General features: G+C 33.0%; 10 protein-coding genes, 4 long non-coding RNA genes and 1 pseudogene across 15 annotated transcripts; 10 read left to right on the top strand and 5 right to left on the bottom strand.

Moving 5' to 3' along the window:
• Nucleotides 1–4,096: 4,096 nt before the first annotated feature.
• On the top strand, nucleotides 4,097–5,529 carry LOC146917936 (F-box/kelch-repeat protein At3g06240-like). Its single transcript, XM_085717328.1, has one exon. It carries the CDS (start codon nucleotides 4,112–4,114, stop codon nucleotides 5,300–5,302), a length of 1,191 nt encoding a protein of 396 aa, XP_085573454.1. The 5' UTR covers nucleotides 4,097–4,111; the 3' UTR covers nucleotides 5,303–5,529.
• Nucleotides 5,530–20,830: 15,301 nt separating this feature from the next.
• LOC146917935 (F-box/kelch-repeat protein At3g06240-like) lies at nucleotides 20,831–22,202 on the top strand. The gene has a single exon (XM_085717327.1). It carries the CDS (start codon nucleotides 20,901–20,903, stop codon nucleotides 22,074–22,076), a length of 1,176 nt encoding a protein of 391 aa, XP_085573453.1. The 5' UTR covers nucleotides 20,831–20,900; the 3' UTR covers nucleotides 22,077–22,202.
• Nucleotides 22,203–25,127: 2,925 nt separating this feature from the next.
• Nucleotides 25,128–26,013, top strand: LOC146917934 (uncharacterized). The gene is made up of 3 exons (XR_015015925.1): nucleotides 25,128–25,266; nucleotides 25,372–25,472; nucleotides 25,673–26,013. It is a non-coding gene; the product is annotated as an uncharacterized LOC146917934 (long non-coding RNA).
• Nucleotides 26,014–29,840: 3,827 nt separating this feature from the next.
• LOC146917933 (F-box protein CPR1-like) lies at nucleotides 29,841–31,066 on the top strand. Its single transcript, XM_085717326.1, has one exon. The coding sequence runs from the start codon at nucleotides 29,972–29,974 to the stop codon at nucleotides 31,004–31,006; it is 1,035 nt and encodes a 344-aa protein (XP_085573452.1). The 5' UTR covers nucleotides 29,841–29,971; the 3' UTR covers nucleotides 31,007–31,066.
• A 2,130-nt stretch (nucleotides 31,067–33,196) lies between these two features.
• On the bottom strand, nucleotides 33,197–34,658 carry LOC146917932 (putative F-box protein At3g16210). Its single transcript, XM_085719641.1, has one exon. The coding sequence runs from the start codon at nucleotides 34,656–34,658 to the stop codon at nucleotides 33,486–33,488; it is 1,173 nt and encodes a 390-aa protein (XP_085575767.1). The 3' UTR covers nucleotides 33,197–33,485.
• Nucleotides 34,659–35,853: 1,195 nt separating this feature from the next.
• Nucleotides 35,854–38,373, top strand: LOC146917931 (F-box only protein 8-like). The gene has a single exon (XM_085717325.1). The coding sequence runs from the start codon at nucleotides 35,876–35,878 to the stop codon at nucleotides 37,055–37,057; it is 1,182 nt and encodes a 393-aa protein (XP_085573451.1). The 5' UTR covers nucleotides 35,854–35,875; the 3' UTR covers nucleotides 37,058–38,373.
• A 14,741-nt stretch (nucleotides 38,374–53,114) lies between these two features.
• LOC146917930 (uncharacterized) lies at nucleotides 53,115–56,885 on the top strand. The gene is made up of 2 exons (XM_085719639.1): nucleotides 53,115–54,880; nucleotides 56,444–56,885. Exon 1 carries the CDS (start codon nucleotides 53,225–53,227, stop codon nucleotides 54,866–54,868), a length of 1,644 nt encoding a protein of 547 aa, XP_085575765.1. The 5' UTR covers nucleotides 53,115–53,224; the 3' UTR covers nucleotides 54,869–54,880; nucleotides 56,444–56,885.
• A 3,368-nt stretch (nucleotides 56,886–60,253) lies between these two features.
• On the top strand, nucleotides 60,254–61,758 carry LOC146917929 (uncharacterized; annotated as a pseudogene).
• A 3,539-nt stretch (nucleotides 61,759–65,297) lies between these two features.
• On the top strand, nucleotides 65,298–66,919 carry LOC146917928 (uncharacterized). Its single transcript, XM_085719640.1, has one exon. It carries the CDS (start codon nucleotides 65,330–65,332, stop codon nucleotides 66,749–66,751), a length of 1,422 nt encoding a protein of 473 aa, XP_085575766.1. The 5' UTR covers nucleotides 65,298–65,329; the 3' UTR covers nucleotides 66,752–66,919.
• Nucleotides 66,920–74,344: 7,425 nt separating this feature from the next.
• On the top strand, nucleotides 74,345–79,494 carry LOC146917927 (uncharacterized). The gene is made up of 2 exons (XR_015015922.1): nucleotides 74,345–74,608; nucleotides 75,088–79,494. It is a non-coding gene; the product is annotated as an uncharacterized LOC146917927 (long non-coding RNA).
• Nucleotides 79,495–89,171: 9,677 nt separating this feature from the next.
• LOC146917926 (uncharacterized) lies at nucleotides 89,172–91,629 on the bottom strand. Its single transcript, XR_015015919.1, has 6 exons — nucleotides 91,394–91,629; nucleotides 91,201–91,301; nucleotides 91,015–91,072; nucleotides 89,594–90,087; nucleotides 89,392–89,471; nucleotides 89,172–89,284 (listed from the first exon to the last, which is right to left on the bottom strand). It is a non-coding gene; the product is annotated as an uncharacterized LOC146917926 (long non-coding RNA).
• A 4,807-nt stretch (nucleotides 91,630–96,436) lies between these two features.
• Nucleotides 96,437–98,279, bottom strand: LOC146917925 (uncharacterized). The gene is made up of 7 exons (XM_085717324.1): nucleotides 97,975–98,279; nucleotides 97,673–97,890; nucleotides 97,279–97,443; nucleotides 97,074–97,178; nucleotides 96,918–96,987; nucleotides 96,734–96,829; nucleotides 96,437–96,638 (listed from the first exon to the last, which is right to left on the bottom strand). Exons 1-7 carry the CDS (start codon nucleotides 98,242–98,244, stop codon nucleotides 96,543–96,545), a joined length of 1,020 nt encoding a protein of 339 aa, XP_085573450.1. The 5' UTR covers nucleotides 98,245–98,279; the 3' UTR covers nucleotides 96,437–96,542.
• Nucleotides 98,280–100,102: 1,823 nt separating this feature from the next.
• LOC146917924 (uncharacterized) lies at nucleotides 100,103–102,733 on the bottom strand. Its single transcript, XR_015015924.1, has 3 exons — nucleotides 102,299–102,733; nucleotides 101,593–101,791; nucleotides 100,103–100,279 (listed from the first exon to the last, which is right to left on the bottom strand). It is a non-coding gene; the product is annotated as an uncharacterized LOC146917924 (long non-coding RNA).
• Nucleotides 102,734–104,628: 1,895 nt separating this feature from the next.
• LOC146917923 (5'-3' exonuclease family protein) lies at nucleotides 104,629–110,909 on the top strand. The gene is made up of 12 exons (XM_085719633.1): nucleotides 104,629–105,548; nucleotides 105,663–105,699; nucleotides 106,689–106,863; nucleotides 106,961–107,039; nucleotides 107,497–107,541; nucleotides 107,648–107,797; nucleotides 107,908–108,022; nucleotides 108,233–108,333; nucleotides 108,641–108,738; nucleotides 108,826–108,918; nucleotides 109,316–109,533; nucleotides 110,161–110,909. Exons 1-12 carry the CDS (start codon nucleotides 105,471–105,473, stop codon nucleotides 110,697–110,699), a joined length of 1,728 nt encoding a protein of 575 aa, XP_085575759.1. The 5' UTR covers nucleotides 104,629–105,470; the 3' UTR covers nucleotides 110,700–110,909.
• Nucleotides 110,910–110,973: 64 nt separating this feature from the next.
• LOC146917922 (beta-glucosidase 44-like) lies at nucleotides 110,974–115,240 on the bottom strand. 2 transcript variants are annotated; one of them, XM_085719634.1, is made up of 11 exons: nucleotides 114,935–115,240; nucleotides 114,012–114,070; nucleotides 113,727–113,802; nucleotides 113,560–113,631; nucleotides 113,367–113,454; nucleotides 113,000–113,252; nucleotides 112,646–112,761; nucleotides 112,123–112,340; nucleotides 111,759–111,790; nucleotides 111,533–111,635; nucleotides 110,974–111,405 (listed from the first exon to the last, which is right to left on the bottom strand). In XM_085719634.1, exons 1-11 carry the CDS (start codon nucleotides 115,185–115,187, stop codon nucleotides 111,131–111,133), a joined length of 1,545 nt encoding a protein of 514 aa, XP_085575760.1. In that variant the 5' UTR covers nucleotides 115,188–115,240; the 3' UTR covers nucleotides 110,974–111,130. The 2 variants fall into 2 exon arrangements, with proteins under 2 accessions (XP_085575760.1, XP_085575761.1); XM_085719635.1 differs by having other exon boundaries at nucleotides 113,372–113,454.
• Between the last annotated feature and the right edge of the window lie 5,544 nt (nucleotides 115,241–120,784).

Genomic DNA, 120,784 nt, shown 5'->3' with positions numbered 1-120,784 from the left:
ATATAATTCAATATGAGGAACTTTGAACCTTATGAAAATAAGAGAATCGAAGGGAAATTAAAAAAATAGGAAAAAGAAAATAATTAGCTGCAAAAAAATCTAGAGACTAGATCTCATGTATCAGATCAGATCCATCACAATATTTTGATGACGATGGACTTTGAGATCTATAAGGTAGTACCTTCTCCAAATAGATAAAAAGGAAAAAGTAAAGACCATAAATTAAACTAACTCAATACCACAATGAGAACCCTATCTCTTTTGAAGCAATCTCCTTCTCTTAAATAATGGAACTTGGACTGAAACGCATCCACTTTTGTCGTTCCATTAATTTACTTTACTACTTCTTCTTGGGAAAAGATAAAAAGTTTCTATTCATTTAAATGACACAACTAACCATTTTACAAATCCATTCCGTAAAATTTGAAGGATGACTGTTATAAGCAAAAATCAAGTTTTTAGATTTATTTAATAAATGATGTATTTGATCAATAATATAGACCAAACATACCATTTATTGAATGAACCTAAAAAGTTGATTTTTGCTTATAATAGAGACCAGAGGGAGTACTTGATAGTATTAAACTTTGGGTTTGTTAACTAATGCCTCCGGACACTAGTTAATGAAACAAAAAAAGAAATATTTGCATTGAAACATCATTCTTTACATTTTTTAAACTTTGACTACACAAATTTCAAGATTCTTATACTATATTTGGTTTCTTTAACTAGTTAACATTTTCGAGTAAATAGTCAATTACCCCCATGAAATTAACAAAACGTCAATTACCCCCCGAAATTGCACAACGTTAATCAATTTACCCCCTCCGTCAAATTTTTCAGTTAGTCAACATGATGTTTTGCAAATACCCCCTGAAGTTTTGCACTTATGTGCAATATGCCACCCGAACTTGAAAATTTATATTTTTTTTCTTATCCTTAACTCAAAAGATATTAAAGACAAATAATTAATAGTTAACTTTAATATTTTACACTGCTCTTTTATTCTTAAAGAGGTCTGTTATTTTATTTGGTTTCTGTTATGCCATTTGATTGTTCAATTCTCCATAACTTATGACTTATTTAAATAGAGACACGCCAATTCACAACAAAGTAAGCTAGAGACACGCATTCCTCATGAATAATTAATTCTAGCAGTTTCTTAAGATAAGTTTGAATAAAATTATTATATCTTAAAAATTGAACTAAACATGCGTTTTGCTAAAGTAATATGAAGTTATTAATTCTGCATTATTTTTAGAGGATATATTATTATTGTAACCTTAAATATTAAAGATAACCGTTAATTGTTTGTCTTTAATATCTTTTGAGTTAAGGATAAGAAAAAAATATAAATTTTTAAGTTTAGGGGGCATTTTGCACATAAGTGCAAAACTTCATGGGGGTATTTGCAAAACGTCACGTTGACTAACAGAAAAATTTGATGGAGCGGGTAAATTGATTAACGTTGTGCAATTTCATGGGGGTAATTGACGTTTTGTTAATTTCAAGGGGGTAATTGACGATACTTACAATTTCAAAAGGGTAATTGTCTATTTATTCTAACATTTTCCTTAAACTTTTATGTCATGATGACAATTCCATAGAAAACAAAAAAAAATGTCATCATGACAATAGAGCAGGATAGAGGCTATTCATACATCATCATCATTCTCGTAATACTTATTTTTTAATAAAAAAATTGTTTACTTCAAACGCAATGTTGTAATGTATTATTCAACAAAGAGATAATGGCGATCGATGACTATGATGATGGAGAACAGAGAGATCGAGAGTGTGAGATGTGGAATGAGAAGAGATAGAACTTGGAAGCGAGTGAATGTAGCCTGAAAGAATGAGATTCTGACTACATGAGTGAAATGACTTGTAGTTTGAGTTTCTATTCATATTAAAGGGGTAATTGGATATGAGTATGGGTTCGAGGCACCCGCGTTTTGAAATCATAACAAAAAAAAACTCATACCCAAACACGATCCAAGCGAGGAAAATCCATCAAATCGAATTTAGTTCGAGCGGGTAGCCGTCGTACGAGGTTTGTTGTCATGCCTAGCAATTAATGACATGTTGCTTTAACCATTAATAAGGTATGATAAATCATGTGAATATCAATCAAACTCTTAAATTTACATCTTAAGTTGGGATGAAAATACATTGCATCGATCTACAAGGGATCACAACCTAACATACAATAGATCAGATCAGACGATATTTCCTTTTAAATAGATAAGACGTGGGTTTTTATCCTTTACAAAAACAATTAAGTAATCATATGCTATAAATTGAGACCGTTTCACACATTATTTTTTATTCAGAAAACTAGCGGTTCAAGGCAAGGGTCAATCATCAGAGTTTCAAGGTAGGATTTATTCCTCCTCTTGTTCTCTCTAGGATATGTTTTTCTATTGTTTTATGATGTATGTTGTCTTGAGCAACTAAACCACTTTGATTTAGGTTCTAAGATGAACTCATTCTTATTTGTTGGATTCTATTAATAAAGTTTATATTAAGTTATGATATTTATATTGTGTCCGGGTTTAACTCGTCCTTGCTTGTTCATAATGCCTTTTCAGCTAAGAATTTGTATCGGAAATCTTGAAGATTGATTTGTAGGGTATTAATAGGCCTAACAACCCAAATTTACTTTGTTCTTGGTTGTTCCCATTGCCTATTTATCATTAGTACGTAATGAACTTAGATATGAAACTTCGTAATTTCTAAATCTTCCTTCCGGTAATGCCGTAATCTCAACTAGGTTAAATTATAACCATGTTTATAGCAGAATCCGTATATATGTATTTTTTATGAAATTCTGTGTTTTTTCTATAATACTATCATTTATTATTTCATTCTATTATTTCTCTCTGTAAAATAAATAGGTAATGATATTATTACAAAATACTCCCTCCGTCCCATAATACTTGACACAGTTGGCCTTATTACGCATGCCAATGCATAACTTTGAGCTTAAATATCTTGAATAATATATTAGAAAAAAAATTATGAAAATTTGATATTTTGAAAATACTCATTGAGACCAATCTAACGACATCTTATATGATATTATTTTTCTTTGTATATTAGGAAAAAAAATACGGTCAAAGTAAGTTAGGTCAACATCTATTGCGGGACGGAGGGAGTAATAATTAATGTTGCATTAAAACTTTTTTTTTAATAAGTGTTTGCATTGAAATTCGAAAATGACAAGTAAAGTGAAACAAAATGATTCTCTAAAAGCGACAAGTACTGTGAAACGGAGGGATTATAAAAAAAAAGGCTAAATTATAATTTTGGTCCTTTAGCTTAATATTCTGTTTCACATTGATTACTTAAAATTTTTTGTTTTATTTTGATCCTTTAAATTATAAAGGTTAGACAATTTTTAATTTAACTTTTTTTCGTTTCGTGTTGGTCATTTATCTTACAAATATCAGATGATTTGATCCTTTAAATTACAACCTTAAGACAATTTAATCCCTCCTAAAAGCGACCAAAATGTCTTAATATTTGTAACTTAAAGAGACCACAATGTCCAATGTTCAAAACTTAATGGACCAAAATAAAACATAAACACCTCAAGAGACAGACAAAATCGTATAATATTTGTGCCTTATAAGATCAACATGAAACAAAATAAACTCAAGGAACAAAAGAAAACCTAAAATTAACTTAAGCAGCAAAATATAAATTTAGCCTAAAAAAATAACATCGTATCAACAAAAGTCAAGATACCACATCTATTACAGATATATAGTAGCTAAATTATAATAATCAGTCAAAAGTTTGTATAAAAAAAAAGTAATAATCAGTCAAAAGAATTTAATTATTTTGATAAGAAGTCAAAAGAAAACTTTAAATACTAATTCCCTCAAAAAATTAATAATGAATTTAATTTAATTTTTCAATATACTTTTTTTTCTTTTCGTTTTACCAACAAAAAATAACTTTCTTTCTATGATTAAAAAAAAAAACTATAGCTATTTTTCTAAAGCAAGTTTTTCTATATAACTAGAGTAAAACGAAAACAAGAAATCACACTTCAATTTCACCGCAATTGATACTAGCTTCAAGAGTAAACCCATTTTATGAGAAGATGATGAAATCAATGGATTCTGTTACAGCTGAAAAGGTTAGCAATCATATTCATGATGATCTTGCATTTTCCATTTTGTCCAAATTGCCTCTTAAATCTTTGAAACGGTTTAGTTGCGTACATAAATCATGGTCTCGCTTATTTAACAATCCTAAATTTACAAACATGTACCGCAATTATTTCATATCCAGTACTTATGAGGAGGATGGTTCACGTCTCCTCCTACAACAGACTCTATATTTTCCCGACCTTCATCATGTGTTATATTTGCTTTTTGGTGAGAGGTTTGAGAATAAGGTCAAATTAGATAGACCACCTCCATTTCAAGAGGATAATAGAGCTATTCATATTTTAGGTCCGGCTATTAACGGTATTGTTTGTCTCTATCAAGGACGAGAACCTGTTGTTCTATTATGGAACCCATCTACAAAGGAATACAAGGTCCTTCCTCCCAGCCCTACCGAGTCAACTGTACATTATGAGAAAGATTATTATTATATTCATGGATTTGGTTATGACCATGTTAAAGATGACTACAAGGTCATTCGATATGTATCTTATCTAGAAGTACCTGATGATTTTGAAGGTGATATGGAAGGTGAGCAAATCAAGCTGTTACGTGACGACGTGTGGGAGATATACAACCTAAGAAGCAACTCTTGGAGAAAACTTGATCTGGATCTTCCTCGTACTCATTACGGTTGGGTAGGTGTGTATGTGTACATGAATGGAGTATGTCATTGGTATCAAGATGAATTTGAGCATAAAGGATATTTGGTGTCATTTGACTTAAGCAACGAGGTGTTTTGTACAACACCCCTGCCCTTGTATACAAATGATAGTTTTGATCCTGGATTTTTTATGAGATATTTGATGGTATTCAATGACCACATTGCGTTGATCTCAAACTATGTAGAAATGACTACATTTCACATATCTATTTTGGATGAACTCGGTGTGAAGGAGTCTTGGACCAAACTCTTCATTATTGGGCCGCTACCTTGCATTGAGCATCCTATTGGGAAGGGAAAAAATGGTGATTTATTCTTCAGAAGAAAAGATGGCGAACTAGTCAAATTTAATATAAGTACTGGAATGATTGATGAGCTTGGTCTTAAAGGGGAATTCGGTTGTTGTCAGATTGTCAATTACAAGGAAAGCTCTCTTCCTATTGGACAAATAAGTGATTGATCATCAGCGTTCTTTCCTATATGCACTTTTTTTTTCTTATTTGTAAGAATGATATTTCCTTTACTCAATGACCTCCAATTTTATGTAAAAAATAAGGTATATTTGGGAGCTTGAACTTGACAAGCTAATGAACACACCATGGCTTTACTTTGCGGTCATTTTTTAATAAATTGAACATTATTATCTGTTTGGCTAAGCATCCTTAAGTTTTTTCCTTCTGTCTTGTTTTTGAATCACAGTCTTGCATTCTATGTTTCAGTCATGCTTAATCTTACTCTATAAAAGTTGCTTTGCTCGGCTACGATGCTTTGGTGAAAAGCTAAAGTGCTTAACCCTTGAATTAAAAGCTTCAAATTTCTAAGTTTCAGTTCACAACATGGTAGTAAAGTTTTTGTAACTACATGGTTTAAAGGATGATTCTTATTCTGATAAATACATTTTAAATATAAATTTTTGCATAGGTTAGGGGACTTGGTTTAAAGGGTTATGCAAATTATATAAGAGAAGATACCTTACAAGATGTATGTGATGAGTTTTTCTCTGTATATGCTTCGGGCAATTTTAGACTTATATTGTCCAATGGATCTCAAGACTTATATTGTCCCTTCGTTTAACTTCAATGTAAAATATACCATTCATACCACACCATATTTTCATAACACATAAGATATCAGAACCACATAAACGACACTAGGATGATATTCAGTTTGTACACTAGTCCAATGCACATTTAAGATGCATTACATCCGATTTCCACAAGCCATAAAATAAAGTTGATGACGAAAAGTTCATATTCTCAATCAGTTTCTAAATTTGCTACCTACATGATAATAATTCTAATAATCGGTGTCATGCATTTCATATTCCTCTGACCGGAAGAAGAACTTCCTTATGAAGGAGTATCGTAATAACAAGTACATCGTTGATGCAATAATCTCTATTATATATATTTGCACTATTTTTTTTTAAAAGTACACTTGGCATACTATTAGTGAAAAGGTTCATTTAATGATTTTTCTCATGTACACACAAGGTATGATGGAGTTTATAATAGGAAAAAAACAAACAAAATTGAAATCCAAGTATGGTAACCGAAAGTGTTGTGCAAAGAGTCAGAATTTGAAATTGTTGTTTAATGCACCAATGTTTTCTTTTATGTACACAGTAAATATGAAAAAGTTTATAATAGAAACAAAAATCATAATTTGATGAATTATCCTAAAATGTTATCTCTATTTTATAAGAGTATTTAATTTACCAACGATGATTAAGGCTTATTTTTTTACAATACATGACATTGATGATGCTTATTATTTTTCAATATACGCAATATCAATAATGTCCAGGATGGATCATTCAAAGCATATAACAATCAGCCGATTTGTTAAAAAAAAACGATTAGCTTTATCGATCGGTCAAACATTTCAATTGCAACATTTAACCATAAGTTTTGGTACTTATTTTTAAACCAAATACTAATAATCTTTATTATAAACATTTGCCGTTTTTTTTTTTGAAAAGTACACTTGGAACTCCTTCTTGCTTCATCTCATTAATTGCTTGATCAAAGATTCAAATTACCATATATTTACTCACATGCTATTTATGTCATTTGCATCACTCACACAAATTTAATTTATTTCAATTAATTTACTAAAAAGCAAAATGGAAATTATAAACATTTTAATTTTAATAGCCTATCATGAATATGTTTTGTATTATCAACCAATAAAAATTGACCATGATTCATGATTTAAATTATCAACCAATCATGATTCATGATTAAAATTACCAACCAATCAAATTTGAGCATACATGTCATCCTTTTAACTTTTACTTAGGTTTTTTCCCCCTCTATATAGTCAATATGTCTGTCATCATTTTCATCTTCATCGTAGCACACATCCTTTCTCTCTATCTTCATTGTGACACACACCTTCTCTCTCTCTCTCTCTCTCTCTCTCTCTCTCTCTCTCTCTCTCTCTCTATCTCTCTCTCTCTCTCTCTCATATTTTTATAATTTTATTTGTTTTCGTTTCCTTTATTTTTTGTCTTTTTATCACAACAATTCTTTTTAAATATGAAGAGACAACTCTCTAAATTTTAGTAACGCCTTCCATAGTTTATGCAGCATGAAAGGAATGATATGGTACATAATATGTTTATACACATTTTTAGTTTTTTTTGTTACACATTAAAATTAAATAAAAATATATTTGGTCAAAAAATAGTGTGCGTAAGTAGATGTCAAATATATGGTTATCAATAAAATAAAATTGTCAAAAAAAAAGTTATCAATAAAATAAAATCATTTGGTTTGAATTATTACGATTTTGTTTTTAAGATCAAATGCACCAATTGATGAATATTAATGTACAATTTTTTTTCCGTTACAATATGCACGAATCAAGCACTTGATTATTTTGGTTACTTTATGTCTTTGGCTATAAATATCCGTTTTGACTCTCACACTTTTCACACAACTCTCTATTCACAATACATATTATTGAAAGTCTTCTATGAACCTCTATTTTCTCTCTTTGTTACAATGTCAATTTTTTACACATTTCTCTTATTAATGTACATGACGCATGTGTTGTAACAACTTATTTGATTTCTTTGATATATGTAAGAGAATCACAAGTTTTGGTAATTCATATTATTGAAAGTCTTTTCTAAGTATGTTTTTCTTTTTTTAACAAATACAATGTAGTTTTTCTTCTTCGGTATAAAGTTGTGTTGTTGAATATTTTATAACTTTTTTTGTGTGTTTTGACTTTTTAATTTGCAGAAATTATTCATGAATAGACGATATTCATGAAGATTGAATTATGGAAAGGAAAAAAAAAGTATAGTTGAGATCCAAAGGGAACAAAAGACAAACGTGCTTCTTTATTCTTTTAATTGGAACTTTTTATTTGGCATGAAAGTGATAATTATGATAGTAGCTATACTACCATTTCAGTTGGAAGATAGATGTTAATTATAATTATAATAGGTGGTGACGTTATAAATTGAATCAATATTCTATATTTTTAGGAAATTGTCTTAAGGATGTATCTAGCAAGGGCATGAACAAGACGATAGAAGACAATACTACTATTGTAATTGATCACACAATAATATGACAATTGATTTTGCACTTAAATTCATCATCAAAATAAAACCTATTTACTACGTTAACTACCTTGCCTTAACTATATTAAAGTAAATAATTGTAATTAATGTTTATTAGGGTATTAAATTATTTTGATATTGATTGATTTACATTTATTAATGTATATCTTTTCATTAATGTGCACTATTTTTTTTAGAGTGCACTATTTTTTTTAGAGAAGGAAATTTGTATTAATGAAGTAATTGTATTATTATCTTTTTTTAAGCAAAGAAATAAATATTAAATAAAGGCAAGTATAAAAGCTGAGAGTATATAAACCTGACCCCGCAACCACGAAATCAACCTTAAAAGGATATTAAAACATATGATAAACAACAAAATCAACCTTAAAAGGATATTAAAACATATGATATCAGCAACTAAATTAAATTGATTTTTTTCTAAAAAATTCTTGAAAAAAAAAAAATCAAAGTACATCATGTCTTTTAGTAGGATTTGGATTCTCTACATTGAAAATTCTCTCAAATCTTCTTCAGTGTAATCTCAACAATTAAACATGAGAGAGAAGTTGAGAATTAAATTATAAAAAAATGGTTTTTGTATTTTAATCGTGTAGATTGAAAATGGATAAAAATTGAGAAAATTTTCAATGGAGATAATCCAATTCCCTTTTAGTAGCATAGTGCACATAAAAGTCTTTTATAATACAAAAAAATAATAATACATTTATGGTTAATTTTATAAAGAAAAATATAAATGGAATAACACCTTAATTATCATTTCACCGTAATAATTTTTGAGGTTTAACATTTAATGTCGTTATATAAATAAAATCAAAAACCACAATGAATTTCTTTCTACCAAAACCATAAAAGACATAAGTTATATTGGTCACCTCACTTATATGTTGCTCAAAATATACTTTTGAATTTAATGTTGAACTTTAACTCATACTTGACACGTGAACATCTTTCCCTTCAGTGTGAGATTCTTGATGTCTGTGCTATAAAGATATAAACAAATAAGATCAGACAGAGACACAACATGCTAAAAAAGGTGGGTTAGTTGTGTTTTCATGCAAGAAGATTTTCATTCCTTTCTTTCATGAGAAGAGGGAAATAAACTTAGAAAATATAACAAAATGACAAATGAATTTACACCTAAGAAAAATGATAAAGGAAAAAAAAAGAAGTGTGTGATATGTTCTTAAGAGTATAGGAAATAGCGTGAGTTGCGGGAAATTTTATGAGTTTGTTGAATAAGCTAGAGATTTATGAGTAATTATTTTAACAAAAAAATTAGACTCATTTAGAAAATGCGACATCATTTTGAAATATCTAATGAGCATGTATTTCGTCAAATCAACATCATATATATGCCTCTTTCCATTTTCACATTCACCAAAGACAAAATGTGAAAGAATTTGAACCAATGGAGGTTAAATAGAAAAAATAGCATAAAAATGAATGACACTGAAAGACTTGATTTTAAGATCAATGAATTAAACAAATGATATACAATCTCACTAAGAAGTCATAATGTTGGAGCTTCAGGGGGAGCCTCGATCATCATATTAGGCTAAGAGCAATCACACAAGTGAGATCAATACCTCATTTCACCTAAAATGTCTTATAAACATGTATTTATGAATTCAGCACAACACAACTACATTTTGCCATTGTCAGATCCCACTACATATAGGTAATTATTTTATCAAAAAATTAGATCTAATTAAAAAAAACCTCACATTATTTTTAATGTCTAATAAGCATATATTGTCAACTCAGCATAACACGTCTGCAATTTTCCACTCTCATTTGCCACCAAAGACAAAAATTGAATGAATTTGAAATAATAGAGGTTGAATAAAAAAATTCACATGAAAGAGGAAGACATCAAAAAACTAAATTTAAAAAAAAAACAAATGACATATAAAAAAAAAATATTGTTCATCGTAATGTTGAGACTTTCAAGGGATGCTACATTGAATTTGATCATTACATTAGACTAAGAAAACCCACTTAAGTGAGTTTGACACCATATCTTCATCCTAAACCTTAAGACATTAGGTATATAGATCACATCACTTATGTGTCGCTCAACATACACTCTTACCTCCAATATGAAACTTTAACTCAGACTTGACACATTAACTTTTATCCCTCAAGTATGAGACTATCCACTGCAGGGATCTACCACTAGGAACCTCTTCTGCTTCCTCACAGTCCAATCGAGATATGATGCCATCGTTGAACCTTATGGGGTAGTCAACACTGGTGTGCATTTATCCATTGAACAAAGATCAACCACACAAATGAAAATGATACTAGACTACGCTTGGTGCAGGTGTTCATACTAAAGAATAAACATTTAACTTACCAAAAATTTAGGCTCGATTAAAAAAAAAACAACATTTAAATGTGTCTAATAAACACGTATTTTGTTAACTCAACAAATCACATAAGAGTTTATTCATGATTAAATCCATAAAAACCAAAAGTGAAGGGATTTAAATTACTAGAGATTAATTAAAAAATATTGCATGAAGGTGAACAACATCTTAAACCTTAAATTTAATATAAAACTTAAACATCTACTCTTATATTGGTCATCTTTTTTTTTTTTTTTTAGCATAAAGAGGTAGCAGGATGACCGCTAACCTCTAAGCTTCATTAAGAAAAGAGAAAAAAAATACAAAAAGAGACTTGATGCATCAACTATGAAACTTTATTGGTCATCTCACTTATATGTTTGTCAACATCTACTCTTGAATCAACTATGGAACTTTAAGTCAAAATTGACACATCAACATATTTCCCTTATGTGTGAGACTTGATGCATTTGTGATTTGGTGACATAGACACAACATGGTAAAAAAGGTGGATTGATGGTGGTTTATGTAGGTTTATGTTCCCATATTTAATGAAAAGAGAGAAAGGAAATTAGAAAAGGAAAGAATATGAAAAAGCAATTTGAACATGAGAGAAATGATAAGGAAAAAAAAGTTTGTATTTTGTCTGTGGAGGTATTAGGAATAGAATGAGTTAATGGTAATTTTATGGGTTAGTTGAAGAAATTGGAGATTTATGAGTAGTATTTTACCAAAAAAAATAGATTCAATTAAAAAAGTCCCACATCATTTTAAAATGTCTCTTTGTCAACTCAACATAAAACATTTGTGTTTTTCATTGTCAAATTCCACCAAAGACTAAAAGTGAAGGTGCAATAACAACCAACAACAACCAAATCTTATCCCCACCAAGTGGAGTTGGCTATAGAGATTCAATTTTGTAATTTTTTTTATGTTTGTTGTAGATGCTAACACAACCCTCTTTTTTTATATTTGGGATTGGGACCAAGGCTACCATAAACAAGATTAAAGTTCAAAAGTGGATGTATTTGAAAGAACATAGGTTGAATAAAAGCAATTGCATGAAAGTGAGCGTCATCCAAAAACTTTTCTTTAATATAAAAAATTAAGTAAAGAACATCCGAAAACTAAGATAACAATTTATCATAATGTATGGAGCTCCGAGGGAACCTGTAATCACTTGGATCATCACATTTGGCTAAGAGAAACCCCATAAGTGAGATTGACACCACATTTTCATCCAAAACCTTAAGACATTAGGTATATATGTCATTTAACTTATTTGTTGCTCAATATATACTCTTGCATCCAATGTAGAAATTTTACTTGCAAATGACACATTACCATCCCTCCCTTAAGTGTGAGATTCTTTGTGTCTATGATATGGTGAGATAGCAAAATAAGATAAGAGGACCAATATGGTAAAAAAATGTGAGTTGGTGGCTATTTCATAGACGGGTGTCTTTGTTCCTTTCTTTAATGTGGAGATAGAAAGTAAATTAGAAAAAGAAAGAAGAAAAAGGAATTTGAACAAGAGAAGAATGATAAGAAGTAAAACTAAGGAGAGTGTGTTTTATCTATGACAATATAATTAATAGAATCAATTGTTGGTAATTTTATGAATTTATTTAAGGAATTGGAAATTACTGGGTAATTATGCTACCAAAATATAGATTCATTAAAAATGTCGCATCAATTTAAAATGTCTATTAAATATGTATTTTGTCAACGTAGCATAACACATCTACATTTTTCCATTGTCAAATCATACCAAAGACCAAAAGTGAAGGAATTTAAAGTAATAGAGGTTGAATAAAAAATTGCTTGAAAGCGAATGACATCCTAAAACTAAAATTTAAATAAAAATTAAACAAATGACACCCAAAAACTAACAAAACAAATCATTATAATGTTGCGACTTCCATTGGAACCTACATTGGGTTGTATCATCATATTAGTCAAAGAGCAACAACACAAGTCAGATCGACATCACTTCTTCACCCAAAGTCCTAAAGCATTAGGTATATGGATAATCTCCCTCATATGTTTTTCAACATCTACTCTTGCATCCAATGTCAAATCTTAACTCATAATTGACAGATTAACATATCTCCATTAAGAGTCTCTCCGTGTCTGTGACAGACCACCAAGAAGCACTCCATCCGCCGTCCACAATGTTGAACCGGGATATGATACCACCTCCGGGCTTTATAGGGGAGTCAACATTGATGTGATTCGACACATTACAGAAAGAGAAACCACACAAGTGAGAACGATACCACATCTTCATCGAAAAATTGAAGACTAAAATACGAGTTTCATTAATTTATTTGTTGTTCAACCTCCACTTTTTTATTTAATATTGAACTTTAACCGACACTTGATACATCAGAGCATTTTCTCCCTCAAATATGACGAAATTATATCTCGTGCTTGACACGGGTGTCCATTTGGGGCGTTTGACACTTGATAATGCATCGTTATTGTTTTGAGGCGTTTGACCGAACCATGCGCGATATAATGTCTTATGATGGTGTCGATAATACAGACAAACCATTTGGGGTCTTTCTGTGGTTTTCGGCGGTGATTTCAGACAAATTTTTCCAGTGATAAGAAAAGGATGCAGAAAAGACATACTTGCTTCATCCATCAACTCATCAAAGTTTTGGAGTCACTGTAAGGTTCTCACACTTACAACAAATACGTGTTTACGTGCTTCAACCGTTCGTGTCGAGCAAGATGAGATAAGAAAGTTTGTCGATTGGATGCTTTCAATTGGAGATGGAATAAGATCCACCAACGAGAGTGGATAAATTAAGGTACCCATTCCTGATGAGTTGCTGATAAAAGATTCCTCTGATTTGTTGCGTTCTCTGGTTGATTTTGTATATCCGGATTTTTTCGCAAAACATGAAGATCTCGGATTTTTTTCCAAACGCGAGGGATACTTGCTCCCACGCTGGATGCAGTTGATCACGTAAACAAATTCCTTCTATCATTGGTTCCAGGAGACAAAAAGGAATATACCAGTTCTGATTCAGTTTGCAAATCAGACGAGAATAGTGAGGTATAAAGCGAATGGTTTACCACCAAATTCTTAAACAATATCAAGTTTTCCGGTATTCCAAACCACAAGTTGAGATTTAAAGTTGAATGTCGAGTTATGTTGTTGAAGAACATTGACCAAGCAACTGAATTGTGCAATGTGACTAGGTTAATTGTAGACAATCTTGGGAAGAACTTTGTCGGTGTAACTGTTATTACCAAAAAAATGTTGGTGAAAAAGTAATTATTCCAATACTAAACTTGGTTCCAGGTGATCCTGAACTGCCTTTCAAATTTACTACGAGACAGTTCCCGCTGGCTGTGTGTTTTGCAATGACAATAAATAAAAGTCAGGGTTAGTCGTTGTCTCATGTTGAAATCTATCTTTCCAAACCGGTTTTTACTCATGGACATTTGTATGTCGCTGTGTTGAGGGTCACTTCCAAAAAGGGATTGAAAATGCTTATACTGGATGAAGAAAACCGCGTGTGTACTGAGACCACTAATGTTGTGTACCGTGATGTTTTTTGGATTGTTTAACCGGTCGTTCCTGATGACGCAGGTGGGTATGAGTTTTTTTTCTCTTTTAAACTTCATTGTAATATATATTTTTTATTTGGATATGAATTGGTTGTTTCTACTTGCAACCATTCTAATAGTTGCATAAAGAAAGAGTAATGGATTGGTCGTGTAGATAAACTACAATTCTGGAACTAACAATTAAGATCACACTTCTTATTTCATTGTATAAAATCCAATGACATTTATTGTTGTGCAAAGAACAGGCCGAGTGATCAATTTTTATACAATTTGCTATATATCCGTCTTTTTTTTTTTCTTTGTTCTTTGGAGCACCTATGTCTATGTGCATGCACAGGACAATTTTGTAGTCCTTTTTCAAGCCTTTTCTGTTGTGTTTTTATAACATGCTTAGTTAAAAAATGTGATAGATAGTTGGTGTCTTTGTCGTTGTTTGTTATACTTATTTGTTACACGATTGAATAATTACAAATTCGTGTTGGATGTTAAGATGAATCAAGTGTATGCACGATATTAACTTTGTATATATAAGCGTATCCGCTATAGAAATCATGGAATTTGAAAGAAACTATATATAAGGGCATCTGGTAGAGACGATTGGTTAGGTAGGGACAATTAATTGTATATGCAGCGGTAGGCCTCGAGACTCCAACACCCACAGTTATATGCAGAACATAAAAAATAAAAATAAAAAGACTCACGTCTCCGTAATAAATTTTAGCCATCTTAGCCATCCATGTAAAATATTCCGACATTAAATACTAATGTTTCGACGTTACATCCGTTAAATCATTCCTGTTTAACGATACGAAAATCCAAATAACTATATACACGTTGATATTTGCATATATAAGCAATCGAAAATCCGATAACAATGCATTCTATTTATATATTGTGTATAAAATAATGAATTTGCTATTTAATTAGATTTTATAAAAAAAAATAGTCGTAATTCTAGCCCGTGCTTGGCACGGGTTTCCAAGCTAGTTCTCAATCATTTGGGTACTCAAATCAAACCGAACTAACTCTCCATTGTTTGATGTAAAGAATATATCACCCTTATTCTCCGCTCCAATAGGATGGTCAACACAATCTAATGGTCCAATCACAAAGAGTTGTTGACTTATTTGCATAGCTTGTTTCATAGCTTAAGATAAAAGCAATGGATCCATTTAACGCCACAAATCGTCTATCAACCAATACAAAACCAAAATTATCATGCACATATGAGGGTAGGGGTGTTCTAAAGAATATGTCACTGCTCAATTTTGGAGACCTAAACAGAGCATAGACGGCACCAGGAAACCGCAGAACACGCAGTGGATCTCACCCAACTTATAGTTGGTTCTGATTTATGTATGTTCACTATTTTCTATGTATTTGATTGTTTAGTTATGAGTAGCTAAACACTTAGATTGATTAAACCATGAGATGAATCTTTGTGATCTGTGATGGTGTAATTTGTTAAGAACTCTCTTTAACATGAATGATTGTTTGTATGACTACTAACCCTAGCTTCTTTCAACCATATAAATTGATCTTAGGAATTGAATGACTACTAACCCTAGCTTTTAATCCTGAAATAGTAATTCTGTTTAATTCAACATAGGAACCTAGAGATAGGAAATTGAGAGTTATGACTTATGGATTAACGTTCTCACCATGCTTCCACAATTATTCGATCAGTTTAAGAGATTAAAAGGTTATAACTTAGGAAAGGGTTTTGAGTCAAGAGATTTATCAAACCCACTTAGTTAATCCGTCGTAAAGCTAGATTAATTTCTTTGAGAGAGAAGAGAGCCAAATTACTCATAGTGAGCAATAGAGGATTCGAAAGGCTTGATTATCTGTTTTAATCGAGTTATCAAACCATTTTATTTACTTTGTTTAAGTTTTATGCAACCGAATCCAACTGCCTAGGGCAACCCATAAATTTAATACATCCTTTATTTTAACGCTTTTGCCGAGTAGAAATTGAAACAGTTCATGTGGATACAAACTTATAAATTTTATTACTTCGATATATTTTTAGTACACTTGCTAAAAGTTTATCAAGTTTTTGGCACCGTTGCCGGAGACTGTTGAATCATTTCAACTTGGCAATTTTGTTTCTATTTAGGATTTCTGTCATTTATATTTTTGTTTATATATTGAAAAAAAAAATATTGAAAAAAATAATAATTTATGCACTTCGTTTTCTTCTCATTGTACTATGCTAATAAAAAGTTTATACAAGTTTTGCAGCTATGATAGACAGGTTAGCAGGCATGTTACGCCTCTATGACACAGAAGAGATTGTTACGTTACAGTATGAAAAATATATGCTATCTTTGAAGATAAAATATTTGGACAGTAAAATCTCGATATTAAATGAGAGTTGTGGTCGTTTTGAGGCGAATCAACCAGGTAGTGATTATGAAGGGAAGAAAGAGGTGATCAACATGGATTACAATACTCAACTTCAAAATATTTTAGATGATTTCTTGGTGTCAAATCAAGTTTCATTTGAGAAGTTTGATGTTCAGTGTGGAGATCTTGTTGAGAAAGTACATGGGTCTCAAAGGAAGTTGGTTAAGATGGAGACTGAGTGTCACAAGGTTGTGTTGGAAGAAAATCCAAAAGTGAGGAGTGTTGATATTTTCCCGAAGTCTGAACCAACGGGGGTTAAAGAAATCACTCATGTGCAAATGGATAGATGTCCTTCTTTAAGGTGGGAGAGCTCAAATGACAAAGATTTAGCGGCTGAAGCATAGGAGCATCTGCTGCTTTGTGCCAAATTCATGGAATTCCTACCAAACAAGAGGAAGAAGAAGGATGACATATTCTTTCTATCATTTTTTCCACCCTAACAGTAGTTGAAGCGTCAAGCTTAATGACGTAAAAGAAAGCACTTGGTGGGAGGCAACCCATCCTTTTTATTATGTTTTTATGTTCAATATTTTATTTCTATTGTTGAGGCAGACAATTGTCAGTGTGTTTGAATAACTCAGTTGTACCCTCTGTTATATATTGAATTTACACTTGTTTATTATTGATGAATTTGTTTGTTAATTGATCTTTTATAGTTTAGTAACAAATGCTTGTTCAAGTGGTATTCCAAAAGTTCATAAGGAGGAGTGACTTGTGATTCAAATGTGAAATGTACGACAATTAAAGATAGGTAGTCACAACTCCCAGAAATCTAAAACTGTATATTTCTATAACTTGCATTGTTTCTTTACTGTTGATTGATCTTTGTCATATACACACTGAGGCAAAAGTGCTTGGTCATGTGAGCCTTTTGAAGCCTACCCTGATTTTAATTGAATTTTATCCATTTTGAAAGCCAATTTAAGCCGGTAGGTTTAGATCTTTTTGTTCGGTGGCAAACTATAGCCTAAAGACTTTTAGAATTTAACCCAAAAGGTTATATTTGAGTTAGGCAATGTAGAATGTTACTAAACAATAAGTTTGTGATTGCTATTGGAATTTGCAACCAACTAAGTTTGGGGTGGAGGTACTAGAGAACAAAGAACATTATCATGAAAAATACACTAAAAAATGGTGTATATGCACTCAAAAAATGGTGTATTCAAAAAAAAAAAAAAGGAATAGAATGAAAGTAAGGGACAAACAATGAAAAATCTGAATAACTTTAAACTCGATTGTCCCACACTAGTTACAAATATTCTCTAGTACCTTTACAAATTGTTGTTTCAAAGGGTGAATGAGGGATTGAATCCATTCTTTAATTTCCATAGGAGTGCCTAACTCAAATTTTGTGTAGCCTACTTATCCAAATATTATCCCACCTTTACCTAAGCCCCGTTATAACCCTGAAAGACCTCAAAGTGTGTAATGACATTGATTTTGATTGACGTTTAGAAACTTTTCAAGCGTATGGTAATATCTAGACCTGCATGTCGACTGTGTGTGAACCCAATTCATTTTGTTGCGTGGAGTTGTGAATTGGTGGATGCGAACAAGTCAAACTAGCTCATCTTTAGCTAGTCGGGAGTTGAACTTTTGGGTATTATCGCTTGATCAGGTAATTGTCATTTTATTGTCGATTGTCAATGATGCAAGTAAATTCCTTGAGGACAAGGAATGGTTCAAGTTTGGGTTTCAAAAACTTGATAAACTTTTAGCAAATGTACTAAAAATATATCGAAGTAATAAAATTTATAAGTTCGTATCCACAGGGACTGTTTCAATTTCTACTCGGCAAAAGCGTTCAAATAAAGGATGTATTAAATTTATTGGTTGCCCTAGGCAGTTGGATTCGGTTGCATAAAACTTAAACAAAGTAAATAAAATGGTTTGATAACTGGATTAAAACAGATGATCAAGCCTTTCGAATCCTCTATTGCTCACTGTGAGTAATTTGGCTCTCTTCTCTCTCAAAGAAATTAACCTAGTTTTACGACGGATTAACTAAGTGGTTTTGATCAATCTCTTGACTCAAAACCTTTTCCTAAGTTATAACCTTTTAATCTCTTAAACTGATCGAATAACTGCGGAAGCATGGTGAGAACGTTAATCCATAAGTCATAACTCTCAATTTCATAACTCTAGGTTCCTATGTTGAATTAAACAAAATTACTATTTCAGGATTAAAAGCTAGGGTTAGTAGTCATTCAATTCCTAAGATCAATTTATATGGTTGAAAGAAGCTAGGGTTAGTAGTCATACAAACAATCATAAGAAAAGCATTAAGCACAAATAATTCTGAATAAAGACTAGGTTTTCATTGATGTTAAAGAGAGTTCTTAACAAATTACACCATCACGATCACAAAGATTCATCTCATGGCTTAATCAATCTAAGAGTTTAGCTACTCATAACGTACAAAACAATCAAATACATAGAGAATAGTGAACATACATAAATCAGAACCAACTATGAGTTGGGTGACATCCACTGCGTGTTCTGCGGTTTCCTGGTGCCGTCTATGCTCTGTTTAGGTCTCCAAAATCGCACACTTAATCTCTGGTCGCATCTGGCTTTTATAGAAAGAATTTTAGGGTTTCAAAAATCCCACCATCGTGCCACGTTTCGAGACTGGTCTTAAAGAGGAATTCAGTTGTTGTCGGATTGTCAATTACAAGGAAAGCTCTCTTCCTATTGGAGAAATAAATGATTGATTATGTTTATGCCAGTGAGGCTATAATGATTATTAGGGTTTTTTCCTATATGCACTTACTCCCTCCATTTCACAATACTTGTCATTTTTAAAGAATTTACACATACCAAGAAATCAAATAAATTTAGTTATTTTTGATGAAATTGTTTGTGTTTTTTCTATAATACACTTAACCATTTATTATTTCATTCTATCATTTCTCTCTCTACAACAAATAGGTAAGGGTAATATTGACAAACAATAATTAATGTTGCATTGAAACTTAAAAGTGACAATTAAAGTGAAACAAAATTATTCTTCAAAATATCAAGTATTGCGAAACAAATGGAGTATCAATTTAGGTTTTGTAAAAAAAATAATAAATCAATCATAGAACAAAATAAAGTAAGGCTAAGTTAATTTTGGTTATTTAGGTTAGTTTTATGTTTCGATTTGATTACTTAAGTTTTTTTCATTTCATTTTGATCCTTTATTACAAATGTTAGATAATTTTGTCCTTTAATTTTTTTTTTTCGTTTCATGTTGGTCATTTAACTTACAAATATTAGAGGATTTGATCTTTTAAGTTACAAACTTTAGACAATTTAATCCCTCATAAAAAGGACTAAAATGTCTTAATATTTGTAACTTAAAGAGACCGTACAATGTTCATAACTTAAGGGACGAAAATAAAGCGTAAACACATCAAGAGACAAAATCGAATATTTATGACTTATGGGATCGAAATGAAAAAAAAAACTCAAGGGACCAAAAGAAAACCTAAAATTAACTTAAGCAACAAAATATAAATTAAGCCTAAAAAAATAACATCATATCAACAAAAGTCAAGATACCACATTAATAGATAATCATGTATATTGTCTTTATTATAAATCACATACATTATTAATTATAATTATAAAGCTCCAGTCACTATTATAAGCAAAACTTTCCATTTTAGATTCATTCAATTAATGATGAATTTTCTTTGTTTTAGACCACATTCATCATTTAATGAATGAATCTAAAATATTGATTTTTGCTTATAATAGTGGTCAAATGGTATAATAATTAGTCAAAAGTTAGTATAAAAAAAAGTAATAATCAGTCAAAAGAATTTAATTTTTCTTTAAAAAAAAAGTCAAAAGAATTTAATTTTTTGATAAGAAGTCAAAAGAAAACTTTGATTACTGATTGCCTCAAAAAGTTAATAATGAATTTAATTTTTCTATAGACTTTTTTTTTTCTTTTCGTTTTACCAACACAATATATCTTTCTTTCTATGATTAAAAAGAAAATATATAACTATTTTTCTGAAGCAAGTTTTTCTACATAATTAGAGTAAAACGAAAACAAGAAATCAAGAAACACTTCAATTTCACGGCAATTGCTACTAGCTTCACGAGTAAACCATCCTGAGAAGATGATGAAATCAACGGATTCTGTTAGAGCTGAAAAGGTTAGCAATTATATTCATGATGATCTTGCATTTTCCATTTTGTCCAAATTACCTCTTAAATCTTTGAAACGGTTTAGTTGCGTACGTAAATCATGGTCTCGCTTATTTGAAAATCCTAATTTCATGAACATGCACCGTAATTATTTCATATCCAGTACTTATGAGGAGGATGGTTCATATCCAGTACTTATGAGGATGGTTCATCATGTGTTATATTTTCTTTATGGTGAGAGGTTTGAGAATAAGGTCAAATTAGATTGGCCACCTCCATTTCAAGAGGATAATATAGCTATTCATATTTTAGGTCCGGTTATTAACGACATTGTTTGTCTCTATCAAGGACGAGAACCTGTTGTTATATTATGGAACCTAGCTACCGAGGAATACAAGGTCCTTCCTCCCAGCTCTACCGAATCACCTGTAATTTATGAGGAAGTCTATTATTATGTTCATGGATTTGGTTACGACCATGTTAGAGAGGACTACAAAGTCATTCGATACGTAGAATATCTAGATTTACCTGACGATTTTGAAGATGATATGGAAGGTGAGCCAATCAGGCTGTTACGTGACGACATGTGGGAGATATACAACCTAAGAAGCAACTCTTGGAGAAAACTTGATCTGGATCTGCCTCGTGCTCATCACGGTCTGGTAGGTGTCTATGTGTACATGAACGGAGTATGTCATTGGTATCAAGATGAATTTGAGCATAAAGGATATTTGGTGTCATTTGACTTAAGCAAAGAGGTGTTTTGTACAACACCCCTGCCCTTATATATGAATGATAATGTTGATTCTGTATTTTTGTTGAGATACTTGATGGTATTAAATGACCACATTGCTTTGATCTCAAACTATGTAGAAATGACTACTTTTCACATATCTATTTTGGGTGAACTCGGTGTAAAAGAATCTTGGACTAAACTCTTTATTATTGGGCCTTTACCTTGCATTGAACATCCTATTGGGGAGGGAAAGAATGGTGATTTATTCTTCAGAAGAAAAGATGGCGAGCTAGTCAGGTATAATTTAAGCACCCAAGTGATTGATGAGCTTGGTCTTAAAGGGGAATTCAGTTGTTGCCAGATTGTCAATTACATGGAAAGCTCTCTTCATATTGGACAAATAATTGATTGATTATTAGGGTTCTTTCCTATATGCACTTTCTTATTTGTAAGAATGATATTTCCTTTACTCAATGACCTCCAATTTTATGTAAAAAATAAGGTATTTTTGGGATCTTGAACTTGACAAGATAATGAACACACCATGGCTTTACTTTGAGGTCATTTTTTAATAAATTGAACAATATTATTTGTTCTGCTAAATATATATGTTATAGGAATGCAAGTTTTTTCCTTCTGTCTTGTTTTTGAAACACAGTCATGCATTCTATGTTTCACTCATGCTTAATCTTATTCTACCGTTACCTAATAAAAGTTGCTTTGCTCGGCTACGATGCTTTGGTTAAAAAAGTGCTTAACCCTTGGATTAAAAGCTTCAAATTTCCAATTTTCAGTTAATAACATGGTAGTAAAGTTTTTGTAACTACATGGTTTAAAGGATGATTCTTATTCTGATAAATACATTTTAAATTTAAATTTTTGCTTAGGTTAGGGGACTCGGTTTAAAGGGTTATGCAAATTATATAAAAGAGACCTTACTAAGATGTATGTGATGAGTTTTACTATGTATATGCTTTGAGCAATTTATTCCATAGGTTAGTTGTATGAATAGATCTCGGCTGCATAGGGTGGGAAATGCCACTAATATTACAAACATAGATAGAAACACCACCACCTTCATAGGGTGGTAAACATTGACAGAAACTTAAAACCAAAGAAAACCAATACTAAGATATCTGGATACCAGCACAGAAGCGCCAAACCAGAAGAAACCAGTCTCAAAACGGACCTGAAACAGGCAAACCAGACGCAAACGGCAGCGAAGGCCAGACAATGATATCACAAAGAATAACAGAACCACCTAGCCATACCGTCATATTAAATTGCCGTTGGCAAGACCGGGTTTTGTTGTTCACGTGGGTAGTGTTGAATAACAATCAACACTCCTACCACGTGGGCTTTGTTGTTCACTTTTGTGCTTACAAGTTAAAAGTACGTGCATGTTTCAGATTTTACAAAGTAATGCAAATATTCGATTAAGCACACAACACTCTCCTACCAACTGGTGCCAAAAGTTTGTTGCTTCCGATCAATATGTCTTGCATCTTGTATAGAATATAGTTTGATATCATCTTAGGTATAATGACTAATTCAACCCACAAATCAAGCTTAGGAAGTAAGGATTAATAGGCTTTATAAGCTTAGAATGGTAAGCAGTATGTATGTTTAGAATATATGTGGGGTTGATGAACTAAAGAAGAATACGAGGTTTTTTCGAAGTGTTTATTCAGTCCCTCTTGTTCGGGAACCAGGAAATCAATATAAATCTATCGGATAGCATCAAAGGATTTTGGAAGTGAAACAAAATGTGTTAGAAAATAGGAATATCATCAAGAGTCGAGAAGCATTTTTATACATAAATTCGAAAGTGATTAGGACATCACAACAGAAACAAAGTTTAGTCCCACATTGCATGCACTCAAAGCAAATTATTTGTTTATATAACTCAACCGCACATAAATGGTTACATGGGTGTTGAGGTACGATTTTATTCCTATCAAATTCAATATCAATAGAAATAAAGAAAGTGATTAGGACATCACAACAGAAACAAAGTTTAGTCCCACATTGCATGCACTCAAAGCAAATTATTTGTTTATATAACTCAACCGCGCATAAATGGTTACATGGGTGTTGAGGTACGATTTTATTCCTATCAATAGAAATAAAATTTTTAGTCCCACATTGCATGCACTCAAAGCAAATTATTTGTTTATATAACTCAACCGCGCATAAATGGTTACATGGGTGTTGAGGTACGATTTTATTCCTATCAATAGAAATAAAATTTGTCCTTGGCATAAATCGGATCCTTGGCATCTTCGTTTTGTTTTTCACTCTCTTTCCTCTTATTACTCTCTCTCTCTCTCTCTCTCTCTCTCTCTCTCCCCTAATAGTATAAATTATTTTACCTTTTTATTGTATTTCAATTTTCTTTTTTTGCACTCAACCGCGCATAAATGGTTACATGGGTGTTGAGGTACGATTTTATTCCTATCAAATTCAATATCAATAGAAATAAAATTTGTCCTTAGCATAAATCGGATCCTTGGCATCTTCGTTTTGTTTTTCACTCTCTTTCCTCTTATTACTCTCTCTCTCTCTCTCTCTCTCTCTCTCTCTCTCTCTCTCCCCTAATAGTATAAATTATTTTACCTTTTTATTGTATTTCAATTTTCTTTTTTTGCTTTTGATGAAAGTAATTGAGGAGATGGACAAAAAATGTAAATCTATAAAGCATCATGATGATAGAAGTTTGGGTTAAACACAAACACATGATTAAAATAAGAATAGTATTATACTATTTTCTATTGTAATTGATTTTTTTTCAAAACATGTTTTTTCAACAACAATGGTAATAATGCACTCGGAAAATATATTTTGTTGATGTTTTATATCAACGTACATGTATCTTCATTTTTTTTAAATTTGCGGTATTACATTCCTATGCATCATAGGCTGGCGGTGAATAAGCTCAAAGAAGGGAATGTCATTGCTGCTTCAGAGCTCTTCCAGTATAGGATCATTTTTCAGTTTTAAAACGAAAAAATAAATGGTTATTTAGTTTTTAGAAGGTTACTGCTTATGCTGATTACTCCAAGGGTTTTGTCCTGATGATGTTATTGCATGCCATCAAAATTAGATGAATCTTAGGCTTTACTAGAATAGTTATGACTTGTTAAAAGAAAGAAATGAATAAGGCTTGTAGCATTATCGCTTATCATGTAATGTAAGTGTTTAAATATAAACAATTTCCATAACAAAAGATAAAGCAAGTCAAATTATTTTCATATAAGCTAGAAGCAATTTTTATAAGCTATTCTGGAGAGCTTATGGATATCTCATAAGCTCTGTCAAACAATCTTAAAAGTAAAATCGAATCATTTTCCATACTAATTCAGGTTTGTTATAAACGTAAAATTTTGAGAAATACTAATGCTACTCTTGAACAATGATCTTTTAAGTAATGTACACTCTAGAGTTATTCCTTCATGTAATTGTGGTGCAGACTTTGAAATTAGAGAAATTGCTGTTGCTCCATATGAAACAGATGCTCAGTGTCCAACCTCGAAACCAAAAAGGGCGGTGTTGCAGTAGTGATCACAGAAGATAGTGATATGATATTATATGGCTGTCTAGCTGTATGATTTTCTCCGAAACTATGATTTTGTGCGTCGAGGTTTACTACTTTAACACAAAACTTGTTTGTAATAGACGGTTGAAAAAGAAAATTTTCCTCCTTCCAGGCATGCGTGTTTTAGCTGGATGTGATTTTCTTCCATCTGTTCCGGGCGTTGGTGTTGCTCGAGCTTATGCCCTTGTTTTGAAGCATCAGAATATGATTTGTGTAAGTATATTTTTAGCTGTTAATAACCATTATCGTTGATTACTTGTGTAAGTGAATTCAATTAGAATAGAAGATTCATTGCTTCTAAAATTAAAGAAGTTCTCTCCATGAATCTCCAAGAATTACTAGCTTGATAAACTACTAATTTAAAACTTTTTATAACACACACTCATTCTGACCAGTATATCCATTTTTTACAGATATGGTCTGTTCTTGAGTATGAAAAAGGTGATCAAATGCCTGAGAGTTATGCCAAATCCTTCAAATATGATCTTGCTGTCTTTCAGCGTGCTCGAATGTACTTATATACTAGAACTATTTCTGATTTTTATGTTGAGTATTTATTATTCACTCCAATCATTATGTACTTTTCTTCTGAAATATCAATACCAGAGAACTCAAGCACATGCCATGAAGCCTTTTCCAGAAAATTTTCTCGAGTCACTTGACGAAACCCTGAATTATTTGGGACCGTGTCCTTGACTTGTTGTATTTTGTCACCGTTTTTAGGCTAATAGTTTTTCTCAAGTCTTCCAGCATGCTCAATATTCTAAACTTGTCCATCCTACATTAGTTGCATCCAGTGTTGTCAATTGGGGATCGTAGAAAATAGCAGTTTGTTTACATTCCATAATGATACAAGACTATAGCACTGAAATAGCTTCTATTTAACAATACTTGTACAAAATTGTGTATTGTAGAACAACACTGGTTTGTTAAAATTCCGCTACGCTATAGTGATACTATAACCACTATTTGACAACAATGTCGGACACAATTTGTATTTATGTATATCTATATTGTAACCTGTTGTATACTATAAGCTATAGTTCAAATGTAACTAGTGTCCACAACTATGTCAAAGCAATAGCTTTTTTCCTAATGTCGCACTTAAGAAACTTCAATCCATCAACAAAGGCAATATTAACTAAAATTGGAGATCAATCGTGTTTCTTATATTACAAGTTAATTAGCCTTGCGATAAATATGAGAGACTGAGGTTCTCCATCCATAATGATGGAGAAGAGAGACCACCTCTTGAATAAAAGGTTGGAGGAAAGAATTTGAAGACGAACCCGATATTATCCTATTTACAACTACTAGAGCTTAGAGTTTCGCCCACACAACATAGCATGTGTCGAGTCTATTGTAAAAGCCACAAATGAACCTACCATAATGATCTATAATCAGTCCTCTACATATCGAAACCCTTATGACTTTTTTTATGAGACTCATCTACATTAATTTTTTAGTAATTGTGTGGAAGAGTCCGCATTATTATTGGAAGAAGAAACAATAAACTTAACATAATCATATATAATGGTAAAAAAATAACACAAGACGATGTTAATGAAATCTTTCTAAAAATATAAAAATTATTGACATTCAAATACCGTGGCATGATATTAATGCGACAAATACAATGAAATATTTTTTTATAAAAGTAAACGATATTTATTAATTTAAATTGATAGAGTACATCGATATAATACAAATTCAAAATCGTTATAAACAAAAAGGATGAATATGTGAACAAACATCCATGTTAATAACATAAAACAACATAATACATATGCCTACAAATATGACTATATTCAAGCCACCGAAATACTCATTTCTATATCTGCAACGTTGATGGCACAAAAATCATTGATTGAATATGCACTTGATCAAAGCTAATATTTCAAATAAACATCACACTAACATGATAAATAAAAAACACCCCACACACGACGAGAAAGTTGTGATATACGACGAAATCATAAAACCAATGAAAGAGAGCTGAAAAATGTGAACGGCGAAAGGTGAATATCATTTATTTAACCAAAAAGAGAATAACAAAAAATTAGAATGGTGGTTTTAAAAAAAAAATTAGAATGGTGGTTTTGGGTTAAAATTAATCTTCAATCATTCCGTTTGATATATCAAAGAAGAAAAGTTGGACCGGCAAGGAAACACAAAAATGAATCATTTCACATTTCTTACCGTAATTGGAAACACCAAAAACCATATAAGCAAACAATTATCATATTTCATTGACGGAATTGTTAGATTGTGTTTGGCGTTTGCCTTTGTGTTTGAGAATATGGGGAGATCAAAATCGACGGATCCTCCAACAATTGAAAAGGTTAGCAATCACATACATGATGATTTCACGCTCTACATTCATTCAAAGAAATATGTGTTAACAAATGGAAAGGTTAGCAATCACATATCCGAGACCCACACGATTTGGTGGGACCCACGTGAATTTTAACAAATGTATTGAAAAATATGTGTTAAAATATGTTTTGTTAGCAATTCTCTCTTTCAAAACTTCCTCTTAAATCTTTGGTTTGATTTAGATACGTACTGGTCTATCTTGTTTGTCTATCTTATTCGAAAACCCTTATTTCACCAACATTTACCGCGTCAATTTTGCATCTAATAAAAATTGGATGATTCAAGTCTCACCTTAGATTTTGATGAGTCATCCTACATACACCATTATGCATTGTTTTCACGTATTGGTGTGAGAGGTTCGAAAATAAGGTCAAATTAGATTAGCCACCTCCGTTTCACGAGCATGACCAAAGTATTAGAATGTTGGGTCACACAGTCGCTGACGACACTTTTTGTTTATACCAAGGTTTTAAAATTCCGAAAGTTGTATTTTGGAACCTAACTACTAAGGAATTTAAGGTTCCTCCCTCGAGTCCGTTGAGTTCACGCCGCCTTCTTATGATCCTACTAGTGATGACCATAAGGTGATTCGGCATGCATCACATATTCAAAGTCTTACTAACTTTGAACGTCATATCCCACCACACGACTCCCTGTGGGAGGTATATAGATTAAGAAGTAATTCTTGGAGAAAACTTGATGTAGATATGCCTACCCTTATATGTGGATGATCATGATGCTTGTTTGGCGTCATTTGACTTGAGCAAAGATGTGTTCTTTAGAACACCCCTACCCTCATATGTGGATGATCATTATGATTTTGAATTAGCGGATAGACACTTGGTGGTGTTAAAGGGGTCTGTTGCTTGTATCTTAACCTATGAAACAAGCTATGCAAATACACCAACAAATTTTCACGTATCACTTTTGGGTGAACTTGGTGTGAAAGAATCATGGACGAAATTTTGTGTTTGGTCCGTTGTTTTGTATTGACCATCCTATTGGAGCAGGAAATAAAGGCGATATATTCTTTAAATGAAAAGATGAGGAACTTATTCGGTTTGATATGAGTACCCAAATGATTGAGAAGCTTTGTATTAAAGATGTGCTTTATATTCAGACACTCCTTTATAAGGAATTCCTTCTCCCGATCGGAGGACTAAAAAATGTATGAGTGTGATTATTAGGATCTCACCTTGTATATAAAGTGTATGAGCTTCTGGAAGAGATATTGTCATTGATTCAAGTGGTGATTCCAACAAATTCATCATTAGATAAAGCCGGTGGAAATTCAACTATGATGTAATGTTCTCAATCAAATCGTTCGCCAAAGTGTGGTCGAAGTTGGATGCTTTTTCTCATCCTACGGGTCAAGTGTGGAGGGGGATAGCACCCCAAGGACTGAACTACTCATGTGGTTTATTATTCGTGACAGATTGAATACAACAAGCAGACTAAAGAGGGTAAAGGTGGTGAATGAAGAAGCTACTGCCTTATGCCCATTTTGTGAAATTGAGGATGACACAATTAGACATCTTTTGCTGCATTGCAAGTTTAGTAGGAGGATTTGGAAGAAGCAGACTGAGATGTTTTGCTTGTGGTGGCTATGCAAGCGATCAAATTTTTTATGAAGTCTTGCACTGGATTCTGGTGGTTAGTGGATTTGTTTGCGGCAATGAGTAGATAGAATGATGATGGAGTCAAGATCGGTTATGTGTTGGTATTACTTTTGTATAATTGCAGGTTATCTTGTATTTTTCTGCTATGCTATTGGCTGCTTGCGGTTTGGCACAATATAAGGTGGAGTATATGCAATCAATATGTTAATGTAAAGTAATTGTGAATTCTTGATTAAACAACAAAATGTGTTGACTTGTTAAATTTCATTGTTAATTTATATTATTATGTCATTTTAATGAAAAGTCTAAGTAAATCAAATTCAAATATTATATCCAAAAATCAAAACAGAGTAAAAATGTAAATTTAGAGGGCGTACAAAAAATGCAGAGGGTGAGAAAAGAAAATATCGTGAAAATTTATGGGTTAATAATGGATCGGCTATCCTGACCCATTAAGTGTGGAAAACATCATTAAAAATCTATTAGATTGTGTTACATGTTCAATTTTCCCCACTCTTATACGTTGAAACAATATTCTTGAATCGCTCAATCGTTGTGTTTGACAAGATGATAGATCCTCCGACAATTGAAAAGGTTAGCAATCACATACCTGATGACTTCAAATTCTCCATTCTTTCAAAACTTCCTCTTAAATCTTTGGTTCGATTTAGATGCGTACGTAAATCATGGTCTCTTTTATTCAAAAACCTTTATTTCATGAACATGTACCGCAACAATTTCATATCCAATAATAATTTTTCTTACGTCGATCATTCATGTCTCACATTAGACTTAGAGGAGCCAACCTACGAACTCCATGATGCCTTGTTTTCGCATTCTGGTGAGAGGCTTGAGAATAAAGTAAAATTAGATTGGCCACCTCCGTTTGACGAGGATGACCAAGGTATTAGAATGTTGGGTTATACTGCCGCAAATGACACTCTTTGTTTATACCAAGGTTTTAAAATTCCAAAAGTTGTATTTTGGAACCTAACTACTAAGGAATTCAAGGTCCTTCCTTCGAGTCCTCTTGAGTTCACGCCACCATCTTATGAAACTGTTTTTATTAGCCATCATGGATTTGGTTATGATCCTATTAGTGATGACCATAAGGTGATTCGACATGCAGCGCATATTCTGAGTTTTACTGACTCTGAAGGTTGTTATTTCCCACCACACGAATCCTTCTGGGAGGTATATAGCTTAAGAAGTAATTCTTGGAGAAAACTTGATGTAGATATGCCTACTGGTTATCTTACTTCAGGTTCCCGAGTGTACAAGAATGGAGTGTGTCATTGGTGGGATGAACATGAAGCTTGTTTGGTGTCATTTGACTTGAGCAGAGATGTGTTCTTTAGAACATCCCTACCCTTATATGTGGATGATGATTATGATTTTGATTTAGTTGATAGACGCTTTATGGTGTTAAATGGGTACGTTGCTTGTATCTCAACCTATGAAACAAGCTATGTAAATACACCAACTGCATTTAACGTATCACTTTTGGGTGAACTCGGTGTGAAAGAATCATGGATTAAACTTTTTGTGTATGGTCCGTTGCCTTGTATTGACCATCCTATTGGAGCAGGAAACAAAGGCGATATATTCTTTAGATCAAAAGATGATGAACTTGTTCGGTTTGATATGAGCACCCAAATGATTGAGAAGCTTGGTATCAAACATGTCCTTTATATTGAAATACTCCTTTATAAGGAAGTCCTTCTCCTGATCGGAGGACTAAAAAATGTATGACATTTGGTTATTAGGATTTCACCTTGTATGTAAAGTGTATTAGCTTCTGGAAGGGATATTGTCATTGATTCAAAAGGTGATTCCGACAAATTCATCATTAGATAAAAGCCGGTGGAAATTAATCAATGATATAATGTTCTCAATCAAATTGTTCGCCAAAGAGTGGTGGGAGTGTGGAGGGGGCTAGCACCCCCAAGGACTGAATTACTCATGTGGTTTATTATTGGTGACAGATTGAATACAACGAGCAGACAAAAGAGGTGAAAGGTGGTGACTGAAGAAGTTGCTGTGGTTTATTAGAAGGATTTGGATGAAAGTGAAGGATTGGTGGGGTGTTCAGATGCACATGACGTACGCTTCCAGCGTGAGATATAAGGTGTGTATGCAATCATGGGGGAGTATCTTGTATTTTTCTGCTATGCTAGTGGCTGTTGGCGGTTTAGCACAATATAAGGTGGAGTATATGGAATCAAGGTGTGTACCTTGGCTGCCTGATGGTGTATGTACATATAGAAAATGCTGAATAGACTATTGGCTGTTGGGTGGAAATTGGAGAACGCTGCTAGTCTTGATAAGGACTAACTTGACGGTGAAGCTACTATTCCGGATACTTTTCCTGCTGCCTCGGAATCCTTAATTTTATAACAGGAGTAATATTGGTGTTATTGGTGGAGCTGCAGAACTGTCTGAATTCAGGCTGGTTTTTTCAGGTTTTGTTAAGTGTATGTGAAGGGTCTCTTTTGTGGTTGTGCAGAATGTGTATCGCTTGGTGTAGAATGCATTGTCAGCACATATTATCAATGAGAGGTGTATCGATCAGTGATCCTAGATGGTGTCTCCTTCTGCTGCCAATTCTGTGGGTCTGTATGTATTCAAGCCATCAAGGTCTCTGCCAAATGTTGGTTCAAGCGATGAGAACGTCAACTATAAGAGATAGGTTCAAGGGGTGCTTTGGTGTTTTGAATGCTTACCAGTGAGAAAATTGTACATCGGTTGGATATGATGTATTAATTATTTTTTAAACTTATTTATAATGAAAAGACATTATTGAGTTCTGAGTGTTACTGCTAGGTGCCTTGAATACTAGCAGATAGTTGGTACTTGGTAGTTTGGTTATGTGTAATGTATTATTGTTAATATTTTGTTCTGTAAAGAGCTTGGTGGTCTTGTACAACTGCTTCAGTGTCCGTGGGGAAATTGCCTCATTTGAGTTTCATATAAGCTCATTCTTCGTTGTTCCAATAGGTTAAGCTTCTCCTTTGATTCGGCTTGTTTTATGTGGTTTGACTATGGAGGTTTGAGTATCAATAACTCGACTCACGAGATAACTTGATTGTTTGTTTTCATCGGCAAAAACTTAATTATGTTTTGGTGTAAACAAGTGTATAGGGTGTAATTTAAAACAACCAATCTACCATCCATATATCTAATTTTTTAGAAATGTAATGTAAAATTATCAATATCAAGTCAGACTTTTATATAACCGGATTTTGAAGCTCTTTCAGGTTAGGATCATTTTTCAGGTTTAAAACGGTTGGTGGAAGTTAGTTAGTTTTTGGTTGATTACTTGTATAACAAGTAACTCACATTTGTAGTGTAGTAGTATATAAACATGTAACCACACATTTTCATTTGTAATGAGAATACCTAGTTTCAATCACATAGACCTCTCTTTCTTTTCTCTCAATTCTCCTTAATTCTCTCTCAATATTGATTGCTTGCAAAACAAGCAATCTCAGCTGTGCTATCATGTGCAATGGTACACTTTCTACAATTTGTTGGCCCTGTTTCGATAAACAAATTAATTAAACTCCTAGAGCATAACGACTTATCATGTAAGTGCTTATGTATAAGTGATTTCTTTGTAAAAAAACAGTGATTTTTATAACAAAAATATAAAATAAAGTCAAGTTATTTTTATATAAGCAGTAAGAAGTTTTTGTAAGTTATCCTAGAGAGCTTATAAAAATAAGTTCAAAATAACTTATGGACGTGTCAATGTCATAAGCTCTGCTAAATCTAGTAAATTTTCATTTTAGAGTATAGATATGAAGCTTTTCACAAGTAGTTTGTTGAATGCATTTGTGTTTTTGAAAGTATGAAAATTAGAATGCTGAATAACTTTTAAAACACAAAACTTGTTCGCAATAGACGGTTGAAAAATAGATAAAACTATAGAACAGATATAGCTTTATGCCATGTGATGAAAAACTATATATAGATCCCAACTACAGAATAGAACCATTAGCAAGCATGATAATAATAAATATATGAAAAACTATCTTCAAGTGCCCTGCTAGTAAAAAGAGACCTAAAAACAAAACAACGCAAAGACCAAACTGTCTAGGACTAAAACGAAAGGAGCGATCTTCAACTTGGAAGGATTACGACACACCAGGCCATCACACCATGACAGCGATACAGCAGCAGGAACACTCAACCAACAAGCCACTTTGTATACAGGGTAAAATTCTGATAATCAGTGTCGTACATGTTTTACTCCTCCGACTGGAAGAAGGACATCCTTATGAAGAATTATCGTAATACCAAATACACCTTGAATGCAATAATTTTCGATCATTTCGGTATTCAAATCAAACCGAACTAGTTCTCCATCATTTGACACAAAGAATATATCACCTTTATTCCCCCCTCCAATAGGACAGTAAACACAATCTAATGGTCCAACAACGAAGAGTTTAGTCCATGATTCTTTCACACCGAGTTCACCTAAAATTGATATGTGAACACTTGTTGACTTATTTTCATAGCTTGAGATAAAAGCAACGGATCCATTTAACGTCACCAATCGTCTATCCACCAATACAAAACCAAAATAATCATGCACATATAAGGGTAGGGGTGTTCTAAAGAATATATCGCTGGTCAAGTCAAATGACACCATGCAATCATCAAATCCATCCCACCAATGACACACTCCATTTGTGTGTATTCCGTTACCTGAATGATAATAGCCGGTAGGTATATCTACATCAAGTTTCTCCCATGAGTTACTTCTTAAGCTGTATACCTCCCACATGGAGTCGTGTGGTGGGATATAACCTTCGAAATCGGTTAGAGGCATACAATGTGCTGCATGTCGAATCACCTTAAGGTCATTTCTAACATGGTTATAGCCAAATCCATGAAGTGTAAACACAGCCCTGTCATAAGAAGGTGGCAGGGACTCGAGAGGACTAGGAGGAAGGACCTTGAATTCCTTGGTAGTTACGTTCCAAATTGTAATTTTCGGTATCATCAAACCTTGGTAGAAACAAATACTGCCATCAACAACAGAATCCAATATATATAAACTTTGATCATTCTCTTGAATTGAAGGTGGCCAATCTAATTTGACCTTATTCTCGAATTTCTCCCCGGAAAGAGAAAACAGCGCACATCGTCGTTCATCTGTCTCATGTATTCCTAAGGTGAGACATGAATCATCCACATAAGAGTAATTGTTGTTAGATGCAAAATTGACGCGATACATGTTCATGAAATAAGTGTTTTCGAATAAGAGTGACCATGATTTACGTACGCATCTAAATCGAACCAAAGATTTAAGAGGCAGTTTTGATCGAATGGAGAATGTAAAATCATCAGGTATGTGATTGCTAACCTTTTTAGTTGTTGATTTCGATTTCTCCATCTTCCCATACACAATTTTTGGATCTCAGTGAAAAATTGCAAACCAAACCAAAAAAAAAAAAAAAAGAATTACGATTAGATCAAAATGAAAATCCGTGTTTGAATATCGTAGGTTGGATCTAAGAGGTTTTTTTGCTTTTTCTTTTATATATTGTTTTATGATATTTATGGGTTTTTTTTAACCATGTGATGTGATTTCTGATTTTCTTCACTTAACTGTGATAGTAATTTTTTTTTGTTGTTTTAACTTTCTTCTATGGTGAAAAGCACCCCTAATTTGTTTTAATTTTTTTTTTTGTTGTTTTAACTTTCTTCATTTTTAAAAATTTGCAGTATTACGCCTATGCATCATAGGTTGGCGGTGAATAAGCTCAAAAAGGGAATAAAGCAAATGGTTGTCTTGATGATGTTATTGCATGTCATCAAAATTAGATGAATCTTAGGCTTTACTAGAATAGTTATGACTTGTTAACAGAAAGGAATGAATAAATAAGGCTTATGACATAATCACTTATCATGTAAGTGCTTAAATATAAACGATTTCTATAACAAAAGATAAAAACAGGTTAAATTATTTTCATATAAGCTAGAAGTAATTTTTATAAGCTATTCTGGAGAGCTTTTCAAAATTAGTTGAAAACAACTTATGGATATCCCATAAGCTCTGCCAAACAATCTTCAAAGTAAAAATGAAGCATTTTCTATACTAATTAAGGTATGCTATAAACTAAATTTTTTGAGAAATACTAATGCTACTCTTGAACAATAATCTTTAAGTAATGTACACTCTAGAGTAATTTCTTCATGTAATTATGGTGCAGAATTTGAAATCAGAGAAATTGTTGTTGCTCCATATGAAGCAGATGCTCAGTGTCCAACCTCGAAACCAAAAAGGATGATGTTGCAGCTGTAAGATCTTCTCCGAAACTATGATTTTGTGCGCCGAGGTTTACTACACTTTGGGTTATTAAATCCAAACAGAGTAAAAATGTAAATTTAGAGGGCGTACAAAAAATGTAGAGGGTGAGAAAAGAAAATATCGTGAAAATTTATGGGTTAATATTAATGGATCGGCTATCCTGACCCATTACGCGTGGAAAACATCATTGGACATGCAACAAAGTTAAAAATCTCTTAGATTGTGTTACATGTGTAATTTTCCCCACTCTTACATGTTGAAACAATTTTCTTGAATCGCTCAATCGTTGCGTTTGAGAAATGACGGATCCTCCGACAATTGAAAAGGTTAGCAATCACATACCTGTTGACTTCACATTTTCCATTCTTTCAAAACTTCCTCTTAAATCTTTGGTTCGATTTAGATGCGTACGTAAATCATGGTCTCTTTTATTCAAAAACCCTTATTTCATGAACATGTACCGCAACAATTTTATATCCAATAATAATTTTTCTTACGCCGATGATTCATGTCTCACATTAGACTTAGATGAGCCAGCCTACGAACTCCATGAAGCATTGTTTTTGCATACTGGTGAGAGGTTCGAAAATAAGGTCAAATTAGATTGGCCACCTCCGTTTCATGAGGATGACCAAGGTATTAGAATGTTGGGTTATACTGCCGTCGACGACACTCTTTGTTTATACCAAGGTTTTAAAATTCCGAAAGTTGTATTTTGGAACCTAACTACTAAGGAATTCAAGGTCCTTCCTTCGAGTCCTCTTGAGTTCACACCACCACCTTATGAAACTGTTTTTTTTAGCTTTCATGGATTTGGTTATGATCCTATTAGCGAGGACTATAAGGTGATTCGACATGCAGCGCATATTCTGAGTTTTACTAACTCTGAATGTTATTTCCCACCACATGACTCCTCGTGGGAGGTATATAGCTTGAAAAGTAATTCTTGGAGAAAACTTGATGTAATTATGCCTACTGGTTATCTTACTTCAGGTTCCCAAGTGTACAAGAATGGAGTGTGTCATTGGTGGGATGAACGTGAAGCTTGTTTGGTGTCATTTGACTTGAGCAGAGATGTGTTCTTTAGATCATCCCTACCCTTATATATGGATGAAGATTATGATTTTGAATTAGTAGATAGACGTTTTGTGGTGTTAAATGGGTCCGTTGCTTGTATCTCAACCTATGAAACAAGCTATGTAAATGCACCAACTGCTTTTAACGTATCACTTTTGGGTGAACTCGGTGTGAAAGAATCATGGATGAAACTTTTTGTGTTTGGTCCGTTGCCTTGTATTGACCATCCTATTGGAGCAGGAAACAAAGGCGATATATTCTTTAGATCAAAAGATGATGAACTTGTTCAGTTTGATATGAGTACTCAAACGATTGAGAAGCTTGGTATTAAACATGTCCTTTATATTGAAATACTCCTTTATAAGGAAGTCCTTCTCCCAATCGGAGGACTAAAAAATGTATGATTGTGGTTATTAGCATTTCACCTTGTATATAAAGTGTGTGAGCTTCTGGAAGAGATATTGTCATTGATTCAAGTTGTGCTTCCGACAAATTCATCATTAGATAAAAGCTGGTGGAAATTAAACAATGATGTAATGTTCTCAATCAAATTGCTCGCCAAGCGTGGTGGGAGTGTGGAGGGGGCAGATTGAATACAACAAGGACTGAACTACTCGTGTGGATGGATACATAGGAACATAAGTATCATCAGCAGGCTTTTTTCTGGTTTTTGGTAGATGGTGATGGGGTTGAGGATGTTTCTGAGCTGGATGAGGGTGAGGAGGTATCTAAATCTGTTATACTATCAGAGATATTGTGAGACTGTAGACTATTACCTCTAGCAGCTTCTGAAGTGCCTTCTTCCCTCTGATCATCAACTGTAGACTTCAGCAGCTCTCCAGCTTCTTCAGTTACCAACTCTTGCACATCTTCAGCCAACTCAATCACCTTCTGAGCATCATTGACAGCACTTTTCCTTATCAAGCTTGTAGCAGGAACATCAATATCACTTGCAATTTGCATAGTTTGTTGTAGAAGAGAAGCTTCAGCAAGCAGACTCATACCATGGTCATCCTCGTGTGTGTAGTCGCATTTGGAGCATACTGCTAGTCTTGATATAAGGTGAAGTATATGCAATCAAGGTTTGTTTCTTGGATGCCTGAATAGATTATTGGCTTTTGGGTGGAAAATGTGGCTACCTGTGTGTGTGTGGTAGCATTTTGAGCACAGACTGGTGGTGGAGCCTGTCCATTTTGGCACACTGCTAGCCTTGATAAGGACTAACTTGAAGGTGAAGCTGCTATCCTGCTGTCTCGGAGTCATATTTTTTTTCCTGCATTCATGTGATGGGTGTATGGAGATTTTTCTTTGGGCTGTCTTATATAACAGGAATAATATTGGTGTTATTGGTAGAGCTGCAGAATAGTCTGTAGTTGGCTTTTATTGTGTGAATGGTGTATTCCAGGTACAAGTTTGTGCAGCAATATCAGTAGTGTATCAGCAAGTGAAATTGCATTGCTTGTCGTAGAATGCATAGTCAGCATATTAACAGTTGTTATTGTGATGAGAGGTGTATCGATCAGTGATCCTAGATCGTGTTTCTAATTGCTGCCAATTCTGTGGGTCTGTATGTATTCATTTCAAGCCATCAAAGTCTCTGCCAAATGTTGATGGAATGATAACATCAACTATAAGAGATAGGTTCAAGGGGGTGCTTTGGTGTTTTGAATGCACCTGTATGCTGGCAAATTCTATTAAGAATGGGGACATTGTTACCTCATCATGGTATATGGTGTCATAGATATGATTTGTCTTGTTTATGATGTACTAAGTTGTAAGTAGATCTCATTCCTCTTTGTATCTTAAAAAACCATGGTGTAGGACTTGACTAGGTGCCCTCTCTATAAAGTGGGGAGAGTGTGCACTGATTTTGCTGAGCTTGATGTAAATTAATGAAATATTCAATTATTGAAAGGAAAAAAAAATGAAATTTTTTGAAACCGGTTGATCATATAAGTGCTTCATCAGCTTTATCCTGCAATTTACTCTTTCAATATTTGCAAATTGATCTTTATTTCAATTGTATAAATAATCTTATATCTTTGCTTGACTCCCTCTGGTTTTATGTAGACAATGCTCGTATATGAAAAAATCGATAATCTAACGAGCGACATATATATATATATATATATTTTATTTGAAAGGTGTTTTGTTAATTTAATTAGTTATAGAAATGCAAATACAATTCACTCGTCTTTTCTTAAAGTCTTTTAGTATTGTGTATAAAACAGAGTCGTCTTTTCTTGCTAAATTTTTATGGTCATATATACTTGTTGTCGGAAGATTGCAAAACACAACAGAAACGGTTTCTTTCAGCAGTAAACAAACATTGCTCTATGATGGAGGGAAAATTCTGTTGAATGCAAATATGTATTCTATGTCTCTATTTATTTCTAAAGGTCAAAAGCTTCAAGCTACACAGAGTAAAATCATTTTTCATCATAAATCCAAAACGAAGTTTACACCTTGTCTCTTAAGTCTAGGTTTCAAACTAGAATATCATAGCTCATGCTGCACTGCATTTTTTTCTTTTGTTTTGTTTGTTGTGGAATGTTACTATTTAATTTGTATTAGGGAATGATCTCGATCTTTTTCTTGAAAGAATCAAGAGCCTATGCTTTTGTTTGTTTTGCTGCACTTTTTAATGTAATAATTTTATTTGTTAGTCTATTAGTTTACCTAGTTAAGTTTATTACTTAATTCCTTTTTCTCTTATATTCATTACTTCTTGGTTGACGTTGTTTTTTGTATAGGTACGCTCTGATTTTGTATTTGTACGATTTATAGAAGAAAACCAAGAGGGTTAGTTTCCGTATTTCCTTTCCAATGTATGGTTAGATGGGTTGTAGTCTCATTACTGCATTTTTTGTGATATTCTTGCTGCTGATATTAGCTACTTCCCTAAGTTATATAGATTATGCTATATCGGACTTTGTTTTCATCATCTGATTACAGCAGATCGGGATATGATTATTATGGTGGGTATGATCGATGTGGAAGAGTTGGTTATGCTGATGATAAGTCTTATGGCGGGTCTGGACATCGTACTACATCTGGATATCAAAGTGGGATCAATGGTATGTTCATGGTTCGAATTACTTGGGTTTTGAGTGGAGGTAATGCATATGTTGTGTCTTAACAGAGTTGAAATGACTTTGCGGCCGAGCATGAGGAGTAGCCAAAAGAACATATGTCACTGACTTTATTCCTCTAGTCTTGGACGTGTGTATAGCGCTGCCATGGCCGATTTTCAGACAACTGCCAAAGGAAATTTGTGAAGGAATGCCTGCCATCACGGCGCCTTAGGCCCCAATGGCGTGTTTATATGGCGGATTTTTGGCCTTCGGCTATATTCCGCATCCACCGTTGACAACATTGCCCCTATACCTTGACAGGTATGCTCAAGACAATGTCTTCGTAGTCATTGGCCAAATTGCCAAACTCTAATAATGGTGTATAGTATGTTTGGCTGGTTCTGTTTTGCTGTTCAAACCGCTACCAACAAACTCTTTGAATTATTTACATTAATTCAAACTAATAATCATGTGATCCGCTGGGAAATCGCCTCATTTGAATTTCATATAAGCTCATTCTTTGTTGTTCCAATAGGTTAATAGCTTCTCCTTTGATTCGACTTATTTTATGTGGTTTGACTACTTGAGGTTTGAGTATCAATAACTCGACTCACGACATAACTTGATTGATTGTTATAATCGGAAAATACTTAATAATGTTTTGGTGTAAACAAGTGCATAGAGTGTAATTTAAAACTACCAATCTACCATCCATATACTCCCTCCGTTTCAAAATGAGTGTCGCTTTAGGCTTTGGCACACAGATTAAGGAATGGAATAAAATGGTCAACTATCGTAGCAATTTTACTGAAATAGCCTTACTATTTTTTAATTAGGATTTTTGAGTTTAAAGAACAATGAAGTTTACCGTACGTAGCCACAAGTTTCAATGGAAGATGTATCATTATTAAACCAAGTAAAATAGGCGTGTGGCACTTTTCCTATATGTTTTTCACGTTTTCCAAGGTAAAAAGGCAAAAGCAATTGACGGCAGCACATGTTCTAATTCTTAATTTTGTTATTTCAATGAGGGGCAAAGATGGAAAAAAAATATCAAATTTACATTGAAAGTTGAAAACGACACTCATTTTGAAACAAAATTTTTTGGCTAAAGCGACACTCATTTTGAAACGGAGGGAGTATAATTTTTGAAAAATGTAATGTATAACTATCAATATCAAGTGAGACTTATATAACCAGATTCTGAAGCTCACGAGTAAAAGGAGTACAATAAATTGAACAATGAAATCTTGGAGAAGCTACTATATCAGATTCTGAAGCTCACGAGTAAAAGGAGTACAATAAATTGAACAATGAAATCTTGGAGAAGCTACTATATCGAGTCGGGTAGGATTGCAATTGGTGGAGAAGCTCTCAAAATACGTACTTGATACTAACTACAAAAATATTTCATTTCATTTTTAAGTATATTTTTTATATTTTATGTAGAATAAATAGTAAAAAAATATATACATATACATTTTGATTATATCTACGCCTTTTTTAATTTCTAATTTTAATTTAACATGATCTTTTAACAAATTTAATTATTTAATTATAATTCAAATTTAAATATTTTATTTTTTATGCATGTAGTCACTCTCTTGTTAATTTCATATTTTTTTATTTTTGCAAAATTTATTTTTTCAACTATAAAAAATATCCCAACAAACTATACCAAATTTCTGTCATATGTAAATTTAAAAATATTTATATCCTTATTTTTTTAATAGGACTTGATTAATTAACACTTCTTTATCTTTTTTTTGGTCTAGTAGCCTATGTTGAAGCAAAAATCTTTTTGATGAATGTTTTAATAATAACAAACCTCGTGGAATAAATGATAAGTTTTATGAATGGTGATCTACTGATGTTTGCACTTGAGTTTTTGTTAAAAGAACAGGAACCCCATAAGTGGATAAGATAGAAGCCACCCACATTGGTAAGTGCATTATATCTACTCATCAATGAAAGAATTAGTATATCATCGGTTGAAACAACAAGATCATATCTCCATGAAGATTCATAACTCAAGAATCATGATGGAAGAACTTGAACCATGATGGAAGAACTTACATCACAAGCTACACAAGAATCTGCTTGAAGTTATGTGACAAAACTCCCATTGAGTTTTATATTATATGATAAAAGGAAATATGCATACAAGTTAGGAAGATTCTTAGAAACTCCTCAAAGTATCACACTTCCAAAGCTTCTGAAGATAAGAAGTTCAGAGTTCAGAATGTTCATATGAACAGAGATCAGAATGTTCATATGAATGGAGTTCATAATAATCATGAACATTAACCCTGAATATATCCAGAAATAATAAAGGATTACTTCATGGATAAACAAGAATATTTAAAGTCATCAGTTACATGCAATGATGAATTAGATGCAAAGAAATATTCTTTTGGACTTCAAAGAAAGAATAATTTTGTTTGTCAAAACAAATGATCTCTCATTTATATGCTTCAAGTAGTATTTGAAGGAAATAAATAAACAACCTTCTTAGGGTTCAAAGTGTTGAAGAACATCAGAATGTTCAGCACAAAGTACAACCGTAAAAAAGGAAGGAACCCAAAAGAAACATTCTGAAGTTCATATGTTTGAACCTAGAAGAAGTTCAAAAGGTTGTTCAGAAGGTTGCTAAGAAGGTTCATTAGAGCAAACCCATAAATCAATGTCCACACCAAGAATGCAGAAAAGGATTTTGACTTTGGATCAAGAAATCATTAAAGGCATCTATGGTGATTAAAGGATTAATGGAATTTGATAGTTCTTGGTATTTGTGCGTTCTTGAGTGATTAACCAAGACAGGTACAAGGTTTAAATCATACCAAGATACAAGAAATCAAAGGACATTGAATTCATGAACTAACTCTGAAGTTCAGAAAGTTAGTTCAGAATGTTGATCAGTGAGTTGATCAGAACGTTCTGATGGAAGTTTAGAAGGGTGTTCATAAGGAAACTCAGATTCATCAAGAACGTGAAGAACATGCAAGTACACTTGACATGAATAAAAGGTTCAGAAAAGTACATCTGCATGGATCTATCAAAGGCATGGACAAGGAACTATGTCAAAAAGATCTTTAATGTTCATATAAGACTATGAACATTAAAGTACTAGGATTATTTCAATGACAATATTATCCTAGATGTTGCATTTACTGCACTTCAGTTATATCTCTACTATTAGGATTGATTACATCAAAAGTAGTCTTACAAATCATCCTAAAGTAAGAGCAAATGAAACATTCTGATGGTCAGAATGTTCACTCTTGCACATGCTTCCAGCTATGAACAGTGTAGTTGGTGGAAAGATGAAAAAGGTAGCAAAAGGAGATCTTGCATCAGAGATAACTTGTACTCTGAACAAAATCAAGCAAATCTCCTAGAAGCGTGGGCCTGAAGTTGCAGACCCACTATCCTCTCTCTCCTGCACAATATCCAAGGCAGATTTGAATCAACTTTATCCAGCAACTTTTGATGCATATAGAGAAATTACTTTTTGGTGGATAAAGCCTAACATATCTCATGTCACGCCTTGAACAAACCCAGAAACTCATCAGACATTCATCATTGATGAACCCATATGAAGAACATCATGAATATCAACATTCTGATGAAGAACACAGCAACATTCTGATGTTCATCCTGGGAACACAATAACATTCTGATGGTCAGAATGTTCACCTAGATTTTCAAGTAAAAGCTTGTGGGACCCAGGACACATGGCATAACACCATTGGACACCTTACAACGGCTATATGAGCCCAAAGACTCTATAAATAGAGATCAAGGCCTTAGCAAAACTTACACCATTACAAAGCATACAAATAAACAACTTGAGATTGTTTAAAGCTCTTGCAATTGAAATTGATCAATCTCTAAGGCTTTTGTTTCCTTAGTGCACATCAATACTTTCTGTTATCTCGTGCAGAGATAACTTTCTCTTCCCCCTCCTCTGTTTGATTCTCAAACATTCAAACTTCACACAAATTGCAAAGCATACAAGAAAACAACAAAGATTGTTTGAAGCTCTTGCAACTGAAATTGATCATCATTGAAGGCTTTGTTTACCTTCTTTGTAGTGTAAATCAATACTCTTTGCTATCTCTCTTAAAGATAACTTCTTCTTCTTCTCCCTCTTCTGTTTGTTTCTCAAACATTCAAACTCCAAACATCTTGTAAAGTCTCATCTAGTTTTAGAGGTACTGAAGTGTTAGTTTGAGCAAAAGGTGCAAAAGTCTAAGTGGATAACTTAGCAAGAAGGTGCAAGCCTGCTGAGGCTTAGAGAATACAGTTGATGTAATTGTTCAGGTGAACAAGATTGTAAAGTGCAGGATTTAGGAGGTTATCTCAAACATCATAGTGGAAACTCTCACAAGATTGTGAGGAGTGGACTAACCCACATTGGGTGAACCACTATAAATTTTTTTGTGTTTATTCTCTTCCCTTTACTCTTTTAAATTCCATATACATTATACACACACAACACAGTTACTTGATTAAATCAATTTCTGCATAATCTGCACAAGAACGTCAGAACGTTCTGAAGCAATTTCACTAACTTAACTTTTTCCAAGTAAACCACTTGAGAACTAATTTTAAGCTGCAGGTTAATTTTTAAAGGACATGCACAATTCAAACCCCCCCCCCCCCCCCCCCCCCCCCTTCCTTGTGACTATTTTATCCACTTCAGCCTAGTGGCTAGAGCTCACACAATTTAATTGTGGAGAAGTGGAGTATCCGGAGTTCGAACTCTGACCCCTGCATATAATATGCAATATATCTACCAACTGAGTTAAGCTCACGGGGATACTTCTTTATCTTTTAATACAATATTTAGATTCAAATTTTAACTACGAAATAATTTGATTCAATGAGTTTAATTTTAAAATTTTTTGTAATATTGTTTAATTATTTTTTTTATTTTTTATGATGGATGATAGACGAAATTGGCAAGTACAGCAAATCACAACAAGTAGTAAAGTAGTAAGATTATCATTCTCCATAGGGATTGTTGTTCAATTTAATAATTAGCAAAACTTATTTTAAAAGCGAAAAGTAAATGAAAGTGAATAGAGTTGCAGGGTTAAATTGTCTTGTCCAACGCAACATTAGGTTTTTGTGATTCAGATGATTAACAACGATTAAGGTTTCCTTAAATCCCCCCTTCGTCTTTATTGGAATTATTTTTTAAGAGATAAAACAACTTATGCAGTGCATCATTGATTTAATGTGTCACGACGGTAAAACCCACACAAGGCTCTTTAGATAACTCATGTAGGACCCATCGAGGTAGTGTACTACGTTTTTCTAAAGAGCGGAGTAATGACGGAGACAACTCAAACCTTAACTTCCTAACCTCTAAAAGAAGTAGTAATTAGAGAATCCAATGAACTAATAAAATTTTGGGTTGTTAATGCATACTTTAATCCTACGGATCAATCCCCAGGGTTATACTCGTAGTTAACCAATTAACGAAGCATTAAGAACGAGCATAATCTAATTTAAATCTCAACACAATCAAAAGCATAAAATGAATGAAAACTATTAATAAATTACAACAAATAAGAAGGGGTTCATCATGGAACCCTAATCAAGAGGTTTAGTTGCTCATGCAACATACATCATAACAAAACAATAGAAAAACATACCCTAGAAAGAAAAAAAGGAGGAAGAATTCCGCCTTGAATCTCTAATGTTTGACCCTTGATCTGAACCGTCAATTTTTGTGAATGAATAAAATAGTGTGCAAGGGTCTCTATTTATGGCATTAGGTTACTTAAGGATTAAAAAAAGAAAACTGAGTTTTATTCGCCGACCTAGCTTGGAAAACAAGCAAAAAGGGATTTTTACCCGGTACCAGGCACATGGGCGCAAATGTTAGGTGCAAGGGCGCCTGAGGCAGCATGGAATGATGTCCCAGGCGCAGGGGCACTGAAGGCAGCCCCTCAGGTGCGATTTCTTACGTTTTCTTCCAGTTTTCTATCGTTCCTTCGTCTGAAAACTTCTAGGAACTTGAATTGATTTTCTTCACTTTGTATTGTCTTCAACAACCTTCTAAGAACCGTTGATCTTCAATGCTTCATCCTTGATCCTTCACACAGTGTCTTGATTTGTTGATTTATATGATTCCTTACTACAAAACAGTCAAAACACCTATGGTGTTTCATGATCTAGGATAAAACTGAATTACAACGACTCGAGTGAAAACAATACAATATGTTTCTCAAACCATTGACAACTCATTTAACTCTCATCTTATTTGTCTTCAAATGCAAAGAAAAAGTGCTAAAAATATAGCCAAAATATCATATGATACTCTGTCATCAATGGACATGTGTCATGTAGTATGTTGGGAAACCAATGTTTTATGTAGTCTTGATATATCTACAAATAACTTATGTCATTTATCATTATGAATTGCGTGTGAGATACCATTACTTCTGCGTATGTATTAGTTAATTTAGAAAAATTGATGGTTAGGAGAAAGCGGCTCCGCTAGGGTTTCTTCCCAGCACCATTTTCCATTTCATGTTTCTATCACTTGATTGAAGCTTGTTATCAATCAGGTGGGTTGAATTCATTCACGTGTGCTAGGTGCTATTGAATCCACTTTTTTGTTCGGTGGGTTTGTGTCTAATTCTTTCCAATTGAGCATAATTCCATAGTATTGTTACGTGAAAGCAGTCAATTGAATCCCCTTGTGGAATTCCACATCGGGCTTTCTCCTTGTCTTTGTTGCGATCTCAGCTGCCATGTTCGACTGGCAGGCTGAGATGATGGTTCCATCACCAATTCCTTTTGCCGCGAGGGTTATCACACCTCAGGCGCAGGTGGTTTCCTCTGCGGTCTCGTTTGCATAAGCACTGACAGGCTCCACCAAGGCTGTAACAAACGACGATCTGCCCACACCTATGATTCGGGGAGAAACGCTTGGTATTAAGATTACTCAGGACTTCTATGAGCGAGGAATGAATTATTGCAAGATTAATTTATGGGGAAGACTTGTTTTAAACAAGGGAGACAACCCGTATACTACAAGGGAAATTGAAACAAAACTACAGAAGCTTTGGAAAACAGGAGGGGCATGGAGCATGCTCTCTCTCGGTAGGGGATTCTATGAATTTTTCTTTTCCAATGAAACAGATATGCGCACTGTTTGGGCTGCGGGCACGATGAACTTGAGGCCGGGTGTTCTTAGACTATTTGAATGGTCAAAGGACTTTAACATGCATACTCAGCGAAACACACATGCACAAGTGTGGATCCATTTACTCGAATTGCCTCAGGAGTATTGGATGGAGCGTACGCTTCGTGAGATTGCAAGTGCGGTGGGCACCCCTCTTTTGATTGACAAGGCGACGACCAAGCGCTTGTTCGGTCACTATGCACGCATTTTGGTGGACATGGATTTATCTCGCAAAATCTTTCACGAAATTGTTGTTGAAAGGGAAGAGTTTGCTTTTACGTTGGCAGTGTCTTATGAATGGATGTCGTATTTCTGTACTCACTGTCAAAGTATAGGACATGATGTAACCGCTTGTCGACGGCTGTACCCTAGGAAGGAAACAAATACATCTAAGGAGCAGATAGCTCAAGGGAAGAAACAAGTCCCAGTTCAGAAGGCTACATGGGTTCCAACTAAAGACAACCCCTCTGGAATTGGGTCTTCAGCTACCTTTGGTACTGCAGTACCAATTATTGTTGATGAGATAACAAATGTTCCTGCTCATGTCCTTGACAACACGACATTGGAAAAGGAAACAGCAACCGCAACTATTAATAACGCTACAGAATCCGCAACATTGGAGATGGAAATAGAAACGGAGCAGCATGAATCTATGAACACGGCAACTCCACTCCAGATTGCCCTTGAAGCCGCACAGGGGTCAGCACAAGGTGCAACAACGTCTCTTGATCATGGTCACGGGCATACAGAGGATATATCAACATCAACTCCAACTCCGGATAATGAAACCGCATCTTTGGAGAAGGAAACATATACCGTAACATTGGAGATGGAAACAGAAACAGTGCAACAAGAATCTATGAATAAAGATATTCCACCCCAGATTACCCTTGAGGTCGCAGAGGGAGCAGCAAGGCTCGGTGCAACAACATCTTCAGTCCAGGGGGATGTTTCCGTTAATCATTCAGAGGATATTTCATCATCAATTCCGACACCGGTGGTAACTGATACTTCTCATATTCCTGTTATTATTAATAATACATTTAGCATGCAACTTGAGAATGTGTCCGATGAAATTGTTAGATATGATGTAGCAGAAAATCATGAACATATTCTATCTCCCGTCCGTGAGAAAGCCTTAAATGTCAATAGCATTGTGGCTCCGGAGGGTGCTCCAATACATCTGGTACTACAAAAAGACTTAAATTTTATGCAAGATTGGTTAGCGAAGGCTGCTGTTAATAATGAGGTACCTTTTACTGCAGTAACTTCAAAGTCACAGAAAAAAAAAATGTGCCAAAGGCTGCATACAAAACCCGCTCTCAGGGGCCCCGCCCACCGTTTAAATGAATATTTATTGGAATTTCAGGGGGATTCCTCTAGTGCGGTCCAGACAACAATGGTTCACAATGGCCTAGTAGCCTTGGGAAATGATTTGCAAGACACTTTGTGATTCATTCTATTGCTTCCCTCTTTGGGAGCGGATTTTGATAGGGACAGATATGGGATGCTGAACGACAGATTTCCTTAGCTATTTCTGTTTCTAGTTTTCTGTAAATATTTATTTTTCTTTAGAGGATATTGGCTTAGTCCCCCCTCATTGTAAATTTTTTTCCCTTTTTTAATAAAATTTACGTATTTGAAAGGCGGTGGAGGATGGGGGTGTATGAAGCATCCCAACCTATTTGGGATGCTTCAGACTCTCCCGGATGCCCAACCTTTCTCTTGGCCTTATCAAAAAAAGTTAATTTAGAACAATCAAAATATCAATTTATTTTGTGTGTGTATCCATTATGGTATTTACTTCGTGTTCACGGTGGATTTTATTCGTGAATATCATGCGTATAAATATTTCGCATCCCTAACTACTACTATTACTATTATTGTTTATCTTCATCGGTCTATTATTACTATTATATTCATTTGCTATTTGTTAATTTATATATTTTTGTTATTTGAACAACTAGTTGCTAGAGTTTGTCATTTAAAAAATCCTTTATTTTAAGGATAAAACTTATGTGCATTTTCTTACATGTTTTTCTTATGGTTCTTCAATAAGATTTCCTTTTGTGGTTATAAAAATATTTGAAAAATTATGTGGATTTGAGAAATCATAGGTCGTCATGAGTATTTTATTTTATTTTAAGAACCACACGAAAAGCATTCAAGGAAAATGCACATAAGTTTTATTCTTATTTTAACTTTAGGAAAGGGAAAAAAAAAACTGAACTGCACTTCCTTAGGTGCTTTTTATATGATTCCTAACTAAACTACTCATGAATTTTATAAATCCACAATATTCTCAAAAAGTTTGTTATAGGCACACAAAATATATTTTTAGCTAAGAACCATATGAAAAACACATAAGAAAATTCACATAAGTTTTTCCATTAATTTTAGTTATTTATTTGTTTCTCAGTATTCTCCTTCATTAAAATTCATTTTAAATTAAATTATATTTAATTCAGCATAACTTTTGTCAACTTTAGTAAATAATTCATTCATTTTTAAAGTAATAAATTGTCAGAGAAAATTTTAGATGATTATTTCATCAAATTATTTATTTTAGTCAATTTTATGTTTATAAAGAAATAATTTTGTTAACTTACATTTGTTCATTATTTTCATTCTAATCAAACACTCTATAAATTTTTCAACTCAGATAGGTTCTATTTATTTATTTTATATTTTAGATAATTATTAATAGCTTATTTGGTGACTATCGAGTTATACCACCTTAAAAACAAAATTATCTATACTATATATAAAGAAAACAACCTCTTTCAACTCTTTTGGGCTACTTTTTCTCTTTTATAAAATGCCCTCAAATTTTGAATACAAATAACACATGTAACAAATAGATAAAAATAAATTTAAATATTAAAAAAATGTAACAAACACAATAGTAGATCTATATGTTTGTTTTTTTCCCTTTATCATTTAAAAAGTGTAACAAACTAGGTGGGTATATTTATACTTACTTTTTTGATATCCCAATTATACCCTTAAAAAACTTTTTCGATAGTAAAAATCGTTGTTGGTGTCATTAAAAAAAAAGAATTTAGATTTATATTTTTGGTTTGTTATAACTTGAAAGCAACAAACATTTATATTTTTGGTTTTAATCGAAATTAAAATTTTATAAAATAAAAAACAACGTTAATAATTTTCAAACATTAGCGCAATAAAAAGAGTGGAAAGACGGGCACGTGAGTGCCCGTCTTTTCACTAGTGAGTTATAATATAAACAATGTTTCTTCCTTTATTTCTTCTGAGTTAAATGTATTTTCAATAAACATTATGCATATAACATAAACACTAATATGATTGATAATTTTTTCAGCTTAGGATATATTTATTTTTATAATTTATGCATATATTAATAGTTTATTTGATAAAGTTTGGGTTTTTTTAGAGGAAGTTATTAATTATAATATGACTAATTTTTTTCTTCTCATTGTATCGGTGTCGAAAACATCGAATGTGTGTAGGTAATTATGTTTGCTGTCGTAAATCCTTTTTTGTCCTGACACCTCAATGTCCAAATGGATCAATTTGTTACCAAAGAAAATTAAATAACTAATTTGTTTACAAAAATAAAATAAAATGACTTAATTATATACATCTAACTTAAAAGACTGCATAAGGTATTTGACATATATTATCTTTTTATGCACAGACGAAATAATAGTAGTAATCGAAAATTCACTCAAACAAACGACAGAGTCAAGGTTCTAACTCTAATCACGGCGTACCATAACAATTTCAGGATTTTTCCAACGAGATAGGATTAATGGACCAACATTCCATATTATATATAATCAATTGTAGGAATGCATCTAACAATTTCAACTTTTAAATTAGTATTTTTTTTTCTTCCAATATTCATGAAAACGGAAAGATCCTCAAAAAGAGATACTAGTTATCTTCAAACAAGATATCAGAATGCCACCAAATGACACAACTTATCAAAAGATCATAAAGCATGGATATACTTTATCAACTCGATAGTGCAATGATACTTTTGCAATTAATCGGCCGATTTGATCGAGGACAATCTATGTATAGAACTCCATCAACCTACAAACACACCTTAGTTCCTTGAAGAGAAGATGTCGTTGACTTTGATTTATTACACAATTCCAATTTTAAAATTTTTTGTACCGGCTTTTACTACCTTGACAATATTCACTAGACTATATGTTTGAATATTACTAGGCATGATACAACCTTGTTTGAGAAGGTTTAGCAAATTCACAGTTTATTTTATACACAAAGCTAATACGAAATAGTCATGTTGAGAAAATTTATCTTAGGAACAAGCTCCATTTTGATCTATTCCTTTTCCCAAAAAACTTCATCGAACAAGGTTGGCCAATGCATATTAAGTTGAACTTCTAATCTCCTTTAGGCATACGATGATATGCTTCCCTTGGATCATTTGAAAAGAGTTTTTGTCGGCACAAGCCGTGTATACTGAACATTTTTTTAATTTTCTTCCTTGCACAACCACCACACTCATACATACTGTGATGGGCCATTGTTGTGACATAACTAAATAATCATAGTCACCTACTGATGTTACAGATCGGTTGCATGTGGCAAACACAAAGGTCAATAAATTGAAGTAAAATATACTCACTTACTACAAACACTAAACAAAATTATGAGAAAATATAATTCATTTTATCTCTTGTTTATTATTAAGAGATCATAGCATCACATTTCTTTTTCCTTTCATACATTGTAATTCCATCACCGTAAAAAGAGAGCATAGAAAAGTAGTATTATATGGTTCTCAGTTGCATTTTACTGGTATACTGACTGTATGAGCAAGAGTGGAGTGGAAAAAAATCAGTAGCACTAATGAACAAGAGCTAATAGATATAGGTTAATTTGCACGCTGCTTCATTACTATTTATCAACATAAATGATTGCAATTTTGCACTAAGTATAAGAAAAATCACGTTAGCAAACAAACTGTTAAGGATCAGAGGAATGTTATGTTAATTGTCACCCTTATAAATAGCTTCCTCTAACACGATAGTTCTACAACCTAAAAATCATTCAAGTTTTAGTAACACACTTGAATTTTGTCAAGTACTTAGGAAAATGGGTAAATTAGCAATTTCGATTTCATTCTTCTGCTTGAAAATATTAGCATATTAGCATATGGTTCTAATGCTGGCAGCATAGCCATCTACTGGGGACAAAAATGGAAATGAAGGCGCCCTTGCACAAACATGTGCCACATGGAACTATGAATTTGTTTTCTCAGCCTTCCTTCCAACATTTGTAAATGGACAAAAACCAACGATAAATCTAGCAGGACATCGTGATACATATAGTAACACTTGCACAAAGTAAACAAAAATTATAAACCGAAGTGTATTCAACATTTGGTTAAATATATTCGACTCCTACGAACGCTTAACGAAATTAAGATTTAATTACACATAATCACTTTTTAAGGAAGTTATTGATAATCATGTTTAATTATGCTTAACGATATTCATATCACTAATCCAAAAATCGAAACATGAGAATATCTACAATTGATATTCATATCACTAATCGAATAATAACACAATAAAAAGAAACGAAAAACTTCCGTGAAACATTTGATTAAAGAAAGCGCGTGAGAATGATACCTGGAAAAGAGAACCACCAGAGAGTGAAGAGACATAACACAACAAGCAATGGAATAGAGAAAATCATCTTATTCAAAGCCATTGATCGTGATCGGGAAAAGTCTCTCCTTTCGGCGGCGGTGCGAATGCAATTAACTTGAAGTTCTTCCAGCAAATCATCATCTCCGTTCCTTCTCTGCACTGCGCTTTTCTGCTGCTGTTCTGCACCGCTGCTCATGTCTTTGTGATTCTCATTGGAAAATCTTCGTGTGTTTGAGATTGAAAATGTTTGCGGCATTTCAAAGGAGAGATAGGGTGATTGAAAAAGACGAAGAAGAATGTGCAATTCAGAGAACAAGTTGTGAAATGAAGTTGGTCGGAGATGGTGAAGTGTTCATGAATATTGGTTAGTTAGGATCATAACAGAATTTGGCAGGAATGGAAAATGTATGCTCGAGCCACACACGTGCTATATACTCTCTCACTCACGTAAGATAATAGTGGACACAATTTTTGACACAAAAACAACACCATGTACAAAATAGTAATTTTTGTCCTAACCACCACCACCATCCTGGAGGTTGTAAACTGATTCCACCAAATTCACCATTCTTATGCAAAGCTAGGAACAAATCCAACATTCATTTACACTGTCAGTGTTTAGAAATGGCATTCACAATCGTTGCAACCAAGCTCACTATGAGGATGTTATCATCACTGTTAAGGTACGCAACTCCCAATTCGTTTCTTCTTCATCGTCGATTACACATTCAGCCTCTTCCTTCGTTCATTGACAATGTTGATGATGCTCTTTCCTCATTCAATCGCATTCTCAACATCAACCCTACCCCACCCATCTTCGAATTCGGTAAAATTCTATCTTCCCTTGTTAAGATGAATCATTTCCACACCGCTATTTCATTCTCTCAACAAATGGAACTCAAAGGAATTCAACCTAACATTGTTACATTAAACATCTTGATTAATTCTTTCTGCCATCTCAATCAAATCAATTTCGCATTTTCTATATTCGGTAAGATTCTCAAGTTAGGTTACAAGGCTGATACTGTAACGTTAACTACACTTATGAAAGGTCTTTGTCTTAATGGCGAGGTTAGGAAAGCCATTTACTTTCATGATCATGTTATAGCAAAGGGATTTCATCTTAATCATGTTAGTTATGGGACATTGATAAACGGGTTATGTAAATCCGGAGAAACAAGAGCTGCCCTACAGTTGCTTAGAAAGATTGAAGGGTTATTAGTGGTTAAACCTGATGTGATAATGTACACTGCAATCATTGATAGTTTGTGCAAGGATAAATTTGTCACTGACGCCCTTTTACTATATTCTGAAATGACTGTCAAGAAAATTTATCCTAATGTTGTCACTTATAGTACTCTAATATATGGTCTTTTCATTGTTGGTAAAATGAACGAAGCAGTTGATTTGTTAAATGAAATGTCGTTGAAAAATATCAGTCCGAATGTTCTTACTTATACCACATTGGTCGATGGTTTATGTAAAGAAGGAGAGGTGAAAAAAGCTACAAGTGTGTTACCTGTTATGATAAAACAAGGTGTGGAACCTAATGTTGTTACTTATACTTCTTTGATGGATGGGTATTTCTTGGTGAAAGAAGTCAACAAGGCCAAACATGTATTCAACACTCTTTCTCTTAATGTTCATAGCTACAGTGTTATGATTAACGGATTATGTAAGAATAAAATGGTGGATGAAGCCGTAAATCTCTTCAAAGAAATGCATTCCAAAAATGTGTTTCCTGACACTGTAACATACAATTCCCTTATTGATGGACTTTGCAAATCAGGGAGAATATCTGATGTTTGGGATCTTATAGAAGAGATGCATGATAGAGGTCAATCTGCTAATGTGATCACTTACACTACTTTATTGGATTCTTTGTGCAAAAACCATCAGGTTGACAGGGCAATTGCATTATTGAAAAAGATGAAAGACGAAGGAATTCAGCCAAATATGTGTACATACACTATACTTGTTGATGGACTATGCAAAAATGGAAGACTTAAGGATGCACAAAGGGTTTATCAGGATCTTTTATTTAAGGGCCACCCTCTAAATATTAGAATGTATTCTGTGATGATTAATGGGCTTTGTAAAGAAGGGTTTTTTGATGAAGCATTGTCCTTACTCTCAAAAATGGAAGACAACGGGTGCACTCCTAATGGTGTAACTTATGAAATTATCATTCGTGCTTTGTTTGAAAGCAATAGAAATGATAATGCGGTGAAACTTCTTCGTGAAATGATTGCTAGAGGTCTACTCTAAGAGTAAAACTAGGTAAGATGTTTTCTAGTTACAAATTGTTATTATGAATTCTAAAACAACAATCCAGTATTTATTTGCTTTTACTGCCACTTAAAAAGGAAATTGGACTTCTCAGCAAGCTATCTACAGCTGAAGTCATGTGTTGTAAGGTTCATATTGAAAAAATAAATCATAACAAAAATACCTCACCAATGCTTTACCTTAGAATATGAAAAAATTGTACATGAATTCTTTCTCAATCTGCTGAGTCACTAATGCTTTTATTTGATTCTCTGTTTTATTAATGTGGTTCTTGCTTATAATCTAGTGGGGGATTTACTAGTTGCTTGAGATTCTTAGGCCAAACTAACATAGATGCACAAAAAGTTGGTTTGAGACATCTTCATGATTTCTCTTTTGTTGCAGATTCTTCTATTATTCTCTCTTGTGATCACAGAACAATATTGTTTACATGTTGTTCATTCTTGTTCTTGCCAATTCCCAAGTTTGCTAAATTTCTAGTTTTATAAGTTATATAACTTCAATGTATATACAACTTATGCTAGTCAAAGTAATCCTCCATAATTGTTGGTCTCACCTCTTGTGTTAAGGCTCTGGTTAGCTTAAAATCAAGTAAATTAGTTGGTAGTTCGGCTTCTAAATCTAGTCAACGTATAGAGGTTTGATTAATGAATTAAATACATTTTTCTTACTTCATTTGCATTTTTAACCCTCCTAGTTTAAAAAATCTAAATTCCGTTCAACAGCTTTTGATTATCTTTATATTTGATTGCAAAAGCAGCTATATCGTTCTTTCCAATTGCATAACAAACCGACTTCTGATCGTCAAGACTCTAATCTATTTTAAGTATAATAATAAAATGTCTGAAGCTACTCTATAAAACTACAATTATGCGTATAATTTTATTTGAAAATGCAGTTGCATGTTTATGCCTCCCGATTTCTGTTAACTGAATTCGTTATGAGTGTTTATCATTCTGTTTGATTGGAAAAGCAGCTAAGAGGTTTAGTACAAACTGTTATATCATTGGTTTCAAATGATGAGTTTGAGAAAAAGCCAGATTCTTATAGCATTTGAGTGTGATTTCTTAAGCTAGAAAAATGTGTTGATTGCCAGATTTTGTCTAACTGATCAATATGGCTTGTGTGAAAAAGATTTTGAAAACAATCATCAAAGAGAAATGCCATGAATATGATTGAATGTGCTTGTTGGTTGTATGGATGAATTCTTAGCTTGTTCCTGAATTTGATGGTAAACCTGTATTTGATTTTACACCAGGGAATTATTGAAGGTTTACTAGTGATTGGTTTTGCTTCGATATTTTATGGATATAGATATCAGTCTCTAATACTAAAGTCATTCATGTGCGTGTCTGTCATTTACTTAAGGGCCTAATATATGGTGCATAAATCTAACGACTAATGATATCAACTTATTGATTATAAGCTTCTATTTTAAGGTTTTACGATCTTGGTTTTTCGATCGCACCCTGCTGCATTCACATGAAACATCTTAAACTATAAGAATTATTCATTTAAATTTCGTGGCCAATTGTTGGCTTCCTCCTTTTGCAGTAGCCAGCCGCGACAACTTCAGTTTAAAAATTCACTAGCCTGTATATCAATGCCAACATTCTTTCCAGTTAAACTCAGGAGCTGCAGGAGGTGTAGTAGACAGGATAAGGCACTGGCAAGCTGGTTGCAATTTGCACAGAGAAAAAACCTGAGTTGAAGTGAATCCAATTGGTGTTGTTAATGATATAAAGGCTTCTGATTTTGGATTGAATTTGTCCAGAATTTGTGTTGTGAGATGGTTACAAGTCCAAATACTATTTTGGAAAAGATCTTACCACATCTCAGTTAACATAAGGATCCAAGGAACGTAGAGGGCATCATACCAAAAGAAAGAAATTACCAAATCTCAGTTAACTCATTTGTTGGATTAGATGAATCTTCCAAATTGCGTGTGGATGATACCTTTGTTCAATTAAATAATTGAATTTTTTAAATCACTATTCTTTTACTTAAAGTATATGAAGTTTTAGTGTTGCCTTTTTTTTTTTTTTTACAAAAACAAAACAATATTCATTCATTTAAATTCATAGAGTACATCATTCAAGATCGCTAAAAACATAAAGAATGAATCCGCAAACAAACTCACAATATTCAAATATTCATGTCTCCGGATGTGCAACATTGACGAGCAAATCATTGATTGAATACCAGATTTTTCAATTTGAACCAACTAAACACCGCAACAAGACGGAAAATAAAACAACGCCACACAAGATGATGAACAACTTAGCGCCCCACTTAGACGACGAAATCACGAAGAAAAACCTAGATCTATGTGAAAAATCACTTATTTAGATTGAAATATATAGAAAAAGATAAAGAGGGGCGATTTTGAGTCAAAAATTGACCCAACACCACCCGAAAATTGAAGAAATCAAATAAAAAAAAAAATTAAGGCCGACTTGTTGGAAAGTTTAGTGTTAACTTTTTTCTTCCAACTTTATCCTTCGCTATTTTTTTTTATTTTGTGGGTCTTGTTAACGAGTGCCCATGAGACACTTTTAAGTATTATAAAATAAGCAAATATGCTTTAAAAAAAAGTTAAATATTTCGATTATCAATGCATTGATTACACATATTTTCATAAATAATTACCTAAAGAGTGTCCCGGGACATTCGTTAACATTTCCCTTATTTTATTTTATCATTTTTTTTACCATTTTTAACAGGGTCTTCTTTTATTTATTTTATCATTTTTTTTACCATTTTTAACAGGGTCTTCTTTTATTTTTTGTCTTGACACTAATATCAGTTATAATAGGAATAACCGGTCTCTCACAACGTTATGAATCCAAGTTAAGAGAGACGGTCACATTTATTGTTGACAATGCCTCAAATATGATTACATCCCATGATAAACCTACAAAAGTTAAATAATCATATTTTTACAACAATAAACGATATTCATTCATTCAAATTGATAGAGTACATCGATGTAATACAAATCGAAAGTCGCTAAAAACAAAAAAGATGAATCTACGTACAAACTCACAACATCCATGTTAATAGTATAAACCGGCGTCCTCGTGAGCTTAGCTCAGTTGGTAGGACAAATGCATAATATATGCAAGGTCCGAGGTTCATTCCCTGACCACCACAAAAAAAGAGAGCATAAAACGGCAAAGTATCTATGCCTACAAATATGATTATATTCAAGTTTCCGGAATACTCATGTCTCCGGAATCTGCAACCTTGACGACGCAAAAGTCATTGATCGGATCTGCACTTGTTCAAAGCTAATCTTCCAACCTGAAGACGGTAAATCAAAAATACACCGCACAAAAACGGGAAATAAAAAAAAAACTGAGTCACAACGAAATCACAAAAACAAACGGAAGAAAACTGAAAATATGTGGAAATCACTTATTTAATTAGGATATAAGGAAAAACAACTCGGAGGGGTATTTTGGGTCAAAATCGGCCCTAAATCACCCCTCTTCGATAGACTAGAAGACGAAAGGGCTGACGGCTAGGGTTTGAGAAGGAGAGAAAGAGAACAACTTCAATTATTTATCCCACACAAACATCATATTATCAATGAAGTTGAGTCTTGTTGAATGTGCTAGTGTCATGTCACTTGATGAATCAAAGTCTGAATTTTAACAAGTAGAGATGCTCACATTTTTTTGTGTGCGAGGGTTGCTTGAAAATACTTACATGAAATTAAAACTCATTTTTTTACTCAAAAAGAAAATTTAAAACTTTATGTCAAAAAAAAAAGAAAATTTAAAACTATGTCAAAAAAATTAATTAGAACTTGTTATTAATTTGTACAAAACAAAAAGCACGTTATTAATTTTCATTTTTTGTAGATAGACGAAATGATAATAATCATTAAAAGCTCAGGTACAAATGAATGAGTTGGATTGAAAACTAGGTCATAAAGTCCGTTGTAGCTAGTATTTTTGTCATTTGAAATAAATTTTATGGATTTTTTTATCGAGTAAACCACCAAATTTGTTTCTGACTTTGTAGAGCATTTTGAAACAAGTCCCTAACTTTATTAATACTAGCGAAAAGACAAGCATTCATGTGTCCGTCTTTCCGCTTTTCTACCGCGCTAAAATTTGAAAATTATGAACTATGTCTTTTTTTTTTTGAAATTTTGATTTTGATTAAAACTAAAAATATAAATGTTTGTTGCTTTCTAGTTATAACAAACCAAATTAAACATGATTATCTATGTCAATAACACCAACAATATAACAAAAAAATATAATCTAAAAAAAAAATCTTTTTTTTATGACACCAACAACAATCTTTATTATAGTTAAAGTTGTTTAAGGGTATATTCGGGGTAATAAAAAAGTAAGGATAAATACTCATTTAGTTTGTTACACTTTTTAAATGATAAAGGAAAAAAAATTAAACATATATATTCATAACGTGTTTGTTATATTTTATTTAATATTTAAAATGATTGAAGAAGTTAACACAGCTAGATAGAGCCCGTTCTAGAGAGAGGTTCTCTACATTCTCTCTAGAAATTCTCCACCGCCTTAACAGAAACAACCAACCCCGATCTCCTTTCCCTTCTCCCTTTCATCCAAACCTTCATTCCAATTTCATAGGCAAAAACAAAAACCAACGAAATTCACATAAAGGTAGAAACATGAATGTTTGTACAACTTAAAATATTAAAGTTAATTGTTAATTAGTTGTGTTTAATATCTTTTAAGACAAGGATAAAATAAAATATATATGAATTTTCAAGTTGCGTTTTGCACATAATTGCAAAACTTGAGAAGGGTATTTATTCGTAGGGAACTTCTACGGTACACCCGCAAATTAAGGTGTACCGGTACTCCTACTTCAAAAATCTTTAAATTAACTATTATTTTTATGGAATAAAAAGCTATTTATTGATATTTATATTTTAGAAAATGTCATTTCATAAGAAAAAACATCATTTCATTGTTTATAAAAATCATACTAATTATTTTACATTTTATTGTAAAAAATAATCAAAATTCTCTATCATGAGTACTAAAAATTCAGAAAAATTAAATTTTATTTCGTTGACGGTTTTGGTAAATAAGATTTAATTATTATAATTATAGGTGATAGAAAACAATGTTTCTCTTAAAAAAATAACACATTTAACTATTAATTTATTGATTTGGTGTACCAATACACTCAAATCTTTAGGTGTACCATAGAATTTGCCTTATTCGTAAATGTAAAAAAATTGAAAAAAATTATCACATGTGACGTGGCATATGACACGTCAGACATGTAGCAGTGTCATGTAGTCATAAACCTTTTTAAAACATTCATAAAGTCATAGTCAAAGGTTCGGGTATCAAAAGGGAAGGTGGTACTGATTCTACCAAATTCACCAACTAAAACCAACATACATTGATTTACACTGTCGGTGTTTAGCATTCACAATCGTTGCAACCAAACTCACTATGTGACAAAGTTATCATCAATGTTAAGGTACGCAACTCTCTATCTTCCCACTCCCAATTCGTTTCTTCATCGTCGATTACACATTCAGCCTCTTCCTTCATTCATTGACAATGTTGATGATGCTGTTTCATCATTCAATCGTATTCTCCATATCAACAACCCTACCCCACCCATCTTCGAATTTAACAAGATTTTATCTTCTCTTGCTAAGTTGAATCATTTCAACATTGCTATTTCATTTTCGAAACAAATGGAACTTAAACCAATTCAACCTGACATTTTTACTTTAAGCATCTTGATTAATTGTTTTTGCCATCTGGGTCAAATCAATTTTGCATTTTCTATATTGGGTAAGATTCTTAAGCTAGGTTACGAGCCGAATACTGTAACTTTAACTACATTTATCAAAGGTCTTTGCCTTAATGGCGAGGTTAGGAAAGCCCTTTACTTTCATCACGATGTGAGAGCAAAGGGATTTCATCTTAATCATGTTAGTTATGGGACATTGATCAACGGGTTCTGTAAATCCGGAGAAACAACAGCTGCCCTACGGTTACTTAGAAAGATTGAAGGGTTGTTATTGGTTAGACCTGATGTGATAATGTACACTGCAATCATTGATCGTTTGTGTAAAGATAAACTCGTAAGTGATGCCTATGATTTATATTCTGAAATGACTGTTAAGAAAATTTATCCTGATGTCGTCACTTTCAATAGTTTAATCTATGGATTTTGCATTGTGGGTCAATTCAAAGAAGCAGTTGGTTTGTTCAATGAAATGATACTCAAAAACATCAGTCCGAATGTTCTTACTTTCACCACATTGGTCGATGGTTTATGTAAGGAAGGAGAGGTGAAAAGAGCTAGAAATGTGTTAGCTATTATGATAAAGCAAGGCGTGGAGCCCAATGTTGTTACTTATAGTTCTTTAATAGATGGATGTTTCTTGGTTAAAGAAGTGAACAGAGCCACATATGTATTCAACACTATTTCTCGAAGGGGAGTGACTCCTGATGTTCAAAGCTATAGTGTTATGATTAACGGATTTTGTAAGAATAAAATGGTGGATGAAGCCGTAAATCTCTTCAAAGAAATGCATTCAAAAAATATGGTTCCTGACACTGTAGCATACAATTCCCTAATTGATGGACTTTGCAAATCAGGGAGAATATCTGATGCTTGGGATTTTATTGATGAGAATGGCATCAATAACCATCAGGTTATTAGATGGATTGTGCAAAAACCATCAGGTTGACAAGGCAATCACATTGTTAACAAATATCAAGAACCGAGGAATTCAGCCAAATATGTATACATACACTATACTTGTTGATGGACTATGCAAAAATGGAAGACTTAAGGATGCATGTCATACCCCAATTTTTGACCTAAGATACCACTGACACGCGTCGCTTAACCCTGATCGATCTCTAATTTTCCGGTCAAAAATTCGACAGAGAGGTATTTTAAAATACCTCATATTTCGTTCCGAGTCGGACCCTCTTTTTTTTATTTAGTCGTTATTTCCATCTTTTATCTTGTTTTTTTGGTTACATCTTTTATCTTGTTTAAAATAATTTGATTTTTAATTTAATTAGTCTTTTTTTATTTTAATTAGTCATTCATTTTTTTTATTAATTATTTCTTTTTTTAGATAGGTCCAAAAGTCTGTATAATCATTTTTATTTCATTTTCATATTTCATCATTTCTATTATTATTTTTTTATTATTTATTCATAAAAGTCCAAAAAGCAGTCCAAATTCATGAACCACAGTGTCACGCGCCTCTGTGTCGCAAACTCAGGAACAAGGCACTCCAATTCGGTTTCTTCCTCCCCAATTCAAGCAATGCTCTGTTGCGCATCTGTTCACATTTTCAGCAGAATCCTAATACTATAAATAACACCTGCAAATGAACACACAGGGGGGACCGAAAGTTTTCACAGCCAATTGTTAGCCGAACCTGCAATCTCAAATCACGTAACCAAACATCATTCAAAACCCATTTACAAGCCCATACCACAGCCATGAATCATTAACACAGTAACCTAACAAATCCCAATCGGCCAACACCTTTAAACTCGAATTCAAACCCTCAAAGACCTTAAACCGATCATAAACTCAACAGCACAAAATCAATTACAAACCCATTACAATCAGCCGCACATCATCATCGACACCAAAACCCACAGGGCCAATCGCACACAGAAATTCGCAAGCCTGCACCACGACACAGTCGCGATTCAACAGAAGAAGGAAAGAGACTCGACGCACACAACCAGACACCAACATATCGCACAACACAACTCAACTCACACCAATTTTCACGCACGCACACGCACAGACGGGCACACGCACAGAGGGGAGTAGGGGAGTAGAAGGTGACGAGTCCGTACAACAACAACACAACCAGGACAGCCACAACACTTGAAAACGGCATAGATCCGGAAACAACAAGGTAGTTTGCTTTCTTTTCTCTTTCGATTCGATTGTTTTTAGATTTAGGGTGTTGGGATACAATTGTGGGGATTTTGGTTTGAGAATATGTAGAGGAGAAGGAAATGGTGAGAAAGAACAAAAATTAAAAGGGGTTGGTGTTAGTGTTCCCGGCGGTGGCGCCGCCGTCTGCAACGGCCGGCCCACCGCCGTAATTCAATCGGCGAGCAGGAGAGGAAACAGAGAAAGAAGAAGGTCTGTAAGATAGAGAGAGTAGGAAAAAAAAACAGAACAAAAAATCAAAAAAACTATTTGAGGGCGGCGGCGCCGCCGTCAATGACGGCTAACCGCCGCGTCGGAGCCGTCTCCGACCACCCCCACCGCCGTGAGTCCGCCGGATTCTGGGTAGGAAATGAAGAACACCACCGTGTTCTTGCTTAGAGAGAGAAGAGAGAGCTTTTCTGTGTGGTGATTATAGAGAGAGAAAGATGGATACAAAATGAAAGAAAAGCCTTACCACATCCTATTTATAAGCCCCATGAATCCAGTGTTTGAAAGTGCACGCCCTTAGCGCGTACTCACGCGCTCCAGGCCTTTGATTTTCAATCAAACGGCTCTGATTGAACCCATGACCCATGCAAACCGACCCAGGAGGCCCATGTGCGCGCCCCTGTTTCCTTTAGGGCCCAATTCCACGTTTTCATTCTGCACACCCCCCTGATTCCTGTTAATACCCCCCCCTGACTGTAATTGTTATTTCTTTTTGCGCATTTCTTCACATTTTATTTTCGTATTCTTCTTTGGTAAGTTTAGGACTCATATGCTGCATTTTATTGTCATTCATGCATATTTATTCGACCATTATTACTCATGCATTTTTTTTTAGTCTAGCTTATCATGCATTTTAATTTATTTTATGTTATTGCACGAAATTAGAATGTATAAATAGGCCTTCATGTAATTTATTTATTTCTTTATTGCACATAATTTAGAATGTAAAAAAATAGGTTCAAATGTAATTTATTTATTTTCCTCGCAGACCGTAGAATGTAACTAGGCTTTTTTGTAATAGTTTAGGTGCATGTGTGCGTGCGTGTGGGTATGCCTCTATATCTCTTGCTAGATTAGGTTAATGGTCCTTGTGGTGGTCCAACACTACTATAAGGCACCTACGTGTTTATATTTTATGCTCCGTTAGTTTATCATTCAAAAAACAACAAAACCCACACAAAAATATTTTTTAAAATAAACCTTGATCTTAAATCAAGTGACGTCTTTTTTTATTTTTCTTTTCTTAATCAAACTTCAATCAAATTAATCTTACTTCAAGTCCATTTTCTTTAATATTAAAAAACACAAACAAATACTCATTTGCCACTTTGGCTTTCTTTCATTTTAAAACCTTTTTCAAAACATTAAAAAACACTCAACCAATCAAACGTCAGTTTTTTTTAACCCCGAACTACGAGGTTTTGATCCCTCACGGGTACGTAGGCAGAGGACACTCGTCCTTCCAAATCAATAAAATGTAGATAATTAGGTCCTCCTTTTTTTTAATCACTTAAAATTCTTTTTTTTTTCAAAATAAGCAAGTTATAGCACATTATTTAAATAAAACTAAAAGGTTACCGTAGAGTACTACGGACATAAAGGGTGCTAACACCTTCCCTTTATGTAACCAACCCCCGGACCCCCAATTTAAATAAATTTTTTCAAAGTCGTGAAATAATTAGTGAGTCAATAAGCTAATCAAATAGCATTGATCTCCGAAAAATGACGCGACAGTAATGGCGACTTCACTGGGGAACTACCTAAGAGGGTTGAGCCTAACTTGGTCTTATTTAATTTTTGTTCTATAACTTGCTTAAAAAATCAAAAAAATAAAAGATGGAAATACGTGTATATTTGTTCATCCTTCTTCTTTCTTCATTTCTTTACGAGAGTGGTGAGATAAGTCCTACACCCGGACTTGAGAGAAATTTAAGATAGGACGGTGGTATAATCATAGTGCCTTGCCAAGAGTGAATTTTGGTTTGTGACACATGTGATAACCCCACTCAACTGAGGGATCTTGGAAGTATACTATGTTGGCATGAGTATTCGTGTTGGCATGTTATTTTCAGGTGACTGTCGAAAGTTGAGGACCTTTAGTTACCTTTAACCCCTCTTGGCCTTTTAGGACGTGGTGCGGTGGCTAATCATGAGTAATCTTGGTTTAGTTGATACGCGATACCACACTCAGACGAGACTTTCTTACGAATATTATTGGAACGGAAGTATTTCCGTAACCTGATGGTGTTCGGAAGTGGTTGATAACTCTGGGAACTTGGTAGAACCCGTGATACAGGTACATTTGAAAACCATAGTCCTCACCAATGGCGTTTTTACCCTTGACTCCATCATTATGGGCCTAACCTCACTATGTTTTCACCGTTTGTGTAGCATATTCATGCATACATGCATTCATTCATACATAACTGTTTTTTCTCATCAAAATATCGAAGGACTAAAAACAAGTTTTTTGTAAACATCGAAGATATGAATCCTGCAACAAGAAGCACTAGGAAGTACTATTTCCGGGACCCGGATTTGTCAGACATAAGGAAGCTAGGAAGAAGGGTGACTAACCCGGGAGATTTTCAAGACCGCCATGGAAAACTACTTAATCTCCTCGAGACGAAGGTTATCCAAGGGATCCTCGATACTTTGGTCCAATTTTACGACCATTATTGCCATTGTTTCACTTTCCTCGACTACCAACTTGTCCCTACCCTTGAGGAATATTCCTACTTAATCGGTCTACCGGTGTCTGACGAAGAACCCTTCAACGGCCTGGAGCCCGCTCCTAAGCCCGAAACCATTGCAAAAGCCCTTCACCTTGAACCATCCATTATAACAGCTAAACTTACCACCAAAGGAGGCCTTCTAGGTTTACCCGCCAAATTCCTCTTTGAAAAAGCCACCGCCTTTGCCGATATGGGTAGTATTAATGCCTTTGAATCTGTCCTTGCCCTACTCATATATGGTCTTATGCTCTTCCCAGATGTCTCCGACTTTGTTAACATTAATGCCATCAAAATCTTCCTAGCCAAAAATCCCGTCCCCACATTGCTTGCCGACACATACCACTCCATCCATGAGCGAACCAAAAAAGGGCAAGGAACTATACTTTGTTGTGTACCCTTGCTATACAAATGGTTTACCTTACATTTACCCGGTCACATCAAAACCAATCCAGAAAATACCCGTTGGTCACAAAAAATCATGTCCCTCGCTCCATCTGATATAGTTTGGTACAACCGAGATTACGACACCGGAACCATCATTGACAGTTGTGGAGATTTCGCCAATGTACCTCTTCTCGGTATATGTGGGGGAATTAGCTATAACCCTATCCTCGCTAGGCGTCAGTTTGGGTACCCAATGGAGAAACCAAAGAACATCACGCTGGACGAGATATTTTACCTCAACCAAAAAGATAGCAAAGGCATGAGGGGAAGGTTCATAAAAGCTTGGCGCGCAATTCATAAGAGAGAAAAGGGCCAATTGGGAAGGAGGTCAGGTTTGGTCTACGAATCTTACACTAAGTGGGTCATTGATAGAGCTGCAAAAAATGGGATACCTTACCCACTACAGAGGCTCCCATCTTCAACTACCCCGTCTCCATCCCTACCCATGACCCCTAAGACCAAAGAGGAAGCCCAGTATTTGTTGACTGAGATGACACGAGAAAAGGATACCTGGAGGATAAGATATATAGAGGCCGAGAACGAGATTGGGACTCTAAAGGGACAAGTAGAACAGAAAGATCGCGAGCTTTGCAAGATGAGGCAACAGTTAATTGAGAATGAGGATCTACTCCGAAAGAAGGACAGACTGCTTGGAAAGCATATCACTAAGAAGCAGCGCATGGATTACATGGATTTGTTTGATGGGGCACACTCAGATTTCGAAGAGTAGTCTACTATAGGAGTTCAAGAGTTTCCTAGTTGTTTCACCACTTTATGTTATTTCCTAGCTTTTTGTGATGTACTTTGGAGTCTCTCCCTTGGCTCAGTTTTGTTAAAAGGGAATTATCTTGTAGTACTTTAATTAGTCAATAAATTTTTCAATTATGATGTTTACAAATTTGCTTTTATAAGTCCTTCGATAAAAAAAAAAAAAAAAGTGTCTATTTTTGATTAAGCATCATGCATCATTTTGCATTTCATAGTCTCAATTCTGAGTCTCACAAATATTTCTTTTCCATAAAAAGGGTCAATCTGTTTCAAAAGTGGTCCGACTGTCTTCGTCCAAGGCCAACTCGCACCTACGACACTCGTGCAAACAAAAAGGGAGAAGTGTGGACAAGAGATCACAACGCTCCAGGGCGAGTCAAAGAAGCCGCAGTTCCAGCAGGGGCACGAACGCCAACATCAACAACAGCCTCGACAACAGGCTCCAAAGATGCAGTTTGACCTAATCCCAATGACGTATGCGGAGCTGCTTACCATCTTGCTCATGAAGAACCTTGTCAAAGCTAGAAAGCCTCCTCGAGGGACCAACGAGTTGCCGGTTGGGTATCAACCTGACCTCTCATGTGCCTTTCATCAAGGAGCACCCGGCCATGACATTGAACATTGTCTCTCTTTGAAGATTGAAGTCCAGAAGCTGATTGAAGCCAATATATTGCTCTTCGAAGATTGAATTCGTACTTGCAAGCCACATTTGGGTCGTCTTTGATGTTCCTTCTACTACTTATCTGTTCAAATAATGCGTTGGTTTGTTTGTTTGCTGCTTTTCAAAAAAAAAAAAAAAAACCCTTTCGTTCTGCCCGAGACGAAAGTGAACTGGTGTAGGGCTTTTTGCTTTAAGCATTGTCATCATTAATAAAAAGGTCGTTTTGATCCCGACTTTGTTTTTTTATTTTGTGCCTTGTTCTGGAAAAATGGTAATACAAAAAAACCAAAAAATATAATCATTCTCAAATATCTGCATAATCATAACTTACACTTGTCAAAATCAATAATCAAATCATGCATTAATAAACCCGTTGAACACGTTAACCATGTACTCTCTTCCAACTTTGAGTTCCCTGTGTCCGATGCTGAATAAGAGAATGAAGAGACTCCCGAGGAGATCTTTCACATATTGGGGCATCTCAGCCATCGAAGCTGTCAAAAATCAAGAAGATTGTCCAAAAGACGACATTCACTTACAAAGACTGGCATGAGATGTTATCGTTACCTTACTTGGGTATCATGCTTCAGCACACACTTCAACAGGGGTAGCCCCCCCTCCTTCCCCAATATGCAACATGGAGGTTGTGCTTTCCGAGGAGGTCGAAGTCCCGTCGATAGGAGTTCTGCTAAAGTCCAAGTTTGATTGAATTTAAACGCATGACGACCTTGTACAAATATATCAAAAGAGGTTTGAAACAAGCTTCTAACAAAAAGGTTCGTCCCCATGAATTTCAAGAATGGAACTTTGTACTACTTTCCAACCAGACTCCAGGGGCAAGTGGATGCCTAACTATGAAGGTTCATGTGCAAAAACTTTTACAACTATGGATGGTGACAAACTCACACGTCCTATGAATGCCGGTGCAGTCAAGAAATACTCTGTCAAAAAATAAAAGCTCGATAAGTCGCGAACATAAAAAGGCGACTTAGGCAAAAATGAGCGTCTCGGTGGACTGAAAACCCGAAAGGGCAGTCCAGGCAAAAATTAGAGAAAAAATGATGGTTATCCTGATAGATTGAAAACCCGAAAAGGGCGATCTATGCAAAAGTTAAGGATCATGACAAGTAACTGCATCAGTCAGCACAGTCCACTTGGGGCATCCAGTCGTCAAAAGAACCTCCGATTCAAAGCATCTGCAAACCAAAGACTCAGAACTGGGGCATTCAAAGTTGTCAGGAAGTATAACAGTTATATGTGTTCAATGTACCTTCCCATATATTTACCATTTTCCAAATTTTTCAAAGATCCGTGGAGCCATGCCATTGGTAGGCCACCACTCAATTCATCAAATTTGAGCCTGTGCCCATTTATTTGGAACTCTCATTTATTCTATTTGCAAAATTTCTTCTATTTTTGACGGCAATACTTGAAGCAAAAATTTTCAAAATACAAAAACCCTTTTTTTACATCTTTTGAAAAGTGTGAACAACAAACGCCCTCTCTTTGAACTAGTGAGTAGTCGAAGCGTACATCGGCATCCGCCTCAAGAACGGCTACATTCCGGAAGAGAAACATGTCTAAACACGATGGAGGGGACCTCTGCTTCAAGCAAGATGCTTTCACAGTCAAAAAATATATACAAAAAAATAATACAAAAAAAAAATCAAATCAATGCTCGCTAAGTTGAAAACCTGAAAAGGCGGCTTAGGCAATAGAGAGCGTCCTGGTGGACTGAAAACCCGAAAGGGCGGTCCAGGCAAAAATTAGGGGCACAAAAAAGGAATATACTCCCGGTGGACTGAAAACCCGAAAGGGCGGTCCAGGCAAAAGTTAGGGATTTTCAAAAACCAAAAGAAAATATATACAAAAAAAAATGACTGTTGAAGCATGCCAGGGGAAAAGCACTCTGCGTCGGTTTACAAATGGCGACTTCTTCCAGGCTGTTGGTTAAACAATGGGCTTTCTCCCCAAGATTCATCAGTGGCTATTCATCAATTGCAACCTTGTGCCGGGTTTTACACCGTCAACGGCTTGATTTGTTCACAATAACATCATCTCCAAGGAAGTTTGCCGAGTGTTTGTACTGCGATGTCAGTCTGCCTCCCAACTTACCTGTCCTGTCTCGTTTCATCGAGTCGTCTGTCATATACAGTTCATACAATCATACAAGTTACATTCATACATCCATACAATCATACATTCATACAATCATACATAAATACTTTCACTTATTCATACATATCATATACGCAATATCAATTCATACATGGTTGCATCAGTCACCCAAAGTCTTGTTTGGTCGTGTCCTTTCGTCTCAAGCTGCTAGTCCTAAACAACGGACCGCTTGAGTTTACCTTTTTGTCCCGTTTCAAGCTGCCAGTCCCAAACAACGGACCGCTTGAGTTTATCTTGTTTCAAACTGCTAGTCCCAAACAACGGACCGTTTGAGTTTATCCTTTTTCAAGCTACCAGTCCTAAACAATGGACCGCTTGGGTTTGCTATTTTCTCTTGTTTCAAGCTGCCAGTCCCAAACAACGGACCGCTTGAGTTTATCTTGTTTCGAGCCGCCAGTCCCAAACAACGGACCGCTTGTGTTTATCTTCTTTCCAGCTGCCAGTCCTAAACAACGGACCGCTTGATTTTACTTTTTATATTGTTTCAAGCTGCCAGTCCCAAACAACGGACCGCTTGAGTTTGTCTTATTTCAAACTACTAGTCCCAAACAACGGACCGTTTGAGTTTATCCTTTTTCAAGCTGCCAGTCCTAAACAACGGACCGCTTGGGTTTTACTTTTTATATTGTTTCAAGCTGCCAGTCCCAAACAACGGACCGCTTGAGTTTGTCTTATTTCAAACTACTAGTCCCAAACAACGGACCGTTTGAGTTTATCCTTTTTCAAGCTGCCAGTCCTAAACAACGGACCGCTTGGGTTTGCCTTTTATCTTGTTTCAAGCTGCCAGTCCCAAACAACGGACCGCTTGTGTTTATCTTCTTTCAAGCTGCCAGTCCTAAACAACGGACCGCTTGGGTTTACCATTTATCCTGTTTCAAGCCACCAGTCCAAGACAACGGACCGCTTGCGTTTACTTTTCATCATGTTTCAGACGGTCAGTTCGAACCAATGAACAGTTTGAAATCACATTTTATCTCCTCGAAAGTGTCATCCCCAGCGTTAGCTGTTCGAGAGATGTCACTGGTCAATGTCAATTTCAATTTCAGAGGTGTCATCCTCAGCGTTAGCTGTTCCAGTGGTGTCACCGATCAATTTCTATTTCAATTTCAATTTCAAAAGTGTCATCCCCAGCGTTAGCTGTTCTAGAGATGTCACTGGTCAATTTCAATTTCAAGAGGTGTCATCCCCAGCGTTAGCTGTTCCAGTGGTGTCACCGATCAATTTCTATTTCAATTTCAATTTCAGAGGTGTCATCCCCAGCGTTAGCTGTTCCAGTGGTGTCACCGATCAATTTCTATTTCAATTTCAATTTCAGAGGTGTCATCCCCAGCGTTAGCTGTTCCAATGTCACTAATCAATTTCTATTTCAATTTCAATTTCAAAAGTGTCATCCCCAGCGTTAGCTGAGCCAGTGATAACACTAATCAATTTCAACTTCAATTTCAAGTTCAATGGTGTCGTCCCCAGTTTATCTGTTCTAGAGACGTCGCCAATCAATTTCAATTTCAAAAGTGTCATCCCCAGCGTTAGCTGTTCAAGAGATGTCGCTAAGAGTGTTGTCTTCATTAAGCTATCGTCCCAAACCAATATGGTAGTAGACAATCTTTTCCCCAGTAAAACCACATTCCCCCCTAGCAGAGCTGGATCCCTCTTCCTTCAACGAATTCGGGTATCCCGTCATTGTTTCTCGTCTCAGTCGAGTCAACTTTGTCGTCCTGCATTCATACAAGCATTTCACAAGCATTCATAGCATCTTAGGTCCAAAATTGGTGTACTTTGTATTTAAGTCTCTTCGCTCCGTTCGAATTAAAGATTCCATCTTCAAATCTCCGGACGAAGAAACTTAAATAGGGGCATCTGTCATACCCCAATTTTTGACCTAAGATACCACTGACACGCGTCGCTTAACCCTGATCGATCTCTAATTTTCCGGTCAAAAATTCGACAGAGAGGTATTTTAAAATACCTCATATTTCGTTCCGAGTCGGACCCTCTTTTTTTTATTTAGTCGTTATTTCCATCTTTTATCTTGTTTTTTTGGTTACATCTTTTATCTTGTTTAAAATAATTTGATTTTTAATTTAATTAGTCTTTTTTTATTTTAATTAGTCATTCATTTTTTTATTAATTATTTCTTTTTTTAGATAGGTCCAAAAGTCTGTATAATCATTTTTATTTCATTTTCATATTTCATCATTTCTATTATTATTTTTTTATTATTTATTCATAAAAGTCCAAAAAGCAGTCCAAATTCATGAACCACAGTGTCACGCGCCTCTGTGTCGCAAACTCAGGAACAAGGCACTCCAATTCGGTTTCTTCCTCCCCAATTCAAGCAATGCTCTGTTGCGCATCTGTTCACATTTTCAGCAGAATCCTAATACTATAAATAACACCTGCAAATGAACACACAGGGGGGACCGAAAGTTTTCACAGCCAATTGTTAGCCGAACCTGCAATCTCAAATCACGTAACCAAACATCATTCAAAACCCATTTACAAGCCCATACCACAGCCATGAATCATTAACACAGTAACCTAACAAATCCCAATCGGCCAACACCTTTAAACTCGAATTCAAACCCTCAAAGACCTTAAACCGATCATAAACTCAACAGCACAAAATCAATTACAAACCCATTACAATCAGCCGCACATCATCATCGACACCAAAACCCACAGGGCCAATCGCACACAGAAATTCGCAAGCCTGCACCACGACACAGTCGCGATTCAACAGAAGAAGGAAAGAGACTCGACGCACACAACCAGACACCAACATATCGCACAACACAACTCAACTCACACCAATTTTCACGCACGCACACGCACAGACGGGCACACGCACAGAGGGGAGTAGGGGAGTAGAAGGTGACGAGTCCGTACAACAACAACACAACCAGGACAGCCACAACACTTGAAAACGGCATAGATCCGGAAACAACAAGGTAGTTTGCTTTCTTTTCTCTTTCGATTCGATTGTTTTTAGATTTAGGGTGTTGGGATACAATTGTGGGGATTTTGGTTTGAGAATATGTAGAGGAGAAGGAAATGGTGAGAAAGAACAAAAATTAAAAGGGGTTGGTGTTAGTGTTCCCGGCGGTGGCGCCGCCGTCTGCAACGGCCGGCCCACCGCCGTAATTCAATCGGCGAGCAGGAGAGGAAACAGAGAAAGAAGAAGGTCTGTAAGATAGAGAGAGTAGGAAAAAAAAACAGAACAAAAAATCAAAAAAACTATTTGAGGGCGGCGGCGCCGCCGTCAATGACGGCTAACCGCCGCGTCGGAGCCGTCTCCGACCACCCCCACCGCCGTGAGTCCGCCGGATTCTGGGTAGGAAATGAAGAACACCACCGTGTTCTTGCTTAGAGAGAGAAGAGAGAGCTTTTCTGTGTGGTGATTATAGAGAGAGAAAGATGGATACAAAATGAAAGAAAAGCCTTACCACATCCTATTTATAAGCCCCATGAATCCAGTGTTTGAAAGTGCACGCCCTTAGCGCGTACTCACGCGCTCCAGGCCTTTGATTTTCAATCAAACGGCTCTGATTGAACCCATGACCCATGCAAACCGACCCAGGAGGCCCATGTGCGCGCCCCTGTTTCCTTTAGGGCCCAATTCCACGTTTTCATTCTGCACACCCCCCTGATTCCTGTTAATACCCCCCCCTGACTGTAATTGTTATTTCTTTTTGCGCATTTCTTCACATTTTATTTTCGTATTCTTCTTTGGTAAGTTTAGGACTCATATGCTGCATTTTATTGTCATTCATGCATATTTATTCGACCATTATTACTCATGCATTTTTTTTTAGTCTAGCTTATCATGCATTTTAATTTATTTTATGTTATTGCACGAAATTAGAATGTATAAATAGGCCTTCATGTAATTTATTTATTTCTTTATTGCACATAATTTAGAATGTAAAAAAATAGGTTCAAATGTAATTTATTTATTTTCCTCGCAGACCGTAGAATGTAACTAGGCTTTTTTGTAATAGTTTAGGTGCATGTGTGCGTGCGTGTGGGTATGCCTCTATATCTCTTGCTAGATTAGGTTAATGGTCCTTGTGGTGGTCCAACACTACTATAAGGCACCTACGTGTTTATATTTTATGCTCCGTTAGTTTATCATTCAAAAAACAACAAAACCCACACAAAAATATTTTTTAAAATAAACCTTGATCTTAAATCAAGTGACGTCTTTTTTTATTTTTCTTTTCTTAATCAAACTTCAATCAAATTAATCTTACTTCAAGTCCATTTTCTTTAATATTAAAAAACACAAACAAATACTCATTTGCCACTTTGGCTTTCTTTCATTTTAAAACCTTTTTCAAAACATTAAAAAACACTCAACCAATCAAACGTCAGTTTTTTTTAACCCCGAACTACGAGGTTTTGATCCCTCACGGGTACGTAGGCAGAGGACACTCGTCCTTCCAAATCAATAAAATGTAGATAATTAGGTCCTCCTTTTTTTTAATCACTTAAAATTCTTTTTTTTTTCAAAATAAGCAAGTTATAGCACATTATTTAAATAAAACTAAAAGGTTACCGTAGAGTACTACGGACATAAAGGGTGCTAACACCTTCCCTTTATGTAACCAACCCCCGGACCCCCAATTTAAATAAATTTTTTCAAAGTCGTGAAATAATTAGTGAGTCAATAAGCTAATCAAATAGCATTGATCTCCGAAAAATGACGCGACAATGCACAAAGGGTTTATCAGGATCTTCTATTTAAGGGTCACCCTCTAAATATTAGAATGTATACTGTGATGATTAATGGGCTTTGTAAAGAAGGGTTTTTTGATGAAGCATTGTCCTTACTCTCGACAATGGACGACAACGGTTGCATGCCTGATGCTGTAACTTACGAAACTCTTATCCGTGCTTTGTTCAAAAACAACAAGAATGATAAGGCGGTGAAGCTTCTTCATGAAATGATTGCTAGAGGTCTACTCTAAAGAGTAAAACTAGGTGAGATGCTTTCTAGTTACAATTTGTTATTATGAATTTTAAAACAACCATCCAATATTTATTTGCTTTTACTGCCACTTAAAATGGAAATTGGCTTCTACAGCAAGCTAACTACTGCTTTCTTTTTGGTAAAAGTCATGTGTTGTAAGGTTCATATTCATTACTCTTGTTTACATGTTTTTTACTCTTGTTGTTGCCAATTCCCAAGTTTGCTGAATTTCTAGTTTTATAAGTTATAACTTCAATGCATATACAATTAATATGAAATGTTAGAAAGCTGATTTATGTATGGCCATACATAAATCGGAAATGTATGCCCATACATTTCAATGATTTATCAGCGTATCATCCCAAAATACTACAAGAATACACCCATAGTTGAGATTAAACAAGCTTCATCTATCCGAGGTATGAATGTAGTAATACTGAGCATTCCATTCTATCCATTTCTCAAACTCAGTTTTCTCTTATGATTTCAGGCAGTGCTACTATTCTGCAATGGTTTTCAAATAATTTATTTCCTAAGCAAAATACTTGGTACAATTTTACCTTTTGTTCTGATTTTGGAACTTCTGTTATGCTAATTTGATTTTTTAATACTTTATATAGTACTTAATCTCCTAGCATTTGTTGCGAGCTTTAACATTTACAACAATGGCTTCTGTCGTCAGAGCATTTGGTTTTATGTATTAGTTTTACTATTTTTTGAATTTACTCTTGGTCTTGGTGCATGTATTGGTAGGACTTCTTACCTCATAAAACAATTATTAGTTTGGGTTTCATGATTCATTTATTATGTTTTGGCTGAGAATGGCATACTGTTGTATCTGTCCACTCTGAAGTTGATAGTGGCGTCCTGTAGAGGCCCTTAGATGCTATGTGAAACATCGCTGTGTTGCATTTTTGAGAAGTGGATTCAGGGCTGATACAGTGAAGAAAACACTCCACTGTCCATTGAATTTGTCTCAGTTGCATCTACACTTTTTTGCACATATGAACATGTACTTGATTGCCCTTGACTGGGTTTAAGCTGCAGTTGTATGGTGATAATCTCTCAACATGATATAATTACTCTTTGATGTCGTCTATCTCCTTTACTTCATTTCTTTGCTAATTTTCCTTCATTTAGCATAGGAAGCAGGATGTAGAACTCATGCATACATAATGTATATTATAATGTAAAGCATTATGTATACATGCCATAATTGAGCACTAATTTTGATACTTAAATGTGTGAAGGTGTTGTCGTCTTTGAATGTATCAAAATTACAAGTGTGTCTTTTGTTAGTAATTTAATGGACCAAATCGGCTAACAGAAGATACATTCAAGGATTAACTAACAGAAGACACATTCAAGGGTCAAGTTGATTAAAAACACATTTGTGGGAGGCGTTATATTTAAAATTACAAAAACATCCTCTAATGTGTATCTTGTTGATCAGTTTGTTCTTTAAATTTGTCTTCCGTTAATCAGTTTGGTTTTAAAATTTGTCTTTCGTTAATTTTTTTAGTGGTCAAATATGTTTTTTGTTAGTTAGTTTAGTCATGTTAAGGCACTCTGGTGCTTAAGTGAGTTTGTTTCTCAACTGTTTGCTAGGAGAAGTGGAATATGATGCATGCCTTTGGTTAGTATTGTGATTGTCTTATTTGGAGTTTGATTTGATGGGATTATGTATTGTCCTCTTGTGCTGAGTACCTTGGGGCTTAGGGCTGAGTATTTGCTTAGAACAAAGGTAGATATCCTCTCTTGTGAGGATATATGTCATCACTCTTGGATACAATTCCTGCACAATCATAAAAAGGATTCTGGTATGGGGAATTGGAGGCAACTAGGGTCTGACTCTTCTTCATGAGTTGAATTATGATTAAGCTTATATCATCTTTTTATGTATGCCATAATATGCAGGATTGAGAGGTATTTAATTAAAATGTTTATTTTCCCACCCTTCACGTTTGGTTCAGACTATATAATCTAAAATGTTGTAGGGCGTTTTTAACGTGTTTATACACATTTCGGATTATATAATCCGAAATGTTGCAGGGCACGCGAGAAATTAGTAGGGTGGGATAAGAAACTGTCATTTGATTAACATTTAGAAAATGTGTCTTCGATAGAGCCTGGGTATATGTATCGGAACCCGTAGCTGACCGGAATGACTTGTTTAACCTGTGGCCCAGGTGGGTTGGACTGTTTGAACCATGTGTTATGTGGTTTATGTTTTCGGAAAGTAAAAAGTTGTCTCAAAGGTATTAAAATGAAATGAAAAATAAATAGTGTGCAAATAATCAGCCTAAAATTTTGTTGTAAGTTTTCGAAAATGCTAAGCGCCATTTTAATGAGTTTAGTGGTTCGTACTAATCTGAAATAGAAGTGTATGTCTCCTAAACTAAACACGCTACCTGGGAAAAATGATAGATGGTACATTTTTTTTTTGGTACTAGATGGTATATAATAAATTTGATAATTAATGTTATACTGAAATATAAAGTCTCTATTTGGTGAGTTTTCCTTCTAAAAAAATTATAACTTTTTTCTTCTATCTATGGTATGTTTTGATGTTCTTTGTTTGGTACTTTGAAACATCGAATTTAGATGTATCTTGTTGAAAATTGATGAAGATTGGGCTCTGTTTGGATAAACAACTTAATTAAGTGTTTATAGTATAACTACTTACCATATACTATAAAAACAGCTTATAGTAGTTTATATAAAAACAGTTCGACTTTATATTATCTTTTGTTGTAGAAATAACCTATACATACACACTTATATAATAAACACTTATAAACTAAGCTGTGTGTCCAAACATTAATGTATGATGGTTGCTTTTTTAAGTGTTTGCTCAATGCTTTGGAGCTGTGTAGTTCATAGACCACTGGTACACTTAATGTCATAAATTCAAGTTATTAATAAACCTTAATGTTTCTAGAAATTAAGCACATGCAATGTCACTATCTTGGTACAACAGAATAACTTTAGGTTCTGTAGTTTAGATATGGAGAAGACAGTTGAGAGTTAAGTGTATTCACTTGTCACTTTTGCTAACTCTCTTTTAATAACTTTGGTTGCAAAATAATTTCATGGAAAGCATCACATTAAGTAGATATATGACTCAAATAAAATGGTCCTATATTTGTAAAACAAGATTTATTTGTTATGATTATGACAATAAAGTGTTATTAGTAAAATATTAAACCTACATAAACCTGGTCAATTTGGCTGTTCCTCTTCTTAGACTTCCCCAATCATAAATATGTTTCTTAACTTTTTTTTTGAAGGAAAATATGTTTCTTAACTTAGTAATTTAATTTTATAATCTTACATTATCATCTAAAAATTTATTTCTTAATGCAAGGTGTCACAAATGTTGTTTGTTGCATTTTAAGACATTATTCTAGGTTTCTGCCTCAACCAATAAAATAGATAAATAATTGCATTTTGTGAAGCACTCTTTTTTTTTTTTTTTTTGCAAATGTAAGTGGTTAATTTATTAGAGTGAGAGGGAGTTTATTAGCAGCAGAGGTCGTACTCTAAACCTTCTTAATACACCTTCGTCGTCCCAACCCGTACTAGCGGACTATACCTTTGGACACACATTTTGTCACACACTTAAACTTTGATTAGGTAGTGATCTAGTGTTTTAGCCTTGAAGTAGAGTTTTGAAGTTTTCTCTTTGAGTAAATGTTAAAGCAACCAAAATGTTTGTTACTTAAAAAGCTTTGATGCACCAAACCTCTTTTATGCTATCATCATTCATATTATATGCTACTTTTGTTTAATATTCTAAAATTGAAAGATTACTTCTAAGCAGCTTAACAAAAAGACTTCAAATTCAAGCAAAGAAGAAGACAGGACCACAAAGATTCACAACAAAGATTGTGAGCTAATGGGCTTGACATGGCTTCTGTCGAAGAATCAGGCAGCTTATATTCACACGGTTACTAACGTTCTTCGTGCTTTGTTGTTGAACAAAGATGGATATAAACCACAATCATGCACTCTAAATAGTGATGGAATGCCTCTAGCTGTTGATTCATCTGAGTTCTATGATCAATCTTCATCAACCAAACTCCAACGAACTTTGGCTCTTTCTTTGTTTGGTACAATGTATGCATGTTATTGTGTTATCCTCATGACTCTAATCAGAACAAAACGATATTGATCTCAAACATGTCATTTTGTAGATTTTATAATCCCTCTTTTGGGGTTAGGATTGCAATTTTATGTTGTTAGTAATTGAGATGGTGTAAGGGTAATTAATTGATATGAAAAAAAAATTCAAGCACATTGTCTTTTATTAATTGATCTGAAAAATATTAGTAGTATGAGTAGTATCTATTCTCATATTGATACGTGCAGGGTTTTGTTATGTGTATGTGCAGGGTTTTTCAGGTTTTGTTATGTGTATGTGCAGGGTCTCTTTTGTGGTTGTGCAGGTGTATCAGTAGTGAAAATGCACCGCTTGCTGTAGAATGCATTGTCATCTCATATTATCAATGAGAGGTGTATCGATCAGTGATCCTAGATCGTGTTTCTAATTGCTGCCAATTCTGTGGGTCTGTATGTATTCAAGCCATCAAGGTATCTGCCAAATGTTGATGGGATGAGAATGTCAACTATAAGAGATAGGTTCAAGGGGTGCTTTGGCGAAGTCAATTAAGAATGGGGGCATTGTTGCCACATCTTGGTATACTGGTGTCATTCATATGATTTGTCTAGTTTATGATGTTTTTAGTGGTTTTTTTTAATTGTTTTCATGCTTGGGATTTATTGTCTTCCATCACATGTCACAGATGAAAAAAGTGTGTTGTTGGCTTAGCAATATATAGTAAATTGTGAGAGAAAATAAAAAGAATAAATATGAGGATATGTTTTTTGACATTCATATTTGGTATAAATAGACAATGCTTTTGTTTATTATCATTTTATTTTTTAAATAAAGAAAGAAATGGTAAACAATAGCAAAGGTGTCTTGGTAAAATCTAAATTTTTATGGTCATATATACTTGTTGTCGCAAGATTAGTATTGACAATAGCGAAGCATTATGTGACCAACAACATTTTCGAACAAGTTGTAGCTAGGTGAAGGTGTTAGTGTGCTTCGAGTTATAGAAGAAGACCAAGAAGATTAGTAGGAACATTATTATAACTTGTATCCTTTCCTTCTAAAAATAGTAACACAATTATAGGTATGTTGCTTGTTGGATAAGTAACATAATTATAACTATGTTGCTTATTGCCTGTAATAGTTTTGCATGTTGCTTGTTGCTTACTAGATGAGTAACATAATTATAACTTTGTTTCTTATTGCTTGAAATAGTTTTTTCTTGTTACTGGTTAGATGGTAGCAGTCTTGCTGCTGTTTTTTTTGTGATATTCTTGCTGCTGTGTGATTATCCGACTTTGGTTCTGTTTTGTTGTTCAAACCGCTACCAACAAACTCTTCTTTCTTTTGAAATTTCATAGAACAACTGCAGTGAATATCCGGAAACAACCACTAAATACTCTTCCAGCCGTTATCATAGCAGTCGCAAAAAATGACTTCTGCAGAGGAAAAGAACTGCCACCAGTTGCATGTACTGTTGTGCAGTGAGCTGATAGTTGGTGATTAATTGTGTTCACTTCTTTAAACGTGATGCGAACTGTTGGCAACTTTTTCTCGCTCAAAATCTTCACATTTGATCCTAACAGTTACAAGTACTCAAGTTTCATTATCTTCATGTACTCGTTGATTTTAAATTATTTGCATTAATTCAAACTAATAATCATGTGATCCGTTGGGAAATCACCTCATTTGAATTTCATATAAGCTCATTCTTTGTTGTTCCAATAGGTTAAAAGCTTCTCCTTTGATTCGGCTTATTTTATGTGGTTTGACTAATCGAGGTTTGAGTATCAATAACTCGACTCACGACATACCTTGATTGTTTGAGTATTTAGATTCAAATTTTAACTGCAAAATAATTTGATTCAATGAGTTTAATTTTTTTAATGTTTTTTGTAATATAGTTTAATTTTATATATTTTTTATGATGGACATGTGTTATGTAGTATGCAGGGAAACCAATGTTTGATGTAGTATAAATATATCTACAATTACTTGTGTTATTTATCATTATGAATTGTGTGGGAGATACCATCACTTCTGTGTATGTATTTGTTAATTTAGAACGTTCAAAATATCAATTTATTTTATGTGTGGGTATCTATTAAGGTATTCACATCGTATTCATAATGGATTTTATTCGTCGATATCATGCGTATAAATATATTGCATCCCTAACTACTATTATTACTATTATTGTTTTTCTTCATCAGTCTATTATTACTATTATATTCATTTGCTATTTTTCATTTATATATTTTTGTTATTCTAACAACTAGTTGATAGCGTTTGTCATTAAAAAAGTCTTTTATTTTAAGGACAAAACTTAGGTGCATTTTTTACATGTTTTTCTTATGGTTCTTCAATAAAATTTACATTTTGTGGTTATAAAACTATTTGAAAATTTGTGGATTTGAGAAATCATAGGTAGTCATGAGTATTTTATTTTAAGAACCATACGAAAAACATTTAAGGAAATGCACATAAAATTTATTCTTATTTTTACTCTAGGAAGAAAAATAACTTAATCGCACTTCCTTAGGTGCTTTTTGTATGATTCCTAACTAAACTACTCATGAATTTTATAAATCCACAATATTCTCAAAAAGTTCTTTATAAGCATAAAAAAATTATTTTTAGCTAAGAACCATGCGAAAAACACATAAGGAAATTCACATAAGTTTTTCCATTAATTTTAGATATTTATTTGTTTCTCTGTATTCTCCTTCATTAATTTTCATTTTAAATTAAATTATATTTGATTTAGCATAACTTTTCTCAACTTTAATATAAATAATTCATTCCTTTTTAAAGTAATAAATTGATAGGGAAAATTTTAGAGGATTATTTGATTAAATTGTTTATTTTAGTCAATTTTATATTTTTTTTTACAAGTAGTCAATTTTATATGTTTATAAGAAAATAATTTTGTTAACTTACATTTGCTTGTTATTTTCATTCTAAACAGACACTCTATATAAATTTTTCAACTCATATACGTTGGATTTATTTATTTTATATTTTAGGTAATTATTAACAGTTTATTTGGTGACTATCGAGTTATACCACCACAAAAACAAAATTATGAATTATAATATGAACAATGTTTTCTTCTTTTATTTCAATTAAATGTATTTTCAATAAATATTATGCATATAACAAAAACACTAATATGATTGATAATTTTTTCAACTTAGGATGTACTTATTTTATAACTTATGCATATATTAATAGTTTATTTAATAAAGTATGGTTTTTTTTAGGAAATTATAAATTATAATATAACTAATCTTTTTTTCTTTTATTACTTGTAAGTTATATAAACTTTTAATAAATATTATACATATTTTTTTAAAGAATAAATATATTATACATATAACACGGCCAAATTTGGGAGAATACATTATATCTATTAATATTATTCATCTAATTTCCCTTCAAGTGAGTTTATATATATTATGCATTCAATTCCCCTCCAAGAGAGATTAATTATAATTCATTTATTCTGACAGAGGTTAATTATAATTCAAATATACATTTATATAGCTAGGTTTATACATGGTGGTACCAATATACACGGTGATCTACTATCTATATATTCTATATTTATATATCTATAATTTCCCTTTATATATCTAATTTTTCTCCAATTGTTTGTTTCTTTATTTTGTACAATTATTTTATTTTTATAGTTTATACATATAAAAAAAATTAAGCCAATTATAATTTATTCATTTTGACTTAGGCCAATTATAATTCATATACATTTATATAGTTAGCTCTATACACAGTGGAGATATGAATTATATCTACTGTATATGTTAACGTAAGATTATTCTTTTCTTTAGGAGAAAGGTTATTCTTGTTATTGCAGTTATAAAATGACTATTAGTGTCACTTTACTTAATAATTTCCTCTTTCATTTTTTTTTTTTGTAGAAATAAATCTTCCATGCATTAACAATTTCAACTTTTTTTTTGGATCCTTTGAAATTAATATTTTTCCAAAGGTTCATGAAAACGGAAAGATCATTAACAATTTCAACTTTGAAAATAATATTTTTTCAAAGGTTCATGAAAAAGGAAAGATCCTCAGAGAGATACTAGTAGTCAATATCCTCAAACGAGATAAAAATGTCATACCGGTTCAAATTACACAAAAATTATTAAAAAAATCATAAAGCATGCATATACTATGAACTTCCAACTTTATCAACTCGGTAATACAATGATACTTTTGCAATTAATCACTCAAACAAGAGATCAGAATGTCATACCGGTTCAAATTACACAAATTATTAAAAAATCATAAAGCATGCATATACTACGAACTTCGAACTTTATCAACTCGGTAATGCAATCATACTTTTGCAATTAATCACCCGAGTTGATTGGGGACAATCTCTGTATACAACTCCATTAGCCTCCAGACATACCCTAATTTCCTGAAGAGTAGATGTTTTGACCTTGATTTATTACACAAGATTCCACGTACAAAATTTTTGGTACCAACTTTTACCGCCTTGACAATATCCACTAGACTATATGTTTGAATATTGCTACGCATGATACCACCTTGTTTGAGAAGATTTAGCAAAATCACATTTTGTTTTATAGTCAAAGTTAATATGATGTAGTCGGTTTTGAGAAAATATATCCAAGGAACAAGTTCCATGTTTGATCCACTATACCTCCCTTTGAAAAAGGTTGGTCACCCTTTCAACAAGGTTGGTCATTGCATATGAAGTTGAGCTTCTAATCCTTTAGGCGATTATATGCATCCCTTAGATTATTTGAACAGAATAAAGGATATGGCTTGGTTGTGTTTGTCGGCCACAAGATTGAACATTTTTGGAATTTTCTTCCTTGCACAACCACCACTCAGTCATACTGAATGTATTCAACTCCTACGAACACTTCATGAAATTAAGATTTAATTAAACATAGTCTTGTTTATTAAAGTTGACTTTCTTTTTCTGTCTTTGTGATGTTCTTTAAACATTACTCTAATATCTGTATCGCTAATCCAAAAAATCGAAACATGAGAATATCTGCAATTAATATTCATATCGCTTTGAAACATGATAATATCTTCAATGGATATTCATATTGCTAATATAATTTTTTAAAGTTTTAAACATTTACTTTGATATTCATATTGCCAATCCAAAATCGAAACACGAGAATACCTTCAATTGATATTCATATCGCTCATCCAAAAAATAAAAACATTGGAGTATCTTCAATTTATATTCATAATGTTAATCCGAATAATTGAAACACGATAATATGTTTGACCGGCTGAAAGCATAAACAATGAGATTATCATAATTAATCAAAAAGCATAAACAATCAAATAAGATTATGATAAAAACAAACTAAAAACGTGCGTGAAACATGATATTAGCGAAAATGTGTGAGAAGATACCTGGAAAAGAGAACCACCAGAGAGTGAAGAGACCTATCAGAACAAGCAATGCGTAAATCATCTTATTCACCATTGGTTATCGTGACTGAGAAAGGTCTCTCCTTCTGGCAACGGTGCGAATGCAATTAACCTTAAGTTCATCGAGCAAATCATCATCCCCATTCCTTCTCTGCACTGCGCTTTGATGCTGTTGTGATCCTTGTTAGAAAATCTTCGTGAGCTTGAGGTTGTTGTTTGCGGCATTTCGAAGGACGTAGAGGGTGATTGAGGAAGACGAAGAAGAATGTGTGATTCAGAGAAAAAGCTGTGAAATGAAGTTGATCGGAGCCGGTGAAGTGTTTATGAATTGGTTAGTTAGGATCATAACAAAATTTGGCGCGAGAGGGAAATGTATGCTCGAGCCACACACGTGCTACACACTCTAACTCACGTTATGATAATACTAGCAGCGTGAATGTGTGACACTATAAAGTGGAGTATTTTCCATATATATCACCATATCTTTATTCAAAAAAAATAAATTAATTATCATCATATCTACTATGCGTAGAGCTGTCAATTGAGCCCCAAATTTTAAAGCCCCTAATTGAACAAAATTATTTGGGGCCAAGCCCACTATAAAATCAACTTATTTGTGGGCCTAAAAAAAGCCCACATTAATTTTTTTTGGGTAAAAAAATTCCGGTAAATTTTTTTTCTGGGGTAAAAAATTCCGGTAAATTTTTTATCTGGGGTAAATATTTTTTTTTACGGTACAAAACTTTTTTTTGGGGTAAAAAAATTCCGGTAAATTTTTTTTCTGGGGTAAAAAAAAAATTTTTTACGGTAAAAACTTTTTTCGGTAAAAAATATTTTTTTTTGGGGTAACTTTTTTTTAAATAAAAAAGTTTAAAAAAAAAATGTTTATAGAAATTTTGGGGCTTGGGGGCTTTTTGATTTTTTTATATGTGGGCTTGCATCAATGTGGGCCTTTTTATTTTGTGAATTTTCAAGCCCCCTTATTATGTGGGCTGGGGCCAAAACTTCAAGGCCCCATGATATTGACGGCTCTAACTATGCGTGACACTAAATAGAAACGTCAAAAAAAAAAAAGACACTAAATAGAAAATTGATTTTTGACGACAAAAAAAAAATTGATTTAGGTAACAGGTACAAAATTGTAGGTATATCCAGAAAATCCTATTCATACAATAGTAGTTGCTGTCGTACTTTAATTTGCCAAAATTATACTATGAAATCTTTATCTTATTTAGTTGCAACTGTTAAAGATTTAGATATTTAAATATTTATTTTATGATATTAGTGAATTAATAAGATGATATAAAATACTACTTTAATTTCTAATGCTTCAAATAATATATAACACTAGGATTTATCAAATTAAGGAAATCAAGAGAGAAGGAAGTATGATGATATATTTTGATTTCTCAAAATGGTGTGTTTTTAAATGAACCAAAGTGTGGTATTTATACTACTAAATTTACCACTATTACATGTGTGAAATTATTTGTTTTACTATTCTAATTTGGCATTTACCTAGGTAATAGGTAATTATCACTTACTATTGTAAGTTGACAATTTGGATAGATATTTCAACCTAAATAGTAAAAACTATAATCATTATGTTTATGTAATTTATTATAACACTCCCCCTTTGAAATATCTATCACGGTGCTCCATTGAAGTCTTGTTGAGGATAATTTGATTGAAACATATGTTGCCTCATTAAAAACCTTATTAGGAAAAACCCATTGGGATAAAAACCTTAATAAAATTTATTACTCCACGACGACAGGCGAGAGACAATGCGATCAACAACAGGTTTCCAAAAACAAAATTTCCTTGGATCACCACCAATAGGCAGCCCCAAATAGACAAACGGAATAGATCCCCTTCGGCAATTCATAACCAACACCGCTTCAGACAACCACGAGTCAGATACATTTACACCTGTCAACATACTCTTGTTAAAATTCACCTTCAACCCCGAGACCTTCTCAAACAGGAGCAAGACCGACCTCATAGTTCGAACGTTCAACCAACTTTTTTCACCAATAATAAGGGTGTCATCCGCAAACTGAAGATGAGTCAAATATTCACCATTTGTTTTTTTTGAGGGAGGTACAAATATTCCTAATGTATAAATATTCCTCTATTACATTAATGTTTGTTTAATCACATCGTAAATCTGACTGTGCCATAATTCTAAAAAAAAAGTAATATTAACTTATACTTTTAGACACAAGTTAATTAATCAAATAATTAATAACCATTCTTATAGGCCTCTTAGCAAACAAATATTACTATTGAATTCTATAATTTTAATGTAAAATAGTATACTCCCTCCGGCTCACAATATTAGTCGTTTAAGGTTTATGCACGATTATTAAGGAAATGATTAATTGTGTTGATTTTAATGGTAAAATTAGTAGCATTTACGAAAATACTCTTATTAATTATAGTTAGTGGAGTAGTTAAGCTGTATGAAATTCAATAAATAGGGGTATAATAGTGGAAAAAATTAATAAATGTTGCATTGGTATTGTATAGTGACAATTATTTTGAGAAAAAGAAAAAAATGTTAAAGGGACAATAATTGTGAGACGGAGGGAGTATAAAAATAGTTTATTGAAATGCGTGTATTTCATTTAATCTTTAACTTTTTAATAAATTGAATGCACAAAATTTTAAAATATATTTATTCTTTTAAATTTCTTAACATGAGTCCTAAAAGAACAAGTTAGCATTACCCAAAGAAAAATAGACCAACACATGTTGGCTCAGTTGGTAAGGAACGGGCCACTTCCCCTCAGAAGGTTGTGTGTTCGATTTCTGCTGCGATGTGAGGACGGTGTTGGTGGGTAATCTGTAAGTACCTCTGTAAGTGCCCTTTGGGCCCGGATGCCTGCCCTGACCCTGGTGGTGACCGGAGCCGAATCCACCTAAACTTTTCTGTAACAAAAAAAAAATAGCTTCCTCCGATGCACCCATAGATGTAATTTCCAAGGCCCTATAAATTAGATCTTGTTAAATTAATTTCCAAGATAGCCCCGCCTAAGTCTAAGAGCATCCACAATGGAGACATCAATTTCTAAGTACTTAAATGGGTCACACGTGTACATATTATTCATTCATAATTTTTTAATAGTAGTACTTAAGCATTCAATCACTCCAACCTAGATCTGACACAAATTTCTTAAATGGGACCCACTAATCAACTACCAATAACTTTATAGTTTATATCACTACATTTCAATTATTTAATATTAAAAGAATGTGGGTCCCACTTAAGTTTGGGGGTCTTAAGTAAGACCCCCGATCTTATAAGACCTCAAAAAAGTTTCTCCCCAATAGGAATACCTAATAGATACCGAATCTTAAATATTTAAGACCCTTCCATTGAAGATGGTCAAGGGTGCATAAGCGGAGGTTTAAACAATAGCATCCGTCTATACATTCATAGCTTAAACATTAATTTCAAGGCCCCTAAATTGATAGCTCATATAAATGAGCAAAACTTTATTGTAAGTATTTGTTCAAGCTTGTTTTGCATAATTAAACAAGAGTTATAAGATATTGATATATATTTTGTGACAACTTTTTAACCTAGAAATACATGTTCCTATGATATATTGGCATGGTGCTTTGGAGCTTTTTTTCCCTTTGCTTTTGCAAAATACCCCTATATTTGTTCAAGCTTGTCCCTTTGCTTTTTTTCCCTGATGGTATTTTAAACTGGGTCAAGTCTCATCCAAGTTGATCTTCACTTTTTTTTTTATCCTCATTTTTTTCTTTCTTTCTGTATATTGAGAATTCTCGATGCGCAACTGTAAAGACTACTATATCAAGTCAGGTAGGATTGCAATTGGTGGAAAAGTTCTCAGGTAGGATACCAACTACAAAATATTTCATTTAATTGTTAAGTATATTTTTTTATATTTTATGTAGAATAAATAGAAAAAATATACATTTTGATTATATCTACGCCTTTTTTTAAATTCTAATTTTATTTTAACATGGTCTTTTAACAAATTTAATTATTTAATTTTAATTCAAATTTAAAAATTATATTTTGTTTTTTATGCATGTGGTCACTCTCATGTTAATTTTCATAATTTTTTATTTTTACAAAAATAATTTTTTTGTCTATAAAAAATATCTCAACAAACTACACCAAATTTCTGTCATTTGTAAATTTCAAAATATTTACATCCTTATTTTTTAATAGGATTTGATTAATTAACACTTTTTTTATGTTACCACATTATTTAGATTCAAATTTTAACTACAAAATAATTTGATTCAATGAGTTTAATTTTTTAAAAGTTTTTTTTGTAATATTGTTTAATTTTATATATTTTTTATGATGGACGTGTGTTATGTAGTATGTAGGGAAACCAATGTTTTATGCGGTATAAATATATCTACAATTACTTATGTTATTTATCATTATGAATTGCGTGTGAGATACTATTACTTCTACGTATGCACACTACAAGAAATGTTGCATTTTGCCAGGGGCAGAAGCCCTGGCAAAATGCTAAAAGCCTTGGCAACTGGACGTTTGCCAGGAGCAGAATCACCAGCAAATCTGCTCATCGCAAATGAATTTGCCAGGGCTTTAGCTCCTGGCAAATTTGCAGGCTTTTGCAGACTGTGTCAGCATCACATCAGTCACTTTCAAACCATGCCAGGAACATTGCCAGGGGTTAACCCCTGGCAAAATGTGTACGATTTTTAAAAAAAAAACGTTTTTTAATTGTTTAAAAAATCAAAATATTAAAATTTAATAATTAAAATAATTTTAAAGTTGTGGAACATTTATAAATTATCCTTCAATACAAAATTACTCAAGACTATTCCTCTGCAGATATATGTAGCATGAAAGTGCTAAAATACTTTAAAATTTTAACAGGAAAATGATAGTCAGACAAAATTGCAATAATACAATGTATATAAATTATTTCACCAAAATTATCATAATACTACAAAAGGCATTTGGCTTTGGCTAGAATCCTAAAGAAGGGAAAATCAAGGGATTGGCGAGCACTAGTTTGTTCAGCATGATCATACGTTAATAAGCCATATAACAAAGGTAGTAAAGGATGAATTTTGAGGAATCTACATGAGGTGATATAATATCCTGCATAAGGAATAATAATTGGTCATTACAAGTTAAGATAGGCACACACACATTAATATATTTATTTAGATCAAGTACTACTGATATGGAAGAACAACTCAACCAACCTTAAAATAACCATGTTTCTTCATGGCATTTATGCTCTCCCTTGAAACAGTAACTTCACCATCTTAGTTCTGCACCTCTACTACATACTGTCAACCAAAATACATTTTAAAGGTTCGTCAATTATTTGGTTATAGAAATCAGAGGGTGTCACGTGCAGTAAGAAGACATTAAGGAACTAAGGAAATAGTAAACAAGCAGTACCTCGAGCTTATCACGACAAGACACTCCACATTTTGGTTGCCAAAAATAGTTGTTCCACCTGCAATGAGAATGGTATAAGGATTTCTAATAGTTGTTCCTTCTTCTGCCAGAATTATAGTCACCACTAATTGGTGTTTGGAACACACTATTATCAAAGACTCAATTGGTCCCTCCACCTTCAAAATCTACCATGGCTCATGAACAACTAGGAGTTCTAACTTCTCTTGATGCAGCCAAAACACAATGGTACCATTTCACAGCCATCATAATTGTTGGTATGGGATTCTAAATAGATGCATATGACCTTTTCTGCATACCAAATGTTACCAAGTTACTTGGAAGAATATACTACACACACCCAGATGCACTCAGGCTTGGAACTTTGCCCACAAATTATATTAGCGTGTAGATGTTGTTGGTGATACTATGAGCCCTTGTCTGTGTTCATCAAACAGATATAAATCCCACACCAAGCCTTACATAAAATGAAAATCCTGCATAATTAGAACACATTAGCCCCCACACACATGCTATAGCAGAGACAAAAAACAAAGTAACAACAATATAGAATGCTATAACACGTCCAATGTCTCCAGTGATTTTTAGCATCATGCTACATTAAAATGCTCATACCAGCTCCAAGTTACATAGCAAAAACAGATAGGAATAAATCTCATTTTCATAACAAATTGCCACTTCAATGATTTCTATCCCTGTTATAATGTATTCAGAATATAGCATAAAAGGAATAAGAAAGTTGTTAGCAACTAATTACCTACATGCACCAATGACCATGATACTAATAACAACAATAAAAGCTACGAAGTTTAGATGACCATATCAATTACTATCTCCAGTATTGGACAAGCCTGGAACTCAGATGAAGTTCAGATAAGAAATATGACAATAAGAATTTGGGATTCTTAGTTATAAATCATGAGACACTTAGATTAATAACTAGAACAAATTGTTGCAGAATTGAAACTGGGAATATCTTGCTTACCACAGAACATGATTAATCAAATTGCATACAACAATTTACCAATTTAACGTTAATTTATATCACAGCGTCAAATTGCATACAACCATTTTTTTTTCCATCACACACCAATATTAACTTATTAAAATCGTGAAACTTGCAACTCTTACCACTAAATTAAAATCACAAAACTTTTCCTAAAAAACACATAATCACAAATCTATATTAAAATCAAAACATGAATAAGTATTTCGATGAACTATCTTCAGTGAAACAAACGTGAATTACTAATAGCATTAGATTCAGACATCACTTTCCATTCTTATCCACTGACTTTGCCAACCAAATCGAAATTCGAAGAAAATAGCATAAGAAAACTTGAATCATCATTCAAATTTCATAACCATAATTAAGAACAGTAACACTAGATAACAAAACTCACCAACTTAACAAATTTATTGCTATGACTTTCCTTCTTGAAAGTCTCTCTGAACTCAGACCTAAAAATCAACAAAAATAAACAAGCACCTCAAATTAGAATCAAAACGAACATCACCACAACCAATTGGTTACTAAAACAAGAAACGATAACACTTAGCATTCAAACAATTGTATCAGATAAACTTACATGAAAACAAACAAAGCAGTCGAAGGTCTCTTTGGCTTGTTTGGTTCCTTAGCAGCTTTCTGTGACTGCTTCTACCATCAGTAAAGCCCTTGCACTTCAACCTATAAAAAAAGTCAAACAAAAAAATCAAACACGCTATCAGAAACCTAGATCTGAGAAAAGATTCAATGAAAATCACGAAACTGAATCTTACAATCGAAAGAAGAAACTCTCTGGTTATCGGCGGATTGCTGTCAGAGTTAGCTTTCGAATCTAAGAGAGAATCAGTGAGAGAAAAGAAAAAGGGTTTTAATTGACGAAAATCGGCGGCAGGAGGAGGTGCGTGGATCGGAGAACAGAGAAAGAGGTCAAGGTTAGAGAAATCGGTGGAGGTTGAAAGGGTTTGTGAGAGGGGGAGCGTTGAGGGTTTGTTCAGAGAGAGAGGGGAAATTGTCAATTTGGAAGGTTTGTGAAAAATTTAGGGTAAAAATAATAATAAAGAATTATTCAAGAAAAAATGAGGGAAGAAAAGGGAGGGATAATTTCACTAAAAATTGAGAAGAGGGAAAGTAAAATATTAAAATATGAGAATCGGGTCCCATCTTTTCTAAAGTCATTTTGCCAGGGGCATCCCTGGCATTGCTCCTGGCAAATTTGCCAGGAGTTCTTGCTCCTGACATTGTTCCCTGGCAATATGCAAGATTTCTTGTAGTGGCATTCGTTAATTTAGAACGCTCAAAATATCATTTTATTTTATGTGCGTGTATCCATTAAGGTATTCACTTCGTGTTCATAGTGGATTTTATTCGTGGATATCATGCGTATAAATATTTTGCGTCCCTAACTACTACTATTACTATTATTGTTTTTCTTCATCAGTCTATTATTACTATTATATTCATTTGCTATTTTTTATTTATATATTTTTGTTATTTTAACAACTAGTTGCTAGCGTTTGTCATTAAAAAATTCCTTTATTTTAAGGACAAAACTTAGGTGCATTTTCTTACATGTTTTTCTTATGGTTCTTCAATTAAATTTACTTTTTGTGGTTATAATAAACTATTTGAAAATTTGTGGATTTGAGAAATCATAGGTAGTCATGAGTATTTTATTTTAAGAACCACACGAAAAACATTTAAGGAAATGCACATAAATTTTTTTCTTATTTTAACTCTAGGAAGAAAAAAAAACTTAACCGCACTTCCTTAGGTGCTTTTTGTATGATTCCTAACTAAACTACTCATGAATTTTATAAATCCACAATATTCTCAAAAAGTTTGTTATAAGCACAAAAAAAAAAAATTTTTAGCTAAGAACCATGCGAAAAACACATAAGGAAATTCACATAAGTTTTTCCATTAATTTTAGTTATTTATTTGTTTCTCGGTATTCTCCTTCATTAATTTTCTTTTTAAATTAAATTATATTTGATTTAGCTTAACTTTTGTCAACTTTAATAAATAATTCATTCCTTTTTAAAGTAAGAAATTGATAGAGAAAATTTTAGAGGATTATCTGATTAAATTGTTTGTTTTAGTCAAATTTATATATTTATAAGGAAATCATTTTGTTAACTCACATTTGCCCGTTATTTTCTTTCAAATAGACACTCTTTATAAATTTTTCAACTCAGATAGGTTGGATTTATTTATTTTATATTTTAGGTAATTATTAACAGTTTATTTGGTGACTATCGAGTTATACCACCACAAAAACAAAATTATGAGTTATAATATGAACGATGTTTCTTCTTTTATTTCAATTAAATGTATTTTCAATAAATGTTATACATATAACAAAAACACTAATATGATTGATAATTTTTTCAACTTAGGATGTATTTATTTTATAACTTATGCATATATTAATAGTTTATTTAATAAAGTATGGGTTTTTTTAGAGGAAATTATAAAGAGTTTAATGGTGATGGGATGACAGTCCAAAATAATTTTTCGCACACAACCAATCAAAACATTCTGAATTACCATGTAAATTAAAAATATTAATTGATGTAGCAATTTTAAATATTTTGATTAGTTGTATGTGCAAAGTTGTTTTGAACTATCAACCCATCATAATTAAACTCAATTAGAAATTATAATATAACTAATCTTTTTTTTCTTTTATTACTTCTAAGTTATATAAACTTTGAATAAATAATATACATATTTTTTAAAGAATAAATATATTATACATATTTTTGGAAGGAAAATATATTACACATATAACACGGCCAAATTTGGGAGAATACATTATATTATATCTATTAATATTATTCATCTAATTTCCCTTCAAGTGAGGTTATACATATTATGTGCATTCAATTCCCCTCCAAGAGAGATTAATTATAATTCATTTATTTTGATGTATATTTGAATTATATTTAACCTCCATTTATATTTTTAGTTTTAATCCAATCAAAATTTCATAAAAAGAACACCGTTAATAATTTTCAAATGTTAGCGCAATAAAAAGAGCGGAATGCCCGTCTTTTCGCTAGTATCTATAATTTCCCTTTATGTATCTAATTTTCCTCCAATTGTTTGTTTCTTTATTTTGTACAATTATTTTATTTTTATAGTTTATACATATAAAAAAAATTAAGCCAATTATAATTTATTCATTTTGACATAGGCCAATTATAATTCATATATACATTTATATAGTTAGCTATATACACAGTGATATGAATATATACGGTGATCTACTGTATATGTTAAACGTAAGATTATTCTTTTCTTTAGAGGAAAGGTTATTCTTGTTTTTTTTTTTTTTTTTAGGGATGGAAAGGTTATTCTTGTTATTGCAGTTATAAAATGATTATTAATGTCACTTTAATTAATAATTTTGTCTTTCATTTTTTTTTTTGGAGAAATTAATCTTCCATGCATCTAACAATTTCAACTTTGAAATTAATATTTTTCCAAAGGTTCATGAAAACGGAAAGATCCTTAACAATTTCAACTTTGAAATTAATATTTTTTTCAAAGGTTTGTGAAAACGGAAAGATCCTCAGAGAGATACTAGTAGTCAATATCCTCAAACAAGAAGATCAGAATGTCATACCGGTTCAAATTACACAAAAATTATTAAAAAATCATAAAGCATATACTATGAACTTCCAACTTTATCAACTCGGTAATGCAATGATATTTTTGCAATTAATCACCGAATTGATTGGGGACAATCTCTGTATATAACTCCATTAGCCTCCAGACATACCCTGATTTCTTGAAGAACAGATGTTTTGACCTTTTATAGTCAAAGCTAATATGATGTAGTCGGTTTTGAGAAAATTTATCTAGGGAACAAGTTCCATGTTTGATCCACTCTTTTTCCCAAAAAAACTTCATACCTCCCTTTGAACAAGGTTGGCCATTGCATATGAAGTTGAGCTTCTAATCCTTTAGGAAAACGAGATAATATGCATCTCTTAGATTATTTGAACAGAATTGAGGATATGGCTTGGTTGTGTTTGTCGGCCACAAGATTGAACATTTTTGGAAGTTTGTTCCAACCACCACTCACTCATACCAAATGTATTCGACTCCTACGAGCGCTTAATGAAATTAAAATTTAATTACACATAGTCATGTTTATTAAAGTTGACTTTTTTTCTGTCTTTGTGATGTTCTTTAAACATTACTCTAATATCCGTTTCACTAATTCGAAAAATCGAAACACGAGAATATCTTCAATTGATATTCATATCGCTAATCCGAAAAATTGAAACATGAGAATATCTTCAATTGATATTCATATCGCTAATATAATTTTTTAAAGATTTAAACATTTACTTTGATATTCATATCACTAATCCGAAAAATCAAAACACGAGAATATCTTCAATTGATATTCATATCGCTAATCCGAAAAATCGAAACACGAGAATACCTTCGATTGATATTCATATTGCTAATCCGAAAAATCAAAACATGAGAGTATCTTCAATTTATATTCATAACGCTAATCCGAATAATTGAAGCACAATAATATTTTTAACCGGAAGGCATAAACAATGAGATTATCATAATTAATCAAAAAGCATAAACAATAAAATAAGATTATGACATGAAAACAAACTAAAAACGCGCGTGAAACATGAGATTAGCGAAAACGCGTGAGACGATACATGTAAAAGAGAACCACCAGAGAGTGAAGAGACATATCAGAACAAGCAATGCGAAAATCATCTTATTCACCGGCGGTGATCGTGACCGGGAAAGGTCTCTCCTTCCAGCGAAGGTGCGAATGCAATTAATCTGAAGTTCATCAAGCAAATCATCATTGTCATTCCTTCTCTGCGCTGCGCTTTGCTGCTGTTGTTATGATGTGATTGTAACATCCCGGATTTTGATCCAAGACATTACGTCTAATTCTTTCTTTTTAGAAAAAGAAGACTGTATTTTTTTTTAACAATAGTCAAGCATAAAGAATTCTTAACTAGAACTTAACAAAATAGTTAAACTAATTTAATTACAATTCAAAAACCCAAATTTGTTCCCCGCGTACACGCTTCAAGCAAAACATCAGGCACACATCATCTCTTCTTTGGTACCTAAAATGTTGGTTGTAAGGGTTAGTCTTCAACACCCATGAAATAAAATCAATGATAAATTAAGACATTAAATAAGAATATACAACCATCATCTAGGAATCATGCTAAGACATTTTTTTTTGTTTAAAATATTCATCACTCTAAAATATACAACAAGATCAAACACGAGACTCAAGACTCAATGTTGATGCAGATGCATGAAAAGCAAATAGACCATGATCCGGATATTGCCCCAACTGGAATAATATATTAGTCGCTTCATTTGACGTACAATAATAAATCGCCCCATTTGATACTAGATCACTAGTGCAGAAAACACTTTTTAAATCGGGTGAATTTGACTTTTTAAATCGGGTTAAGATCCGACTTATAGGTAGCCGATTTAAAAAGTGTCTTTGATTTTAAGTCGGCCCCCTTTACCCGATTTAAAATCCGATAATTTAAATCGGTTGAATCCATTTAAAATCTTTTAATTTAAATCGGATTAACCCACTTAAAAAAGGGTGGACAAGGACATAAAAAAAACTCTAGATTTTAAGTCTGTTCTTTGATCCCATTTAATAAACATAATTTAAATCTGTTCAACCCATTTAAAATCTCTCTATTTTTTTATAACATGATTATGGTGCAAAATTTAATATAATAACCAAAAATTTCATAAATTTAGCAAGTAATATGAAATATCATATGAGCAAATTTCATATCAGACCTGTCATTGTTACAATATCAAACAAATCCAAAGTTACAATAACAAAAAATTAAACAAAAGCTAAACATTGTTTCAAAGTAATTATTGACATAATTAAATTACATCAAGTCTTTCCAAAATCAAACTTGCACAGAGTTCTTGAACTTTTGTCATTTCATCCTCAGTAAACGGAGTTTCGTCTCCAAAAATCTGGAAAAAAAAAGTTAAGATAACATATTAGAATATGAAATTAACTTAAAAAAAAAATTAAGAAACACAAATGGTTGTAATATTTAGTTACGCACCATATCCCATGAGTCGGTAATGTCAGCTGATACAATGTTCAGCATATGTATCATTATAAAGTAGCCACACTCATAATTGAATGGTTGTCTTTGGCACTACAATTGTCATAAATATGAAATTATATTGAGTAAATATCATATATATAAAACTTATAATATTGTATGAATATAATTTTTAACTTACTGTGGGAATCTGCCATGTTGCCTTTCTCGCCTTTCTGACACCACTCAACTTGTTATACCCTTCTATAGCACTACAATAATAAAATACATTCATATAAATTGATGTGTAAAAAATCTTTATTAAATTACATCCACTTATTTAAATATATATACTTACGAATTAACAATTTGCACAAGATTTTTATCTGGCTTCCAACCCATCGAACATAGGAAAACGACATTTTGTTTTTCTGGTTCAATAATAAGCAATTGCCAATGACAACTACATTGGAAAGAAAAAAAAAGATTTGTTAACTTTAGGGCTTTTTAATATATGTGATTAACTATAGAGAAATAATACTATGAAAATCAAATACACTTACTTTTTCAGGTAAGGTGCAAAATAACAAGCTTTGTTAACCTCGAACATCTTTGCGGTCATATGAGACTGAGAACTTTCTTCGTCATTTTCCGCGTGAATGAAAAATGGATCAACGAAACCATACACATCACTATTCCCCAATTGAGTACAGAGGCGTTCCATGTACCTAAAATATTAAAAAACAATTCAAAATCCGAACATGTACAAGGCAGCAAACAAACAAACAGCAAGGCAAAGTGACATTTGAATGAACAAAAACCTGCTATAAACAATTCATAATGTGATTGCACACTAACTTTTCATATAGGCACAAACAGATACATTTTATTTAATGATCTATCTACTTTAATTTAAAGCACAGACAGAGGCATAAATAAGGGTGAAAATGTACTTACACCACCCATACTCGTAGAATCGTGAGACATAATTCTTCTGTCTTTAGACACAGCTCCATAATATCTCTTGTTGGGAGGTAAAAAAAAATATTCTCATTCAAATCGAACTTCACAGGATGTTTTAGCTTCAATACCCTAAACATCAACTTTTCAATGTAAGATTTTTCAGGTTCTGACCTTTTGGATGGAAGATCATCTTTTGCAGTTTCTTTAACATCCTAAACAATTTAAGATAAAATATTAGTCAACATAATTAAATGGGCCCAAGTGCAAATAGATAAAGACATACACAATGAATATACCTTATTAGAAACTAGATGCAGAAGTCTTTTTGGCCATTGAATGAAAGTGTTGAGGGCGTCACCAACCTTTGTCACCTCATATGTGGGTATGGGGACTTGAGCATTAGAATCTAACACTTTAGTTACTGCCACCCTCACCATACCATTTTCTAACAGCTGATTATGTATGGTTGGTCCCAACTTATATACATTTGCATATGCTACTATGTGTTGTTTGTTATGTATCGATAATAATCGCCCCATTTGGCACTTTCTAACATTTTCTAACATATGCTACTATGTGTTGCATATGCTACTATATATACATTTTCTAACATCCTAAACATTTGCATTTGATTATGTATCGATAATAATCGCCCCATTTGGCACTTTAATGAAATAATATAATAATCGCCCCATTTGACACTTGATAACGTAATATAATAATTGCTCCTTTTGGCACTTAATATTCCATTGAATCGCCCCATTTGACACTTTAATGAAATAATATAATAATCGCCTCATTTGGCACTTGATAACGTAATATAATAATCGCCCTTTCTGGGACTTAATATTCCATTGAATCGCCCCATTTGGCACTTGAAAAAATAAAATAATAATCGCCCTTTTTGGCACTTAATATTCCATTGAATCGCCCCATTTGGCACTTAAAATACTCTTTCTTTGCTTTTTTTGACACTTAAACCACATAAAATAATAAACTTGCACACAAACTCAAAATCACATACACCACAAAGAATCGTTTTAACTCAACAACATTTTCCACTTCACAAATAAGCAATCATCAATATTCACACATTCATCAAATCACACACTTTAACAAAATTGCAAATCACCAATTCTTATAATTATCAACTACCAAAAAAATTAATAAAAACATAATAAATCTTTTTACTCATCCATCGAATCAAGAAGCATATCAAATTCAACATCATAACCTATCATTTTCATTTAAATCATGGTCAAGACCAGAGCCCTTACCTTAGACTTTTTCGTGGACAACTCTACAATCCCAAGACGGTCACTTGCTAGGAAAGAGTTCAAAGCTTCAAAAGCATAAATCCTAAAATTAGAGACAAGACAGAAATAGGAGGAATATATAGAAATGGTTGGAATGGGGTTACCTTTATGTCACACGAAAAATAGAACCAAAGAAACTAGACTTGAAAAAGTACTCGATGAAGGATAGTTATACGGATAAGCATGGATGCAAATAATGGCCTTTGAATTTTGTTTAGAGATGTAAGAACACTTGAGAGGATGGTGTGTTAAGCGTTTTTCCTTGCAATATATCAAGAGGGGGATCGTATAATTAAAGAGAAAAGTGATAGAGTTTGAATTAGACAATTGAACTATGAGGTCAGAGAAGAAAACGTGAGGTACATCATGTACCAACATAATTAGGCTGAAGATTAGATAGGCACTTAGTATGATAGCAAGCAACAACTTAGCCATGACGGTGCAGAACATGGAGAACGTGTGAGAGAAAATAGCAATAATCAGTTTCATGGTTTTAGAAACAAAAAGGGTACTTAATGCTTGCTAAAACCATTCACGTGTTGCAACAAACCAAAGAACAATACAATTTTGACTTAGTCAAATGGTTACCCCCACCACCATCTAAGATTAACACAAATAATCCCAAAAACTTATAAACAAATTAAATAATTAAAATAACTAATATCTCATCAACTACTATAAACAAATAAATAATAAGAAAATTAATATAGAATTACATTTTTCTGAAATTCTTTACACATAAAATATAAAATAAATTGTTTAATAAATCATGAATAAAGAATTACTACGAAGGACACACATAATAATAATGTATATAAAAAATATAAGGATGTTACAGTGATTCTCGTCAAAAAATCTTCGTGAGCTTGAGGTTGATGTTTGCGGCATTTTGAAGGACATAGAGGGTGATTGAAGAAGACGAAGAAGAATGTGTGATTCAAAGAAAAAGCTGTGAAATGAAGTTGATCGGAGATGGTGAAGTGTTTAAGAATTGGTTAGTTAGGATCATAACAAAATTGGGCGCCAGAGAGAGATGTTGTAACGCCCATACTAAACTTATCTAGAATATTTAGAACGTGCGCTAAATTTAGTTATGGATACATTAAAATTACAATAATAAAAATTTCGACTGAATAAATATATACATCACTGCAGGATCGTACATTTGCTTTCTGAATACACGTCTGAAACCGTAATAAATAATTTGAACTAGTACAACACGAGCATGTGAAAATATATCATTCAGCCTCCTGTATTGTCTCCTTGCCACGTACACCCTGGTGATCTGAAAAAAAATAAAAGGGATTGGGGTGAGACGGGATGTCTCAGTGAGTTCCACCTATCCTAGGCTGTTGGCAATCTCAGGGAACCTAGGATCGCCATCTGTCTCTAAGCTCAACCCTTTTTGGGTTCATACAGTTTCTTGATGCATAACTGAGCGATCGGGGGATAACTAGGATCACTATCTAAAATACTAATGTAATCTTGATACTAATGCTGAAATCATAATCACAATCGTAATTATAAATAAAATGTCTGTCATATTATGTTAGAAATGTTAGCGTTGAACAAACAGTATTATCTGAGTTGATTTTACGGAATAAACCCAGGTGGAGTAACCCCGGAATTTATTCCACTCTGACCGGTAATAATTCCAACTGGCGGGAACCCAACTGACGGGGATACCAGACTCCTCTGATTATTGTGGGGTCATCCTCACGGATAGTGCCCGTTCCAACTGGCGGGAACCTTTCGTATCCAACTGGCGGGATAGCGAAAGCCACAGCTTAAACATGTCTTAAAATTATAAACTGAACTGATTCTTGTAAATATGAAATAATCTCAACTTCACTACTAACAGGAAGTTAGAGAGTCATAACTTAACTGATAATAATTATCTGAACATAATTTATGTAACATATATCTGATACATTATGCTAGGTATAAATATATTCTCATGTTTCATAACTTATCTAATAAGGTTCTAGACATATGTTATTATATGTCATTCCTAAAAGGTTATAAAATTTTCCCATATCCTGATAAATTAAATTCGACTAATTAAGTCGATTTTCCCCTAATTAGGATTCTTTACTTTCCAATAATTGGAAATTTACTCATGAATGATTTGTTTTCATGGCTAATTTACTCTAAACATTGTCTTACACCAATATTTATACATTATGGTAGAATGTGATTGGAGGAAACCATAACATATTTCGGCTACATATTCAGTAAAATGATTGTTTAAATTCTTAACCAAGCTAAAAGCCATTTATTACCATAAAGTTTCATTTACACTATATAAAAATTGAGTCAAAGTTATAAAAATCCAACAAATTCACTTTCTGAAGCATTAGCCGAAATTGTGTATTTATTCAAACATATACCAAAACTTGTCAAATTATTCTTCCTCCAATTTCTACACTACCATAAGTATATTTATCATCATAAGAGCTATTTTAGAGTATACTAGCAAGGGGAACTAACCTAAATCAATATCACTAATTATGTCCTAATGTACCAAAGTTATAAATTATCATTCTAAGGACATAATTAAACTACCCAAAGGTGGGTTTTCTAACTAAAGGAACTCACCTCGAATCACTCTTGGAAAAATTGCAAAGCATCTTATCAACAATCTGCAGCTTCTGCTATCTCCAAAACTCCATAATCAATTTTCCAAAATAGCTTATGTCTTGACTTATTGGTCTTGACTTTTCCGAAACAGTCCAACCCACTTGTGACATACTCCTAACTCATCAACCATCATATAGAAAAATTACCATTTCAGTCCCTGCACCAGAAGTTTGCCGTTTGGCTATTTAAGCACTTCCAAAACAGCTTAATTACTATTTAAGCACTTTTATCATCACTAAAACAGTTTATAATTTTACCATTACTCATATACCAGTTTAACATATCTCTCCTAAACTGGTCATTAGAAAACAATACTTGAAACAACTCAAATTCCAATTTAAGCTATTTTCAAACGGCTTAACTAGAAACTTATGACTTTTAACATATAATTTCCGTTCCAAAATTTCACACAACAGTTCCAACATGAATAATCAGCCTTAGGAATCACTTATACAGCAGTTGGAATTCATAACATAGTCATTTAAGGCATTTTACTCAAAACAGCTTATCTGACAACTTATGCCCTCTAAACAATTCAACTTCTGTTCAAATTTTCCAGATTACAACCAAACATATAAACACAGTTACTAAACCACTCATACAGTAAATCTAACATGTTACTCCAATAATCAATTATGACAGTTTTCTTTAAAATAGCTTATACCTCAAATTAAGCACTTCTGACTCAGCTTAATATCCCAACAGCAACAACACCACTTCTGCCATCTCCTTGAAGCCCTAACCAACTTCATTCCTTGATTCCATCATCTTCTAGCTGTTAGTAACTTGCTTCTAATGCCAATCCAAACCACAATTTCTTAGCTAAACACATACAAAACCACTATCAAGCTTTGTGTATCAAATCTTCCCAAAAGATAGTGTGGAAAAAGGGACACAGCCAAGGCTAAGGGAAAGAGGAACCAAGTACTTAAGCGTGATTAAGATGTTACAAGAATCATGAAGTTGTATGTTGATTTGATCTTGGAGGATTGGTGAGGTAAGTGGATTTTTGGTGGTTTGGAATAGAGAGCCGAGAGAAAAAAAAGGAGAAGGAGTAGAAAAATCTGATATTTTTGAGAGAAATGATGAAAAATGAAGATATTTTGTGTTGTGTTGGATTTATACTCTTAGGTGAGAAATTACCCAAATGCCCTTTCTACACTCTTCTTCAAACTAAAATATTCGATGAAAATGCCGTAAAAGTTTTAAGCAGAAAAATACATTCCCGTATTCCATTGTAATAATATGATTTGATCCGGGAAGACTTATGCGTAATTACCATTTTGCCCTTCTCTTAAAATCCAATGATAAAATAAATGATACTGAAATTTTACATGCGGGGCATTACAAATGTATGCTCGAGCCACGCACGTGCTACATACTCTCACTCACGTTATGATAATACTAGTAGCGTGAATGCGTGACACTTTTTTTTTTGAGGGAACGTGAATGCGTGACACTGTAAAGTATTTTCCATATAATAATTATCACCATATCTTTATTCAAATAATAATAATAATAATTATCACCATATCTATTATGTGTGACACTAAAAAGAAAATTGATTTTTGATAAAAATAAAATAAAATTGATTTAGGTAACAGGTACAAAATTGTAGGTATATCCAGAAAATCCTATTCCTACAGTAGTAGTTACCATTGTACTTTAATTTGGCAAAATTACACTATGAAATCTTTATCTTATTTAGTTGTAACATATATGTCCCTTATTTTTATTTCTTCGTTCCATTTAGATCCCTTAATCATCAAAACATGTACTACCTCCGTCCCTAATTATAAGACCCTTTTGAGAATTTTTTTGTCCCTTTTTATAAGACCCCTTTGCTATTTCCAACTACATTAATTATTTCTTTACATACATGCCCCTATTTATTATACATCTTTTTCTTCAATAAGCAATAAATAACATGTTGAAAACATAAACCAAACCTCTCTCTTAAAGGATAAAATTGTAAAACCAATAGTAATTACAAACATATTTAATACAAATATCTACTATCTTAATTCCCGTTATTTTTTCAAAAGGGTCCTATAATTAAGGACGGAGGTAGTATAGGTTAATTTTTTTATTAAAAAATGCTGAAATAATAATTTTACTAGTAATTTTTTTTTATAAATATTTTTACGGAAAACAAAGAAATTCATAAACTACGTGAACATCTTCAATCTCATCCCCATCCGCATCATCTTCTTCCTTAAATCAAAATTAAAAATCCCAAAAAATGTGCACTTAAATATCCCAAATTGTTTGAATATCTTCACTTTCATCTTCTTCCTTAAATTTAAAATTCAAAATCCTCAAATGTTAATAAACCCTAAATTTACCAAACCCGTAAAATCCCCAAATTCATTTTTTTCCAGGTTTTTCTTTCATAATCCCCAAATCTCAACAAGGCATCCAAGTATTATCCTCTCCCACATGTGTGAATCATCTCCTTCAATAAATTTTTAATCGATAATGCTTAATATTACGAATCAGTGGCCAACGAAACACACGAACAAATCTGGACCATACATTAATATCAAGGCACCGCATGATTTCCTTCAATAACGTAGATTATATATTTCGGATTATCTAAAGCATGACACGTATGTATTTCTTGCCTTTCTTGTGAAAATTCTGTCGTAAAATATAGCACTACTCATTTTTAATAGTCGTAACAGATTTGAAAACCAAAAATATAATCTAATTTTGATAGAATTGTAAAACAATGATGAATCAATCTTGAACTTTGCCCATATATCTGGTACGTAGGCAATACCCAATTGACCAAGTGGATGAACCACGTTAATGTTCTCCGGTCATTGCTAGGATTTTTCATGCTTGTGCATGCAAAATGATGTTTTATTAAACAAGTTAAAATAAAGTATATTAACATAGAAAAAGCATTATATCTAGCACAAAACGTATCATAATATAACTTCAAAGTCTTGCAAAAGCAACAGACCAAGCAAGAGCGGAAAGCAAAAATTAATCAATGCCCAAACAAACATAGAGATTAAGCCACCAACTATGATAAATAAAAGTAACATAACAAATTTTGCCTTCAACCACTAGTAAGTGAGCAACTTAATTTTGTCTGAGAGGTGATAATTGGAGCTTCTTGGGTATGGAGATTTTGAATTTTAAGTTTAAAGAAAAATGAAGAAATAGACGTAATGTTTAATCTGGGATGTTACAAGCCTTCAATTTTTAATTCGTTCAAATTTTATAATTCAAAAAACCGTTCGGATTATAGAATCTGAACAAAGGGTATTTTCGAATAAAAACAGGATGCACGAGAATACAATAAGATGATAAAAGTAATAGTTTTTGTATTGATGCAGATGAAATGATAGATACATTTCATAATGCAAAAGTGTATCAAGCTTGACCCAACGCTAAAGACCACTTTGAAACACTAATTTTAATGAAATACTCATATTTGCACCACAACCAATAACTATCAAAATGTACTTTTCTAACCCCAAAAAAATGCTAAAACCTTTCGATTCGTAACTACCAAAAGACATTTTATTTTTTTATTTTAACTCCTTTAACATATAACTTTTGAATGATATTTTTCAACATAAAGAGCAATTGAAAGGGCAGAAATTTTCAGCATAAAGAGCAATTGGAGGGGCAGAAAAGTAAACTCCAACCACGGAACATAGTTTTCCTCGTGTTACCTCATTTTATTTCGCCAATTACCGCTTTTCCCGCCATTTTCTGTCTCTATAATATAAACAAAAAAATCAAATAAAAGAATAACAAAAATTAAAGAAAAATCGAAAAAAAACCCAAAACCCAGAAACGAAAACCTACGAACATTGCAAATGGGAATCAAAGATCTTCTCAGATTCATGAAACCTTACGTTGAACCAATTCACATCAAGAACTACGCTGGAAAACGTGTAAGATTCAACTAAATTTCATTCAAAGTTTTGATTTTTACTCAAAATTTCATCTGGGTTGTGTTTAATTTTCATTCTTTTAGCTTCTTTTAATTCATATTGCAAAATCTGCAGGTGGGTATTGATGCATATTCATGGCTTCATAAAGGGGGTAAGTATAAATTTGATTTTGATGAAGTTTTGAAATTCACTCATTATATTGTTCTTACAATTTTAAGAGTTTTCCTTTTTTTAATTTGATCAAATAAGTTTGCTAAAATTTTTGTGGAAGTAAGTTGTGGAATAATTAACTCTGATACTATATTACAAATCTTGATAGAACATGATAGAAAAGTATATGGATTTAATTTTATACACCGACGGTGTAAAGCTTTTTTACACATGCATTCGATTAAGTCATGCCATGTAAATATTTTAGGAACTAACATATAAAAGTGGCATTGTAATGTGATTGGCACATGTGTAAAAAGTTTTACTCTGTCAGTTCATAGAAATTAATCTAAAAAGTAGGATTTAATTTATATACACTGACAGTGTAAAGATTTTTTGCACATGCATTCGCTTAAATCATGCCTTGTAAATATTTATGGAGATATTTTAGGAAGTAACATATAAGTGGCATTGTAATGTGATTTGATTGGACAAATGTGTAAAAAGTTTTACTCTGTCGGTACATAGAAATTAATCTGGAAGTATATTGATCAATGAGAGGATTGTTGTTTATTTGAAAGGATACAAACAATGTTTATATAGTCAATCAGAATAACTAACTAGTGTAACTAATTATTATAACTAAGTGTATGTTTGGTTCAGCTTTTACTAGAATTGATTTTGAGTAAATTGATTCTGGATAAAAGTGAGTTGAATGAAAAGTGATTTATGTTTGGATGCATTTATATAAAAGTGGATTTATCAATGAATTTAAGGCTAAAATCAATTGTAGAAGCTAAAAGCTACAAATTGTAGCTTCAAGTAGAATCAATTCTACAAGCAAAATCAATTCTACTTTGAATCATCCAAACATCATAAAATCAATTCTACAACCTCTAGAATCACTTTTGGCTCTCTAGAATTGAAACCAAACACATGACTATTACATCTAATACGTGTTGATTTGTTTATTTGTTGTTTTGTTTTTAGCTTATTCGTGTAGTATGGAGCTTTGTCTTGATTCTGATAGTGAAAGGAAATTGCGGTACATTGAATACTTTATGCATAGAGTGAATCTGCTTCGGTACTATAAAGTAACACCAGTTGTTGTTTTTGATGGTGGCAATGTTCCTTGCAAAGCAGCAACTGAGAAAGAGAGGAACAAGTATGCTTTTATTTATTTTAAGTTTTAAGGATTTGAATCAATTTTTTGCTTGTTTTGTTTTTCAGTTTATGATGTTTGTTTGATTTGGTTGTTTTAGAAAAAGAAATACTTTTCGTGATTTGGCAATGGCTAAGCTCAAAGAAGGGAATGTTAATGCTGCTTCAGAACTCTTTCAGGTTAGAAACATTTTTCAGTTTTGAAATGGAAAGGAAAAAACAATGGTTATTTATGGGGTTTATTTTATTGCTTATGTCGATTAATTAGATGAATCATAGGTTTTACTAGAATAATTATGACTTGTCAAAAGAAAGCAAAGAATAAGGTATGAGCAATGATGCCAATTTTATACTTTTTTGGTCATGGAAAAAAACTTAATTAAATGCTTATAACATAAGTGCTTATGTATAAGCTGTTTTTATAACAAAAGATAAGGTAATATCAAATTATTTTTATATAAGCTATAGCTGTTTTCATAAATTGTCCTGGAGAGCTTATGGACATGTCATAAGCTCTCTCAAACAGTTTTGTCAGTAGATATGAAGTGACAAAAGTTTATTGTATTTTCTCTTTCACATGATGATGGTTATGCTTATGAAGCAAAACAATTGAAGGACTTTCCATATTTCTGTGCAGAGAGCAGTGAATATTACTCCCGTTATGGCTCATAAGCTAGTTCAGGTATGCTCTAAGCATATAATTTTGAGAAATAATAACGCTACTCTTGAACAACAATCTTTGAGTAATGTGCAGTGTAGAGTAATTCCTTCGTATAATTGTGTTGCAGACTCTGAAATCCGAGAACATTGAGTTTGTTGTAGCTCCATATGAAGCAGATGCTCAGTTAGCATACTTGTCCAACCTTGAAACTGAAAAAGGCGGCATTGCAGCAGTGATTACAGAAGATAGTGATCTGTTAACATATGGTTGTCCAGCTGTAAGAACTTCTCCAAAACTATGATCTTGTGCGTCGAGGTTTACTACTTTACCTTTCAATTTCCGAGAAGTCATGTGTTTTGGATTGTAATACGCAGTTGTTTTGAATAGGTTATTTTTAAGATGGACCGTGACGGGAATGGCGAAAGAATAGAGTTAGAGAAGGTTTTTTCTGCCGAATCTTGTAAACCTTCGTTTCAAAGTTTCGATATGAAACTTTTCACAGGTGATTTTCTTGTTGAATGCAATAATACACGGTTAAAAATATCCATGTGTCTTTTTTTTAAAGAAGGAAAATTAGAATGCTGCAGAACTTTTCTGCACAAAACTCGTTCCTTGAAATGATGAACAAGCTGAAAGAAACTAGGAATTTACCATTATTTTTTCAATTTATGACAAGCTTAAAAAGAGTTTTTTTCCCCCCCTCTCCTTTTAGGTATGTGTGTTTTAGCTGGCTGTGATTTTCTTCCATCTGTTCCTGGAATTGGTGTTGCTCGAGCGCATGCCCTAGTTTCGAAGTATCAGAATATCGATCGTGTAAGTACTTGTGGAAGTGAATTCAATTAGAATAGAAGATTAAATGATTCTAAAATTACAAAAGATCTCTCCTATCCCCAAGAATCACTTGCTTGATATATTAGTCTGAAGCTTTTTATAACACACACATGCACGTTGTGCACACACTACACGGTCATCATTTCTTAGATGACATTCACTATTGGTGTATACTAGAAAATAGTAATCGCCTATTATCACATATATATTTAAAGTTCAAATTGATACAAGTTGTTGCCGATGTTTCCTGAAGTCATTATGAGACTAATATATGAGTTCTTTATAACAGATTTTGTCTGTTCTTAAGCTTGAGAAAGGTGATCAAATGCCCGAAGATTATGCCAAATCCTTCAAGGATGCACTTGCTGTTTTTGAGCATGCTCGAATGTACTAATATACTAAAACTATTTCTGATTTTCATAAGAGTATTTATTATTAACTCCAATGATAACATCTTTTCAAATATTTGTGTAGATATGATATCAATACCAAAGAGCTCAAGCACATGAAGCCTCTTCCGGAAAGTTTTCTTGAGTCACTTGACGAAGACCTCAATTTTTTGGGGCCGTATCCTTGATTTATTGGACTTTTACTTAAATCTTCCATTATTTTCAATACTCTCAACCTCTCCATTCTGCATTTGTTGCATCCATCAAACACCGTTTAAGTGATTATATATAAGCTATTTCCATTTCAAAAGATGAATTAAAATCGAACTGTTTTAATATAAAATTTAAGCTGTTTTTATAAGCTATGACAGGGAGTTATGAAAGCAAGTTGAAAACAACTTATATAGACATGTCATAAGCTCTTTTCACAAGCTCTCCTAAACAATCTCAAAGTGCTTATGTCAGTAGATAAATTCAAATAAGTCAATTCAAACATGCCTTATATATGTAATTAGTTTTAATATATGATTACCGAACATATAATTTTTTCCTTGACCAAATCCAAATGTAATTAGAGAAATTCCCTCAACTATAGTCAAAGCAATAGCTGAAGGAAACTTGAATCCATCAACTAAGGAAGCCTTTGATAAATCTGAATGTTCTAGACTTCCTTTACACCCCATTGATCCCCATACCATTGGTCAACTCAGGAAAAGTGAAGTTCCTACACCATTTAAACAGGATAATTGTTTTTCAATCTTTGGCTCCCAGAATATCAATAAAAATTGTACAGGCAAGTCATATAAATTGTTGATGCATTGCATTTGTACTTACGATTTTTGTAAAAGAATTTGATAACTTCGCATCGACAGTATAAAAAAATTACACAGTTTTCAATCATATTTTACAGTGATGTCATGTAAGAATATTCTTTTCTGAAGTATTGCTCCAAATATTTACATGGTGAGATATGATTGAATCTCGGTTAATTTTTTTTTTTTATCCTTTCGTTGCATAAGTTAAATTATCTGTGAAGTACATTATCAAATGTATGCATATTTTTCTGGAATATTTATCAAATATGTACTTGAAAGTTGAAATTGTAGGATTGTATAAATCTAGTCTTTCACATTATCGGTATTCCATAATGATCATTAAAGTTACAAAATTTTAATCAAATTGATCCGTCCATAATATTTACACGGACTAGAATGACATCAAGTTTGTAATATCGTATATGAATTTGAAACTTAGTGAATAATGTTAGGTATGTTTATGGTAGCAGATTCATAAACTTGACTGATATTTTTTCGATTCCAGATACCATTTTGGAATATTGATACTGTGCGAACTAGGTATTTAATCCAGTTTCTAGCATGGTATATGTTGTATTCTCATAAACATTTCTCTTTATCTGCAGTGACAAGGCTCTCAGATAAAGATAAGTATTCCAATGAAGTAACGGCACTTCAGAAACTGATCATGCCATTGGAAACAAATGAAACAATGAAAAAGCCATTTACATTTGATGAAACTCATTTGAAGGTTCCTAACAATAATCCTTTTCGGATAAGAAAACACGAGGAGGAAATAAATTTGGTTCAGAAAGAGGAAACAATGGAAGAAATTTCTATTGAAAGCAGTGCTGAATATATTGATCTTGATGATTACATGTCACCAATTAACTTTCAAGAAAAAGGGCCTATAAGTCTCTCAAAGAAAAGGAAATTTGAGAATGTTTGCTTAGATAAAGTAGAAGTCACTGATGAACAGGTTTCAGGAGTGACTGAAGTGGAAAATTGTGATGCTTTATGCTTGAATATGGAGTCACAAGGAAGTGTAAAGTCTAAGATTAGGAATAGTGCTGATTTGAAAGGAAGTGGTGGAAATGAAAAGAAATCCAAGAAGAAAAAGGGGAGTCACATCAGAACTATTTTGAGTTTCTTTTCAAAGGTGTAATCCTTCAATATGCTCATGAATTTTGTTGTATCCTAGTTAGAATTTATACATTTTTTAGAAAAGTAATTCATAACCTACTAAATTGAGCCAACCTGTCACGTGTGTGCAACACAAACACTTCTGATAAAGGTGCCCAACACCGACATGATACTGACACATGTGATTATATTTAATCACTTTTATTTTCCTAAATTATTATTGATGTTCGTGACGTAGTTATGTCTGGTGTCTGTGTTAGTGCTTCAATCATGGGACACTGGAAGATGTTTCTAGCTTTATTTAAAAGATAACTTTATTCCAAGACTTGCACTAATCAAGTCACATGATTACATTTGTAAAGACCAAAAAGAGGCCTTTTTATCCAAAACCACAAACAGCATTTTTCACTACCACAACTAGAAACTTGGTAAACATAATTTTAGCTCATCAATTTACTTCTTTTTGGTAAGTAGCTGCTTGAACCAATATGCAGACATCTTAGGGGTTCTCTTGAGAGTTTTGAAGTCAACATAGACAATACCAAACCTTGATGTGTACCCTAATCTCCATTCAAAGTTATCAAGCAATGACCAAGCATGATATCCAAACACATTTGCTCCATCATCTATAGCTTTCTTTAGTTGAGTCAAATAGCCTTTGTAATAGTTTATTCTTGTTGTGTCATGCAAACCCTTGGAAAATGTTACATTACCCGGATCATCCATACCTACAAATCATTAAATATTTACATTACATCAAAACCCAAATTTGAAAATTCATCCTTACAAAAAGAAGGGTTAAGACTAATAAAATGAAGCATTCAAATAAAGGTAGAAACTAGTATCAAGTTTTACCATTTTCAGATAAGTACATAGGTGGGTTTTTATAATGCTCCTTGATGTACATTAATGATTTGTATAAGCCCCATGGTACATTGTATAGCCAAGATGAATATGCCTGAAAAGTATCACATATAAATAAGTAATTGTATGATACTATTATCTAAGAAATTGTAATTGCATGATTTTTGCACTAATATTTTTATCATGATCAATTAAATTTAACTTGTTTCAAACTTACTCTTGGTCCAACAGGCACTCCATTCTTAGCATCTTCAATGTTTAGCAAGAAAATCAATGTCAGTCATGGACATTAACAAGAAAAATAATCATCAACTTACTTTCTAAAGTATTACTCTCTATACAATTCAGTCACTAAATATATAAAAATAATAAATAATTTCTGAAGTATATGAAATTCGTCAACATAGTCGCTAATAACGTAAAAACAATGACTAAAATCGACGGATTTCATATACTTTCGTGATTACTTAATATATTTACATATTTTAGAGCTTAAATTGGAGAGAGTGATAGTTAGAGACTAAATTGAATGGTGGTTTATTTAATATTTTTAAAAATGGTTGAAGGAAGAATTATCTTACAAGCAAACCCTACATTCCAATCCGATTGATAGCCAGGGACTTTTGGTTTTGCTTGATGAGGATCATACATGTAATAAGTAGTATATTGATTGATACCAACAAAATCAATGGAGCCCTTCACAAGATTCACTTCCTCCTTAGTGAACTTTGGGAGTCTGTTCCCAACAATATTTTGCATAGTTCTTGGATACTCACCATAAACAAGGGGATGAATGAACCTGTGGAAATTAAACACCATAAAGATACACTAAGAAATTAACAAATATGAAGCACGGACATGAACACCGGACACGACACAAACACTGACACGCCGACACCGTTAATAATTTGAAAAAATCACATAATTCAGCATAATTATATGTGTCGATGTCATGTCAGTGTCAGACACGACACGTGTCTAACACAGGAGCACACCTAATCCGAGGAGTGTCCGTGCATCATACAATTCTTATGGCGTTCTTTCCGTTGTACACGAAGAACAACGCCAACAATTTCTTCAATTAGAAAAGCCAACAATTTTTACCATCCAATATGAAAGTCTCTAGCTCTTTGAGCAGCATAGTTATCAGCCTTTGATCTTGTAAGAGGCTCATACCAAACAAAATCCAACAAAATTCCAATCCTACCCTTTTGCTTTTCCTAAAAAACCACAATCATCACCACAAGATAAAAACATCAAAACAAATTGTATAAACCACTTGGTGCATGATGAAAATCACATCGAGTTTGACGAAGTCATAGTTGCACCATGTGATTTCGTTGAAGTTTCAAAGTGTAGTTTTTGCCAAAGTCACTATGACACATCTTGATTCTGACAAACTCGCCGATAATCTAAGCATATACCTGATCTAAACAAGAATCAAAATACTAATATTACCTGATATTTCTCTCTATATCTTTGAGCAGCAGCAGCATGTGACAATATCAAATTGTGAGCTACAGTATAAGGCTCAGTTCCTGAATTTCCAGCTGTACAATTTCCATATTCTTTTGAACACCTTCCAGGGGCAAAAAAGCCATTATCATAGCCAAGAGCAGCAACAACTCTTGGTTCATTGAAAGTCATCCAGTTCTTCACTCTGTCTCCATATGTCTTGAAACAAAAATCTGCATAATCCGCAAAATCTTTCCTGTCCAATTTTAAAACATCGATCATTCAGAATTTCGTTTTTAGTCCATATAAAACAAAATCACATTTTTTTAGTCCTGAAAAATTACGGCCATAAAGGTATTTTAGTACTTACACAACGTTACGGCTCAATAAACCGTTGTATTTCAACTCGAGAGCTAAAGGAAGGTCATAATGGTAGAGATTTGCATAAGGAGTAATGCCTGCAACATAGGTTTAAGGAACAAAAATACAATAAGCAAATGATATTTAACATTACATTTCCAAAACTATGTTAGTATTTAGACTATGGCTACATAAAAAATTACCCTTTTCGAGCAAGTAATCGATCAATCTGTTGTAGTATGCTACACCTTTCCAATTTACTTTGCCAGTTCCATCTGCATCAAAGTTTCAAATAGATTATTAATTGTGTTATGAATTTTCTACTATCTTGTTTTGATCAAATATGTAAGTATAGAAATATTTGAATTACTTGGAAAAATTCTGGACCATGAGATTGAGAACCGGTATTGATCAAAATTTAGCTTTGCCATGAGATCTATATCTTCCTGCAAATTGAAAATATTTGAGCTCACACGCGCGCGCCCCCCCACACACACACACACACATATATATATATATGATCAAATGCACATTATATAATATGTTGTTTGGCAAGTTAAATGTAAGGTTCATATAAGGATTTTGGATTGCTTGTGACAAAAGTTATGTAACTTCAATTCAATTTCTAATGTGTTTAAGCTCTAAAGGTGCTTACTTTGTAGCGATGATATTGATCAACAGAAACTTCTCCTGTGCCATTATTTGCGACAATTCCTGTTATGAATTTGAAACAATAAAATATTTAACATTTTAATTTAAAAAAAAAATGCTTAACCAAAAAAATTATTGTAAAAAAAAATCTTTGACCAAAAAGAAGTATTTTTTGGACTGGAAAATTTATCACAATCATCTCATCATTGCTCTTTTAAGAAAACAAGAAATTCGTGCAGTGTAAAGATGTACACTTTACATCGTGATCGTTTTAAAGAGAGTCTCTTTTTCCGACAAACAGGCAGACCAAATCAAAATCTTACCAATTTTTTTAAAAGAGATTAATATATTTTTAAATAAATGTCTTTAAAATTAGAAAAAAAAATGCTTCAATCATATTCTGTCTATTGGTTAAAATTTACATTACTTCAATCAATAAAAATGTGTTAGAAAATATATTATAAATTTATAACACTCCTTTTTAAATTATTATTTGATACATATTTCTAAGAACTATAAGATTTTTTTTTTTTTACAAGAGAATTATAAGATTGAAATAGCCCCTAAAAAAGAAGAAGATTGAAATAGAAAAAGGAGAAAGAGTAATTTAAGATTTGATTTTATTTATAAATGATTGCACTTCTCAGATTGATTTCTAATCCGTATTAAAAGCAGAACTAATTAAAATTTGAAACATTATTTAAAAATACAAACCAAATTTTACAAAAACCAACATACTTTTTGGTTTGGTGAATAGAGACACAAGATGCATTTTCCCTAAATCATTTCATCAATACAAATTTTTCTTACTTCCAATAAAAACACACATTTTTACATGGTCTTTCTTTATCAAGAAAAAAAAACAGAGATTATTATTTTTTTGACTAATTAAGAATAATTAATTGAGATTAGGTAAGAAACACAAACCAGGTTTTTTGATGAAAACATCCCAAATACTAGGGCCACGACCCTCTTTGCTAGCCATACCCTCTACTTGATAAGCAGAAGTTGCAACTCCAAACACAAACCCTTTAGGAAAAACATCTCTACTCAACCCTCCAGTATCCAAATGCACTGTTTCAGGCACTACATCCCCATTAACTGAACTAACAAGAACAACTAAGAAAAAGAAAAACATGTAATAGAAACATTGATGTTGTTGTGAATCCAACATCACCATCTTCAAAGACAATACTAGTGAAGTGAAACACTGACACTAGATAATGTTTCATTGATTATCACATGAGTGAGTTTGGTTTTATAGGACATGTTTGAGGAAAATTTCTATTTTGCCCATCAAAAGCTAAATTTAGAAATAAATTGGAAATGTCCATTTGGCAATGTATCATAATCATGGGACCCTTACATGGCATGCGTGTGTACCTCTAAGCTCGTGCCTATGTATCTATCTATCTATGGGTGTACAAAAATGACATCTTAGGTTGGGTTATTTGTTTATTTTTAATAAGAGCATGATATTTGAACAACTATTTTGCTATAATTTGATCAAATATTACTTTTGCTTCTTTTAGTTTGACAGAATTTTTAAGTTAGTTCTTAAAGTTTCGAAAGTTTTAATCAGGTCTTTTTAGTTTGCCAGAATTCTCAAGTTAGTCATTTAAGTTTCAAAAGTTTCAAATAGGTCATTTTAGTTTGACAGAATTCCTAAGTTAGTACTTTAAGTTTCAAAATTTTCAAACTAAAAGGACATATTTGAAACTTTTGAAACAGTGACGATGTAATAGTTTATCAACTAAAATGACCTATTTGAAACTTCTGAAACTTAAAGGACTAACTTGAGAATTCTGTCAAACTGAAAGGATCTAATTGAAACTTTTGAAACTTAAAGGACTAACCTGAAAATTCTATAAAACTAAAAGGACCAAAAGTGGTATTTGGCCTATAATTTTTTAGACAACTTTGTTGCTCTCTCCTTTTATTGGTCAAAACAATAGAGAGAAGAAGTAAGAAACAGAATAAGAACATAACGTGAGTATGAGTATGAGAGAGAAAATTATACAAAATTTATACTAAAATAATTGTATAAATATCATTTCTCTTAAGCATGTTATTTTGGCCAAGTAGCCTCTTTAAAAGTAGGTTAAATGTTCTTTTTAAATTTTTTAACACAATAGACTTTTATATATGTTACTGGTAGACTAAAACAGACTTTTAAAAGTATCAAATCAAACTCAAATTAAAGACTTTAACAGGTTTGATTCAAAACGTTTTGGTAGACTAGATGGACTTATGACCTTTAGAAATACTTCTATCATCTTTATTTAATTAAGTTTAAGTTTGTTTATTTAAAAGATTTATTTTTTTTTACACAAAATATGACATATATTTATACAGTTTTTAATTATTATATTATTTTTTCTCTTAAGTCTTTTTTCTCTCATTGGATATGATGTTCACACTCAATCGTATACATATTAAAATACGGTGTTGATTATTGTATCTCAAAATGATACAATTGTTTGTTTAATAAGAAATGACACTTGAACATCATTTTTTTAACAACTATTTTGACAACCTTATATATATAGGGGTATTTTTGTAAAAGCAAAAGAAAAAAAAAGCTCTAAAGCACCCTACCAATATATCATAGGAGCATATATTTCTAGGTTAAAAAGTTGTCATAGAATAAATGTCAATATATTATACCTCTTGTTTAATTAAGCAAAACGAGCTTGAACAAATACTTACGATATAGTTTAATTTGTTTATATGTGCTATCAATTTAGAGGACTTTAGTAATTAATTTTCAAACTATAAGTGTATAGGCGGAGACTATTGTTCAAGCCTCCGCCTATGCACCCTTAGGCTTAGAGGGAGGCTATACTGCAAATTAATTTAACAAGATGTAATTTAGGGGGCCTTGAAAATTAATGTTCAAGCTATGAGTGTATAGGCGGAGACTATTGTTCAAACCTCCGCCTATGCACCCTTAGGCTTAGGCGGAGGCTATCTTGGAAATTAATTTAACAAGATGTAATTTAGGGGGCCTTGAAAATTAATGTTCAAGCTATGAGTGTATAGGCGGATGCTATTGTTCAAGCCTCTTCTTATGCACCCTTAGGCTTAGGCGGATATTGTCTTAAAAATTAATTTAACAAGATGTAATTTAGGAGGCGTTGGAAATTACATCTATGTTATGAAGCATGGACACTCTTCGAATAAGCCGTGTCCCGGTGTCGGACAGGTGTCGTGTCCGACACCGATACATATAATTACACTGAATTATATGATTTTCTTAAATTATTAATGGTGTTGGCGTGTCAGTGTCTGAGTCCGTATCCATGCTTCATAGCATCTATGGTACATTGGCGGAGGCTATTTTTCGTTTTAGAAGGGTGGCACGGTCAGATTTACGACGAGATTAAACAAACATTAATGTAATAGAGGAATATTTGTACCTGTAACATGATAAAGAAAGTTAGAAAACTCATGCATATGTCCAGAAAAAAAAAATGAAAAGAAAAACAAAACTCACGCATACTGAAAAAATCACTTAAATTTAATAACAATATTCATGAGACATTCTTAAACTTAAAAAATTACTATCAGTCTTAATCACGTGATGTTGTATTTAATTATATTACCTTGGCTGCTTGGCATATTCTGACCTTAAATTAATCTCGGACCATCTATAATTTGCAGTACTTTACTCTATTTTTTAAGAGAAGACTAATAACAAACTAATTATTTCAAATTTTCTGACACAGTCTTTTTAATTGGTTGATTTTTTTTGACATATATTCCACTAAATCATTCATGTTAAATGTAAATTTAGTGGAATCCGAATAAATTTTAACAAGTAGAAGAGAATGTATATGTTGAAAAGTTTGCATAAGAATGTGTTGCTAACATTGTCCTCTTTATTGGTTTATTATCTTTCTTTCTTCAAGGCTTCTTTACATACCGATTCTAAAAGTGATTTGGAGATATGATTACAATGAGATTTTCTCCGTCAAATGTGTCTATCTTTTGCTCACTTATAATATTTCCAAGAGAACAGTTATTCATAGAGAACGCCCAAGAACAAGGGAAAGCAGAAATTGCGGGGATCATAAAAAGGCAAGTTAAAAGGGGAAAGCAGAAATTATGAATTGTGGGACCCTAAAAAATAATATAAGAACACAAATATGATTATTTACATTGGAGTAGAAATGAATAATAGTTCTTGCATCCTATGTGACATCCATGGGTCTACAAAAAATCGTTGAAGAACAAAATTTTAATTCTAGCATTGTAGATGCTCTTTAGAATGTGATAAAGGATCTTGTACCTCTTTGGATTCAGAATATATTGGTCTCTTTAAGGGTTTTTCTTTTTCCATGGAGACTAATTTAAAATCGGCTTCCTATAAAGATCAATTTGATTCATCACAACATTATTATTTAAGAGTCTTCTCTTTGCTTCAAGTTTGTGAATCCGAATATAGTTCTCCAGCACTTATTCTTTGATTGCGCTATTTTTTAGAGTGTTTAGTATGCCATTTTGAACTGGCTAGGTATCTCAAGTGATTTGTCAAATAATATTGTTTGTCATGCCCAACAATTTAATGACCTTTTTATGCTTAAAAAGGACTTTTGTGATTGTTTTCAAGACATTTGGCTACCTTGCACTTGGATCAAGTTATTTTTTTTGCCCCCAAAAAATGTCATTTTCTCAAATCAATATTCGTGTGAAAATTCGATTTTGATGGTAGCCAACCACTAGATATTTTATTTTGATCTTAATCTTTGGTGGACTAATCCTCTCAGTTGTTTAGACTTCTTCATTCTTTGGTGTTCTTTGATTTGGTTCTACATTTTTATTTAAACTTTTTTGAAATTCTTGTAACTCATTTTTCCCTATTCTCTGCACGTATTGTTTAACATATTAGGGTTCGAACCCCCGCTCATTTACTTCCTTCCTCTACCTCATTAACTCAGCTTTGAATTCAACTAATTGAGTTATCACTTTTTAACATTTAACACCAAGATTGCACTCATCTATTCATCTATTGTCCTTTTATCTTCGGGTCTAGGGCCGAATCAATCGTTAGTTAGGCTATCAAATTGTATCTGATCACAAGATGACATGTATCTTCTTGTGGCATGGGGAAGTTCTCCAAGGAAATAGATACGGTTAGACATATTATGGGTGCGTTTGTTTCAGCTTTAAAAAAAATAGATTTTATGTTAAAAGAATCTAGAGATTTTTTTTAGAGATTTTAAAAAAAATCTGAAGTTATTTTTGTTTGTCTACTACCCATAAAAATCCATTTTTTCTAAAAAAAATGAGTTTTAACTTGTACATGTGTTACCTCCTTGTTGTTGAAAAAAAATAGATTTTGAGAAAAGCTAATCCTAATAGCTTTTCATTTTAGGATCAAAATAGATTTTTTTGATAAAATGATTTTTCTAAAAATCCAAAACAAACACTTAAAAATGAAAAAAGTTATTTTTTTAAAGGAAAAAATAGATTTTTTTTTGGAAAAAATCCAAAACAAACGCACCCTATATATGATGTGTTGTTATTTGGAACATGCTTGGTTGATGCACAACAAAAATATTGAGGGATGACAGATTGTGAAGGTCTTCCTTCAAAAAAAAGATTGTGAAGGTCTTATAACTCATTAAAAAAGGTATTTTCTTAGGTACTCTGGAGTATGGTTGGTATCGGTATCCTCTAAGTAAAATTTGTTTAACATTTTTATTTATTTTAAAATAAATTAATATGAATATATGACATGACATTAAATGATTAGATGAGAGGTACATACCCAACTAAATTTATGGGCAATCATTGCGCTCACCATTAATATAAACATTTTGGAGTTGGTTAATTATGAACTACCTTCAAAAAAAAATAAATTTGAGCTTAAATATAGATTTAATGTTTGTGTTCAAGATAGTCAAATTGGATACGTATTGTATATTGTTTGACCATCTTTTTGAATCGTATATCGTAAGATACATTAACAAGTAATATACAAAAAAAAAACATAAAACATTCTTAATTCAATCAAAATAAAAAATAACTCCAAATTCCAAAATACTTCAAAACTCAAATCATAGCCTAAAAAACAAATGTTTTCGATTTTAAATAAAGACATAAGTCCATAACTCATAAATCATAACTACTTTCTAGTTCATCCTCTCTAAAATCAATGTCACTTAGTTCATCCTCAACCTCAAGTGACTCATTCTCTTCCTCTTCATCTCCATCTCCAACTATCTCTTCAATTTCACTCTCATGAATCTCTTTTTTGAAGCACCATCCCAACAAGGATGGTTGCAATATTTGCATTTCACATAAATCCTATTATTAGGTTCAACAACACAACAATGTGTTTTGAGATACGTATCGGTGAAGATTGTGTTCCTATCGTATCGCTATACATATCGTTGGATCCAAGGTGTTTTGAATGCACAGTAAAATACATATTAATTGATGAAATGTGTTTTCACATCATATCGCAAATGGTAATATATCTCATTTTGATTTATTAAAAAAAAAAAATATCATATCGCAATAGATATCGTATATATGTAAGATACTATTTGTTTTGTTCTGATATCATAGGATACTTGCTAGTTGCTACATGATTTACAACCTTATTTATCTTAGTCATATAATTTCTAAATTAAATATGCGATTTTAGTTCTCGAATTTTCAAAATGCACGTGTATTTTTTATCCACATAACATTTGAAGCTAAATTTAAATGAAGTGAAACTTTCTGAGTAAGTTCTCAAATTTAAAAACTCATGTTTATGTCATCAAC

Source organism: Medicago sativa, chromosome 6 (assembly GCF_051527215.1).
Source record: "Medicago sativa cultivar Bolivia chromosome 6, Bolivia_mono, whole genome shotgun sequence".
Lineage (NCBI taxonomy): Eukaryota > Viridiplantae > Streptophyta > Magnoliopsida > Fabales > Fabaceae > Medicago > Medicago sativa.
Note: the sequence above shows the minus strand (reverse complement) of the source record. Positions and strands in the feature narration are given on the sequence as shown.

Bases quoted from the DNA above. Each gene is read 5' to 3' on its own strand.
- LOC146917935 (XM_085717327.1), top strand. From the start codon at position 20,901: ATGATGAAATCAACGGATTCTGTTAGAGCTGAAAAGGTTAGCAATTAT.
- LOC146917922 (XM_085719634.1), bottom strand. From the start codon at position 115,187: ATGGTGATGTTGGATTCACAACAACATCAATGTTTCTATTACATGTTT. The intron at 114,071-114,934 runs GTTTGTGTTTCT...AATTCATAACAG, and splicing joins TGTTTTCATCAAAAAACCTG to GAATTGTCGCAAATAATGGC. The intron at 112,762-112,999 runs GTAATATTAGTA...GTGGTTTTTTAG, and splicing joins GATATAGAGAGAAATATCAG to GAAAAGCAAAAGGGTAGGAT.
- LOC146917923 (XM_085719633.1), top strand. From the start codon at position 105,471: ATGGGAATCAAAGATCTTCTCAGATTCATGAAACCTTACGTTGAACCA. The intron at 108,739-108,825 runs GTACTAATATAC...ATATTTGTGTAG, and splicing joins GTTTTTGAGCATGCTCGAAT to ATATGATATCAATACCAAAG. The intron at 109,534-110,160 runs GCAAGTCATATA...CTTTATCTGCAG, and splicing joins TATCAATAAAAATTGTACAG to TGACAAGGCTCTCAGATAAA.
- LOC146917928 (XM_085719640.1), top strand. From the start codon at position 65,330: ATGAATCCTGCAACAAGAAGCACTAGGAAGTACTATTTCCGGGACCCG.
- LOC146917936 (XM_085717328.1), top strand. From the start codon at position 4,112: ATGATGAAATCAATGGATTCTGTTACAGCTGAAAAGGTTAGCAATCAT.
- LOC146917930 (XM_085719639.1), top strand. From the start codon at position 53,225: ATGGCATTCACAATCGTTGCAACCAAGCTCACTATGAGGATGTTATCA.
- LOC146917933 (XM_085717326.1), top strand. From the start codon at position 29,972: ATGAACATGTACCGCAACAATTTCATATCCAATAATAATTTTTCTTAC.
- LOC146917925 (XM_085717324.1), bottom strand. From the start codon at position 98,244: ATGTTAGAAAATGTTAGAAAGTGCCAAATGGGGCGATTATTATCGATA. The intron at 97,891-97,974 runs GTATATTCATTG...TAAATTGTTTAG, and splicing joins TGCATCTAGTTTCTAATAAG to GATGTTAAAGAAACTGCAAA. The intron at 97,444-97,672 runs GTAAGTACATTT...TTAATATTTTAG, and splicing joins ATTCTACGAGTATGGGTGGT to GTACATGGAACGCCTCTGTA.
- LOC146917931 (XM_085717325.1), top strand. From the start codon at position 35,876: ATGACGGATCCTCCGACAATTGAAAAGGTTAGCAATCACATACCTGTT.
- LOC146917932 (XM_085719641.1), bottom strand. From the start codon at position 34,658: ATGGAGAAATCGAAATCAACAACTAAAAAGGTTAGCAATCACATACCT.